Consider the following 144179-nt stretch of genomic DNA (forward strand, 5'->3'; position numbering starts at 1 on the left):
ACTCGTACAAAAACCGCCCTGCACCATCCCAAAACTTTTTTGAATGTGTACTTAAGATCAATCTAGAACGGATCAATTCACGATTTTATTTATTGTATTAATTTTACTTAAACTACATTTTAATTCATGCGTGAAAGTCATAGGTCTACGGAACACCCAAAATGGGTTAATACTTGAAATGTGTCGTCGCATGTTCGGTTCAAAATACTTTATGAACTCAAGTCTTGTTGCTCAATCGTTAGTAAATACTTGACACAGGTGTGCAGTTGCTCGGCGACTTTGTTGTAAATAAATTGTAAATTCTCATTCAATCTCTCGCTTATACCCGGCTTTATATCGATAGATATATTTATTATTAACATGAATGAAAGTGGCAGAACCACAGTACGCATGCGCAAACTTTTGTACATTCCCATTGGTTTGCGGTTTAACCACGTGCTATTTCATTGATAGAGAGCTACCACAATCCTGTTTATACAGGTATTTTATTCTCACGATAGAATAAAAAAGGTAGTTTTAATACTTAAACGCAGGTATTTCATTTAGACGGACGGTACTGTACGGTAGAGGTGTGTCAAAAGATATTTTTGCGGTTTTTAGGAGCACACGACTTTGTAACTATAGATATCAGGGATTGTACAGCTTTAAGATTAATTAACTTTATAAATAGGAGTTACATTTCACTCTTTTCTGATTAAAGATATAGAGTCTATGTGTTTAACATTGGAAAGGAGAATAGATAGGGGAATTTGACAGTGACATAAATAAATCTTACGCCGAGACGATTGTGAAATTCATTTCATCAGACGTGAATGTGGGATATAGATATGAATAGACTTTCATAAAGCAGACTTAAAGCGTGGATATATTATTCAAATAAAGAAAGAAAACATTCAGTAGCAGAACTTTAGTTTAGACGGAAATATGGGTCAAACAACAGGAGAATCTGAGATAAAAGCTAAGCTCGTCGTGGTCGGGGATTGCGGGTGTGGAAAAACCACTATGATTAAAAGATATATCAGCAATTCTTATACTGATGTAAGTTTTTCTTCACTTTCTTAACGTTTTAGTTCATTGATTACTTCTCTTAAATTTTGAGCAAATATCATTTTCAACAAGAACTCTCTGGAACCTTTTGGTCTTGGTTTGAGCCCAAACTAAGGTAACGTATGTTTAACCTTATGTGACAGCAGTGCTGTTTAGTCTGGGACTGAAAATGGTTTACTATGTAAGTTTTGAACAGTTTTTAAGTGTTCGTTCAAAACCATACAGTAAATGTTATAACTGAATTAACAACTACTTTTTGATTAGTTTAATTATATTGTGAAAGTTTGACAATTCATCAAAGCCGGGTATACATATATACATGAATCAGATAAATATGAAAGGCCGAATTTGTCTTTATGTAGACACATACATGCATGTATTTACATTGTACTCTATTATCACCTGATGGGCTTATCAGCAGATAGGTGTCAGTCTAGACTATATAGATTACGATATCAGTTCGGATGTACAGTTTCTTATGTAAACTCGCATATCTTGTAATGTACATGAGTAACTTACATGTTTAGATAGATGACACATCTATGGAACACCATACCCGCGTCTATGGTGTCGTTATAACATTACCGTCGATAGAAAGACACGATTTACAAACAAAATTTAGAAGAAAACTTTCCTATAAATCTGTATGAAAATATCTATAAAAGTTGATCATCCTGATCGCAAAGAACGTTTGAATAAATTACCATTATTGTTTTCGTCTTTTCTCAAAATAAAAGAGAAAACAATGAACTCGGTTGCCATCTGGAAGTTAAAAAAAATAAATTAAACGAATATAACCTTTTATGATTATATTTGCCATTTAAATGATGAATGGGGTGAAGTAGCGCACAGTGATGTTGCGGGATAAAATATATTAAAATTTTAAACAACGCTGAAAATATATCTGAATTAATAAGTATAGAAGGTCGTAGTAGCAGTTCACAACATTTTAAATATAAATGTCATTTATAAACTAATGTTAGCAATAAAACATTAGACAGGAGTAGCAAACAACGGGCCCATTCTGATCCAGGAGTAATTTATGCCTGAAATACTTTCATTAATGAAAACGGGGAAACTTTTCTTTGCAAAATCGCAAAAATAAACAAAATTTATTGCATAAGAAATCAAATAAATCAAACTTATTGGATAACATTAAGTTTTATTTGGGATAAAAAAACTCTAAAAAACAACAACAATAAAATATAATAAAATTTAAACAAAAATACCGGCATGTCAGTTTGATCTGTTAAGTTATTTATCATCAGTTCTAATTATATAGCTTGATTCTCTCTTCTTTTTTTCTTTCAAACAAGACGTGGGATTTATCCGTGTAAACGATTTTGTGTCCACCCTTTAATAATATAAGTTTAGTGAAATAGATAAATTATCATACAAACGTGACACTTTTACAGTTAGGACAATTTGCCCACAAAATATTTGCTCTGAAGATCATATTTTTGTCATTTACATACATTATTACTGCTTGATAATGATGGTGATGATGAAATAATCAGGTATCCTCCATTCATTGAAGATATTTCAAATATAATATTGTCAAATATGGATGATGTACAAGAAATTCTAATTCATTAAAGGAATATGTTAAGCAAATTTCGAGCTATGTTTGCATTTCATTTTGTTTACTTAAAGCCCTTCCTAAAATATATATGTTTTCTTATCTAGTTTTATCAAGTGTTTTATCGGTTTATTTTAACACGGAAATTTATCTTTTGAATAACGTTTCAATTCATAAAAAATAATGAAACGCACCGGCACATGTGAACTTTACATATAATATCAACCTTGGGGAAATTAATTTATCAAAACGCATAAAATACTTTTCTTTTTTTATATACACTCACCTCTTCAAAGCTATCATTCAACTATCTTGAGTTTATTTAGAATCATTCAGAAGTAATTTTAATGGGTTAAACACTCGTGTAGGAATCTTGCCTCCTTAAGTTTTTATACAAGTAAAAGCGAAATTATTCAAGCATTATGACCGTTTGATATAAAAGAGGGAAAAAACTTGTTCACATCACATAAGTAGATCTAAGACATTCGGGTTTTACGGTATTTTAAGGAGGCACTGAACGCCCATTTAGACTAAAACAAAGCCAAAAAAATAACACAGAACGATGTTGTATAACTTTTGTTTGATATACAAGTCGAGACAGAATCTCAAAAGACATGATAATAATTCTTAAATGCTTAAATATGGCGCCGAGTCTATCATTAAGATCATTTAATGACAATAATTAATGCGCAAATATTGAAGGGAATATCCTAATCATTCATAAAAATGAAGTAATATATACAAATAACCTAAGTGTAAATTACGTTTGTCTGTCAGTATTGCGTTGTATACCTATCATAGAATTACCTAAAATGAAGTAACATTACGAAATTAGTAATTAGTACACTGTATTGTCTTTATATATGTTATTGAACTCCAATGGAGTCAGCAATATTTATTAAGAATTGTAATGAATATATGCATGAATTAAAAGCGTGAATTGCTTTTTTAATTTTTTTTTAAGTCTGTTTACACCGGAAAGCATGTTTGCATAATGTTGCGCAATTATTAACAGACAAGCGGATGCATTCTGACATTTAGATTAAACATGTCAATACAAACGTGTCATAATTTTTTCATCGCATAATGTAATTCTAGACATCAATTAATACACGGGTCATAATATTGTCATAAATTATCTAGCTTATATGTCGAACATTAGTTAAACGGAACGATGGATGACTAGAGGGGACATGTTGATCACCGCGACAAATTTTAGGGTGCCATAAATTTCACCTATTTGTAATCAGCACAAGTAATCGATTGTTGCGTTCTCTAGATAACGACAATCGATTAGGGTAATTGATGAACACCTATTTGTTTTAATTTTTCTTCCGTATCGGTTGAAATGATTGCCTTACGAAAAAAAATGAATGAAAATAAATAATTATAATTAAAAAAACACGCCCTGGACTTAGCCTTTCTGTCAACCGTGATCAATCATTTTGAAATCAACATTCGTTGCTAGAGCTTTAAGCTACAATCAATGTATTCAAATAAAATTAACAATCTTTATTAAAATATCCGTTACGTTAAGCAGAAAATCAAACTTTGTTCCTAAAATAACTTACGCTCAAAGTGTTTAAACAGCACGAATTGTATTGATGGTTGTCCGAGGGTCGATCTGTTTTCAAAGATTTTAATATAGACCGAAGAATTTTGGAACGATTAAAGAGCGCTTTTAATTTACATATATTGATGGCAAGTTGAATATGTCAATTTTAATTGCATTTCTCTTCTATAACGAAAACGCCTATATTTTCTTGATGATTTAGTTTTTATATAGAACAAGTCTATATATATATTATTCTTATTCATACATTATTAATATATTTATTATTCGTTTTGCTGAGGTATATTTATTTCAACTTGAATGTTTCTTAGTCACGTGACACTAGTCTTGTTATAACTGTATGATATAGCAGATAGCTAGCCTATAAGCAGATAACCTGATTAATTTCTGCACTGTCATTAATGTAAATACGTTATGTTTTATTCTTTGATATTGAATCCAAATTTCCCTTTGAAGAATTAAAAGGAAGTTTTCGCCGTCAATAAACTGTTTCAAAGTTAAAGGCATGCCACTGCGTACTTTTTTTGCCTTTCATCTGGAGGAACTATTTGCATGGTCATTGCAAAGTCATGGGACTTATTATTACAGACATTTTTATTTTATAAAATCTCAAGTTTTCTTAATGGTTATCTTATGGGGAAATCTGAAGAAAATAAGATTTTTTAAAGTGACTTGGCTGTATGACGCAGCTGACGAAATCCGCTTTGTTGATATAAAAATATATAATAATATGAAAGTCAAATGATGACACGAAAGGAATGTGTAACACGAACCTTTATTTCAATTCAAGCGGTTATTATTTACGTAAAAATACTATATACATTTCAAATGTAAATTCTTCCGCGATACGCTGTTGGAAAACCAACCCTGGTTACGAAATGTGATTAAGAAAGATTTATGTTAAGCTCGCCTCACCTTGAAAAATTGCTTAATTCAAACAAAAAAAGAAGGTGTTTTCTACATTATTTGATGTGTTGACATTTTGGCAACAAATTAACCCCATGATAGGTGTATTGCATTTGACCTCGAGGAGGGAAAATTAGATAACAAATGTAGGTCCATTTAAGATGTTTATCAAGTAACCTTGATATCTAAAACAATTATCATTTACTTAAAATGTTTAAGGTATAGGAAATTAATGTACACTATTGCATCAACTCTAAATAAGATATCGCGCGACATTGATAAAAATATACAGACCGTTTTATGATAGTCGTAAATTACGAAACTATGAAAGGCGGTAACCAACTCGCAAACCAGATGTTATCGTTAACCAAATTTGAGAGAGCTATTCACAAAAATACAACCTCATTAAGTGTTCGATCATTCATCACTGCGCTCAAACAGTTTTTCACCAAAAAACTTTTATCGAACCGAAACGCAGCATTAAAACCCCAAATGACCCACAACGAACCCAAAGTCATTCTATCGCGTAACCAGACTTCAAAAAATCAGTACAGCACACGTTGCGCTTGAGCAAGCCGGTATGTGAAGTGAATGCATCAATATACTTAAGTATAGTGAAAGGAAATCTTAAGTGGGTATAACAATTTACAATGTTTGACTAGATGAAAGGATGGGGGCGTTAAACAAGTAGAGATGAAAAACTATAAAGGGTTTGTTGGTACAGTTTTCCGCAAAAAAAATTTAAGAGGATGAAATTATATTTTCTCACGGTATGAATGCTTTCATTCCATTATATAAAAAACATGAATCGAGCCGTATAACGTCGTGCGCATGCCTTACTTTGCGCGCATAGTATGCCAATGTCAGAGAATGCTCTGGACATGACAATTGAACATGTATCTTTTCCAGTTAAAAACAATACAGTGTTTTCTGTTCAAAAAGGAGAAAAAAAAAGAAATCTATAACTTTTTTTCAATCACTGATAAGACTCACACTGGTTGTCACCCATTACGTATAGTTTTAAATAAGCAACATTATTTCAATAAAATATAATTTATTAGAAGTCGGTGCCACACGGTATAGTGGTAAATTGATGATATGACTTAAAATTAACGTTTTATCACAATACGTTACATTTTCATTTTTATCAAATCCATCTTATAATGAAATGATATGTCATTTATCCATTTTCTTTCTGCCCATCCAGTATCAAGGTGTACAAGTGTACATTTTAAAGTATTAAGTAGTTTTATTAAATTTTTCATCAAAGGAAAACGTTTTTTTTGAGTGGTTAGATGGGTGATGAGGAAAGGGAGCGTCGGCTGAAAAATAGAAAATACAATCTACTTGAAATTCAGATGAATAAATAAATAAATAAAATAAATAAATAAATAAATAAATAAATAAATAAATATAAATTAATTAATTAATTAAATAAATAAATAAATAAATAAATAAATAATATGTCTTACAAATTTTACCAATGATATTTAACCAACACGCGTGGATATATAGATATATGATAAAATATTCGGAGCTAAGTACCAGCACGGACTTGAATTACAATTAATGTCCTGTGTACCAGGTATAAATCTATTACACCTTCAAATTCAGACTTGTTAAAAACGAAAATAAATGTTTATATCATTATAAATTGCAGAAATAACAATTTGTGGCTTTGATTGACACGGATTTGGCAATATGTAGCACAAAAAAGCTTGAAGAAATGTTACTTTATTATCTCGCGTGATCATACGAGATGTTGATGCTGATTTTAGTTCCCCGGTGTCCCAGTTGGCACACAATATCTGTACTTGAGCACCATGAAAAGATACGGGAATCAAATTCCACAGATTCGCTTATTCTCAACGTTTTCAAATTCTAACACTTGAGAAATTCCATAAAATTATCTTTTAGAAGTTCTTTCAGCTATCAGGCACATTGCTCTTTGAAGCTAGATTTTCCCACGAAAAATGTTTTACTTCTAGTTAATTCAATTTATCATGCAAAGTTTCTTATGTTTTATATTGCTATATATTTTCAGACTTACACAGCAACTGGGTTCGATACCTATCACAGCACATATCAAGTTTCATCAACATATAAAATACAGATGTCAATATGGGACACTTCCGGTAAGTTTTACAACATGTACATTTTTATTAAGCCGCATGTCAGAAATGGCGTGGGTAACGTTTAAAATGGTTCAATTTTATATCACTGGTCGTTACAATATTTTGGTCAGCTTTATTTGTTTTAAATTATCCTTTAGATTGGCTTGAAACTTGGATATATATTGTATATCCTAAAACACCTTAAACGATATTATTTGGCCGAACCAAGTTCTAGAGAAGAACTTGAAACTGGACACTGTACTAATGAATATTTAAGTGGCTGTAGTTTTGTATTTAACCATTCAAAACTGTGATCGCTAAATTATAAACACATTTTTTTTTTAATTTGCTGTCATTATAAGACTGTTATAATAAACATTCCTGGGACCACAAAACACGAAATATCCTTGTGAAAATATGCGTTAATCAACATGATCTAGACATATTTAATACGCTATCAAATCATGCAATTAAGTTAAAGGATCTTCAGATGTTTTGATATGAATTGTACGGCTGATATATCAGCTAGACAGTGGAATGTAAAGATCATAAAATAAGCCTGACCTTTCAGGGGATAAAATAGAGATATATCAAATGTAAAAACGTATTCAAGTATTTGTTTTGGCCGATGATAGCGCTGTTAATAGCAAGGAATGAAGCGACCTCACGCGGAGTTCATAGTTGGGTTGCACACTTCATTTTAAATTGCCCGTAATTATGACATTTTGAGATCAAGAAGGGGATTTGTTAAAAGATAATATATTTTTATAAACAAGTATCCGGCGTTGTTAAGTCACTTAAAGAAAGATCACTTAAATACATGGAAAACTGGATCGATAGATATGTTTAAATACAATTTTACTATTTCAAAAAAAAAATCTTATATTGTCATGAACTGCATATTCAGCTGTCAAATATTAAAAGAAATGTTAAAAGGAAAACGCTGAAAATCTGCATATTTGCGAATACTCATCCTTCAGTCAAGTCGGACAAGAGCGCGCGTGCAGCGTTATCTCGCGTGCAATGCTATAGGAAATCTTAACCTTTCACCTAAGATGAAAGTAAAAACGGACGCTCTCACATACTTACAATGATACACCTGTCTACATATATATACTATATACATATCAATTCTGCAAAACGTATTGCTCCTTATCAATAATTCATCACATACTTTACGAGACTTATCGCCAAATTATCATCTGAATCTAAATCTGTCTTAATTTTCTTAGCAGAATCCGCCATTCGACGGTCTATAAATAATCTTAATTTCCTCGGTAATTGATTAATATAGATTCTGTCTGATGGAATACCAGGCCTGCTACGATCATGTGATTGCGTGACAAGCACGTGGAGCGTTTCTCATTACCGGTGACCAGTGCATTTCTATAATTCATTTCACGTGCATGCTTCTGCAGAATGCAAAGTGATTGATACAGCCTTGTAGAAACTGAGTGCAGCTCACATAATTTGTTTACTTTATATTGTGCATTCTGAGCGTTTTTCTTACAATCTTAGATTATTCTAGCAAAAACCAGTAAACTGGGTTGATATATATCTACATTGCTGGGTCAGTTCTATAAACAGCGTTCTTGAGATATACATGAGATATTCTGTAAGACTCAAATTGACCAATAGCGTACATGCACGTGTACAAAAAGTAGTGAATGCACGATAAAAAAATACACGATGATAGGAATAGAAATAGAGAGAGTGGGTGTTTTTTGTATCAAGTATATTTTCATACACAATGATTTGAGGTAAAATACTTTAACCCATGCTACGGACTAAAGTTATAGCAATTTTGCACCACTTTGAATATTTGGTTCAACATTATCAAATATACTTCTCCGATCAATCCCATGCTATTGCCAATCAAGGACTATTTCATGAAATGTATGCTATTGTTTTAATGGTCTCAGACGATTAACTAACGGATATTCAAACTATTTTGTCGGACTAGCAAATCTTTTATTATTTTTCAAAGTGTCATGCAGGTGTTATAACTCTTTCTATGTTCGGTGCCAAGTATTTAACATTTTGCTGACCTGTTTTATAGGAAATCACAATGAAATCTGAAGGGACTGTTGCAGACTGGAATGTCGCGGGTAGGAAATATTTGACCTGTCTTGCAGACGACAAAATGGGATTGGCAAAAAGAACGCCGAATGAAACGCACCGCCGTCGCAGTCATTCCCTTAAAGTATCAGGGTTAAGATAGGAATGCATTGAATGTTGGCACCTTTTGCAGGACACCGCGAATCATATGGGTTTTTTATAGCTTGCGAATTAAAATGCTTTTATTTCATGAACAAACGTGAATTTCGGCTGACTTTGGAATGTGGGTACACTCTTGGTGATCTTGTGTCAGAGTGAATACATTAACATTTAATGCATGCATGGTCATTTAAAAAAAAAAACAACTTTATATACGTTTTGCGTTAACATTCGATATGGGGATTCTGTCTGGCATTTCTTAAAATTAATTTCATTAAGTCATGATTGACCTCATAAAAATAAGGTCATTTTATAAGGAAAGTTAAAGTGAAACGAAAAGATTCACTAATTCATTCATTTTTAATTTAGGGTGCGTTAAATGCGGCTTTTACATTCTTTTGTGGTTTAAATCTCACTGATTGTTTAATTCGTTTTCAACAGGATTAACGGATAATCCGTTTTGGACAGATTTTATTTCTCCCTTTCATATTCATAATCGCACCGGTATACTTTTTTGATCTTTAGAACTTAGGATTGTTCGTCTAAGAGTGTTTCCTTTATACTTCCATTATTCTTCTATTGTTCCATTCACGCGACATATTTTAACATTTGGGTATTACTTACGGTTGATTAAGACTAATTAGCATATATGCAAATAAGATACGGGTGCCAAATTTTAGGAAGGCAAATATATTTTCAAGAAAGGAATTTAATCACGCTGAATGATAATTTAGGCACGCAAGTTTCGTTAAGTTTATCTGATTATAACTTCACAGATTACATGACCATTTGATATATTAGCCACAATTTATTAGGCACATAGCCGAAAATGCTTACAGCTTAACCTTGTACTTGAGCAATCCTTTAATGTTCATTTATATATTGGGCATTAATTCCGTGTGGGATTGGGGGTAATGTAAATTTACAGCTAAATTTTGCTTCAATAATCACTTCATAAGTAAATTTATACGTGTAAAATGTATATATTATGTTGATTTACGACATTAACTTAAATGCAAGATCGAAACTGATTCAGTACAAACATAAACTATAAAAAAATAATAAGTAAAACGAGTGCGTTCTTTTTATCATCACTCCGGGGATTGTACCGATCATCACTTTTGTTACAGCAACCGTGAAGCTGTTTTCATATCTATCGCACTATATCAGCTTTTATTAAGTAAAGAAATGGTCCTTTTTATAATTTCAGCTTCGTAAATTTTTGTCACCGTCCTTTGAAGCAATGTGTTTAACAAAAGAATTTACAAGCCAAGCTTGTTGGGAAGTTATTCATAACTATATTTACATAATGTGACATCAAAGGGATTTGCGCTTTGGGGTCTAGACAACTAATTAAAACACGAATAGCGTGCATCACTGTTAAATCGCGTGCATACATGCACACTAAAGTATCAAAGTAAAAATCATCGAAAATTAGATTCAAGTATGTGCTTACGCCGCGTCATTTTAATTAACACATCCGCTCCTTCTTGGAAACAGAAGGTGAATGAGGAAAAGAAAATGTTAAAAATTCGAACCTTAAAGACATATTGTTTCCCGTCAAATTTTAATTGATTGATTTACGCACTTTGATTCCTGCGCTGACTTTGCTAATAAATTCACTGACAAAGCACATTTTCATATCGTTATCAGATGTTCTAAAACAAAACCTTTTCCCCCTGATTTTAAGACTTTTTATCTCCCGTAAAAATCAAATTGTTATCAATTCTAGTTGAAAGAAAATAAGATCTAGTTCAACACGCCTGTTTTTCAGACAATGTTGCCAAACGAAATTTCCGTATGCTTCTTAGAAAGGGAAAGAAGTTTGAGTTTCCTGCAATCACGTGCAGTATACGTCAGCCAAACCGGAAACAAGTGTTACTCCTATTTAAATGAAAATGCACTGTATTTCCTGTATTGCTTGAGTTGATTTTTTTTAAAATAATGAATAATTCAAACGATCGGTCACAAGTTTTGCAGTTTAAGGAAATATGGGACGAGAGCTCTGTAGGTCAATGCTTGGGGTCAGGGCTTGTTGTTTCTATCTGCCGTTCCAAATTATTATTATTGAACTAGGAATTTCACAGATAATACATTATATTGTCCTCCATGTACACATTATTTATTGAAAGTTTTAAGGAATATCTTACATTTATATTTTCAGGTGACCCGGGATATGATAGGGTGCGGCCGGTATCTTATACAGACGCTGACCTAGTTCTTGCCTGCTTTTCAATAGGAAACCCGGAATCCCTTCACAACATTGCAACAAAGGTAATTATGCCGTACTCAGTCTTGTTCGTGTGTGTAAAATTATACGTGTATCAACATTTTAAATTATTGACAATTAGCTTAACACAATTACTGAAGAAATTACACTGTATCATTTCAAATTAGATGGGTTGTTTTGAAAAACATTTACAAACATTGTACACGTTAGCACTGTCATGTATATAAGGTCGTTGTTTGTAGTATTTGATTTCGTATTCTCAGCGTTTTTCTAGATTTCATTATAATCTCATTTAGATCATGTATTCAATGACATGGTACTGGATATAACATAAAGGACACGAGTCCGATTAATTACATTGATGTTTAGTGTTTCGTCACCAACTGATATATGACCGACTAGATACACCTCCTAATTATTGATGTGTGTAATTCTCTCCACCAATTTCCGACCTTCAGATATACCCGTGCTATTATCTCTTTGTAAAAAATAAAGGATTGTTGGTAAACAAACACACATTGTCTCTCTTACCAAGGGCATTGACATCATTGGAAACCTTTGGAATCAGTTGTTTTATCTTTCCGTGTTTTGCTGTTCTGTTCGCATATTGAGAATACAATTTGGTACGAGTATTATATTGTATTACATATAGAAGCGTGAACAAGTCTGTATTAAAAATTTTATGTATATTTCAGTGGTTACCGGAAATACGGAAGAACTGTCCAACACAGCCAATTATCGTTGTAGGTTGCGGGACTGACATGCGGACCGATGAAAATGTGCTGGCCAAACTTGCAAAAGATAAACAAACTCCAATTACATATGAACAGGTAAACACCCACGAATCTTTCTTAAAAGTGCACCATATATAAGGACATGTTCAAATCAGCAGATATTTCAAATTGTGAGAATAAACAAAGACAAAGTATTTAAAACGATATATATTTTTGAACAGAAGAAAATCACATAGGTTCGATTAACTTTTATCCATGTCTAAATTGTCTTCTCATGTTTCAGTTTGAGATACCTGGTATTCAATTTCTGTTCACATATAATCATTTTCGATATATGCAATTCTATTCTAACCCATGTTTTCATCTTTCTGTAGGGTTTGAAAACGGCAAAAGATATCGAAGCATTGGTGTATTCCGAGGTGTCAGCTAAAACCTCTGAGAGAAGTGTAAAAGACGTTATTGAAGTTGCTGCACTATCATCAGTTGGCACAAAAAATAGTGAAACCCAATTTAAAAGACAAAAATCGTTTATAAAGAGAAAGAGGTTCAGCGGCATGGGCGAGGCAAAGACCACTTTACGGAAAGAAGCAACGAAAAGCTGTGTAATTATGTGAACAATTAACCTACACATTAACTTTCCGGGTATTTTACGCCAGTTGGTATAATGGATACATTGCCAAACCGAGAAGGAGTAGCATTAGAACTGAACATTGTGAGAATTTCACGTGCTCTAACCGGACGTTGTGGAAAGTGGTGGAGAAACTTTAAAAATGAACAAGGAAAAATATATATAGAAGGGTGCGACAGGGACAAGTGTTAAAATGTGTGTGTATAGACGAGTTATTTAATAGTATAAATGTGTGCGTGCATGTGTGAAATCGAAACAGACATACCTGGGTATTAAAATTACGCCAGGCATGAAATTTTATAGTTGTTATAATAAGATTAATTTAGAAAACGTGTAATAGGAACTCTAGTACGAGACGAAAATGGTTTAATAGCCGCCTGTTACATACAGGTAATAGTTTAATGACCGTTGATCTGTAGGTCGCCTAATCCTTCGGAGATGTAAACCTTACATATCCGGGGATTGAACAGACATGGGGTATTTGCTTTAAGTTTAATAGCATGTTTAAACATTTAAAACAGATGATATACTTAAAGACAACAATCCCCGTTATTGTATACTTTAGTCTAGGTGTTTGCTCTGTGAATTAACATTTTTCAGTCTCACGTTATCTAACTTTACTTGGCAATTAAATGCTCAAAAAGACCGGAAGCTACTAGATTACAAATGTTTATTTGTTTTTGTCATTTTTCTAAAGCTGGGGTTAGTTATAAGACAGTTGCTTTTAATCTAATTCAAATTATCCATTCACAAGAGATGCAAATATCTTATTCAAACATAAACCGGAATACTAGGATATTGGAGTAAACAGGTCTATTGAAAGTATTCACTTGTCACACAGCACAAAAAGTTCACCAATATTTGAAACACCCACATCTTTTTTGATGCCTCGCTTATTTTAAAGTTTCAAATCGAGAATGAAATGCATTTTATAAACTGTGAATGAAATTCGCCTGCCGTGTTTACTTTAAGGTCGAATTCTATTTTTTTACAATTGGGCAAATGTTTGCATGATTAAGATGTTTAAATATGGCAACTGGTTCAATAAAACGGAACAGGTGAGAAAGACCCATGCTAAGAAATTTTATCAAAGGCAATTTTTCAAACGGAAACCATTTTATACTTTTAGATTTGACGCTGTTGCCAGGCATTTTTGTCTCGATACTTTTTTGTACAATATGTTCAATAATATAAAAGATTACTGTTGACCTGTTTTTTTTGTAAAAGGTTGATGTCACATGGGTTTTTAATATGAGTCACGATATTTTCGTAGTTATGTATAATTTTAGGACGATATTCTCGTGGACTTAAAATTATGTAGCACGATATTTTCGTGGTTTTATAATTTTTGCACGATATTCTCGTGTACTTATTTTATGTAGCACGATATTTTCGTGATTGTTTTTTTTAATTATAGCACGATATTTTCGTGGACTTGAATTATATAGCACGATAATTTCGTAGTTTAATATATTTAGCACGATATTTTCGTGGTTTTATATATTTAGCTCGATATTTTCGTGGGTAGTTTATTATTAGAGGTGTAAAAAAATAATACCCGGGTGCTGGAGCGTAGATCGCTTTTTCAAGTAATGATGTGCAATAAATCAAATCTTGCTATCCTCATGTATTATTTATGTCATTATTTATGTCATTATCATTATGTCCATAATGTAAATATGAACTCACTTGTTTTTATAAAGCCTTGAAGTATTATATGTTATTTATAAGTTAAGGTTGTGTACCAATCGTGATGCCAATTATAAATTCATATTTATTTGCATTATGGTTTGGGGGAGTTGGGTTAACACGATGGATAATTCATCAATAAATGTCCATGATTAATATCAGTAATAAATGTCAAAGAAATATGTCTTTATATAATGCATGTGCTGGTATGTTAAGAGTACTAATTAGTGTATATTAGTACCATAAAACATAACAAAAGAATACGTTGTCTAAAAATAGTAACATCAAAATGATTAACTGGACACATTCCTGAATTTTTGAATTCATTCTTTTAGATTACAACATGTATATCTTTTAATGAAAATTTTAATTCGTCATTTTTATGTTATTGTCAAAATCGATTGAAATGCAATTTTGAATGAAGAGAAAAATGTTATATATATAATTCGCAAGATTTTACTTTGGTATATGTGCACACGGTTTGTACATGTATCAAAGGATGCTTTTTTTTGTTTTGTGTTTTATAGACATGTAGCAAGTTGTTAAAATTATTTCTCTTTACGTGTGTTTTTTATTTGCTTAGTTCTGTGTTCTCCGGAAAAAAATATTTGAAAATGTAATAAAAATGTGAAAATATAAAGAAAACTGTGATAAAAATAAAAGATGAAAATTTGAAAATTTTGTTTTTATTATCAGCATGCAAAACTAGTAAAAACCCTGTTAAGAAGAAGAAAAGATCTTGCGATTTTATGTTGTTTTCCGAATGGGTCTTTTTTGGAGAGTTTCTTTTCTTATCAGAATTCTTTCAAACAGAACTCTTGTGTAAAGAAAAGCAGTTGTCTGAACCAAAATGTTCTCTGTAAAAGGAGATTCCTCAAGTAACTTACAAATTCTTACAGCATTTATAGAAATGAACCATTGGGAGCAACTGAATAACGGAAATGGATGTCAAGAAGTTATATACATTGTACATGCAAAGCCAAACTGTGTCGGACTCTTCCACTTTCCGATGTTCGAACACATAATGGACTTCTAGTCAGTTTACAGATACCTTCTTCGATAAAACATAAATATCCGTTACATGCCGTATAAATGTAGGACGAGACATGAAGGGAGATGAAACGTGAAAAGATGTGTTATACTTAAATATGAGCCGCGTCACGACAAAACCAACATAGTGCGTTTGCGACCAGCATGGATCCAGACCAGCCTGCGCATCCGCGCAGTCTGATCAGGATTCATGCTGTTCGCTATCAGTTTCTCTACTTGTAAGAGTTGGTAAGCGAACAGCATGGATCCTGATCAGACTGCGCGGATGCGCAGGCTGGTCTGGATCCATGCTGGTCGCAAACGCACTATGTTGGTTTTGTCATGACGCGGCTCATATATTAATGATAAGATAGATATGCCGAATACCCACATCCTCACTCCCACTATTCGCCCTAAATTCAGTTTCTTTGATGATCAACTGTGCTATTAATGGTCGTTGAACTCTCCTCACCACTATTGTTGAAAAAGGCATTAACCAATTATTGTGTAAAAATAATAAGAGGATATTTTTTCGTTTGAGTGAAATATGGAATATATTTTTACGAAACATGATAAAATGCCACATATTTTCACGAGCCGGGACGGCAAGTGAAAATATGTGACATTTTATCATGTTGAGTAAAAATATATACCATATTTCACGAAAAACGAAAAAATAACCTTTTTATTTAATTTCATTATCAAAGAAAAATGGTTACGAAACCTATTGCTTGCTACGCAACTGCAATTTTATCATGCCATTACTATGACAACTGCCTGATAAAGCCTGTCTGAGAACAGCAACCTTTCTCAGTCAGTGACTTGAGAACACTATGTTCCTACGCCAGATCAGCATTGATGATGTTTATTGTTGGTATTGTTTAATTGACTTTGCTGAATATTTATGATAATACACAGTAAATAAATTGTTAAAGCAAATTGTACCAAAAATTGTGTTGTGTTATAAAATTATTGGTAAAAACCCTCGGACTACTTTTTTAACGTATAACCCTCTTGTGGTTACCGTACTCTCAGAATTTAGCGCCCCGAATTAAAAAAATAAGATGCAAAATCATAATAGAGGCATGATAAAAAAAATAACAGGTTACTGTCTTTTGAGAAAGGGATTTCTCAGACTCGGCTAGATATGGTCCGGAAGGGGCTCGGCAAGCCTCGCCCCTTCCAGGACCATATCTAACCTCGTCTGAGAAACCCTTTCTCAAAAGACAGTAACCTGTTATTCTCTATGTACAGCGCGCAGCAAATATTATTGCGTCTTGTGTTGCATGCGATATTTGGCGCTACATTGTGACGTCACGTAAACAACTGTTTAAACGTATGTACAGCGTTAATAACTGAATTAAAGATATAGAGGATATTTGTTTGTTTCAGTGTAAGATCGAAAAATATTTCACCGAGTGAACACCAGATGCAATATTTTCCACGAGTGGCGTAGCCACGAGTGAAAATATAATAGCTGGGGTTCACGAGTGAAATATTATTTGATCTTACATGTAAAACAAACAAATTTTCTGTTTATTTCATGATTTTTTAACGATTTTTACACCATTTTACTGATTTTTGCCGCGTAACGTCATGCTCTTATCTTCATGACGTCATCAAATAATGACGTCACAATGTTGAAGCAAAATATAATTCCATGATTATTTTTAGATTTTAGATGTATTTCAGCACAACGTTCGTAAATATTTACGAACTACAGTTATCACGTACATTTTTTATTATGATTGACTACATTTCCGCTGAAAAAAAACATTCATTAATGATAAATATTTTATTTTTACGCCAAATATAGTTCGGCTACTGTGAAATTATATTTGGTAATCATTACTGTGAAATTATCAGAATATAATTAACCGTTATAATTCAGTAATCTACTGCAAAACATGTAATAAATAGATGATATTGAATGAGTGTAGGTTTAATACTAAATTTACTGAACGAGTTGAATAAAATCATATTATGCGAGCCTCTGGCGAGCATAATATTGTTTTATTCAACGAGTTCAATAAATTTAGTATTGAATCTACACGAATATAATATTCTATTTATCACATATATGAAATAAGAACGGTAAACTGTTAACAAGAGTCATTTTTCTTTGACGCGCCTATAGTGTAACGCTAATATTAGCGCGCTTTAACGCTATGTTTATATAGAGAATAATAGGTTGGTGCCGTGGATTGAGAAAGTTTATCTGGCGAGGCGGAGGAATTTATTGGGTGAGCCGAAGGCGAACCCAATAAATTCCGGAGCAGAGCCAGATAAACTCTCTCCATCCACGGCACCAATCTATTATTCTATTTATCCTGTCACCGTTTTTTTAAAGAATTTTATTAGGCAAACAACCTTTAATCACACTATCGGAAATGTTTCTATCTAAACAAAGAAGGCCCTAATTTTTCTACACCAATGCACTCGCCGTTCTTATTATCTCCCCGTGTATTTTCACATTGAGGGCGCCATTTTGTTTGAAAAATGTGATAAATAAAAACAAATTTTTGTCGAATTTTTGTTGTGAAAACTATCTAGAATGAAAGAAAATAATCTAACTAAGAAAATGAATTCGAATACCAATATCTTTTATTCAGTCGTTAACGCTGTACAGACGTTTAAAGTATTGTTTACGTGACGTCACAATGTAGCGCCAAACAGCACGTGCAAAACAATCAAATCAAGTACGCTATTCTAAAATGTCGCAAACAGTTAAGTTTTACATTTATTTCACTTAAAATAATTTTTATTTCGCTTGAAAAATTATAGAGTTAAATAAAATAAACAAACAAAGTTTTATCAACGTTTCCAAAATTCGTTATTCTACACACAGAAGATTTAACGACAGTTTTTATATTTTTTCTTGAAAAGTAGTCCGGCAAACATGCATACCACGTGATCAAGTGCCGTAGATCAGTAAAAATATACGGCACCTTGTTATCGGGCCGAAATTGAGACAAGTGACAGGATAAAGTGCAAATGACGTGACGTCAAAGTGTTATTACACTAGTGTAATATCGTCTAGTGTAATATCGTTTTTATTAAATGGCTTTATTACACTCCTGCGCCGCGGTTTATGTGATAAATTGGTGTTCGGATTTATTTTCTTAGTTAGACCATTTTCTATCATTCTAGATAGTTTTCAAAGCAAAATTCAACAAAAATTTGTTTTGTATTTATCAGATTTTTCAAACAAAATGGCGAAAGAAGTCCCTAAGAATAAATATGAGTTTTGACTCCGCCCACTTTCATATTTATATTTCATATTTAATTTTAAAAAATATGAAATATCCATATTTCATGAGAAAAATTAAATAATCATTGAAATTAGTCTAAAAATCATCTGAAAATATCCGGAACTTAAAACAAATGTTTTCTGTACAGCTTACATTGTGTTTGCACAATAATCTAACATCTATATATGCGACAAGATAAGTAATCTTTTTTTTATAAATAATATATATCTTTTTTATAAATAATATATATGCAAGCTATTCCTTGTAAAAAAGTTTTTAATGAAATATATGATATAGTTAAAACACTCTTACTTCATAAATGTATATTCTATATTTAAGTAGCAAATTATTTTCATAATCTGTTAATTGAAGGTGACTTTTACTGTAATCAGACAGACGGACATCAACGTCATTCGTAAATTTATACTTTTGTGCCAATATCTTAAAGTCAACACGGTACCGCGTCATAAGTCCATTACAAACGTCCATAAATAAAATCTTATTTTTACTGCAATTCCTATCTATGAAAGTACAAGTAGATATCTCAAATACCAGACTAAAGTTCATCTGTAATTTACTCTATTTTACGTTACCTTGAAATCTGACAGGTGGATTTTGGACCAGTGTACTTTTCATTCTTCATTGGGCCTCATGTGTTTAAGCCCTTTTGCTGTTTGATTTAGAATATTAAGACCTACATTTCAAGAATATCATATTCGCATTAGAGCTGATGTCTTGGTAGCCATTTTCTCCAGATGAAAATTTACGTTAATGACGCTTTTCTTTAATTAAAAAATGTGCCTTTGCCACTTTTACAGCAAGCAGTGTGTGTGAAAATAATTAAATTTTGATCGCAACCAACAAATCTGCATAACTAGGTCATTAGCTAAGTCTGTTCTAGAATCGTTACCATTATTCTATTGATGAAATGGAATCTTTTTGTCTTCACATTTAATAAAGTTCTATTAAGACAAACATATACAGATAATGCGGCACAAATTATGGGTTTCTATACCTAGACTAACCGTTTAATTTGACTACATGACATTAGTTTAAACAGACAATGCATCAATGCATACTTTAAGTCTATATCATTATGACAGAAAAAATGTATTTCAAGTTAAATCATTCACGTTTGAATTGGCCTCCCGAAATTTACCATCACTGGTGTTCCATGGGAAAACATGGTCATGCAAACCCAAGATCCATGGGTTGAAAGGCAGGCAATGAAACCACTTAAGTCACCACTCTCAACAATAGGTCTTGGCGCCCTGTATAGTGTATATGGGTGAAATAGTTCGATAATGCAATAGAATAAGCACTGTCTCTTCTTTTCAGTTTATAAATTCACAGCAACTTCAAGGGGTTTTGAACAGCATTTGTGAAATCTTCAAGTGGTTCTATGGGAAAATCCTAATATTTGTGTCAAAATTATGATTTTTTTCGAAATTTTAAAAGCCGGTTGTCATAACAAAGAGACGGCATTCATACTGTCAAAATAGAAATAAATGTGAGGACGTGAGAATCGGGTAGGATAAAAAGCCTCGAACAATCGCTAAATTTTATCGGGCAAACATACTTTTCGACAATTTTAACGCGCATGACACAATAGTCTTCCGGTGGCAGAATTGCAATGATCTCCTCAATGAATAGCTTGTTTTTGTCACGACTCTTAATATCGTATTCCCTCTATCCAGATTTCAACAAAGACACCGCTTTTATCAGTGATCAAAACATAATGTGCAAATTCACTCCGTTCGGGTAGAAAGTATTTACCCAATTGTTTGGAAAACTATCATAAAGGGAAATATCCGCTATTTTTTTTCTAATCTATGTTTTGTGGTAAACGTTTTACGTGTTCTTTTCAATTTTGATAAAGTAAAACAATAAGGATCGTTAGTGAGGTTAAATGATACCAAAAAACACAAACTTGCACTGCATATTTGAAATCTGTCTTGTATTCTTGAATTTCATATGTAATGAAAAGAATGTTTTGCTTTTTTTGTAAGAATGGGTTCATATTTGCAGACAATGAAGACATTAAAGATGTTTGCACGAAATGACATTTTTTGCACTGACTTTTAGTGTAATTAGTTTTGTGACCTACATGACATGGTAATACGGAAAGTTTAGATACATATTCTAACCTTGCTCTGAAATATTTTTTTTTACTTTAGGAAAGATTTGACGAATTTTAGCGTTGATTTTAACAATAAAAGGTGTCGAACATTTTCCATGCATCCATCTGCCCTTCTGCTAATCTGCGTGCAAGTTTGCCTGCAAAAATTTGAACATAATGAACCCAACAAACTGAAATATCTTTAGAATATACATTTCATATAAATTATTGTACAGAAGATTATGATTTGAGCCGCGTCACGACAAAACCAACACAGTGGGTTTGCGACCAGCATGGATACAGACCAGCCTGCGCATCCGCGCAGTCTGATCAGGATTCATGCTGTTCGCTTACCAACTTTATTACAAGTGCAGAAACTGACAACGAACAGCATGGATCCTGATCAGGCTGCGCGGATGCACAGGTTTTGTCTGGATCCATGCTGGTCGCAAACGCACTATGTTGATTTTGTCGTGATGCAGCTCATTTAATAAACGGAAGCAACGTTGTAAAATCTATACTAAAGTTAACCAATGGATCTTGATTTTATATACAGCCATTTCTCTACAGATTGCAATAAATATAGGCCTTCACTATAAAACATGCAATTTCTTAAAATTTAGAATATTTAAATCTTCCCAAAATATAAAAAGCTTAGGGGAACTTGATTTAGCTATCAAATATATTAACAATGAGTCCACTCAAACGCGTATATAACAAATTTGTTAAAGGAAATTTTGCATTTTCAGCATTACAATCTTAGCTTAGATATCAATTTCCTATGTTTGACACGTGGTGTTTTATAACCCAGCCGATATCTAAATGCCGCAAAGACACGTCGAGATAAAACATATCTGACTTGTCAAATATTGAAGGGTCCGACAAAAGTTATATTGAGTGTTTTATTATTTAAGGTTATATCAGCATACAGTGTAACAGATTACAATGTTAGGGTAATTAATGAGGAATAAATAGCTCAGATATAGTGCGATAAATTAAAAAAGTTGGAGTGAATGAATGAAATCGCGAACGTATTCATTTCTGGGCGTTCTATGGTACACTATGTATGGAATTTCGGCATATTTGTATTCAAATCAATTCAGTTCAAGTTTATATGCCATTAAAATCTCACTTTCTTTACATTTCAATACTATAACAAGAGGGACATGATGGCCCTAAAGTCGCTCACCTGTATATAGGCCCCCGGAGCGGGGCCAGTTTAAACCCCAGGGCTTTTATTTGAACAAACTTGGTAGACACCCATTAGAAGATGTTTCATGCTAAACATCTAAGGTCTAGCTTGTTGGGTTTTTTTAAAAGAAGATTTTTTCAAGTCTTTTTCTTTACACATATAGTTAAAAACAATGACACACCTGGGGCAGGGCCAGTTTTGACCCCAGGGCTTTTATTTGAACAATCTTTGTAGACACTTACTAGACAATGTTTCATGCTTAATATCTGAACTCTAGCTATTCAGGTTTTTTCAAAGAAGATTTTTAAGTTTTTGCTATACACATATAAGGAAAATCAATGTCCCCTGGGACGGGGCCAATTTTGACCCCAGGGCTTTTATTTGAACACACTTTGTAGACACTCACTAGAAGATGCTTCGTGCTTAATATCTAAACTCTAGCTATTTGAGTTTTTTCAAAGAAGATTTTGTAAGTTTTTGTCATACACATATAAGGAAAATGAATGACCCCCGGGGCGGGGCCAATTTTGACCCCAGGGCTTTTATTTGAACAAACTTGAAAGACACTCACTAGAAGATGTTTCATGCTTAGTATCTAAACTCTAGCTATTTGTTTTTGTTTTTTTTAAAAAAGATCTTTTAAGTTTTTGTTATAAACATATAAGGAAAATGAATGACCCCCTGGGCGGGGCCAATTTTGACCCCAGGGCTCTTATTTGAACGAACTTGGTAGACATCCATTAGAACATGTTTCATGCTAAATATCTTAGCTCTAGTTCTTTGCATTCTTTAAAAGATTTTTTTTAAAGTTTTTACTATATGCATATAGGGAAAATCAATGACCCCCGGAGCGGCCAATTTTGACCCCAGGGCTTTTATTTGAACAAACTTGGTAGGCACCCATTAGAAGATGTTTCATGCTAAATATCTTAGCTCTAGCTGTTTGGATTCTTTAAAAGAAGATTTTTTAAGTTTTTACTATATGCATATAGGGAAAATCAATGACCCCCTGGGGCGGGGCCAATTTTGACCCCAGGGCTTTTATTTGAACAAACTTGGTAGACACCCATTAGAAGATGTTTCATGCTAAATATCTTAGCTCTAGCTCTTTGGATTCTTTAAAAGAAGATTTTTTAAGTTTTTACTATATGCATATAGGGAAAATCAATGACCCCCTTGGGCGGGGCCAATTTTGACCCCAGGGCTTTTATTTGAACAAACTTGGTAGACACCCATTAGAAGATGTTTCATGCTAAATATCTTAGCTCTAGCTCTTTGGATTCTTTAAAAGAATTTTTTTTAAGTTTTTACTATATGCATATAGGGAAAATAAATGACCCCCTGGGGCGGGGCCAATTTTGACCCCATGGCTTTTATTTGAACAAACTTGGTAGACACTCACTAGAAGATGTTTCATGCCAAATATCTAAGCTCTAACTCTTTGGGTTTTTTAGAAGAAGATATTTAAAGTTGTTTTTTTTTTTGGTTGCCATGGCAACCAGAGTTCTGCATGGAATGGAATTCTTTGAACAACTTTGTTAAAGCTTCACACAAGCAGGTACGTATATTAATATACGTACTTGACACAAGGAACATCCCTGTGAAGTTTCATTATGATCTGCCTTATGGTTTCAGAGGAGATGTCGTTTTAAAAGTGTGAACGGACAACGTACGACGGACGACGGACGAAGAGTGATCCTAATAGCTCACCCTGAGCATATGCTCAGGTGAGCTAAAAAATATATTATACTTATAATGTTGTAAAATACTCAACAAATGAGCAAGAAATAATTGGAAACCATTTTCTTACAGGTGTTCCCTGCTTTATATTAGGGACTTCCAAATTATGATAGTTCAGGAGAGTGATAAACTTGAGTAGCAACAACTATATATAGACATTGGTTAGTCTGTATAGATGTGCAGGCTTGCTGGGTAGTGTATGGGTGACAAATGTCTGTTACATGTAGTTACCAACACTCAAACGGTAAAGAAGTCAAGCATTTTTGGAGCAGACTATTATCAAATTTCGGGATGTCAAGATTTAGAATTTAAAGTTTTGAGCCCGGCCAGAGTGCACGGCTACCAAGGTTTGCCAGACGCTATACCGCATGGTAGCAGAGCATCATCAGCAGGGTTATATAGAGAAAGCAGTGAGCATCAAGGATAAAGTGTTCTTACGTCATATCATTACCATTTTCTCCAGATAGCTGACTCGGATATTATTGATACAAATTAAAATAACATTAGGACATTTCTCATGGTCAAGCTTGACTATTTAGGTTAAAATTTGAGTAAATGAAAATGTATTCATAGCAGTGATGGCTCTATACTGTTGATTGCACGTCATTGCTGTAGTATTTCATTTAATTTTTAAAACTACTAATGAATGGTCCCAATTCTATACATGTACATTATATTAATTCAGCAAGGAAAGGTTATAATATAAGTAGGAAAATGGTACATTTAGAGGTTTTTGAGAAATTACATGTGTATAATAAAACTTCCCTAAATGATGCAATTTTTGTCCCGGTTTCCCAACCGACATTTCCCAATGAACACTGAATATTATAGTGCACGAATTCTTTAGTTTCTGAATACACAGGTGTTGGTTTACTCCAGGAAGTCAATTTTTGAATGATTTATTACATTGCATGAGGTGGCAGAACAAGCTATGAGGTAGCAAACATGCGTTTTTTCTGAACACTGTACTCGCTTATCAACAATGTTGTCTTGTCATTCTTTTTTCAAGACATACAAATATAAAATTAATCATTGGTGGCATTGATTTTCTTAAAATGCTACATAGGGATACAAAGGGAATAATGATAAAAGAAGGGAAAATATTATAATAGATTTTAATGTATGGTTTGGTGGAAAAATGTAGAAATCGTGTAAAAGAATATCCCTGTCAACGATCATAGACTTGTTTACGACATGATGAGAAGTTTTTGAAATAATGAATGACTGTATCTCGGTAAATGAATGATTCAACGAGGAAGATCCTTACACGCTTTTGTAAATAAGTAGCCACTTATGTATGAGAATGTATGGTGTACCATCTGAGTCATCAAACTCATTCATTTATATTTTATATATATATACACGTATAATATATAACAATAGAGTACATAAACGAGACATTAACAAGTGCCTTTTTATTATTTAAACATATTTTATTGCCGAAAAAATAGAAGCTTATACATAAATGTAAAGACAGTTACAACACAATGGTATATTTGGCACAAGGGTTGACCCATAAGTTCTTTCAACATAGGCAATGGGTCATTCCACGTGTCGTGCCTTTTGAACAGTGGTTATATATTTGCACAATATTCAGGCTAACAATATAATTATTCATATCAGTATACACTTTTTATTAGTACTTTTCATTCACAGGTGAAAACGTGAACATCATTACAACATATCTAACCCACCTTTGTCAGAGATCTGACTTTGCGTTGATTAACGTCAATAATATACATACAGAAATGCGGTGCCACGTATCATTATAAGAAGTACTTATCCATGGTCATGTTGATTAAGCCAATTGGTGATTTCTCAGAAAAGAATTCATGGGAAGGTCTAGCTAACCTATTACTAAGAAGACCTATTAGTCATTCACAGACCAATCATATATCTTAAAGGCACATCTCATGATATTTAAAGATCCATTATGTCTCAGAAATGCTTTCATTTTTATTTCTCAGAAACTTTTAAGTTTTTGAAATTTGTTACAGTTTTCAAAAAATTCTCATTTGCCATATAAATGAACTAACTTTTGCTTCCTTTGCTATGTTTGCAATTGGTAACTGTTGTAAATTAGTATTTTGTATGGAAATCAAAATACTACTTTGTTATATTTTGATATATTATCGACACATTACTGTACATGCAGCCTTAACTTCTTACATGCTATAATTCCACTATAAAACCATTATTTAACACATGTTTGAGATTTCTAAAGAATTTAAAAAAAAAATGGATTTCTGAGGCATAACGTGCCTTTACAAACAGTTACTGTTTAGTGATCAACTTGCATTTAAATGATTGATATTGTAAGGTTCGACTATTGCTTTATTTGCCTAAACGATGATTGAAAACTGATTTAATATATTAAGTTGCGAATCACAATAAAAAGTTAGTTTTTATTTGTTTTAGGGGAGGTTCCATATTTATAAACAGATAAAGAAAATTATCCTGATGAAGATTGACTTTTAATTAGTTAAACATACTAAACAAGTTGCGTTTATTTGTTGTTGTTGATCTTTCAATAATACTTTTTTTTATTTGTATAACATAATTAACCAGTGACAATTAAAAGTTTTCCATATAACATATAAGGGAGACTTCTCAAGAACATAATTTCATATACCAATACGGAATTACCTCCCTTAGCGAATAGGTGCCTCCAGATCAATGTAAATTCTTTCTTTATTTTCATTAATAAACAATTCTTATTTGTATTTGAAATTTGCAAAGAAATGATTTAATCTAGTTTCAAGCACTCACTATTAACGGACATTACCGTTAACATCAAAGTATAGAGAAATAGATTTTACTGGGAAAATATGATAATAAAAATAGTATTAACTAAATAATGTCATATTTTTCATGGAAATTTATGCAAACTGTCATTTAAATTAAGAATACTTAAACATTCCTGTAACTATAAAAACAATGGTGAGATTTTTAAATTTAAAACTAATTAATTTAACTGAAGGCGTGCACACAAATGCCAACAAATACCCTTTTAGACAAATATATGCGTGTTCCCAAGGAAAAAGAGGTGGGGTGCCATGTTTAGATATCAACCATTTTAGAAACAGCGAAATAAGTTGCACGGAAGCGGCATTTCAGGTAAAAAATCTAATAAAAGTACATCTCTTTCTAGAATGTTTTCAGATATTGCAAAATTTAAAAATGAATGCATTCACTCGCTTTCAACAAATTTTGATAGTGTTGCAATTTTTACCTACCAATATAATCTTATCTAGTACCAAAACTCATGTCTCCAGTACTTACTTTCTGAAATGTGACTCATTGGTGAACATTTTTCTTTTTTTCCTTAAAAAAGAAAAAAAAGACACACGCACACATTGCATATCAATATAAACAGCGGGCAGTAAATGTGCATAATTAAATCAGTGTACTAATTAGGTTGTCTCCCTTCAAATTATCAAATTGGGAGCCTATAGGGGGCAATATACAATTATCGAGGTTTGTCGGCAAACAACTAGTTGAGTCACAATCAAAACCTAATAAACAAGCCTGTAATCACACACCTGAAATAAATGCATTTCAAAATAAACATAGCCATGACATTTCGTTTGAACACTATCGATGACAATCCATATAATATAGAGCTGAAATTAGAAATAGGTAAGAACAATATAAGCAAAAAGAAAATATTCGTGGACAGAAAGAGAGGGTTTACAAGTTTTTTTCACAAAACAAACTCTTCATTGTAAAGGGAGAAAACTAGTATAAATATGAACACTATAACATACCGGGGTTGCCTCCCTTCTTATAAATTGCATTAACGAAATAGAATGTTTCATATACAAAATTTATACAAGTCCAGATTCTAGTTTCCTTGATAAGAAGTCTTGTTTTCCATTGTTTTGTCTAGAAAAGTAATGACAAAAAATGAATAAATAATTAAATATACATGTATTACCTATTTGAAAATTTAAAAATATTCAAAAAATATATATACTGCAGTATATCAGTCAAGCTGAAATTACAAAGAGAGTGAATTGCATCTTATTTTTCGCTATCTCAGTACGTCTGTATACCCTTTAGATTGTTGAAACGATGCATTTGAAGAATATTATTTTCCCTCAACATACGGAGACGCGTTTCGCTCCTTATTCAGCACGTGAATTTCTTCATAGCGTGGTAAAATCATTTAGCGCTTGGAACATGTAAAAAATGTAAATTTTAGAGATTTAGTTATGTATGAGATGTCTGGTTCATAAATATTGTGTAAGAATGCACGTTTATACGTCATCAAATGACAAAAAGTAATGGATTTCATATGACATAATAATTATGACGGTATATTTTTTGTTGATTAATTCGCAAGTACACTCATCTATTTCCAATTTAAGTAGCTTACAACAAATTAAACCTTTATGTTATAACTGTTTGTTTTTGTTGTTTATTTACTATGTATATCACTTATAATGTTTTGTGATCACGTTGTCCATCGGGTACGCATTGAGAGGATAAATAGCTGACTCATTATTCATATGTTCGCATCTCAAAATTATTATGGTATAAAATAACTTAAACACAATTCTAGCCTCTTAAAATTAAAGTACCACAAATATACGTATCTAGAGACTCAAATATCTATTATAATTAAAATCTGTCCCTTATTTGTAATGTTCATTCGAACCTAACGCAACGAAATGAGTACTGAGTAATTAGCAATTCCAACCATTTACATGTCGCCAAAAACATTTAAATATACTATGATTTTTAAAGTGTTTTTCTAGACGACAGTGGTCTAGTTTTGCTTAGTTCAACGAACTTTATTGGTTTCCTGTTCATTATTTTATTGTCGTAGCAGTGTTGCTTTTATGATGTGTGGCGCCCTTTAAATTCAGATGCGATATTTTATTTTCGTACAGCTCAGTACGGAAGCCTCCTGGTGCCACTTCATAATGTTCTATAAAAAAATAACTCCAACGTAGGAAAAAAGCCTAATTAGGAGTTATAACTCCTACGTTGGAGATAAAAAAAACTAATTAGGAGTTTATCTCCTACCTAGGAGTTTATAAGTTTCACTTTAGAGTTATATACTCCTTATTAGGCATTTTTATCTCCTACGTAGGAGTAAGTAATAGAAAGAGCACCGAAACACGAGGCTATCTGATTTGTACGAGGGGGCGTAGCCCCCGAGTATTAATCAGATTGCCGAGTGTTTTGGTGTTAAACATAAAAACACGTTCCCTGTTGTCACAATATGAAACCCCAGATAAAAGTAACCAATGAACGAGCATCTGAATATCATATTTCTGTCGCGTTTCCTTTCTCTGCCGTCACAATAAGTAAACCCCAGCAAAAATGAACCAATCAATAGGCGTGCTCAGGAGTGCGGGTAACTAATACCTGCACTCCAGTTAACGCACTGTGCATGTATATGTATACGATTTAACTCTGGCACATTTTCAACAGAAAGGTCCCCAAACTATGATACAATCTTTTTTTATAGAACATGTTAAATTGGCACTAGGACGCTTCCGTAGTTCAGAGTCATATTTTTGTGCGTTTATTACGATAAATAAAAGTTGTGCTTACAATTATACAATTTTAATTTCGAAGGTAATTTACAAAAGGGGAAATTACGGTTTTCTAGTCTGTTTTTTCTACTCCCCATTAATTTAGAACATGTTTGCCTGCTTTGTTAAATGTCCTTTGACAAATAACTGGTGTCTGTGACTAGAAGAATTCATTACCACTTATCCTTTTAATTTTTTTTATCTTTTAACACCATAAGCCGCTTTTATTAATCCCACAATATCTTATTTCAAAATAATATAAGCTCGAATGATGTGATGTGCGTTGTGAGTGGGGTCGGGGTGGGGATAAGGGAGGGGGGCTGGGTATCAGTTGGCACTAACTGCTGACATCCATAACCCAGCTGCTCCAAAGCTGCCTTGCAATAATGTTATTGTGGTTGGATCAGGCGACAATCATTGGTTCTCTCCTCGCCGCCAATGGCTTGGATGCTTGACCTTGAAGTTGAGATGTGCATATCACCAAATATGGCCTTGTTTGCTTATTTTCGTGTAGTTATGGCTCTATTTGTCAATTTGAAACAGCGTTTATAGTAACACAAACTATTTGTTCGGGGCATTGTTCAACAACTACATTGTGTGATTAGCATTGCTCGAACTGTCCAGGATGTTCATACTCTAAGAGTTAGCTGTGTATTATAAAATACAGACATAGGTCCAGTCCAATTTTCCTTAATCTAAATAGATATCACGTAAAACGTCTACAGTAACCAGTTTATTAAAGTCTTTTTGATGGGTTTTGTGGCAGCTTTTCAGAAGAACTCCGGTGCACATTTGTTCAAAATCTCAGACACAAGTAATCACCTGGCTCGAAGCACTAACCTACCGGGACTTTTACCATTAGATAACGAAGGCCAATCACAAGAACCAGAGATATAGAGTATCGATACATTAACGCGTCATGTCATAAGAATTGATCATGCTACACAAATTTCACATTTATCATGCAACTGCTATGGTAACTGCCCGATAACACTTGCCTGATAATTATTTTTGATATCAGGTCAGTAACCTGATATCAAAAATTAGCCCCGCCCATTTTAACGGACTTTTTCAATTGCTTAATATATTCTCATTTTCATCAGCATGTGAATTCTACAATGTAATCTCATACCCTTAAAAGTCTTGAATCAATATGCGAAATTTTCTTATCTATTATTTCGATTTCAATTACGAATAAATTGAGCACCAACTAAATGAAGTGACGTCATAATTTATATTGCAAATGACATCATAGATGTTCACGTCGTAGGCCTACTATACATGTAATCATAACAAACATACTAGACGATTTTCTTTGAGAACTTGTAAATGTTTACTTTATTTCGCCGGATTATTATTTAATAAGTGAACAAATTGTTTCGTTTAAAAAATAAGACCCATGTTTGTGTAGCTTGTGTTTGATTGCCGATTTGACTTTTCTTTGATTGACATTATCGTGAACTTTGGAATTTGACAATTCAAGACAAAAATTGGAGTAAAGTTTATGTGATTCTAGAGGCGGATTTTTGGATCGATGTTTAAATTAAAGGTAAGAATGTTATCGTATTAGCTAGGCCTACATTCTGTTGTATCTTTTATCCGAGTCGAAAGAAAAAATGGCCGCCAAATTCTAAGTTTCAGGGGCGGAGGGATTTGTTTTCAAGAATTATTTCTTTGAACAAAAATCCCCCATTTTAACGAAATTCGCTATTTAAAAGAAGATTATTTTGTTATTTTGACAGTTATTATGTGTTACATGATAAATAGAAAAACATGCTACTGTCTTTTGATATCAATTTTATCAGGCTCGGCTGATATGGGCAGAAAGGGCTCGGCAAGCCTCGCCCTTTCTAGCCCATATCAGCCTCGCCTGATAAAATTGATATCAAAAGACAGTAGCATGTTATTCTCCTATTTACACAAATTTCACATGTACACACATTTCACATTTAGAGTCTACCACTGCTGTTGATAAACAGACTTAAAATGAATAGACGAAACGGAATTGTAAATGTGACAGGCCCTGTTTAATTGAGCCTGCTCATGGACGGTAGTGGCTACCAGCCTCCCCAACCACCCCAACCTTCCTAGCACAGTCAGAACTCAACATATTATATAAATGGTGTTTAATTCTAAATTTAGAAAGACCTGCAACAAGCCTCCGATAATTGCAATTTTGGTTTTCTTTATTTTCTTCATTACCATACACTGTGTATATTTTCAATGATATAAGCCAACACCCACGTCCATCTATATAATGTTGACGATGCATCACTGATGTAAGGTAATTGTATACCATCATATCGCCACTGATTCATATGATTTAAGAAAGTTTGTATTACATGTATATACACAGATACAGAAAATCTAGACAATCTTTGTCATTGTAAGGAGGCTGTAATATTCAATAGCCTTTTAGCATTTTTTATCAATATTATTAATGTCACTTTTTTATCGTAGAATTATTTTCTTTTTCTGATGGTAGCTGCCTGCGTTCTTTTAGCGCGCAAACAATTAGCCAATGAAATATCGCGTTACAAGTTTGCGTGTTATCCTATGATTCAAATTATCTAAAACAGTCTTTGAACAGCCTCAATCAAACCGAGCCTGCAGCATTTTCAATTTTGTCGTTTTGGTCGTTCTTTGGGGATTCTGCTTTATCTAAATGTCTATACCATACATGTTTTCACATAATTTTATATTAATTACGCTTGATATGCCATTGTTGTATCATTGCAAAACTACATGTGCACGGTAATAACATGAGTAAAAACAGAAGTAAATAAGTACAACATTATTAATAATTGCGCTAATAAGATAGTTTGTGGTCATTTTTCAACATTTTATGTTAAATATGTATGTATAAATATATGATATAGTTTTATTTCATGTATAAATTACATGTACTTTGATTTCTCATTTACCGATGACAAGTATCGATTGATTCACACCTGTTAATTAATGCGTTATTTGCTAGACGCACCAAACGTAATGACCAATTGGTGATTTTTATGAGCACATGCTTTGACCACGACGTAATTATGGTCATTTTTGACGTTTCTTCATCCCTCACAGACGCTCAGAGGATACGCGAACGGTCACGAAAAAATATTTTTGACTTTATTATATATTTGAACTGTTCAGCATACACGTTGTCTGGATTGTATGACAAAACACGTAGGTTTAATTTATTTCTTTATATTTTTATTGTTTAAAGCAGAATATAAAATAAAATGACCAGATTGGAAATAATGATTTTAATATAAGTATTAAAAAAACTGAATTATATACTCTAAAGATTTAATTGTATGACAAAAATGCCAAATAATATACACAATACTTTTTATGAAAATTGTCAGAAAATGTAATTATGATGCCTAAACCTTTTTTCGTTTATTTTTTACTTTATGAACGAATTTTGCTTAACTTTGTTTATAATTTTTCTTTATAATAGTAGTACAAATCCTGAAATTGATTAACTGATCTTCAAAAATCCAATTATCTTTTATTGAGGAAATTCTTTTGGTTTGATCAAATCTACATATTTATGATGCATTTATGGTTTATTTTCATTAACTCCATACTTGAAATATGGCAAATAATGATGATAGTCACTTACTGTTTAAGGGTCCGGTCACGGGTTCGAACCCTATTCTGAGAACGACCATGTTTCCTCATATGACACCAATATTGGTCAGTTTCAGGAAGCGGGCCGAAAATTTTCTAATTTTCTGATAAAAATGAATTATAACCTACTTAGTAATGAGTATCGTTTTTATGCCACTCACACAATAATTTATACTCTTTGGAATATTTGAGATTTCATTCTCATCGATAAGATATATTCAATATTCGAATGAATGCAAAATAATTGTTTCAAAATATAGCCAGCATTTCAACAAACAAATTAAATGTTATCAATTTTTTTCCATGCAGAAGTGATTGTTCTATCATTTTATTGGTGTATGCGTCGCTATATAGAATTTAAACAAGTGTCCCAAATATGCTTATAATTTTTCGTACAATGTTTACAAAATTCAATTCGATCAATTACCAGCTTCTATGATTGTGATGTTAAAAGTAAATTAAGGGGATACCACAATTTTTCGACATGACAGGATAAAATTTTCCCCATAGTTTGTATACTATCTGAAGAAGATCTGTGTCCAAGGTAATAAAGAATTGACCAAAGCTCAAACTTAAATCTATTTATTCAATTAGTCAACAATCCAGCACAGAGTGTATATTTACAAATGAAACTCTTGAAATTCGAGACAGAACTCAGAAAAAAATATAACCTCGACGCCTAAACATATAACTTGTATGTAAATTGTCTGATTATTGGCTCGCTCCGTGTTACCAGAATGATCGTTTCGCGCAAAGTGACTCGAACAAATAAAATGCGTTAAAACGATTTTAACTGAAATCTAGATTAGAGTCGCACACAATTTGATTTTCATTTTGATAATATGTATATCTATTTACTATCATTTGTATACATTTTTAACTATCCCAGTTGATCTACGCATCTTTATGTTGTTTAAGCCTTTAAAGTTCTCATGTTTAAAAAAAACAATAACAAATAACATTTTTGGTTCCGTCACAGTTTTCTTATTTGATAACATTTCCTGCCTTTAACGTTACCCTAAATAAATATGTAAAGAACAGATTTTTTCCAATATTTCACGTATTAATATCATATATTTATAAGATAAAAACATAAAAACCCGCCTTGATAAACAAATCTTGCGTAAACAAGTAATAAATTTTAATATCAGTAAATATCGAATGTCGTATTTTTATGAACACCTTTTGTTATTTCAAAAGTACTAACCTTTTCAAACTGCAATTTACAATTCACATAAGTGTTCTTACATAAGGTTATTCAGTTAGATAAAAAGAAATAATGAAAATACTCTAAAACAAAATGTTAATTTACTTGTTACATCATATTTCTAAATTTCGGACATACAATTAAAACTTTGATAAAACTGTTTTGTATATATAAAACTTCACTTGAGATGAATAAGCCTAGTGTTTGAATGCAAAAAGGTGTCCAAAGTTTAATTATATGGCTATGGGTGGACCCTTAAAGTAAACGATATGTACTTAGAATCTTAAGTTTTTTTTTCCATGTTATTTTCCCATTTAAAGGCACATTATGCTTAAGAAATCCCATACTTTTTTTAATTCTTTAGAAATGTCAAACATGTGTTTAATTATGTCTTAATAATGAGTTTAGAGCACGTTACAAAAAAACCTGAAGAAAGTAGCACTGAACATGCAGTAATGTGTCGTAAATGTAACAAAAGGTAAACAAAGTAGTATTTTGACTTCCATACAAAATTCTAATGTGATAAATGGCTATATTTTTTATAAACGGTAACAAAATATCTGAAATAAAAAGGTTTTAGAAATAAATTGATAGCATCTCTAAGGCATAATGAGACTTTAAATGCTGTATTGTGTAAAACCAATTGCAATACCTTAGCAAAGATCTTTATTATATCATTGATAATGACGACAACGACGAGAGAGATGACAAAGATGGCGAATACGCCATATTGATTGTGATTATGAAGATGACAACGAATGACGTTGGCGATGACTTCATATTGATAAAATTGATGATGATGATGATGATGACGATGAAAAACATTGACGATGACGACATAACTTTGATGACCATTTAGATGATGACGACGACGATAAAACTGGGGACGATGCTGCGGAAGACGATGACCATGAAGAAAGCGGTGATGATACCTTTATGCATAAATTACAAACATTGTTATAGAAAATGCTATAAATGGAATGTTTTATATGTATATGGTGAGCAACAACTTTACTAACCATTTATAAATGGTGATTAAGAAGACTCAATGATCACAAAACATGATTCAGGTAAAACTATATGATATCGTGAGAAACATATGGAAAATAGGTAATCAACGTCAGCCACACTCGTATTAAAGCGCTCAGCCTTGCCGTCGTCTGTGGGATGACCGTGTTTTATTGATATATTCATGCGCGGCAAGCAGTAGTGTCATTATCAACTAATAAATCGATCCATCGATTGGAGAAATCTGTAGTTTAAGAGAAATCAAAAACAAAAAAAAAGCAAAAAATAGTTATAAAAAGAACCTGATAACTTCTAATCATTTTCCGAATGGGTGATGTGCTTTTGATTTTTTTTTCTTCTATGCCAAAATATATGTCTTATCGTTATATCTATTTTATTATCTATTATTTCTTACGAATACGTGATACATGTTAAGAGGTAATAAGAAATTAATTGTATTGTTTTTCAAAGGAAGATCAAATGGGCATGAACTTGTTAAAGACACATTATAATCAATGTAAATAACATTTAAAATCATCAATTGCGATAATTAAATAAAAATTGATTGTTGAAATATATGTTCAAAGGGGACAGATATCTTCTTTCCTATATCGTTATTTTCAAGACAAGATAAATTTGATATAGGAATTTAAATGAGTTATATCGCTGATGGTATAACTTTGATATCAAAAAATTAAAACTTGTATTAGGTTTGCTACTTAATTTCTATATTCGAATTTACAATTAATAGTAAACAGTTATATTTATGTTTGTATTTTGAATGAAAATAGTGGCTAAATTAAAAGAAAAGGATTTTAATATAAAATTTTATATATATATATATATATAGAGAGAGAGAGAGAGAGAGAGAGAGAGAGAGAGGGGGAGGTGGTCTTTGAGTTTATGTTAAAATGTTTAGAACTGGACTGGAGTGCCATTTTTCTTGACACTGCAAAAATTTGGATTTGGACACTAGAATCGTATTTCGGCGGATTGCTCGGTTTTAACAAAAATCATCGTACAGTGCATTAATTATAAATTAACATAAAAAATGTGCATGTACTAAACGCAGTTGTCACTCAAGGAAAAACATATATTATAAATAAGATTAGTTTGTTAGTTGTCTCACAATCTGGATGAGATAATAACACTGTACCTGTCAAAACGTTTATTTTGTGTCAATATTTTTGTATGCTGTCAGTTTTCTTACCTGACTAATTGAGGGCGACAAGGGCGTCTTTTTATTGCTACTTCGCACACATTATAAGAAACCTTAAAAAGAGAGCAGCTAAAGTATTTATTGTATCTGTTTATTGTGTATCTATTTTATCTATTTTTATAACGCCCTATCCGACATGGGTTCGAATCCAATCTGTGAATTTGAATTCTCTAATGTGAGAACTATCCACCTAGCTTATGGAATGTAGGTGGTTCTACTCAGGTGCCAGCTCGTGCCTGAAATAATGAACCTGAGGTCTTCCTCCATCAGTAACTTTTCTATCTCTGGCGGCTTACACTTTGATTATTATTATTTGTAATTTTAAGCGTAAATCTCTATTTATCTGTCGCTAACATTTTTATAATTTATAATTCTTTTCCCGTATAACGTTTTCAAGATCCTTTTAAGTACGTTTTTTTGTAACTTATAATAACGCTACATTAATAGCACATATATTTCCTTTTGTGACTTGCTTTTATCACGTTTGATAAAATCTTTAAGGGTATTTTATCATATCTTAAAGCGCATTTCTATCACTTCTTTAAGCGTATTTTTACCAAACTTTTAAGCGTATTCTATCACATCTTTAAGCGTATTTCGAACACATTTTATGCGTATTTTTATTACATAATTAAGCGTATTGTTATCACATTTTAAGCGTATTTTTTATCAAATCTTTAAGCGTATGGGACAACAATAATCTTGAAAATGAGACCATTGTGCCAACATCATTTATGGTGTATAATCAATGCCATAGTTACTCTTTTGTCTTAAATATAGAAATACTCAAATAGAACAGTGTCATATTATTGTTCTTATCTTATTGAAACGTATATGTTAACACCCCTTGAGTGCATGTATTATTTTATTCTATTTTTTTCTTTTAAATGTACTTTTTATAATTAAACAAGACCTTTTAATGTTCAACCTTTTACATACCTTCAGATCATGCATTTTTTTCACGACTAATTAACTCACTTGGAGATTTAGACGTACGCATTAATATATTTGAGCCGCGTCACGACAAAACCAACGTAATGCGTTTGCGACCAGCCTGCGCATCCGCGCAGTCTGATCAGGATCCATGCTGTTCGCTTACAAACCCTATTACAAGTAGAGAAACTGATAGCGAACAGCATGGATCCTGATCAGACTGCGCGGATGCGCAGGCTGGTCTGGATCCATGCTGGTCGCAAACGCACTATGTTGGTTTTGTCGTGACACGGCTCATATATTTTTTCCTTGAGACAAAACATTGAAACGTTGTCACTTAAATGTTATGAAATATGCCACGTCGGAACATATTCTACTTCTCTATCGTACCGGTAGTTACGTAATGTTCCGTTTTTATTTAAGAGTTTTTATTTCGGTATAAAAGAAGCAAAATTGTGTTTATTTCTCACATATTTTACGGGATTTTGTGAGTGAATAAATAAATTTTATTGTAAATATTTTCTATAAATGTTATAAATATTAATAGGACAGCAGGTAAATATCATACTATGTGAAATTATCTCTAAGAAATGTTCCGAGAAGATAAATTATAATTATTAATTATTATTAATTATTATTAATTATTAATTATTATTATTATTATTATTATTATTATTATTATTATTATTATTATTATTATTATTATTATTATCAAAAATAATTTTGGTTATATGTCGGTAAGCTAAAATTTGAATATCTTTAATTTGATAACTTCAAACTGGATAAATTTGAAAGAAAACATTCGAAGTTTTAGACATGACATTCAAAACATTATATGGCATATATGAACAGTTTATAATAGCTGACACGGGTTAACAAAACATTATATGGCATATATGAACGGTTTATAATAGCTGACACGGGTTAACAACAAAACATTATATATGGCATATATGAACGGTTTATAATAGCTGACACGGGTTAACAAAAACATTATATGGCATTATATGAAACGGTTATAATAGCTGACACGGGTTAACAAAACATTATATGGCATATATGAACGGTTTATAATAGCTTTGACACGGGGTTAAACAAAAACATTATATTTTGGCATATATGAAACGGTTTATAATAGCTGACACGGTGTTAACAAAACATTATATGGCATATATGAACGGTTTATAATAGCTGACACGGGTTAACAAACATTATATATGGCATATATGAACGGGTTTATAAATAGCTGACACGGGTTAAACAAAAGCATTATATGGCATATATGAACGGTTTATAATTAGCTGACACGGGTTAACAAAACATTATATGGCATTCATGAACGGTTTATAATAGCTGACACGGGTTAACAAAACATTATATGGCATTCATGAACGGTTTATAATAGCTGACACGGGTTAACAAAACATTATATGGCATATATGAACGGTTTATAATAGCTGACACGGGTTAACAAAACATTATATGGCATATATGAACGGTTTATAATAGCTGACACGGGTTAACAAAACATTATATGGCATATATGAACGGTTTATAATAGCTGACACGGGTTAACAAAACATTATATGGCATTTATATGAACGGTTTATAATAGCTGACACGGGTTAACAAAAACATTATATGCATTATATGAACGGTTTTATAATTAGCTGACACGATAATAATAAGCTGCGGTTTAACAAAACATTATATGGCATATATGAAACGGTTTATAATAGCTGACACGGGTTAACAAAACATTATATGGCATATATGAACGGTTTTATAATAGCTGACACGGGTTACCAAGGTACATTTTATTTCAAGAATAGAACAGAACAGAAAAAAAAACACTGTTTTATACGAAAGACCGGTGGGGACATTTCAACTTCATGAATTCACGATTTCAACTTCACGAATTCAACTTCATGAATTCACGATTTCAACTTCACGATTTCAACTTCGTGAAGTTGAAAAATCGTGAATTCGTGAAGTTGAAGTCGTGAATTCATGAAGCTGAATCGTGAATTCGTGAATTCCGTATTTTGAAAACGGGAATGCGCGAAGTTTAAATTGTGAATTCATGAAGGCCCTACCGGTCTTTCGTAATTTTAAGAGAATGTCAGTTCTGAAGAAAACTACTTGCATTTAACGACGTGGTTATGTATGCATCGAAATTTCAATCATTTTTAACCAAGATAACTATCAAACAATCCAGTGAATTGACAATAACTAGAAACACATTGAGTTACTTAACAAAACTATGATCACATAGATTTATTAAACAATAATTAGCATCACATAGATATATCTGACAATAACTATATACGATCAAATTGCCAATGAATAGGATCACATTGATTTATCTGACATTAACTAGGAATTAATGTATCTGGCAAAAACAAGAATCAAATTGATTTACCTGGCAATAACAAGGATCACTTTGATTTTTTTCTGACGATAACTAATATCAAATTATCAATGATTTATCTGACAGTAAATCGGGCCACATTGATTTATTTAACTTAAACAAGGACTACAATTATTTATTTAACAATAACCAGGATAACACTGATTTATCTGACAATAACTAGGATCCCATTGATTTATCTGACAATAACTAGGATCACATTGATTAATCTGACAATAACTAGGATCACATTTATTTATTTATCAGTAACTAGCATCGCATTGAATTGTAACTGGAATTACATTGATCAATATATCAAACAACTTAATAGAATATTTTTAAAAAGGTTCCTTTTAAATGGCGACTATTTTGCTGCTAGGCATAGACAATTAATTTTATCTATTTATTAGAACAGAAGTGCTACAAAACGTTGTGTAAGTCTGCTTCAGTGTATACTTATATATTTCTTACTGCACATATCATAATTAGTAGACGGCATGTTATCTTTTTTTGTCTGTTTCAGTTTGTAAAATAGAACAAAAATGCAAGCGCAATTATTGATCACTTGTGCGGTTGTGTCATGTTTGTTGTTTGGCACAGCGGCACAAAGACGGACGTTTGCTTACGAGAGAAAGCCTACAATGTTTGATGCATTGGCTAACATGGCTAATAACGGAGGTTTCGGTGGTAGCGTTGGTGTTACAAGAAACGGAGGTTCCAACGGTAACGGTGGCCTGACTGGAGACATGGCTTCTAGAAGAAATATTGGCATAGTGAGTAACGGTGGGGGCAATGGTAACGAAGCTTTAGCCAACGCACTTCGCCTAGCTAATACTGGAGTTATGAATGGTAACGGAGCCGCTCTTCAAAATTTGTTCAACCAACCAACAGAGGGTAAATTTCGTAGTATAAATTCTACTCGATAACAACTAAGTTCTAAAATAGATTTACATTTTTCATTTAAACATTGAATCATGAATAATTACTATTTTACTAACAAGTTGTTTTTTGTATTGATTATATTAAAAAATATTCAAAATACGAATAACAACTAAGAATTATTAATGTTCTTAGACAATATTTGTAACGTAAATTTACATGTTGTGACATATATCTGTATCGGATTTGTTGATTATTTAGAGATTAGTAATGCTGTCATAGTTTAAAATGTGAAACGTAATTTGCAAGCTATGTAACGTATGTTGCATATTCTAGTTCCAGACTGTCCTCTTGAAATTCACCCTGATACAGAGTCTATGTTCATCATGAGAAGCCCGCTCGGTGACCCTGAGCCAAGAACCTGTCCACCGGGCACATACTTCCTGAGATCAGTGTGCTCCTGTGTAAACAGACCACTAGACAGCAAAGGTAACGTAATAAATTTGAATTCTTTATTCTCGCACAGATTTGCGTAGAGGTGGCGTAGTGGTTACTAGCCAGGAATCGTGCGGTTCTGTCTTTGGACTGGAGAGTGGTTTAAAGTATCCCCAAGGATTCATCATAATCGAGCCAAAAAAAAAGAAATGTTTTAAACATGTTTGAAAAGCAAAGTTTAATTTCAAGCCATGTAATTGGATATGGATATTTGTTGGTGGTTGTAAAACGTTTTTTCTTTTAATTCTTTTCAGAGTGCAACTTGCGACCTTCAGCTATAGGTCAAGGATGGTACGAGGAGAATGTATTTGGCGTCTGGGTACAGAGACCATGTGGCCCGGGCTCAGCCTATAACCCGACAACTTGTGACTGTTCTCTCACTTTGTAAAAACGTGTCATGTTATACATTTTATCTATTTTCGGTACGTATTTTATTTAGAAACATATCCATTTTGAGATCGTCCAACTTCGGCACATAACGCCATTTTCGTGTCCTTGAAAAGATTTTACCAGCGTCTGTAACTAGAATAAGATCAACAACATTTTTTTTGTCATCTAATCACATCCATAGTAAACGTCATACAGAGTAGACCGGATTCATGCAGTCTTTTGTTTGTTTACTAAAGATAAATGCAACGTTTTGGCGGTTATTGATATATTCTTTAAACAAATACGTATGAATGTTGTCAACCATAAAGTGTTGTTTAAAATACATGTTTACCTTCAAGACATTACATTCAATTTGACACGTTTGAAAAAAGTTTATCTTTACGTTAAAAGACTTTTTGGGGAGAATAAAAATCAGAACATGTTACAAAATGGAAAAAATTTTAACGTTTTGGTTGCCTTTTTTAATTGTGTTTCGTAAATAGGTTTTTGATCTGAATATTTATTGGGTTTTGTAAAATTAGCAAGACAAAACTTTTTTATATAGCTGCAAAAAAACAAAATTTTCTTTTTCTGTTTTATCACCATTTGTGTTGCAGGGATGCGGGGGGAAATAAAAATTCATATTTCTTTTAAAAAATAAGAAAGGAAATTGCCATATAAATTAGAGAGACTAGAAGTACGTTGCGTAAATTACTTATCGCACAGATGTAATTTATTTTGCTAGGTCTGTTATTTATGTATGTTATAAATGGACCTAAGTACGTCCAAATACAAGTAACAACGTCATAGCATTAATATATATAATTAACTAATAGTATATGCGCATTTTAGAAGAAAACATGTCTTGACAAAACCTGATAATGCTGGAATTGTATAAGTATGTGTGACGGTGGTTTATATGAAATGAGCCGCGTCACGACAAAACCAACATAATAGGTTTGCGACCAGCATAGATCCAGACCAGCCTGCGCATCCGCGCAGTCTGATCAGGATCCATGCTGTTCGCTTACAAACCCTATAACAAGTAGAGAAACTGATAGCGAACAGCATGGATCCTGATCAGACTGCGCTGATGCGCAGGCTGGTCTGGATCCATGCTGGTCGCAAACCCATTATGTTTGTTTTGTCGTGACGCGGCTCAAATATATATGGCTGTAATACGCTTCATGGGAAGTGATAAATAACATGAATACAGTTTATAATTTTGACAAAAAGTTACATAATAACTTATCCTACATTGTATATTCTATAACGGGCGAGTTTAGAGTATTTCTTGTGGTATCAAGACAATCCACCCTGATTGGCTTTAACATAGTTGGTTTTAACAAAAATGAACCAATGGCTTCCCAGCTGACTGATCTTGATCATAAATTTGGTTCTTATTGTATAATTAAATTGTCATTAATAAATTTCATCCAAAAATAAATTGGTTTATTTTAAAATCTGTTTATTATTACATTTTGTAATGTGCAATACTATTGCAGTGTAATATGATCTTGTTTACAACAATGAAAATTTTGAATGTTGTCATAAGTAAGACTTGTCAATACTAACATTGCAGAACCCTACGGCAAGTCAATCTACCAATGACAAAATTTGTTCGTAAAACATTGGTACCATTGGTAAGCCAATGATAGGTAAACAAAAGTTATCCATGCATTTACTCTGCTGAACGCATGCTGTTTTGCTGTCGCTGGAACAGAAAAGATAAATATTGTATCCATATTTTTCTTTGGATAAAATATGACTTGTTCCAAAGAGAAAATTGAATTACTAAATATAACTGATAACATATTATTAATTCGATGATCTGAAAAATGGACTCATAAAATATATTATTCCTTGTCTTTCAGTTGAGCATCACATACGAGACAATACGTTTATTTGACGCCACGGATGCTGTCCGGTCGACTGGCAGTCTTCAATGTTTTTTGACCTATAACTAAGAAGGTCATATACATGAAATTGTGTAATAATGCCATTTTGATGTATTTTCTATAACATATTTATTATTATTATTATGTAATATGATGTATTTATGGCTTTTTAAAGATATGTTATGCTCAGATTTTAAACTTAAAAATATTCAAAATTTGCTACACAGTCTTTTTTTAAATATGAAATAAACATGTTTTGACTTCAAACGAAATAAATATCTTATGTTTTAAAATCTACAATATTAATACATAGTATCATTAAAAGAACTGGGAAGGGCAATTTTTACGGGAATGAAGCTCCTCATACATAGTGTATATTCATTTTTCATTCAAATTAGATATACATGTATTTAGTAGGAATTTCATACATGTCAATAATTTTTTTACGATAAAAGTATCTTACTGAAAAATGAGCATAGCATATCTTTAAATAACTGGGGCTAAAAACCACTCCGGGATCCGGGGGTGGGAGTGGGGAGTGTCCTTTTTGATGTGGCTAACGTAAAAGAATATCTTAAATGACTTCGGTGGCAATTTGCATGGTTATTTATCATCTATCTGTATATGTATGGACTCAGTTTTTCTGTTACTAAACTCTTATACTGGGCGTCAGAATTATTTCCACTGGCGCCAAAGTGTTCAGAAAATTTAGTTGTTCTTTTTTAATTAAAGGCCCATTAGAATGCCTCAGAAATGCCTTAAAATATTAATTCAAATTTCTCAAATATTTTTATTTTTGATGCCTGTTATAGTTTCCAAAAAGTTACTCATTGACCAATTACCTGAACCGTCTTTTACCCTTGTTCCTTTTTCGCAATCAGTACAATTACTGTACATAGTGATTTAGTATTTTGTTATAACTACTTTTATGATAAAAATAAAATTATATTTTAACGAGTTTTATGACGTATGATACACCTTTAATAACAACTTTATGATTTTTTTATAAGAATTCACCGTTTAAAATAACATTAAATGGTTCATGAATGTACTGTTTGTTATTCAATAAAATGCAATATTTTATGATACTTTCATGTCTAAAATTAAAACTATTTTCTGAAAAACTAATATAAAATCTATTTCAGACAATTTTTTAATAAAAGTAGTCAAATAAAGAACATCTTTTTAAATGTTTTTTAGGCTATATTTCTGATGAAATATTATTATAGAAGTTATTAAATAAATAGTAAAACTATATATTTTCCATAATCTTATTGTCGATTCTTAAAATAGTTGTAATATAGAATTCATCTATTATATAACATACGTGAATATTGTTAATAAACATTTAAAATGTACCGGAACAAAATATTATGTTGTTATTTTAAGTAGTGGTTTTGCCGCTTAGCAATGATTTCTTGCGTGCGCCATTTGCTTCATACAGGCATTTTGGAAGTATTCTTTTTCTACATTCAATAAATATTATCTTGCAGCAGATACATAGCTTTATACCCTTTAATTTTTTAATTTATAGCTCCCATGAGAATAAAAGCAAAAACATATTTATACGTTTTACCACTGTAAATATTATATAGTGTCATTAAATTATTCATTAATCACATGTGAGTTGTTTTATTCCCCTCCTATTGTTTGATAATTTTGTTGCAACGACTTGGAGAAGAAACAATATTTGTTGCAACAAGTGCATTTCAATCTAGACTCAAAACTGCTCTCAAATAAAGTATGAAATATTTGGTCTATCAACATGAAGTAAGTAATGTCTTCAATAATTATTACACCAATTGCTATCCAAGGGACATAACTTTCCTCTTAGTTATTCGTTGCAGTTTTGGGTAGCCTCCCTTCCCGGAAATGAATCGTAGTCGGCATTGCAATTGACAAATGATGCTGGTAAATTCATTGCATCCAAAGAATCATGCAACAAAGTCAAATTATATAACTCCATCTAAACTACAAACATTTTTTCAGGGTTGATCTGGACTGATAAGCAATGACAAAACATTCCGATGGTTTCGCTTTTATTTCTAAAACTTGTAACTTTGATAGTATTCATGTAGGTGGTTTTGTCTGAAAATACGTCTTATACTGATTTGTATGTACAATATCCAAAAATATTAGTCCTTAAAATCAGTTTTTGATTTGTAAAGAGAAGTTATAAAAACTGAAACGGAAAATGTGTTTTTAAATGTTCGAGTTAAGGAAACATTATCACTGAAAACATTCTATCGGCTAGACAATTTTAACTTTGATTCATTAACTTTACTGAATTCCTATTTTTATGTCAATTTAACAGTGCAAAAAGTATGAGAATATAGTTTTAATTTGTCCATTGATATAGCACATTTTTTAAATATTTTTTTTAAAAAAGAGTCACCGTTATTGAATAAGCGTTGTGAGTGTATTTAAACATTTTTTTGCTCTATTTTCTTCTCTGCATTCTATCCGATATAATATAACAAGTGTTTCCTATCCAATAAAATTTGATTAAGAAAAAGAATTATTTTGCACATAAATAATCGCAATAACGTCTCTAACCAATACGATTTAATAAGGGAGAAATTCTTATGACTGTGTTACAATTTAGATAATGCAAATGAGTTTTGAAAAAAAAGGTTACTAACAAAAATCATTTTCATACGAATTTTCGCCTAATTTATATTGTGATATCCGGATATCGCTTTATCCGTAAAGCAATTTATTTGAAAACAAGAGCCTGGACCTCGGCAACCGCATTGTTATAAGCGATGTATCGTTATAAGTGGTGTATCGCTTTAAGCAATATCGTTATAACAGAAAATTATTGCATATGAAATTTAATATTTCAATAGCGTTCCTCACCAATTTCAAAAATCATTTATTAGAATAATCATAAACTTCAGAGCGTATTCAGCATGTTGATATAAAAATCAACCTTTGTTATACTTGTGTGACTATTTAACTCAAGAAATAAAATGTTCTTCAGTGGAGAAAAGTCACTTTACTAATATCATTTTATTAAAAAATAATTCATTTAACCGTTCTTTCATTCAGAAATACACAAACAATTAACCAAAAAAATTCCAAGTTACCTGTATTAGGAAAATGGTATGAACAACATTGTTAATTAATAAGTCATAGTTATGAGCAGAATAGATTCTTTATTGACATTAGCCATCGGTTTGACAAAGATATGTACAATTTTGTATAACTAAAACCTGCTTTAGGTCGATATAGTATTGTAGAAATGTAAAACAAAACATTCGATGAATTATGTACATGATAAGGCTACTGCATGGTTATCATTTCTATTTGTCAAACTTCAATTGAAGCGACAAGTTCATTATTCGTATGTTGATGTTTTATCTTTGATCGTTTGAATTTGTTTGGTCTGGAATGTATAAACACCATAGACTAGAATAAAGCCCGTCATTGACGGTACTTAATTCCGGCATTCCTGGCACGAGCACGCCGTCGGTTCAACTATGGTCCGGGATATAGAGTACCCATGCACTTCCTCCGGTCCCAGGGTACATACAGACAGGGTCACTCGTCTTGATCGAATGGATGAATCTTTACAACAGAAGCATCTCTGGAATAAAAAACCACAACAAATATTAAAATTTACAAACTTATGTGTATGTTTATTGTTTCATCTTTAAAGGAATATTTCAGAAACAGTGAACTTGTCTCATCCAAATTTGTCCTAACCAAAAGAAATACAGTTTTAGAAAAAAGTTCAAATGTATATATTTGATTCATTGAAGGATTTTTTTTCCATTTTTATTCATCCATTCCAAGTATTGTAAGCGTTCAATCACTAAAATCTAAAAATGTTTCTTGATTTTTTTTTAAATCTATGTTGATGATTACATAAAGTGTATGGATTTTTCCCTCTGGGTAATTACAATTCAAGTATTAGACTATAATTCCTAGAACTGTGGTAAAAATGTATTCTACGTCACCAATCTATTTTATGAAACGATATAAATCAATGGTATGATCTTGGGAATGTAATATAATTTACTTCCTCCAAATGCAAAATCGTAAACGCATGACAATCCCGGCTCAGTGACGGAGATAAACAATTGCACGCTCCTTTGAGGCACACTTTATTATGTTATTTTTTGTTTCATTTATTGATAGTCTTAAATTACGAAAAGTCCCGCCAGGATTGGAATATGTATTTACCGCCCTAACGCTGTTTACTTTAAATCCCAGGACAATGCCTCCATGTTTGCTATTAAACATGCTCCAAGTGTAAGAATGAAATTTATACTATGAACAGTCTGTCATGAAATTACTGGAATGGATAGGAATTGATTGTCTGTTAGCGGCTAGATTTTGTTAATTATCCTTCCAATAGAAGCACATAAAAATCAACCTCTTAAAGAAGATATTAGAGGCTCTTTTTAATTAATTTCGCAATTGTAAATACTAGGGTGTAATCATTTTGACGACTTTAAACTCTCGATAGAGTGGAAAGACTATTATGTCAGTCGCCCACTTCTTGTGGTAGCTTGCAATCAACAATGTTTGTTGTTTTTTTGTTGTTTTTTTTGTCTCATCATCAAAATATGTTATGCACTAGTTCAGAGGTGATGTAGATAAGTAATAGAAAGAGCATCGAAACAAGAGGCTATCTGATTTGTACGAGGGGGCGTAGCCCCCGAGTATTTATCAGATTGCCGGGTGTTTTGATGTTCTTTCTCTTTTGTATCAGAGTAAAACATAAAAACCAATTCCCTGTTGTTACAATATGAAACCCCAGAAAAGTGTTACAAATGAACGAGCATCTGAATATGATATTTCTATCACTTTGCCTATCTCTGCCGTCACAATAAGTAAACCCAGAAAAAATGAGCCAATCAATGGGCATGCTCTGGAGTGCGGGTAACTAATACCTGCACTCGAGTTAATGCACTGTGCATGTAGATGTATACGCTTTAACTCGGACACATTTTCAAAAGAAAGATTTCAAACTATGATACAATGTGTAATTAGAAAGAGAAGTTTAAAGGTACAGATCGGACTTACGCTTCATATGATACCTTAGGCTTATGTACTTGAATATCAGACAGGAGTATCTACTGTTTACACGGTTCTAAAAACCTGTCTTACACCCCCATTTTCAAAGAAAACTTGTATGAAAGTCGCCATGTTAGTATTTTCGCATGTAATGCCGCCAAAATGAAAAAAAAAGTAAAAATATAAATATGAAAATTGTCGATTAAGAGCAAGGCGATATCGGCTTCGGGGTTACCACGATGTTATTCGACATAAGACGATATATACCGATGCATTAGTTTGTAATCCTTAACATTCAAAATGTTGACACTCGAGCTAGATTATTTTAAGTTTAACAGAACTACTCCTATGACTGGCTGAATTGTCTTTTAAAAAGAACCCGTATCCCTAACAAGATTTTAAGTTCGGTTTCGGAAGTTTTACTTTAAAAAACTAAGTTTTAATTTCTTAATGTATACTTACCCTTTCAAATCCATCATAGTTGTTCACGCTGGGTTTCACGTATGAATTACAGGCACCCTCACATTTATTGACCACGATTGAGCCGGTGCACACCAAAGATAACAGACCAGCTTCTGTCTCCATCATTTCATGAAATCTGACGTCTATATTGACGTCATCCATATTACATACGTCAGGCTCGAATTGACTAGGACGCTTAGATATAGGGATACCATTTGCGTTCATCGATTTTTCGCCATTGTCGTGTACTTTTGATGTGTTCAGTCTTCGTGCTGTTTCTAAATATAACTTTCTATTCATAGACTGGATTTGTTCATTGGTTAATTTTGGCGGGTTAAATGACAATGGATTGTTTGACAGTTGTGGCTGTTCGTCCGTACTGTAGCTGTTTGGTCTATGTTGTTTGATCGGCTCACTCACGCCACTTCGTTTCACCAAATTCCCCATAATCGGTGCTCTATCGACATTTTCCATGACAGGTGTATCACCGAAACTGTCGTCTGCTTCAATCCAGGAAAACGACTTTGGAGAAAAAAGTCGTTTGACGGTAAATTTCTTTGGAATCTCGGTACCATAATACTGCAAATTTTGTAGATTTTCATATTCTTCTTTTTCGCGTTTTGCTGATGTGAGAAAGTCAAAATCCGGATCAAAAGACCTTAAAGTCCGCTGCATTGACTCTAAAGGCATGTTTGAGTTTCCATATGACTTAGTAAGCTTAGCTAACATGTCAAAATATTTATCTCTAAGATAAAACTCACTCTGTTGTCCGAGAATGTCATCACTGGAGTTGTCAGTGCGCATGCGCAAGTTTAATTTCAAATTTGAATAGGCATTGGAATCTCTGCTGGTACAGATGACCGGTGCAATAGTTAAAATAAGACACGTTAATTCTCGAACTATCTCCATTTTCTAAATCTGAAAATAGAAATACATGTACAACTCGTTATGGATTGAAATTTTTTTTAAAGAATAGTTTTGTTTCCTAAATAGAATTATTTCTTTATAACTTAACATCGGAAATTCGACAAAAACAAAATCAAGAAAAAAAAAAAAAAAAAAAAAAACGAAAAAAAAAAAAAAAAAAAAAACAACAACAGAAAAACGAATAGTTAACAGAAATGAATTATATATTTAATAAATCTTTAACCCTGAACATAATTTTAATTTTTCATAATGTTTATTTTAGCTTACTTGATAAATACTCAACCACTTTTTAATGAAAATATCGTTTGTATGGGTTTTTATTTCTACATCATTTCAATAATATGATTTATACAGCGTTAATTTTTATTAATTAGTTTTTTGTAGAAGAAAGATATCGCCAAAACACCTGGCTCGTCATCACAAGAATTGTTTCTTTCAATAACAGACAGTGACAGGATTAAATTAAAAAAACAACAACAGTACAATTAATAAATCAAAACATCTTAAAAAATAATTTTGTCATGCTATAGAAATGTACTAGTTAGAAAATCAGGTACATGTAATTAAGTATAAAATATTGAGAAATAGCTAATATGAAGTTCATCCATTGCAACTAATATAACTCTAAAGTACATGTACTTCAGTTATATACAAAAACCATTGCCATTCAGATTGCCCGTTCCTACTTTTTATTTATTCATCGCAATTTTTAATACAATTTTAACAAAATGTAACGAAATTTTAGCGTAGAGTTTTACTAGTATTTGTTACGTTTGTTTATTACAATATATCGTTTTAAATCCGACTTAAATACTAATTATATATTTTCATGTTTGGTTTTATTTATTGAACACACATGCCAAGTGATAAATTGGCACATGCGGTTGCTCATACTTTTTTGGTGATAAAATGTGCAAAAAAAAGCCCCACTAAAATCAGATTTTCCTCATACCAGGCTGTTTAAGTTTTTTGTGTGTTTTTTTTTTGTGAAATATTCATCAAGAATCGTCATTGGCTACATTTTTGCATAGGTATTAGTTGGGGCTGCATAAAAGCAAACACATTTGAATTGGTTAAGCTATTTTAGGTACTTTTATGGGTAAAAGTAAAAGAACCCAAATTTTTTAATGGCTGTCAAATAAATACATGCCTTACTCATTATAGAAAGATTGTCCCTTTCCCCCACCTTCCAACCCCCTCTGTTTATATCAAAAGTCACGTGGTAAACATACTTTCAATCCGTATAATACAGTATTATTCGAGAGGTCATCAAACCTCTCCACAGTGTTGAGAATGATTGCTGGTGGCATCCATTTTTGCGTCAAATTGAAGCTCTTATGCATTAATATCGAAGTGAACAAATCGGTACAAGGAAAAATCAGAAAATATCATTCACTACGAGCAATGGTTCATTCCGTATTTAATTCTTTAAACTGTATAAATCGATTATTGTTTTCTATTTCATGTTCCGAAAACTAGTAACAGTGAACATTATAGCTACAATATTACCATGCACTGCATTATTATATGACTGTGTGAACCGTGTAGCGAAATTTTGCTGCTCCTTTAACTTTTGAAACGGTAGATATGACTAAATAACACATCGGAGATTTTTTGGCGCAAATGGCGCAGATTTTTCTCAAGTTTGATTTTCTTGAAATATTGTGGTTGGAAGCTTGCAGCCTTTTATACAGTTTATTCCAATCAAATGATATAAACATTTTTATGTAAATCTTGGACATAAATTGTTTGATGCCCGTTTTAGAAAATCTCTGTTGCAGAAGAAATGTTTCCATATACTTCAAAAACATTCATCGAAAATTTGATTATTGAATTTGCAAGAAACATTTTTTTAAAGTACTTTTAATATATATCATTTATTTTATATTTAGTTTGATATTTAAACATAAATTGTTCCCTTTGTAGACAAAATATCCCTAATGCGCCATTTCTCCGACATATTTTCTTTCAACACATTTTTTTAAAAATTAATTGTAAAACAAATTTTCATTAAGACACTATATTCAATATATATGTATATAATAAATTCCATTTTTGTTAAATAATTGTAATTCAAAAATATTCAGTGTGCCTTTCATGCAAACATATCCCTTAATATTTTCGAATTACAAACAAATCTTCCAAAAGCTGCAAAAAGACCTCTCGAATGTCCTTACAGAAGCAAACTTGTCTTTAAGATGATTGTGAATACCGGTAATCAACAAGGTGTACCGAATGAGTTTTCGGCAGTTTTATACTGGAGGAGCGGTGTCCTTGGCCGAGTGATTAACGTCTCTGATGCTATTCATTTTTGAAGGATATAACCAATCATCATCCCCCAATAATGCTTGAAGTACGACATATGTGCCGCGTCACGACAAAACCAACATAATGGGTTTGCAACCAGCATGGATCCAGAGCAGCCTGCGCATCCGCGCAGTCTGATCAGGATCCATGCTGTTCGCTTACAAACCTTATAACAAGTAAAGAAACTAATAGCGAACAGCATGGATCCTGATCAGACTGCGCGGATGCGCAGGCTGGTCTGGATCCATGCTGGTCGCAAACCCATTATGTTGGTTTTGTCGTGACGCGGCTCATATAACTTTTACCATAGTCGGTGGTACTTACAGCTCTGCCGTTGTTGTCTCAAGTATCGACTTCCAGTAACGAGTTTGAATAAAATATATGTCTTGAAATATATATTTGGCCGTGGTTAACATTATTCAAACGCTGCTGGCTAACCTATGAGTGTTTTATTATATTAACAAATGTGCTTACATTCACTTAATTGGGAGGTAGGTCGTTTTATTCGTAATAATTTCATTTTAACAAGTAATCATTTCTAATAAGTATCATATCTTCACTTCTTTGTAATGAATGAATGAATGAATGAATGAAGAAATGAATGAATGAATGAATGAATGAATGAATGAATGAATGAACGAACGAACGAACGAACGAACGAACGAACGAACGAACGAACGAACGAACGAACGAACGAACGAATGAATGAATGAGCTATAATAATTTATCATAAATATATGGCATGGATTTACTGCCCGGTCAATAACGGAAAAAGGATGGCGAATAGCCCGAAGCCATGGTGGAAACAATCTTGCATATATTACGCAGAAAAAAACAACCTGTCGTGCAGTTAGCTAATTAAGACAAAATAAGTCTTTACGGAGACCATACGTGATAAAAATTAAAAACCAGAACACAAAATGACCTTTTACATAATCTAACGTGAAAATGAAGGCAATAAATGGAACACTTACAATGACATTTCTTTCATGCATGTACGAGAATTCTCTAATGATTCCATTTCCGCGTATCTTGCCATGAATATAAAAAGGTTAAGAAGAACTTGACGACAGGTTGCTTGGCTCTACTCCATAAAACCGCATGAGTTTGTCCATAAAACCGCATGATTTTATCCATAAAGCCGCATGTGATTATTGAAGAGAAATTAACTAATTACATTTACTGTTAGGACAATTTCCGTAAACCAATCATAAATACTTGAGCTGGTCTTAAAATAGATTATACGTGCCGATGTCGCAATCAGTTTCGCTGTTTCTTCCATTGTGATTAGAATTGTCCACAGTATCGGAGAATACTCGGAGGTTTATTACCATTAACATCGTCTATATCACGGGCTATACTTTCTTTAAATAAACTCTATAAACGCCGACGCGTTCCGATTACATGCAATAAAATAATCATTTGAAATGGATTACTAATGACAAATTCCATGTCTTAAATTCTTAAGGAGATGTGCTTGTTTTTGAGTAAAAGGGCATGATACGATTGTCAATTTATCCGTGGCTGATCGATATTTGAAAGTGGACTTAACCTTTTCACTAATGCCTATGACGTAAACCCATTTATCCCCGCATCTAAGTAGAAAATTCTCTTCATGTTAACAATTTTTAACTTTTATTGAGATGTATATTATACATATCATGAGATTATTTTATATATTTGATGACCACTGCTCATATTATAAATAATAATATTCATGTATATATTACCAGGGCCTTTCATTGACATTTAATTGTAAAATATCTCCGTGATATTACGAGAAATGACGTTTTAAGTAATACTCTATATTAAAGCAGCACGCCTCCAGATACATGCTAATTTTCATGAAAATTTTGAAAATGTATTTGAATGTGTAATATTGTGAAGTAACCAAAAGGAAGCAGTTTACACATTATCAATGGCACTTACAAACCACGTTAATTACCAAAAAAGTGGTCAAAATATGCATAAATAGCCTTTACTGCGTTAGTAACGCAGTAGAAATATAGTTGTAAATACTGAAAAATCAGTCATAAATCGCACATAATATGTTAACTATTACTTTAATCTTGAAACTTTTTTACTTTTGCTTACATCTTCGATCATTTTCCTCAAATTTGAATTTATTGAAATATTTTGACTCATCTGGAGGCATGTAGCTTTAATGCTTCTTTATCAATTCCTCCGTCCCTGTGAGCAGCTTTAATAGAACTATTCTATATATACTTTACTATTTGAAGTCACTATTACTGCATACCAAGCAACATGTGCACACTCCTTCATTGTCAGTCTTTTTATTATGAAGATTTCACTTTATATCCAACCTCTTCTTACTTTCTATCATTTCTTGTATATTTCTTTTTCTTGACCTAGCACCACCCGTCGCGTCATAATCAAGTGTGATTGCGCCGACGTACAATGTAGATGTAGATCTCTCTCACACACAGAAAGAGGTCCCTATAGAATTCTTAGAAAGAGGTGATAACATTTATTTTATTACTATTGCTACTATTATATGCAATGACATTCGACGAAAGTGGTAAGCTTTTATCTTTTAGTTTCCTTTTGACTATGAATACGTTTAGTCTATGATAACCACGTAAATTTCAACATATGGTCACTTAAACATCATCGTCGTTTTACAGCCATTGTTTTAATTAAAAGTTTACTTATATTCAACTTTTCTTTAGGCTTTGAAAAAAGTACAAACATACATTAACTAAATTATATATGCTTAGCTTTCTTGCCTTTATCTACGTATGAAAAGCGAAATGTTTAAGCCCTAAAACAGATTACTGCACTATAAAAATGTTTATAGATGAAACGAGTTACAAAGAGAAGGTTTTAGTTAACAATTCGATCGATCGGCGGGAAACAGATTAACCCGTAATGTAAAATCATTAAACCTGTAATTGGGCGAAACAATGTATAACATTTTAAAATCCTTATAAACAAAGCTTTTAAACAAACGGTGTATTTATCTATCAAACATCAAATTCATGTTATAAGTTTAAATTTGTTTGCATATTAAAGGCGTGAAGGGATATCAAAATGGTATCAAATGCTTGCGAATGATTGAATTCGATAAGTTCGATAAGTTGAATTATCCATTGAATCCTTTAATAAGTTTAGTACGTTTTAGCCCGTATATTTTATTGATATTGTATCGCCGTGTTCTATGTACATTATTACCTATGTGTATAGTGACAGGGCCGCTATAAAAACTCGGAGTTTGCATTTAAAATTTTAGTCCACAAAGTGCTATATGATGGACCCCTGATTCTTTTGTGAATTTTGATTTTATTTTAATTTTTTTAAAAGTCGTAAACTTTTACCGGAAAAGAAGGAATACATAACAAAACGGTAAAAATGTCTAAAAAGGATGTGAAGGATGTGTCGGAGCTAATCCGAAAAAAGCTGTAAGTATTTAAGTTATGTAATATCATTGATGGTAAATAAATAAATAAATAAATAAATAAATAAATAAATAAATAAATAAATAAATAAATAAATAAATGAATGAATGAATGAATGAATGAATGAATGAATGAATGAATGAATGAATGAATGAATGAATGAATGAATGAACGAACGAACGAACGAACGAACGAATGAATGAATAATAAAAAACAACAAAAAGGCGAATATCTGAGTGCCTCAATAAAATATTTACAATTCTCACTGCTTTAAAACTTTAAAAGTTTATCAAAGTATATGTTCTATTCCTTCTGCTTCCAAAAAAAGCCAGAGAAAAAACATCTCTGACAGTGCTTTATAAAGTGCGTGTGGTTTGAATATATTATATCCTACGAGAGACACTTTATGTCTACATATTTTAAGATATAAATTGTGTTAAAGGTGGCTCTTTAAATTTGCTCAGCAATAATCTCTAAACGTTTTAATATATAGATAAATAAGATGTATAAGTACATGTATGTATGTATACTTTATGGTATATATTTGCATGAGATCTCACATAATTATTACAGACATATTTACTTATATCCAAGAATAGTAGAAAAAAATAATCTTCGGTTAACTGAAATTATACATGGTTTTAACTATATAGACGTAATAAAAACTTGTGAACATAATTTAAATTTTTATGATAGATTGTTTCTACCAAAAGCGGTTATTCAAATCTTTTCCTATGCATTTGATATATAAGTGAAATGCATGTAAAGATAGATATACATGTAGCAGATACACTGTTTTTTTTCAGTGTTAATATCTAAATATTTCATTTAAAACATGACCCTTTCATTTTTTCACATTCTAAAAATTAGTGACAAAAACGACTGGCTCTGATATCGAACCCGACGAGCCTGCACAACCGTGTCGTCTGCTTAGCTAGCTGTATTCTGCTTGGTACTCGATTTTTGTATATTTTATATACAATTAAACTTTTATTCAATTTAATATAAGGCAAGCTTACAATACATATTTTAATATATCACGACGACAAAGATCAGAATAGAGACGCTATAATACACGGTGATCGGGTTATCATTTTACATGTACATATATATATATATATAGCAAAGAGTTCACTCTACCAGTGTTTGTGATTTGAATGTGTTCCAAATCTGGAAGTGAATTAACTTTTCAACAGGATTTGTCAAATGTATTATGCACGTTGAAAAGGAACTCTACAAAATGCTAAAGTTCAAACTAAAACTTTCCAATATATTTGAACAACACAATTACCGACCATATAACATCCATTGATGATAGATGTAAAGAATTGATTTTTAAGACGAGGCCTTTGAATAGAGGTTATACGTACGATCTTCCATAAATCGTAAATGTTTATATAATTGCTGGCTGAAAATGAGGATGAAAATTTAGTCATATATATCTATTAAATGAATCGATATAAAAATTCGTAAGGTATTGATTAAAACAACTTTCCCTTGAGATTAAAATCTTAAATTAAAGCAACTGATGGTTAGAAGAAAGAATAACTATCGTAACAAAAAAATGTTGTTTTTTTTTCAAAGTATTTTTTTCAAGTTCCAAAATTTTTCAGTAATGGGGGACTGTATATGGTTGTAAACGGATAAAAAATTGTTTAACTTACGATAGGCAAGTTCTTTTTTACCTTCCTGACCCCACCACCCCACCCTGTCAATCCTAACCCTTTCAATTAATTTTTTTATTAGTGATTGTATCTATATTGGTAGTTGAAAATAATGTTATTTTTTAGATACCTGACCCCATTACCCACCCTGTCAATACCCAGCCTTTCGTTTGTAATTTTATTAGCGATTGTATTTTATATCGGTAGTTGAAAAGAATAAATGAGCCGTGTCATGACAAAACCAATATAGTGCGTTTGCGACCAGCATGGATCCAGACAAGCCTGCGCATCCGCGCTATCGGTTTCTCTTAAAGGGTTTGTAAGCGAACAGCATGGATCCTGATCAGACTGTGCGGATGCGCAGGCTGGTCGGGATCCATGCTGGTCGCAAACACACTATGCTGGTTTTGTAATGACGCGGCTCAAATTAACCTTTGATTATCATTTGTTTTTATTCGGTGGCAGTGTAATCTTGAGTCAATGTTTACCTTCAATTTAAACTTTTAAACCCTTCTGCATAAATAACCCTAATATAAATCCGTCTTATACATATACAAAAGGCTAGTTGGCATTATGTCATATAGAGTAAGCACAGACATTTAAAAAGAGATTGTTTTATTTAAGATATGCATATATACAGTCAACACTGGTTTGAAGACCATATATTGACTTTGTTACACCAAGTGACTAGTAACGTAGGTCACGTAGGATCTCGAAACAATAAAAAACCCGCGGTGATAAATAGCGTTGTGATTTAAGCCACATTATGCCTGAGAAATTTGTAGTTTTTAAATCCTTAACGATGCAAAGCATGTGTTTGAAAATGCTTTTACAATGAAATTAGAGCATCTTTAAGTTTTGTGTTGAACAACTGAAGAAAGTAGCGTTAAATATGCAGCAATGTATAATAAAAATAGTCTATCTATGTGGCAAATATATACAAAAATGAAAAGGTGTTGAGAATTAAAAATGTTGGCATTTCTTATGCATAACTTGCATACTGTGAATGAAAACAAGTAATGACAAAAATACTATATGCATTGTTTGTATTGACCATGTCATTATAAAATGTTATTTTATTATGATTGTACAATTGTTTATTTTAAACCAATTACATCTGTCTACTAAAAAAGGCATTCGTCTGTATTACCAATTACTACATATTAAATTCATTTAAAACACACATAATTACCTGCGGTCGAATCCGTTTTGTGGGCAACGTGGCAAAAATGTGGTATGCGTGAACACATTGTCTCCCAAATTTTAGTTATTCAAATGAAAAATATTGTTCGTATTGTTACAGACAGATTGTCTTATATCTAGAGGTGATAGCTAACAAAGGTATGCCTGTAATGGTAAAGTATATCGACCAAGCAAACAGTTCGTAAAAGTACACACATGAATATTTGCAGACACTAGCTGAACTTTGTTCGTAATACTCTAAATCTTGCTTTATGTCGAGTTGGCACGAATGACATTTAAAAACCAATAGGCACAGTAGAAGTATCAGCACGAAAATTGCATGTCTTACATTAGATGACAATGTACTGATTTTCATTGTATATTTTGCAATGTCAGAGCTCTGCTGCAATGACTTAGAACTTCCATGTGTCCAAAACCGCTTTATTTATATCAGTTTATGAAATAAACTTAAAAGTTTGTAAAAAATTGTATAAAGTCCGTTTGTGCTCAAATTTTGGATATATGTGACAGTAAAGATATTTTCAAAATCTCAACACTTACATTATAGTTTCCAAAAAGATACTCATTGGTTATTTACTTGAACCATCTTTTGCTTCTTTTGATTTTTGGAGATTAGTACATTTATAGTGATTTAGTATTTTGTAACTACTTTGTTTACATTTTGCGACCTTTAAGACAAATAACTTCACATTCATCGTTACATTCTTTTGTAAATAAGCATCTAAAATGTTTTAAAGCCGTTTTTAGTCGATATAATACTCATTTTTTTCCTACCTAATGTTGGAAAATTTTATTCATTTCTGAAACATAATTAGCAGGATAGGCATGCTATTATTTAAGCAAAAATTTTCAAAGGCTTGGCCAATACCGACGGGAATGCGTTGAACCTTTATTTTGATAAAACATCACTTTCAAAACAAAACATTCTTCATCATCATCAAAAACAACAAAAACAAACAAATAAATTATCATCGGGATGTATCTTAGCCTTGTTCTTTTTGCACTCGACTGTTAGGTCATTAACTTTTGCCTTTTAAACGATAAACGCTCTTGTTTTCTTCAAATAAATCCGTCAATTAAACAAAACCCGATATTTATTAGGTGATAAACTGCTTCAATGTAATACAATTATTATGTACGTAGATAGAAAGAACGGCGCTTTCGTTATTCAATCTACAATTCTTTCCAATAATCCACTTATATTCCATAATAGCTCTGGTTCCTAGAATTGAATATTAAACATAGATTCTAGCGCATTGTTTGTTCTATTTTAGAGAAATGTACATGAATGTTGAACGGCGTGAAAACAGATTCGACCCTAGGGGAAGATACACTACCACTCCTAAAATGGTAAGAAAATATCTCTTAAATTACTCATAATTAAGATATTTCTAGGAATAAATATGTATTTACGATGTCTGATTATATCCACTTATAGGGGAAAAAGCAAAATAATGATACATAAATTTTATGGTGGAATTTTATATATAATTGTATATATACTTCTATCGGAACATAACAATAAGACATTGATGTACCTTAGAGTTTCCGAAAATTAGGTTGAACAACTAGTATTTAAATACTATTTGAGACAGAAAGTTTTGTTGCTTTTAACAATAAAGCATAAAAGCACTTTCCTGAATTACAGAAATATTCTGACGGCTGTTCCAGATTTTAGCAATCTACATATATTATCAAATGTATGAAAACTATAAGTTGATTATCCATTTTAAAGCTGCATGCCTACAGATGAGCCAAAATATTTCAAGAAAAGTAAACTTGAGAGAAAATGTACTTTTATATTTTATAAGAAAAGTAAAAAAGTTCATAATTCGAGAAATAATCTACATGTTCTATGCCAATAATGACAGATTTTGCATATTTCTACTGAGTAACTAACGTAATAAGGACTAGTTGTGCATATTTTGACCTCTTTTTGGTAATTTATGCGGATAGTAAATGCCGTTTGCAATGTATAAATTACTTTCTTTCTTCCCTACACAATATTTTACTGTTAAAATCATTTTTTAATTGTTCATGAAATTAGTATGAATCTGGAGGCATGATGTTATGCTGCTTTAATATGACATTCCTTATAACACTTTTATCGTCTGCTTTAGCACAAATACGACTTCCTGTACAAGGTGTTGGATGCAAGCGTTCTTGATTCAAACTACCGGAAGTCACGGCAAGCTCAGCGCAGGGACGAGAGGCCTAAAACCTCGGTCAAGGTAGTCCATTCCCTAAATATTGTACTATATTTAGAATAAAACTAAACAAAATGACGTATGATTCTTCAAGTCTGAAACAATAACATACTGTTCTGTTTTGTTATTTTATTTTATATAGATTTATATAAATAAAGGATATAGAAATGGCTGAGTGATACTTTTCTTTATTTCTGTATTTCTCAATTTCTCATTCTAAATCACAACGCCGATTATACAAAATCGTAAATATTTATTAAAATATTAAATACAAAGTGAAAATTTTATCTATTGTCTGTCTTAATCTAAATTTGCAGTCCCCAGAAAGATCAAAGACGAAAAAATCATCCGAGCGTGCAAAGTCCAGTCTGGTGCGGTCCTCTATCAGTCCGAGAAGAGACAGAAAAACGTCAAGAAGAGTGGTTTCCCCTGGCCCATATGATTCAAAGAGAAAGGGCACAGAAAGAAGGTAATAAATAGTGAAATAAACTCTATATCAATCACTCCATGCATATAAATATAAATCGCTCACCGTATATCATTCAATCAGTGTATATCAGTCACTCACTTTATATCAATTAGTCACTGGTTATCAATAATTCCATTATATAATCATCACTTGTATGTCAATCATCACTGTATATTCATAAATAACCCTTATTCATTCACTCAGTGTATTAAACATCACGGTATACCGGGTCACTCATGTATATCTATTTTCACTGTATATCAGTCACTCTCTAAATCAATCACTCACGTTATGTCACCTCACTTATTCATAAATCACTATATCATCACTCCTTATTAATCATCACTAATTATATAAATCACTCACTATATCAATCACTGTTATATCAATTTTTCACTGCTATATATCAATCTCCTTTTATCTCATTTCCACATAACTAACTTCACTCACTCATTTATATCAGATACTATTAATCACAACAATTATATCAGAATCATTGTATATCAACACCACAATATATCAGACCTTACACTGTAAAATTCAACCCCCACACCAAAATATCAAACCCCCACTCAGTTGTATATCACCACACCTTTTATATCAGGCACTCACTGTATATCAGTCACTCTCTACATATCACTCACTCATTGTTTATCAGACACTCACTATATATCAGGCACACATCGTATATCAGGCATCAGTGTATATCAGTCACATATTGTATATCAATTATCGCGGAAAACTTCTTTTTTTTACTGAACTTTCATGTAAATTTCAATAACATTATATAAAACAATGGTTTATACATGTTTATTCAGATACAAGATTTTCATGACCCGTATTATACTGCATTACTGAGCCCGCATTTATTTGTATGATTTGTAACTGTGGATAATCATGTGTTTCAACGCCTACATAGACAACAAAAAGGCTGAGTTAAATTATTCCAGAATGTACACGCAAAATAAATGCAGAATATGTGTCAAGATAATTAAACAATATAACCACCATGTTTATTTTTCCTTGCCATGGATACGTTGTTTCACATGTACAACCGTGAGACATACTAAACAAGAAATAATTTTGAACTTGTCGGGTTAACGTGTTACAAATCATATTGACATGTCTATCATAGTCTATATGTTAGAACACTCATAAGTCTTTAATCAAACAGATTTTCAAATAAAATCAGAGATTGATATATATTAAATCACGATTAGCAAATAACGTTTTGTTTAAACAATTTATTTAAATGCTTCGATGGGTTTACACATTCGCTTGTTGGCACCACCTAATACCATTTGATTGTAAGCAAGTGCGCTGAAAGGAACACCAATAACATGGCGGCGGACTCAAGTGACTTTTGGACAAAATATATTTCACATTTTTTCACCAATTAATTCAGATGACAATTTTCTAAGTAATGAGTTGGGGAAAAATACTTGAAAAGCACGGAAACTTCCCATAAAGTCGCAATCGAGGAATGTTTTGTCTGCTATTTATGCTGCTTCATTTTTTTAAAGAAAAAAATATAGTTTACATAATTTCCACCTATCTGAATCGGTTTCTTTTTTAGAATCGTGCACTTTGTCCTTAAAATCATAGTCCTGAATCATTAAAGGCACATTATGCCTCAGTAATGAATAATTTTTTACTTATTTTAGAAATGGCTAAGATGTTTTTTTAACGTTTAAATAATGGTTTTAGAGAATGTTAGATGCTTGTTACTTGAAGTAAGTAACGATAAATGTTGATTTATTTGTCATAAAACTAGCAAAATGTAAACAAAATAGTATTTTTTACATCCATTCTAAAAACTTAATCACTATAACGGTACTATTTACCAAAATACAACAGATGAAAAAAGAATGTTCAGATTATTGACTTATGAGTAATTTTTGGAAGTTATAAAAATACACCAAAAATAAAGTTTTAAGATTAAAAGCATTTCTGGGACATAATGGGCCTTTAAGTTGTATACTCAATGTTTTTATCATTGATGATAATATTTCATCACTGATAATTATAATGTAAAGTCGGATCATGTATATCACACTTCCATGTATAATTCTTTCATGGTGAAACTAAAAACTATCACCGCAATTGTTCATCGTTTTCGAGACCTTCAATTATAAACCAATTAGTGTTCACTGTAAGGCACAGAAGCGTCACCTAAAAGTATCCGCCTACCTGTTAGCATGATTGACATTTAATAAATAATTAATCTACAATGTTATCCGAACTAGTATAATTATTTGGGAAAGAACTTTCTTCTTTTTTTTTTTTGTAAATGAATTGGTATGGATTTTTTTCTCGCCATCCTTAGGCCACTGACATTTAGATAGAACTTACACTTGTCAGAACATTTAAAAGATTGAACGATAATAGCAATAATGACCCCTGATAAATATGATGATTTTCAAAGAATGGTAAAAATCAAAAAAAGTAAGTCAAGAAATTTTGTCTCATAATCGGTTATAAATAAAATAAAAAATACAAAAAATAAGAAAATTAAGAAAAAGGAGATTTAAAAATAATAATATTTGAAAATTGCAAACTCGGGTTTAAAGTGTCAGTTTATGAGATTTACGAGATTTAACGGAGATTGCGTTATCTCGCACATAACCCCTCCCTAGCACCGACTTCAGTGGTACTTAATGTATAGGAAGAAGAAATCACCCTAAAGGACAATGTCAGAATGATGTATGGGAAAGCTTTTATAGCTGACATGTAACATTTAATACATGTTGTTGTGAAATTACTGAAAAGGAGAGATGTTTTAAGGACAATAAAAACAGAAACAAATCACACATGTAGCTGAAAGTCAAAGACTTTTGTCTTGGCAGATAATTGCGATTGCAACATCTTCCACGGCCTTAAAATTTCGTCCATTAAATTCAAAAGAAAAGAGCATTAAAGAAATTATGTTCCGTTTTATCTGTCATCCCATATCCGGGCCCATTTAAGAATGCGATAATACCGTGACACCTTTTTTTAAAGTTTCCATAATTTTGTTGTTTACAAACAAGACATATCTCTCGTGACGCTAACATTCAAAAATAACTGTATAATTATGATAACTTTCTTGTTTAATTTTTATATTTCTTATTCACAATTTTTTCCTAAAATTTCCCGCCAAAAACTAATTTTTCAGGTTAACCACTCGAATGTTGTTTCTTTTTGTCCTTATCAGTATCAAGTTAATATTTACTTCACTTCCAATTCATCAGGATCTTTTAAATGTTTTTCATGTTACAAGTTCTTTTATAGAAACGTGCAGCTTTTTTTCAAAACTAAGCCACACCGACTTTAGACAAAAATATGTTTACATAGAAAAGTACTTTAAAATGTAATCTGAGATAACTCTGTCTACAAAAAATATTCTTTAAACATCTGATTATACTATAAAGTCCCAGACATTCACATTTCTGATTCTATATACAATGCATTTATGTAGTTATATGAAGATATGTTTTATCTTATATCAGCATATTTATCAGGATATATAATTATATAATCGTGTTAATAATAAGAAGTAAACTATTTCAGACTCCCGTAAAACGCAAAAATTCATCATTTTATTGTTATAGAGTATAAATATATTTGAGTCGCGCCATGACAAAACCAACATAATGGGTTTGCGACCAGCATGGATCCAGACTAGCCTGCGCATTCGCGCAGTCTGATCAGGATCCATGCTGTTCGCTTACAGACCCAATAACAAGTAAAGAAACTGATAGCGAACAGCATGGATCCTGATCAGACTGCGCGGATCCATGCTGGTCGCAAACCCATTATGTTGGTTTTGTCGTGACACGGCTCATTTTGTTTTCCTCGTATCCTATCTCAAGTAAGAACACACGTAAACTCCATGCTGTTTAGGAATTTGGTTCAGTATGGTTTTAAACTAAAAATGTTGTGCTTAAGATTATTCACTCACGCCTCGCGAACAGACGTTTCGTATATAAATGCATTAGAAAACAATTATGAATTAAAATTAAGCTGTATTTATACATTATGCTTCAGAAATAACTTTGTTTTCATTTTCCAAAAGCTTTTTACTTTTGGTGTCCTGTAATAGTTTCCAAAATGTTACTGATTGGATAATTATCTGAACTATCATTTGATAGGGTTTTTTTTGGCAATATGTTAAAATATAGCTTGGGCTTTTAGAAATTTCAAACACCTCGTAGTGTCCCGCAATGGATGAACACTGGTATATGTCCGTCACTCTCCCACACACCTAAGACTTCGAAAAGGACATATCAATGGCTATCAAGCGCTAAAAGAAAGCCGTCGCATTGACCAGGGTGGGTTGGGTGCAGGCCAGGGGTAACAACTCACTGCTGCGTGTTAACTGAAAGATTTGTAATCTCGAAAGATAAAGACGTCATAAAATAGTTTTGCTTCGTAACATGTATATAAATTCTAAACATTTGTTGAAATTTGTGTTATCTTTTAGGACTACAGCTAGATCTCAATCTAGCACGAAGGCCGGACATAGTTTTCCAAGACCGGAAGCAAAATTGGACGAATCGCAAACGCCAAAGTCATCAACAGACGGCAATGCCAAACAGACCAAACGTAACTTAAATTAATATTTGTATAAAAGTCCTTTAAACTATTTAATAAACAAAATATTGGTTCAAGTCTTAAGGAAGTATTGAAGTTTGTATGTCTATTGTTGCAGAATTATATTAAATCTGGTTTAAAAACTCCTTACGTAATTGTTTAATTAATTAATAAATAATTTGTTTAATTCATTCATTCATCGATGAATGAATGAATGAATGAATGAATGAATGAATGAATGAATGAATAAATGAATGAATGAATGAATTGCAAAAAAAAACGTATCTGAAATATCAAGAAGTAAGATATATTAATTAATTTATTAATTTATTAATAATCAATGAAATTTAGAACTGTTGTATAAAGTGCTGAACATATAATATTATTTTAATAAATTGTGACCTTATTTCTTTCTATTAAGGTGGTGCATCTAAGTCACCGACTCGGCCACAGATAACGCCACGTCTAGAGGACACATCACGACGAGTTGTCCTACATCGTGAATATGATAGACTCACAAACTACGCCAATGAAATATTAGTAAGTTACAATAAGCTTCCACGTCACTTTTATACAATGCAATTGGACGCCATGTTATTTGATTGGCCGGATGTTTTCATTCAGTTTCTTGCGCATGCGTATTCTTTTTTATGTTCTAAATTACTATGCCTGGGGTAAAACACGTTTTACGCTTGCTGCGTAAACTGGCTGCGAAGGAAGCTGTGCAAAGCATACCTTTAGAATACTACCTGCAGTTGTTGAAATTAAAGGGGAAGCGTTACGGCACGAAAATTCCATTTCTTACGTACTAGTAGTATTCGTTTTATACTGTGACCGGAGACGGGTACGCTTCAGTCAATGTCGTAATGTGTCAGGAATATAGACAGTGTTGCTCTTAATGGTTTATCATAATACCTTGAACGTTAATAATTAAATCCCGATTAAACGGTATGGAAAATTTCATTAAGCAAATTACCAACGAAAAAACATCAAATTTGAGCATAAACATAGTATACGAGTATAAGACATTAAAGGCATCTGACCCGTTACCAAATCTAACAAAAAAATTAAACAACACGTTATTTTATAAAAGGCGGCTATGTAAATTTTTTAAAACCTGCACTTTGTCCGCACAACACTATTCAATTCATCTCAAAAGAAAAATACAAAACTTTAAGAGATGAATTTCTTTGCGCATGATTTAATTTTAGCCTGGTTCCACGGTATCATAAGATTTTTTTATGTATGTAGTTGTTTTTTTTATTGACGACTTGCAAAATAAATCGTGTCATTCTGTAGTAAATCAAAATCATAAAAGACTCGGCTGCTTCGCAGACGAATGAAACAACTTGTCAGCTAGATAAAAACTACTTTAGTAAGCACTGAACATATCCTTACTGGTAATGAAAGTCTGATATCAGTGTTCATTATAAAATAAATGTCGCCCAAAAAATCCAAAATATGAAAATAGAAATAGATAGAAATATTACTTGCTGAGGTGTGTTAATTATATATATCTTACAAAATGTCGGTAAAAGTTAATTGAACACGTTTGGTGACAATTTAATTTGTTTCTTCCATTAATCTTAAACAGCCATTACATTTCTTACCCACATTAATCTATTTTCAACCTGATTGATTAGATGAAATTATTTTCATACAGCACAAAGCAATTTATTATAAGATAATTATACTCAAAACCTGATATCTATTCATCATTTATCGCAATAAAATTAAATAAAAAATATAGAGAAATATATCTGTTTCTTTTTTTTTCATTTCATATATGAAGTAGATAAATAATACGCAGAGAACCGCCTCGACATTTCTCTACCGAAGTCTCTAATTAGAGATGAAAAATTGAAAAATGAACCGAGCTCAGCTTGTCTTACGATAATCAGCAATTCTTTATTCTTTCAGACAGACATAATTAGTCTATCCTCAGGTTTCCTTTGTAATATATATAGATTGATTCTTTACAGCACAAATAAGCACGCGCCATTCTCACTAAGGTGGCGTATAGTGACCATTTCGTACGCACGCACTTTGGCCCTATTCTACGTATTGTGTAGAACGTGACGTCAATAAGTTTTGTCGCACGCGTGATGATGCGCAAGAAAACCGTAATACGTGTATTAAAATATTGAATTTGAATTCAGTTATTATGTTATTTATTTTTTTCACTTAAAGCTACTCTCCCACACAAATTGGGTCTAAAATATCAACATATTTGTTATGTTGCATATACAAAGAAGTAAAATTTGCAGTTTCCACGAGATAACCGTTGATATTATTTCGCTATAAACACCCCTGTTACAACACCCGGTAACATGTATTGAGCTGGTCAGCTTAATGCAGGTAAAACTTATTAATATATATGCTATATGAATGTCAGTTTTGAACCGATTACCGAGATATGAGCCGCGCCATGACAAAATCAACGCTGTCTGATCAGGATCAATGCTGTTCGCTTACAGACCCTATAACAAGTAAAGAAACTGATAGCGAACAGCATGGATCCTGATCAGACTGCGCGGATGCGCAGGCTGGTCTGGATCCATGCTGGTCGCAAACGCGTTACGTTGGTTTTGTCATGGCGCGGCTCATATGTTTAAATCTCTTTTTATAGACGTAATATTCTAGCAATTGTTTGCAGGATATAAAAAAACTTAACCAACGTATCTACCTGCAACCAGTTAACGGGTGTGTTTATAATTTAAGTCAATATTTAAAAAATAAAACGTTGCAACGGTTTAAAACTACAGGATGATAAACATTGCAAAAACATTACTTTAGATATTTTTTGTCGCACAAATCATGTATGAATCATCTAGATTTTAAATACAAATGCACGAGTCTGTGTTGAAATTTTATATTGTCATGACATTTTATTACAAAAACGCCAACACTACAATATGTGGGATAGTAGCTTCAATTCAAACATCTTATTTATAGTCATTAATACGTCATAATATTGGTGGCTTATGTGACACTATGATGTATGTATGTATACAGTGACGTATAACACTCTATAATTATAATAAAATCATTTCTTGATTATTACAGCACAGAATACCGCTTGAAGAAGTGCAAGTGATCCATCGATATCGACCATCGTATCGCGATACAGAACCAAAATACCAAGGCTTTAGTCGACACGTAGGTTCGATCCTGAAGTCCAAAGATTTTGCCGACTACTATAAAGCTGAAGGTAAGAATAAACGAAATATTCCGGATGGATCATGAAGTTCAAAGATAACGAATCCTAATGTAAATTCTAAATTTAGAATAATTTGGTTTGCTTCTGACTTTTTCATGATAACTATATTGGAAACCTTTGGTGCACGCAATTCTGCGTTTTTGGAGCATGATATGTTAAAAACGAAGTGGTAAATATTTTGTCTACAACATAAATATGTAAATAAATATTATTATGACATAAGCAGTGAATTTGATCTTTACAAGCAATGTTGCATGCTACCTTAAGCAAGTTTGGTATTTTTCATTTCCTATGTGATTTCCTTGTTTGTGGTTTCCAATGAAAAGATATAAGAATATCATTTGCTGAATGCTTCAGACTTTGATGTAATACCATAACAACAACAAGAAAAAATGAAAAACAATTTTGTTTTTGCAGCTTTGGACCATCAATACCATAGCCAGCCACAAAGTTCGAAACCGAAGGTAAGTCGATCCACTGCCTATGTTTTAGACCTTTACATATCATGTGTGTTGCTTATCATATACGTTAGAGTAGACAAAAATGAGTACAATGAGTAGACAAAAGTACTAATCTTAGACAATGTTTAGCCTAGAAAAATTCCATTCTATGTTTATACTAAGTTTATAAATATGGTTTAGGACTAAGGAAGACAATTTTTCACCTTAGAACTTCATTTCTGTATTAAGAATATTTTCTGAAATGTTAGACTGACATCAGGCCGGATCACGTTCAGCGCTTCCGTGTCATCTAGTGGGATCCACTCGAGACAAAGTCAAGTGCCAGAGGATATTCTTTAAATAACCTATTTTTCTATATACGAGTAATTAAATGAATTGAGTAATATTGATGAAATAAAACGCGTATTTTCATTTCCCGTATTTTCACTGTAAAAATTTATTTTCGCTGCAGTAAAACAATTATTTTCCGTATTTTCACTGATGTCTTGCCAGACTGCTTTCTTTTAAATTCAGCCGCCACACACAATTTCAGGGGAAATCTTTAAAAATGTAATGTAAAAAAAAGAGGAAACTGTATATAATTAACAAAAAATCTTGTGGTATCAAAATTATCATATTTCAATCATGGTTAGATCTACTGCCACTCGTGAAATAATTGTTTTCATTCCATTCGATGAAAATATGAAGAAAAAAAATTGAATATCCTCTATATATCACGAAGTCACGCCACATTTAATTAAATATAGAATTTTGGTTCCTGTTTCTGTACAGCACAGTAGAACGCAGAACGAATAATAGCAAGACATTTATGACGTCATGTATAAATAAACGTCATATAGCGTCAGTTTTGGTAGTGTCTGAGCCAAAATTATAGAATACGACGTCATAAATTAGTTTACTTCTAGAGAGTATGGACTATATCTCACATTGTCTAGAGAATTGCTTCATATTATCACGCTATTGTTCTTAAAAATACTTGAAAATCCTTGAAAATTCTTATTTCTATGCTATAGTAAGATACGTCCTATAATCTTGAGAAAAAAAAGAAGAAATATCGACTGTCTATCGTTAGATCGGACTTAGCCCTAGAAATATATTCTGTTCGATCTGGTCTTTTATTTTTATGTAAGTCACCTTTAATCCGCATTAATCCATATGTAGTTACATACGGACGCGTAATAGAAAATCCGTTTCTTTCTTTTATTTATTTTAGTTGATATGTGAAAAGGCTTTAAATAGTAACTTATTGAGTCTGACAATTACATGTCCGATACAAATCTCTCTAAACGCTTTCAATTTTGCTAAAAATAGAAGTAATCAATTTCGGAAACAAAGTGCACGAGTTATTTTAGACTTTTTATATTCATTGACAAACAAGTTAAGTCTGGAAATTTGTCCGCCTACAAGGGTAGCATTTCCTTGGGGAAATAATACAAAGTAATACATTTGTATGTTTCCAAAAGTCGACTCGCCGTGATAGAAAATGACAGAATTTTTGTTTGTTTGTTCATAGTCTATTACACGACACGCTTTTCTATATGCGTACAGCGAACTCTTGTGTTTTTTTTTATCTTCTAATGACATATGATGGAATAATCTTATTTGCGCGTGATGTATTTTGTAATAAAAGATAAGAAATTTACGCGTCTGCACCATTACCATTTAACACAGATAACGTTGGATCTCGTGAAAGAACGTAAATAATACAATCTCATAAAGTGACTACATTAAAAATGCATTACCGGCCGGACGAAAATCTGTAAACGGCTTACGTATGAGAATAGAAAGTTATGAAAATGCCTTGATTCACGTCGAAGATGGGAGTGGAGCGCCAATCTACTGTGATTTATGTTAGAGACTGAGTGACTCAAGATGAATGATCGAGTGTACAAGAATTGTTTTCCATATTGGGCTCCATTAACACTGTATCCGAGACACAATTATTATTTCATTAATATAAATAAAATAACATGTACTCATTACTGATTTTGAATGTCAAACTAACCAATCGCAGGCTTACATATAATTTGTTTTACAAAAATAAAGTAAAAGCCAAACTGTGCAATAAAATTAATGGCGTCGGCTTCCTACGTATGCTCTATGTTTCACAATTGACGTGCTTTACATATGTACATCAGCATAGTTTTTGTATATACAGAAACGCGTAGTTCCCATTTATAATAAAAGTGATCATCATTTAAATCATTAGTGTGAATTTGTTGATTTTGCTTGTTTGTTTTGCCGTTTTATTGCTTTTTTTGCTGTAAAGAAAAACAACAACAACACGCATTTTGTGTGTTTTTTGTTTTATATCAGAGTACATCATACTTACGCACCTGTATTTATATTTGACTAACATTAACCTATATATTGTCACCCTTTGTAGAAAAATAGATCACCCAATAGGGGTATGAGAATTAAGCACGTGCGAAGTGCTCATGACGTCACCCATTCCAGGCACACCATGCTAAGTAGCCTCATAGATACTTCCCCAGGGTGAGTCGGAAACCCCCTACCCCCCAAAATTCCTCATTCTAAATTTACATAATCATAACCATATTTTTTTACATTACTAGGCATGGAATATAACTGTACATTTATTAATCACTAGTTTGTCTTGTTATTTTTCAGCACGTATATTTCATACCATAATTATATAAAATAACATTTTCCTTTGCAATGCACGTAACTAAGACAAAGCAATGCCTCCAGATTTATGTTTCGTGCAGGACATAACACAAAATTTCTACCAAATATCAATAATGATTATATTTATGTAATATTCATGAATAATGATAATATTATAAAAAGAAAAAATCCTATGCCTTATTATTTTTTTTCTTCATATAAAGTTACAGTATAGAATAACTCCGAGTTTATTAACATGGTAATCTGGAGGCATGTACCATTTTAAATCTGAATGAAACAAGTGTGATTACTCTACGATATGAATACAGTACAAATGTGGTCTGTATTTTTCTTAGAAAATGGAATAGAATTCACACACTAGCCATAACTGCTGTATTTTCTAGCAGTTTATGATTTTAAGACAGCTAGGGAAATAAATTTATGACCACAGTTCCAGATCCAGTACCAGTTCCATCTATGTACCATTGTGGTAACTATGCGGAACTTTAACCTTTTAATATTATGTGTCATAATTTCTTTGCAATTGTATGAAATAGTTGTCGCTTATATCATAAAAAGACAATATATGTATTATAATCTGTTTCTGTTACCATGACAACTTCGCAAACAGCAACAAAAATAATTGTCATATTCACAACCCCCAAGTATTACATATATCAAAGGTGAACTTAAAAAAATAGTTTCCCTATTATTTCACCAGTTTAGACAATAATGCCACAAGCGCGATAATTTTGTGATTATTATTCATGATCTTATATCAATACCTTTGAAATTTAACAATTAAATTGGTGTATAAATCAACAAGAGAAGATCATATTTCCTTTTCGGTTTAACAAAGGTATATTTAACAAAAAGAACATATAATACGCTTAGAGGCAGGATATTTCACAGTTCTCGGTCAGGTGCTTTAGAAATTAATCATATGTGTGAAATCAGGAGTGGTGTAGTTGAATACCTAAACATCTAAGTGGCATCTTCGTTTGAATACGAAGAAGATATGAGCCGCGTCACGACAAAACCAACATAGTGCGTTTGCGACCAGCATGGATCAAGACCAGCCTGCGCATCCGCGCAGTCTGATCAGGATCCATGCTGTTCGCTTACAAACCCTATAACAAGTAGAGAAACTGATAGCGAACAGCATGGATTCTGATCAGACTGCGCGGATGCGCAGGCTGTTCTGGATCCATGCTGATCGCAAACCCATTATGTTGGTTTTGTCGTGACGCGGCTCATATAATAAAAAAGAAGAAAATAATGTGCATTATTCGGGAGAAATCATATTAATCACCAGGCAATTTCTGATTGATTCCATTCCATTTTTGTTCAGCCTGGATTGTTAGTGAAAAGCATATTTTTAACATTTACAATATCTTACATGAGTTCTCATTTCATATATATGTAGATTTAGATTGAGTCTAAGTCACCGTTTGGAGGACTATTTTTGTGCGAAATATAAAGAAAATAAAAATGATAGTAATGCAGAAACCAGAGGTTTTTATTATGTTTTTACAGCAACTTTTTTTTGGCCACAACGATTTTGGTTTGCCACTCTCAATATTATTACATCAGATTCTGCGGTATATATTAAAGTGTTTCTTTTATTTGCACAGACACCGTCTCAAGTTAGTTCGTCGTTCTTATAAAAGGAAATATAATTTTGAGCGTAATAATAATTATATTGTCTACATTCATATTATATCCTCAGCATTATTGGATTATTATATTAAATATTAGAAATATTATTGCCCAATTATCTTTTGTTGAAATTAATTCGTATAGGGCATATTTGTTATTTTCAATAACATAACAACACACCACGTTACCTTGCATAATATTATCTAATTTGTTTATATTTTATTTGTATTTCTATTCCAGGGATAAAGATATTATTTTCTTGAATTTATTAACTATGTATTCTATTTATACGTGCTTCTATTACAAGGCCTTTATATATATTGTCCCTGATTGCGTACTTACCTTACAATATCACGTTGCATGCTGTTTTTTTAATTATTTTACTCTCTGTATACATGTAGTTCTTGATTAATTCTGAGATTAACACGTATGTGTTCTTCTATGCATAAGTAATTCGATAGTTTACAAAAAGTATTCAGTTACACGAATGTTCAAAGCAAACCTATCCTATTTGTACAAACATGTTGTTTGTTACTGTTATTTTAATAAATTGTTATGAAATATGTTTATTCTGATGGGCGTATGTGTACAGATTAAATTATGGAAGCGAAAATGTGACTGATTTGTTTTGCTAGTCTAAGAATACTTATTTATATGTGCTATCAGTTCAGTTTACCTTTTTTCTGTCAGTATATTGCGGATACCAAAACTATGGGAGCAGCAAGGAGACGCCACATACAAAAAACATATATTCCAGATATTATAATTTAATCAAAGTAGACTTTGTGCAAATTATCATTCCTTTGAACTTCTATATTATGGGAACGTTTAAAAAAAACTCCTTTGAAAAAAAAATCATTGCGGAGATTATACTAAATTAAATTTAGCTTATTTCGTATACATTTTTTACATAAGTTGATATTATTAATATGTAACCTTGGTGAAGGTGATCGGATTATTTGAAGGGCGTATCCAACTTAAAATAGCATATAAATCATAAACCTTTATTTCCTAATTAATATCATTTGACGATATCCAAATCTCTTTGAATAGTTTGACGCCATATTATGTAGTCATTTATTCCAGTTTATTCCCGTTTATTTCCCTTTTATTACTTTAATGACGTTCTAGAAAGAGTTTCTCGGGAATAACATGCGGAAGGGTTTTACTATTAAACGATTCGAAAGCTCTGTATTGTCTAAGGTTTTACATTTTCAAAGATTAATTCATAAAACTCTAAAAAAAAAACAAAAAAAAAACAAAAAAAACAACAACAACTACAAAATCAACAACAATAAAACAATATTTTAAGCTAACATTTGATGGGGAGTATCGTAAAGACACATTGAAAATACTTTTCATTTAAAGATCCAATTTTTTCCAATCACTAATGGCACAACACACACGTGTAAAAGTATTTAATTAACGCCATTTTCTTAATTTTATGTAAACTATATTTCGCCTTATACATAATGACGAAAAAAAAAAAATCCTGTTCATGTTAAACGTTATTCGACATAAAACATATTTCATCACATTGATGGCATTTCAGAGAAAATTTCATGGGATTAAACCATCAAATCATCCGCAGATTTCATTGCACGGCATTGTCTAATGACTTCAAAGAGAAACCTTTAATTTTCGGAATTGAATTTAAAACCAACTTAAAAAAACGCAAGGACACTGCTTCGTATTAAAGTATCTGAGACAGTCATACCTATTAAAGGCACATAATGTCTCACGAACGAATAAATTTATTACTTCTTTAAAATAGGCAAACATGAATTTCATAACGTTTAAATAATTGTTGTAATGTAATGCTAGATGCTTGTTACCTGAAGAAAGTTGCGCTTAATTGGTATTACTTGTATTCGTCATAAAAGTAGCACAATTTTAACAAAGTAGTATCTTCAATTCCATACAAAATAATAAATAACTATAACTGTAATTTTTGCCAAGACATCAGAAGAACAATGAGTAATTTTTCCCATGAAATTACACCAAAAATAAAACGCTTTTGAGAAATGAAGATAAAAGCAATTCTTAAGGCATTATGGGCCTTTAAAATTAATTACAATTATTGAACAGTTTTATTGTTGTTTCCACAATTAACGCAATTAAAGAAACGTTAAATACCTTTTGAGAATGTTAAAGGTTAGTTGTATTAAATGTAAATCTTAACTACCATTAATCATAAAGCTAGAATAGATTTTCTTTTAAAATTTCTTCATTTGTTTTTCGCCAAAGCTAAACTTCTACTCTAGTCCTTAAAGACAGAACTCCCCTAAGAAAACAACAACAACAACAACAACAACAAACTTTTGAATGAAATCAACAAACACATAATAATACTGATACTCGCGTCTAAACTGCCTACGTTTGATACGGATAAGTTGTTTTAGTTGTTTTTTTAGGTTCTATAAAATTGCGCACGCTTTGTTACAATGTTTACGTTATGATGAATACAGAAGTCCTAATAAAATATAGATATTTTAACACAGTGTTGGTTAAAAAGAACTGTGAAATCATTAGTTTATAAGAACATACTTTAACCAAACACTGATAATTCATCAGTGTAGCTTTAAACCGTCTATATCCATCTGTTATTAAAGGACAACATCTCTCGGGATTTTACTGAGAAGAAATCTCAGATTGTAAGGAAAACATTAGACTTTCCTTCTCTATACACATATTTTCGATCATTAAGAGACATGGGCGGTTAAATTATAGACTGGTTTATAGTATGATTAATTTTCAACGTTGCATGTTATTCCTTAATTACATTTGGGATCTAAGGTCAACAGATTCGTTTTTCATGAACATGTTGTCGCGTGTATATTCTTATTACGTAGTTACCGTTATAGTTAACTTTCATAATAATTGTATTCCTCTGTTAAAGCTTATACCACGGTTCAATAAAAAAAGTCTTTTTACCAAAAGAACTTTTACTTAAATTCAACATTTCCATGAACCCAAAAGCCTATTTAAAACATCGCAAGGTTATTCTACACTTGGAGAAACATATAAGGGTACCCACACTATAAAACATATCTTTTGATTGATTCGAAGCGGTGGTTGAATTAATTGTTTAAAGTTGTATGCCTCAAGATGAGCCATTTTTTTTTCAAAAATCAAACTTTAGAAAAGTGTACTAAGATTGTAAGAAAAGTACACAGATTCAAGACATATACGACATACTATGTGCGATTAATGACTGCTATTAATTCAATCTATTAAATAGAGGATATTTGTTTAGTTCAGTGTAAGATCGGAATATATTTCACCGAGTAGGCACCAAAAGGTATATTTCACGAGTGGCGCAGCCACGAGTGAAATATGAACTTTTGGTGTTCACAAGGTGAAATATATTTCAATCTTACACTAAACTAAACAAATTTTCTTTTTATTACATGCAAAGAAACGTTTTAAAAAGACAATAAATCTAATAATTAATGAAAAGCGCGCCAAATAATAATGCAACGTGACGTCATTTACGACGTCGCGTCATTAAGTTGGTACCCAGTACTGTGCACGCTGCTATTTCACTGAAACAACGTAAGGGGCTTAAATTCAAAACAGTGAAATTATCAAAGTGGTAATTTCACTGTTTCAAACAGTGAAATTATCCGTTTTATATCACTGATATATTTCTATAAACCACCGAAAAGCATGTAATAAAGTATTTATAACCATATTTCTATTGGGTGACTAACGCAATAATGGCTATTTCTGCATATTTTGACATCAATTTGGTAATAAACGTGGCTGCAATGAGTAAATTACTTTCTTTGTTCACAGTTAACAATATTTTACTTTTAAAAACATTTTTAATTTTTTTACAAAAATTAGCATGAAACGTATGCTGCTGTAAATACTAACTACACAAATTTATTGAATAATAAAACTCTCTTAATTTTGTAAAGCTTCGAGGTGCAGTTGAGCAATACGAAATTACAGAAATGACATAAACCGTGTCTTCAAAGTGGCCATTTATTTGACAGCTAATATAAAGACCGAGTTAGTATCATGTATGAGAATGGCACAGACTTCATCAACCACACACACAATTTCGAAAATAACTTAGTCAGGGATACTATTGCACTTCCTAAATATTTGAGCTCTTAAGCCTTGTAGGTGGACAGGGAAATATTATACTATTATAGTCTTCCTCTTTGTCTGGGTTGTCGGGAAGGTCTACAACTTTTTCCTCTTTTATTTATCGTTTATTTATGAGTTTTTGTGCACGTCCATCTTTCAAGCAACATATATAATGTTATGAAATCAGGACTAGTATTTGATTAGTCTGCCTTAGAATGTTCACTAACTAATGAAAATCCTGAGATTTGAAACAAAACTCAGACAAAAGTTTTACAATCGCAAGGCTTTGTGAACACTAATCCGGTATTATAGAAAAGTAATATTATAAGTGTTGTGTACGGAAACTTTTTTACAGTTAGATAACAATGAACTTGGAACAGAATTATGATTTCTTTAGAATGCTTGTTTAAGAAATTTCATTGATTATTCTCACTTGCGCATTTGAAAAAAGACAACAAAAACAAACAAAACAAAACAAAACAAAAAAACACAAAAGCATAAATAATTGTCGAGGAGAATAATAATAATAAAATAATAATAACACCTTGTTTTAAAATTGGGATGTTTTAGTTAAAAGTTAACTATAAAATACATTAAAAGAGCACACAGCTCACTCCGGGATACTTCCGCCTAAATAAGCCCGACAGCAATATCACAATGCAAAATACACAATCTTGTATTTTGTCTACATGCACATATGTTAAAACTATTTATGTCTGCACGTGCTTTCTAATTAACGAATTTATATCTGCCACTTAAGCACACGTTTTTTTAATAATATTTTCAAAGCAGCTAAAGCGTTAATTTTAAAAAAAATGTTGAAAAAAAGACAGATCAACTGAAACAAAATAATATCTGTGTTTAATACTAGCACACTTATTAGTTTCTCCAAGTACATTAATTGCATTAATTGTATTAATTATTAAGTGTATTTATTGCAATAAAAACATTTTTTTACAGAGAATGTATACACAATTTAATCAGCGATGTATTTTCCTTTAGGCATTATTCACTTGTTCTTTCGTGTAAATTAAGAAATAAACTAGATTACTTACAGCCACTCGAGTGTATTTCCGTTCTCCCCCTAAACAATATCAGAGCTTGTGTAGTTTGTGTGACCAAGATGTACCGTAATTCTAACACAACAAATGATGATTCTGATCACTAGCAGTGGTATATCAATCTCTAAATTCCCGATACATTTAGTGACAGTGAACGCAATTAAACAAGGCAGAAAGCTGATACAGTATTGGAAAGAAACACTCCTATTTCTAACATTAGTTTTGCTTTTCAGGAAGACTGTCTCGATAATATCTCACGGCTCTAGCTGCGTGGGCTATTACTCAATGTAATGCCGTTAATTTAAAGCCGATAAATTTTTATTATCCTTAAATAACACTTAGCGTTTCCGCTTGATAGGCATGTAAACAAATGATTGATGTATGATTATACACTCATAGAACGAACAGCGACCATTCGTTTTCGTTTCTATTTTTCAGTTTCAACACTTGTATAATTAATATTTTTCAATTTTATCTGAGTTACAGCGAAAACCAAAATCATATAATATTTGAAGATAGACAATAGTAAATCGCCTTTCTTAATAGGATATATGCTTGGCACATACCCTTGTCTAATGTAGGTGGATGTTTAAATGTTGCAACATAAAACTCATTTGTTTTACAGGATGAGACAGATGCATCCGTCAGCGGCGACGACGGAAAAAGAAATGATGAATCACCCGGAGATACTGTCCACTGATTCCCTCACACCGACATACACCACTTCACAGCATAACATTGATGCATCAACTTTTCCTCATAGCCATGACCCATACAGACCAGTAGACATTGATCGACCGCCTTCGCCACAAACTTCTCCAAGTAAATCAATGTCTATATCATCCATACAATCATCTGTCAAAGTGTTCTTTAACAACGATGGCCTTCAATGGAATGATAGAAAACCAAATGTCTCCTCTATGGAACATAAACGGCAACAAAACAAATATCAGGACAAGGACAAATCATCGCGACGCCAGATAGAGTCAGACTGTGATTCCACTGTTGACAGTGCGCAAAGTGTCGATGACAGACATACACCTGATTACATTGAACGTTTTACTGATGGCGATACAGCTATTAAATTAGACAGAGCAAATAGTAACATAGAAATACAAAAAGAAGAGTCGATAGAAAATAATGACCAAAAGTATAAAATCAAACAAATTGTTGTTGTCTCTTTAGACGAAAAGGAAAAAAGTAAAACAGTTGAAAAGGTAACTAACACCGAAAGGGTTATTGAAGTTTCAGAATCAGTAGAGTCACTTAAGCACACGGAAATAACAATATCAACGGACAAAGCTGTCGATAGCGATAATGATAGCTCAGAAAGAACAATAACGCCGTCACTCGATGCTCATTTGGACGATCCTTGCATTACAGATGAACAAAAAACCAAAGAAAAGGAAGAGCATAGGAAGGTTTCAAAATTGAAATCAGAGGAACATGTATTTACACATCACAGGACTAAAACAGACAGCAAACATTTGCCGCAAGGGAAGGAAAAAAGACGACAGTCAAAGTCGAGTCCAAGAATTCCTGGAAAATCATCACCCCGTGATATTAAAGAGGAAAAAAAGAATTCTCCTAGAACTCGGAAGGAAACTGCTCAAAATACGCTTTCAAAGAAAATAAAACAAAGATCCCCGAGAGGTGGGGATAAGGATGATAAACTTTACTACATTGTTGGCACTACTGACAATAAAGGTCATTGGGTAACTAAGCAAGATGTAGAGAAGAGTAAATCCGAACCTGAACCTGACAAAATTAGCTTGCGTGATATTCATCCGAAAGAGTGTGATTCAGAAATAGGGTCTGATGTTCCCAAACAACGTAAAGAAGCAGACAAGAGAAACGTACTTGATTCGAGAGAATCACATCCGTTTTCCATACCAACTGAAGCAATGGATGTTGAAAATAAGACAGAATTATCAGAATCCGAAAAACGCAGGGACATTGATGCTAATTTGATTGGAAAACATGTAGTTTTTGACGAACAAAAAGAAGAATCAGAAAAAGATGAAGACAATTACGAAGATGACTTTGAAGATGACCATTTTGAAGAGACAATAGAAAATTCAGACAACATTTTACATGAAGAACCACCATTAGAAGTATCTGAAAATATTAAAATAACTGAAGATGAACGGGTTAGTGAAGAGATGGCGACTGCAAATCAAAGTAAAATAGAACAGAATCTATATCATGAGCAACATAGCACTGATACTACTGTTCTTAATCCTGAAACACAAAACAAAGCAGGCGATGTCAACAGGAAAGCCGAAATTGTTAAGGTAAACGCAGAAAAAATTGAGATACACCATAACGTTCAAGAGTCAGAATTTAGGATCGAGGACACTTCCTCAAGTCAGGATAAACAGTCTGGTATTGGGACACTTGTTATTTCAAACTCAACAATAAAAACGCTTGTCATAGCAAATAAGAGTCAACTTGATCAAGAAACATTAAATAAACTAGCAAGTGATTTCAATAGTGAACAAAGAAATCAACCGGACACTACCTTGGATGAAAAGCTGAATATCGAGAGACAAGTGACAATAATTGAAAATGAGAATCCAGAAGAAAGTTTGATCAGTAATGAAAAAGCTAAAGATATAGTAAATCATTCCTCTCCGGTGGCAATCAAAGATACAGCTGTCAACATAGACGAGGGAGGCACCAGAGACAAGATCAGTTCTACTTCTCCATCTGAACAAACTCAGCATGTTTTGCCAGAGCCAGAAATGACATCAACTCAATCTCAGACAATCTCCACATCAAGTTCGCAAACAATTAATAACATGGAAACACAAACAGTATGTAATATTAAAACGCAGACTGATTCAAATCAACAGACACAAACTGTAAATGTTATAGCTGTACAAACAGAAAAAGCTGCATCTCGTGCCTCACCTGTTCATACTGTGTCAAAGGAAACTTCAGTTGGGCTTAAAGCAGATGTACCTGAAGAATTATACAGAACAGACGATCAGTCAAACAACTTGCAATTATGGGAAAACCCGCAAAACTATGAAATGTCTGAAAATTCTGAGATAGGACACATAAAGGCATCAACTAAAGGAGTAAGTTATAAAGAAAGCCACAAAATTGAATCAACATTAGAATTAGTGGATGACCATCTAGATAAGCTTTCAGAAAATCACAGAGATCATATAGATGAGGACAAAGATGTCGCAACCATTGAAAGACGCGACAAAGATATTGCAAGTGTCGCTACAACAATATTAGGAGAAAAAATTATTCAAAAGCCGGATGAAAAAAGTGTGAGTCGCAATGAGTTGCAAGAAACAGAAAAAATAATGGCCACTGATAGCAATATCGAAATACCAGATGAGAAATCAATAGATACTCCTGTTTACACAGAATCAGGTAAGGAATTTTCTGAACAAAAATCTATGACTGAGGATACCAATAATGAAATGTATAAGATAACAGTTATTTCAGAAAACGATAAAATGAAACCTGAAAATGAGAAAGAAACCGACGAAGATACGAGCATGAAACATTCTCTGACAGAAAAACCTAACAATAAAAGTATTGTTAACGAAAATGAAAATCAAGTAAACACTGAAATTGTGGAAATAAAACAAAATGACAAACAAGAAGGAAACAAAGACTCAGATATATATGACGACAAGGTACAATCCTTCACAGCTGTTACAATATCAAAGAGTGATTCAGAGGAACTTGAAAAATCCAGAGACCATCTTTCAGAAGACGACGTTGTGAAGGAAAAACAAAATATTGAACAACAGAAACACAAAAATGGGGATATAACAGATGATATGAAAGACACTAATTTCTATCAGCAAGAATCAGTAACAGAACAAGTAGTTAGTAATAATAAAAACCTTGAAAGCGTTGATAAAATTGAACAGGAAGCCTTAAGAAAACACGCAGAATTCACATTAAAAGCAGACACGGAAGAAGAAATGCTTAAGGCAGAAAATGAAGAAAGGAATGATGAAGCCATGCACCAGGACACTGCAGAAGAAAGATTAGTTAATGACAAAGAAACCCGGATGCATTTACATAAGGATGCTAGAATAGATGGGGAGAATGATGGGAAAAAGGAAGAAGATATCGAAATAAATGAGACAGCCATTAAAAGCCTCGAAAGTAAAATACCCGAAAGCATAAAAGAAGGAAGTGAAACTGAACAGGAGCAGTCTGGCGTAGCTGATAAAATATCTGATAATGTACTAATCAAGCAATCAGAAGTAGTACCTGACCAATCTGAGGGAAACGATTTTGAAATTTTGGATAAAGCACAGAAAGAATCATTAAACGAATCAGATTTAGAGTACATTTATACTGATCTGTCTCAGCAAATAGTTCAGACTGTTATTGCAGCAGCTGAAAGAGAAATAATTGAACAAATGGAATCGCAACAGCCAAGCAATAAAACCATTTTTGACAGTCAAGCTGAAATACCTAAAGAAGAACATGGTATTAAAGAAGAACAGGTTTTAGATCGAGAAAGTATAGACAAGACTCATCAGACTGAAGGCTTGAAAGAACAATATGTTGAAAAATCCTTTGTTGTTGAACTCAATGATAAAACGCACGATAAAACTGAGAAACAAGATGACTTGACAGAACGATTCAAGGGAGAGGATCATGACATGGAAGGGATAGAAAAACCAACTACCATACCTGAAGATGAAAAACCAAATACGTATGAAAAGGATATCAAAGTTAATTCTGGAAAAGATATAAATACTGATGAAGTCGTGTCAAATGAACAACAACAGGAGTTTTTGGGTCCGTCAGAAACAGAAAATTTGATTTTAACGGAAGAGCAATCAACTGACAAGATACTTGTGTATGAAGATACAAATGAAACATCATATAAAGACTCCGAAGGAATAACAGAAATAGCTAACAAAAGTCAGGAACAGAATAAACAAAATGATTTAATTACTGATAACACAGAGGTTGCTGAATCATCCTTATTTAAAGTTAGTTCAGAAGATGAAACTCTAGTAAATTTTTCTGACGCCAAAGATTTTACACAATCGAAGGAAACTAAACAAACTAAAATACAAAATGAATCAACTGAAGACACCGAGGATAAGAACAAATACATTGCTTTTTCGACGGAAAATGATATAAAATTTCCTAAAACAGAAACAAGCAAATTTATTTCTGTTGCATCAGAAAAAAATCAAGAAGAAATAACAAAAGCAGGAAATGAGGCATTTCAAGAAATACCTGATAAAAAAATTGAAACAGAGGAAACAGGAAAAATGAAAACTGTTCAATTTGATGAAGTCACGCAGGAAATTCTAATTGAATTCAATGCCGGTTTGAATGAAAAGGAACAAGAACTACAGACAAATAATGTAATAAAAAATGATCAGATATCGGTAAACGAAGATGCGTATGAAATACAGCACGAAGAATTCAGAGAAACAGATGACATATCAAACAAGGGTAATGAACTGAATACAGGAAATGATTTAAACATTAATAAGATACCTTCACTTGAATCTTACCATAAAGTAAAAACAGAAGAAAGTACGATTGATCTCTATAACGCAAGGGAGGATGTAATAATAAAACAAATGGATCAAACTGGAGTTCTGGATTCTAATGATGAAAACGAGTCAAAAGATGAAGGGCATGACTCTAGAACGGAAACGAATATGAAAATGCCAAGAATTGGGAATGACAGATTAGTTGAGCCTGCAACAGAAGAAGTAAAAGAAATATTAACGAAATACGAAAGTTATGTTTCAAATGAAATGATTGATGAAGAAACTAAAACAGGTGATACTGACAAAACTGAAACAACTAAAGATGATGTTGTCATGCAAGATTCAAAAAATGATACAAAGATTGTTGTAACTGTCAGGTCAAATGAACAAACACGTCTTGGGGAATTAGAAACAGATATGAGTGTAACTGCCGTTGAAATAGAAAATTTGATTTCAAATGCATCTGAAGAAAAGCAAGCCGGAAAGCATATAATAAATCAAGAAGAGTTAATAAAGACTCATGACTATGAAGAATTACAGGTACAGTATGCGCAGAAATCATTTATAGATGAAGATATAAATGCAAAGAATAAAAGATCAGAGGAAATGTCAGACCTGTCAGAAGACATGAATGAAGAAAATCGTGATATGGAACAGACAGACAAAGCAATCGATATAATTAAAGAGGTAGAGGAACATTCTAATAGATATGAAAAAGTCACACTAGAAAATATTAAAAATGATGACGAGTCAAAGGAGGAAGAACATGAGCTTCCGGATGCTTCAAGAATGGATACTTTGATTTCAACAGAAGATACCACAATTGATCACAAATCTGTATTAGTCGATACTGATAAGACACCGAACACTATATCAATAGAAATAGATGACATGTTAAATCAAAGACAAGAACAGAATGAAGAACACGATTTAAAGATAGAAAACATATGGTCAGTTGAATCATCACCAGAAGTAGCATCAGGAGAAAGATCTTCGGAAGAAGAAACAAAACTTTTGGGGAATGATCAAACGAAAATTTCAAGTGTGTCTAACAAAGATACAGAGTCAAAGGATAAAGAAAATGCATCTGAGACAGAAACAGATATAACATATTTACCACTTGAAACTGAACAACTGATTTCGACTTCAACAGGAACAAAACAAAACAATGATATGATACAAGTAATAGAAAACGAGAAAACTAGAACCAACGAAACTGACCAAACAAAATCTGCTAAAGTTGATGAAGTCAAGCATGATTCGCTGCATAAACTAGAGACAGAAAACATTGTCGGTTATAATAAAAAAGAAACCGAACGTGTAGATGAGTTAGAAACAAATATGAGTAGTTCACATGGTAAAATAGAAAACATCATTACAATCGCATCGGAAGAAAACGATGTTGACGTAAGTAAAGAAGATCAGGGTATTGAAGTAGAAAACATTATACATCAAGAAGATATAACAAAGTTCGATCGGTCTGAAGATTCACAAGGACATTATGCTCAGGAACATTTTGCAGATAAAGATGGTGATATATTACATGAAGAATCACAGGAATTAGCAAACTTGTCACGATCATTGTCTAAAGAAGAACATGATATGAAACTGACAGGAAACAGACGTGACAACGTTGAAGATGAAAATCGAAATAAATACGAAGAGCATTTTGAAAGAAATAAAGAAACTGCAGTTGTCAAGTCAGAGAAACCACAACTCGAGCTTTTTCAAGATGCACTAGAAAAAGAAAATTTGATTTCGACAGAAGAGAAAGCAATTGATCAAATACCTGCATCCGATGATGCTGACAAGACATCACAAAAGCAATCCAGTGCAATAGAAGACATATCAATGCAACGACAAAAACAGAATAAACTTAACGATTTGAACAACGATAACACTGCGTTAGTCATATCATCCATGAAAGAAATTTCAGAAGTAGAGACAATCGAAGATTCCGACGCAAAAGCGTACACTACAAACACGGAAAATACACAGACTGAACTTCAGAGTATGTCTAGGGACAAAAATCAGTCAAGGGATCTGGAACCGTATATTGTAACGGAAACAAATTTGAAAATGTCAACAATTGAATCAGACCAATTGATTTTGACTGCATCACAAGAAATAAAAGAAAACATAACAGAACAAGAAAATGATGTATCACAAGAAATACGCGATAATGAAAAAAAGACAGAGGTAGTTGACGAATTAAGTACAACTAAAGTTGATAAAATTAATCACTCTTTGCAGAAGGAAAAACCGATTGAAAGAAGTGATGAAATAAATGAGAAAGATCACCAACATTCGGAAGAGTTAAAAACAGATATGGGTATAACTGAAGTTGAAATAAAGAATGCCGACATTTGTAACGAAGAACTTGATAATGAAGAAGAAAATAAAATAAATCAAGAAAATTTGAAAAAGGAAACCCTTTCTGAAGAATCAGTAAAATATGCTCAGAAATCCTTTACATGCGATGATGAAACAAACGAGGAATCTCAAAACTCAGCAAACCTGTTAAAATGCTCAAAACAAGAAGACAACGACATCGACATAAAACTGACAGAAAAAGCAATTGACAGAGCTGAAAAGGGTCATTCAAATGAATATAAGGAAGATACTGTAGCAAGAATTGGAGAATTGAAAAATGAAGATACAACAGAAGCCGAGTCTAAGGAGCTTCTAAACAAGCTTTCGGATGCGTCAGGAAAAGAAACGTTTTCAACGGAAGAAAATGCAACTGATCGGGAAATTATATCCTACAATGCCGATCAAACACTACAATTAAATGTGACAGAAGACATGGTTAACCAAATTCCGGAGGGGAATGAACAGAATGATACAAACACAAATACCAAAACATTAGATGAATTATCCGGAAAATTATTTTTAGAAGAAAAAACGATTAAACTTTCGGAAGTCAATGAGGATACTCAATCCAAAGAAAATGACCAAACTATAATGTCGGTGGTATCGACTAAAGAAAATAAGTCAAATGATAAAGACAATGCTACTTCAACCGACGTGATAGTCCCCACACTTGAAACTAAAGTAGACGAAAATGAGAAAATAATTCAAAATTATGACACCAGAGGCACTCCAGAGTCAAACGAGGATACTCGGTTTGAACTTCCCAATGACAAAGAGGATACAACAACTAAAGAAAAAGATTCAAATGAAATGTTAGATGCGTTAAATGAGGAATATGACCCAAAGGATAATATGCATACTTTTCCTATCGAAACTGACTATGTAGAAATTAAAGAAGGCTCAACGCAACAAAATGATAACATACCAAAAGCAATACGCAATGAAGAATTGTATGGAAATGACGAAGAAGAAATTGATTCACAAGAAGAAACTGAAAAATCCAATGAAGAACAAATTAATAATATACAAGGAAACAAACACATGGCATTAACGATTGACGACAAATTAAGTGTCGAGAGAGAATATAAAGTATTGGAGGACTTAGAATCAAAATTGAAAATGTCTGAATGTGAAGAAAAGCAATCGACTCTAACTGTATCTTTAGAAATAAATGAAGATGTTACCAAAGACGATGAAGACATGTCAAAAGACAAGCATGATTCAGAATCGTCTATGACAATCAAAAACGAAAGTTTTACAGAAAAACAAATTGAAGATGCTACATCTCAGCCTGGAGGTATGGAATTTGCAAGTAATGAAATCACGACTGCCATAGCAAATCAAGAGAAGCAGAATGATATCAACGATTTAAAAACAGAAGAAAATACAATGTCGCATGAGTTTCCATTAAAAGAAGTCAACAATGCAATCGAACTTCCTAAGGCAGAGCCTGAAACAAATTCTGAGCTTATCAAGGAAATTAATAAAACTGAAGTACTCGACACACCAGACAAATTACTTTCATTAGTTTCTCAAGAGATAAATGAAACTTCTACTGATATTGACGAAACGCAAGAAAAAATAATGCTTATGAAAAATCATGAAGATGTGACATTTCGCGAAAGTGAACCTGATCAATCGACTTCAACGGAAGAAATAAAAGAAATTGCAACTAAACAAGCTGACAAATCCAAAATAATACGGGATGAACACTTCTTCGTTCAGAGGGACAAAGACGAAGAAAAAGAAATCAAAGTTGAAAAGGACGCACAGTTGGATGATATAAAGGGAGATTATAAGGCTGAAATATTGATAGATGAAATTGTAAATATTGAATCTAAAGAAAAAGATGAGGAGGGTTCGTCGAGACCCGACACAGAAATAAAGTTTCCTCTTGGTGAAAACGAAAATAAAGAAACGACTTTATATAAAGATACCAAAACCGAAATAATAAAACAACTTGATGAAATAACAAGAGGTACTATACATTATCAAGGAACCGAAGAAGACAAAAAAACTTCTGAAATAGATAAACCAATCACTGTTGAGGAATTTAGTGATAAGAAAATTACTATTAGCGATTCTGAAGCTAAGAAATTAGAGGAAGTTCAAGATGGAGCCACATTTTCAAAAGTGAAAGATGATGAAACATTAGAAACAGTTGTTAATGAGGATGATTTAATATCTTTGAAACAAGAGGCACAAATGGACAAAAACATAATTTCCGACCATTCTGAAACAAACAGGGAACCAGAAACAGTGGAATTTGTAGAAAAAACTCCGACAGACAAAGATGAAGACGAAACGGAACAAAAACATTCCGTGCCTGACAATGAATTAGTAGGTAATTTGAAAACAGATTTAGAAAAGGGCGAAGAGGAACATAGGCTATTTGGGCCTGCTTGTGAACCAACTGAACCTTTACCAGTCTTTAACATGATAGACATTTGTAATGCAAATGCAAATTGTGACGCCCAAACAACAAAAGCTGCAGATGATGAAATGAGTACGTTCTCAATATCCAGCAAATCAGAACTTTATAAAGGAAATTCAACTTTGACAAATGACAATATATCGTACAGTGATACTTTCTTGTCGATGCATACATTTGATAATTCAGATAAAATCTTTGAAGAAAAAAATGATGAGAAAACAAAGGATAGTTCATCAGTTAAAACAATTTCGAAAGAAGAGATAGAGTCGGACAAAACTGAAGAAGAAATATCAGAAATCTCTGACGAAACACAAACAACTCAGACAAATATAATAAAAAACTTCGATGATGAAATAATAATCAAGAATGAAACCTCACCAGAATCCGATCTCAAAGAACGAATTGTTGTTAAAGAAAGTGAAGTCACACATGACAGATTATCTGAGGAATATGTAAGTGCGGTCGATAATTCAGGGGAGGCTTTTATAGAAAGGGATGGTGGTAAACTATCACGTCTGGTAGACAAAGTTAATGATACCTCCCAAAATGAATATTACAAAGAAAGTGGTCATACTAACATTTTTGACAATAGTGAAAATAAAAAGACACACGAAACATCAATTATATTAGAACAATCAAATTTAAAAACTGAAGGCTCTGGGATCAAATCGACAGAAAGAGGACAAGAAAACGATCTTTGTGCATCTAACGAAATAATCGTCATTAAATCACAAATTAAAGATGAAACTTCAAACGAGTCCCTATTGAAACAAGATATTGTTGTTAATGAGAAAAAAGGTCACGATGAAAGCCAAGAAGAATCTTTCTATATTGAAAAACCTATATATGCATCAATTGTAACTATAACGGAAGAAAAAGATGAACAGCTTACAACTGAAGCGGATGAAGTTGGCCGAGATAAGGCATCGCTAAACATAGCTGATAATTCAGTCGAGGCTATGAAGGAAATGAATGATGATACATCAGCGTCTTCTGATAATAAAGTTGTAGAAGATGAGAAAGAACTAGATCTCTTAATTATTCCTGAAAGTAAAGAGGCAGAAGAAACCACAATTATTTCAGAAGAATCAGACTTGAAAACACAGGAAAATAAAATATTGCCAAATGAAGAAACCAAATCAGATGAATCTGTAAAAACAACAAAACATGACACTCAACGTGAAATTATTACTGACGAACCTGATATCATATTGAAAGAGGAAGAACATGAAACGGATGTTCTATCTGACGAAAAGTCTGAAGACAAATCCGTTGATGAAGCAGAAATTATGACAGAAAGCTCACAGGAATCACTTCCCAAAGAAGAAAGTGTAGTGAATGAAGAAAAAGAAAAGGATGATTTCCAGGGGGAATCTGTTCTTATCAAAGAAGCTGAAACAGAAAATGCATCTGTTGTAATCATAACGGACAAGAAAGATGAAACACTGACAACTGAGACTGATGCAGAAAACCAAGTTGCGGAGCCTCCAAGCACAACTGAAACTTCAGTCGAAGCTATAAAAGAAACGGATAATGATACATCAGCCTCACCTGATAACGAAGTTGAGGTGACATCTTCGAAGGATGATGAGAAAGAACTTGATCTTTTAATTATTCCTGATAATGTTGAAAGTAAAGAGGCAGAAGAAACCACAATTATTTCAGACGATTCAGACTTAAAACCAAAAGAAAGTAAATTACTGCCAAATGAAGAAATCAAATCGGATGAATCTGTGAAAACAATAGAAAATGACACTGAACGTGAAACTGTTACTGACGAATCTGACATCAAATTGAAAGAGGAAGAACATGAAACGGATGTTCTATCTGATGAAAAGTCTGAAGACAAATCCGTTGATGAAGCAGAAATTATGACAGAAAGCTCACAGGAATCACTTCCCAAAGAAGGAAGTGAAGTGAATGAAGAAAAAGAAAAAGATGATTTCCAAGGAGAATCTGTTCTTATCAAAGAACCTGAAACAGAAAATGCATCTATTGCAATCATAACGGACGAGAAAGATGAAAAACTGACAACTGAGACTGATGCAGAAGACCAAGTTGCGGTGCCTCCAAGCACAGCTGAAAATTCAGTCGAAGCTATAAAAGAAACGGATAATGATACATCAGCCTCACCTGATAACGAAGTTGAGGTGATATCTTCGAAGGATGATGAGAAAGAACTTGATCTTTTAATTATTCCTGATAATGTTGAAAGTAAAGAGGCAGAAGAAACCACAATTATTTCAGACGATTCAGACTTAAAACCAAAAGAAAGTAAATTACTGCCAAATGAAGAAATCAAATCGGATGAATCTGTGAAAACAATAGAAAATGACACTGAACGTGAAACTGTTACTGACGAATCTGACATCAAATTGAAAGAGGAAGAACATGAAACGGATGTTCTATCTGATGAAAAGTCTGAAGAAAAATCCGTTGATGAAGCAGAAATTATGACAGAAACCTCACAGGAATCCCTTCTCAAAGAAGAAAGTGTAGTGAATGCAGAAAAAGAAAAGGATGATTTCCAGGGGGAATCTGTTCTTATCAAAGAAGCTGAAACAGAAAATGCATCTGTTGTAATCATAACGGACAAGAAAGATGAAACACTGACAACTGAGACTGATGCAGAAAACCAAGTTGCGGAGCCTCCAAGCACAACTGAAACTTCAGTCGAAGCTATAAAAGAAACGGATAATGATACATCAGCCTCACCTGATAACGAAGTTGAGGTGACATCTTCGAAGGATGATGAGAAAGAACTTGATCTCTTAATTATTCCTGATAATGTTGAAAGTAAAGAAGCAGAAGAAACCACAATTATTTCAGACGAATCAGGCTTAAAAACAAAAGAAAGTAAATTACTGCCAAATGAAGAAATCAAATCGGATGAATCTGTGAAAACAATAGAAAATGACACTGAACGTGAAACTGTTACTGACGAATCTGACATCAAATTGAAAGAGGAAGAACATGAAAAGGATGTTCTATCTGATGAAAAGTCTGAAGAAAAATCCGTTGATGAAGCAGAAATTATGACAGAAACCTCACAGGAATCCCTTCTCAAAGAAGAAAGTGTAGTGAATGCAGAAAAAGAAAAGGATGATTTCCAGGGGGAATCTGTTCTTATCAAAGAAGCTGAAACAGAAAATGCATCTGTTGTAATCATAACGGACAAGAAAGATGAAACACTGACAACTGAGACTGATGCAGAAAACCAAGTTGCGGAGCCTCCAAGCACAACTGAAACTTCAGTCGAAGCTATAAAAGAAACGGATAATGATACATCAGAGTCACCTGATAACGAAGTTGATTTGACATCTTCGAAGGATGATGAGAAAGAACTTGATCTCTTAATTATTCCTGATAATGTTGAAAGTAAAGAGGCAGAAGAAACCACAATTATTTCAGACGAATCAGGCTTGAAAACAGAAGAAAGTAAATCACTGCCAAATGAAGAAATAAAATCGGATGAATCTGTAAAAACAATAGAAAATGACACTGAACGTGAAACTGTTACTGACGAACCTGACAACAAATTGAAAGAGGAAGAACATGAAACGGATGTTCCATCTGATGAAAAGTCTGAAGACAAATCCGTTGATGAAGCAGAAATTATGACAGAAAGCTCACAGGAATCACTTCCCAAAGAAGGAAGTGAAGTGAATGAAGAAAAAGAAAAAGATGATTTCCAAGGAGAATCTGTTCTTATCAAAGAAACTGAAACAGAAAATGCATCTATTGCAATCATAACGGACGAGAAAGATGAAAAACTGACAACTGAGACTGATGCAGAAGACCAAGTTGCGGATACTCTAAGCACAGCTGAAAATTCAGTCGAAGCTATAAAAGAAACGAATAATGATACATCAGCGTCACCTGATAACGAAGTTGAGGTGACATCTTCGAAGGATGATGAGAAAGAACTTGATCTGTTAATTATTCCTGATAATGTTGAAAGTAAAGAGGCAGAAGAAACCACAATTATTTCAGACGATTTAGACTTAAAACAAAAAGAAAGTAAATTACTGCCAAATGAAGAAATCAAATCGGATGAATCTGTGAAAACAATAGAAAAAGACACTGAACGTGAAACTGTTACTGACGAATCTGACATCAAATTGAAAGAGGAAGAACATGAAACGGATGTTCTATCTGATGAAAAGTCTGAAGAAAAATCCGTTGATGAAGCAGAAATAATGCCAGAAACCTCACAGGAATCCCTTCTCAAAGAAGAAAGTGTAGTGAATGCAGAAAATGAAAAGGATGATTTCCAGGGGGAATCTGTTCTTATCAAAGAAACTGAAACAGAAAATGCATCTATTGTAATCATAACGGACGAGAAAGATGAAAACCTTGCAACTGAGGCTGATGCAGAAGACCAAGTTGCGGATACTCTAAGCACAGCTGAAAATTCAGTCGAAGCTATAAAAGAAACGAATAATGATACATCAGCGTCACCTGATAACAAAGTTGAGGTAACATGTTCGAAGGATGATGAGAAAGATCTTGATCATTTAATTATTCCTGATAATGGTGAAAGTAAAGAGGCAGAAGAAACCACAATTATTTCAGACGGATCAGACTTGAAAACAGAGGAAAGTAAATTACTGCCAAATGAAGAAACCAAAGCGGATGAATCTGTGAAAACAATGGAAAATGACACTGAACGTGAGACTTTTACCGACAAACCTGAGATCAAATTGAATAAGGAAGAACATGAAACGGATGTTCTGTCTGATGAACAGTCCGTTGATAAAGCAATAATTAAGGCAGAAATCTCCCAGAAATCCCTTCACAAAGAAGTCAGTGTAGAAAATGAAGGAAAAGAAATAAGTGAGGTCCAAGGAGAATCAATTCTTTTAAAGGAACCTGAAATGGGAAATTCATCCATTTCAATTATTACAGAAGAAAATGATAAAAACCTAACAAATGAGGCTGCTAACTTAGACCATGTTGAGAATTTTCCAAGCACAGTTGATAGTTCAGTTGAAGCTATCAAAGAAAAGGATAATGATATTTTAGCATCACCTGAAACGACTAAAGCTAACGCATCTGCTGAAATAGTAACAGAAAAATCTTTTGATAAGATCTTAGAAGATCTTGAATTGAAAGAACCTGACACAGACAAGGTGAATCTAGAGACCAAAGTTATGGATACAGACAACAAACAACAATATGACATACATACCAATACATTAAGTGACGTAACAACTATCACAGACAGTAATGACGAAAGCACATTGCAGCTAACGACAATCACCGACAGCCCAAGGAATATTTCCTACGAGGAAACTGAAGATACTGCAAGGTCAAATGACACAACAGATGACGTCACTAATGACAATACATATTCTGATACATTCGAATCCTTATCTGATAAACCTACAACAATTGAAACAGGAGATGACAATGGCTCAAAGAAGACGACGGACAACACAGGGCTTAAAACATCCACACTTGTAGCTGAGAATCTAAGATCTTCTCTTTCTGATTTTGAAGATCTTCCCTTAGAATAAATGATCTTTGACATGTTTATTATGAGACTGGAACATGTGATATGTGAAACTTTCATTGGTGATATCTGATACTGGATATGTGAAATATTTAAAAGTTATATCATTGAATGTTCACATAATTTATGGCATTTATTATTTCCAAGGAACACATGTGCATAATAAAAAATAGATTTACTTTGAAAGATTAAAACAGTGATAAAATGCATCAGTATTGCCTGGTACCTTTCGATCCATTGATCTTTTCCTTACTCTCCCAGATCAGATGAACTACTCGTTCTGGTTATTAGCATTTAATAATTTAGTTGTATTAAATTGCATTTATTCATTTAAAGTTTTTCTCATTTTCACTATTTAACACTTGTTGGAAAATACTGCAGATTTTTTTTATAAATTGTTACATGTGTATATTTATGCATACAGCTGTAGAGATGTTTATTTTTTACCATTCAATGTAGCAATAGCTTAACGAGCATTTCAATGCATGTTAAGCTTTCTATGAGTTAAATATACAATTAGAATTTTCTACAAAAATACTGGTTATGTTGTAACATGAAATTTAGTCGGTTAGAAACTTTGATGGTCTTTTTTATTTTATTTAATCAAGAAGAAGATAATTTGGTTTCATGTCTCAAATTTGGAAGCAATTTAACTGAAACAATTATTGTACTTTTTGAAGCAATTTAACTGAAACAATTATTGTACTTTTTGAAGCGATTTAACTGAAACAATTATTGTACTTTTAGAAGCAATTTAACTGAAACAATTATTGTACTTTTTGAAGCAATTTAACTGAAACAATTATTGTACTTTTTGAAGCAATTTAACTGAAACAATTATTGTACTTTTTGAAGCAATTTAACTGAAACAATTATTGTACTTTTTGAAGCAATTTAACTGAACCAATTATTGTACTTTTAGAAGCAATTTAACTGAAACAATTATTGTACTTTTTGAAGCAATTTAACTGAAACAATTATTGTACTTTTTGAAGCAATTTAACTGAAACAAATATTGTACTGTTACACATCTTCAATAAGTTTTATATTTCAACTGATAAGCCCATATATCTGTAAAATCATTAAAATTTCGTTAGAAACAAAAACATTGATAGACCATGTTCATTTAAACGAAGTAAAATTTATTATTAAATCTGGAATATCTGTGATTATCATATCACAGACACTATGTTGTCTTTGTATAAGACTTTCTTTGTTTAAGATATCAGTCTATTTAATTATTTAATTTTGTTTCTATATTTCGGAGATTTTTGTTGTGCACTACTTTTAAAACCAGCACTGTGATAATCTTATTTATTATTGATTTTATAGAATAATCATATATATACATATAGATATAAACATGTAGCAATATACTTAATGTATATTAATATGATAAATTAAATAAGACCAAATTCATGGGCAGTTCTTATATTAAGAAGTCTTTTAAATGTTATTTTTAATGCTTAGCCCTTGTGATATTTCTGAAAATATTGTTTAGACTTCTTTACAATGTAGTCTCTTTATTTTATACATGTATTTAATAATGTATGATTATTCCACATAAATCAAATTAACTTTGTATTCAACAAGTAATGTGTGGAAAATTTGTAACAGATCAGTACTAGAATAGGATAAATATGTAGTATGTTTATCTTTTGTTAAAATAATAGTTACCAATTTTGTATTGAAATTCTTAAAAACTAATTTTATACTAAATTGAAAGTTAAATTTAAATACTTATCTCATATTTATTTTATAATTAAAAAAAATGTGTAATATTATTAACCCGGTTTAAAACCTATTGTTTTACACTGCATACTGCACTTAACTTAAAAATGTATTTCTATTTTTATTATCTTACAATATAAGGTAATTGCATGTGATAAAACAAGAACTATTTAACAATAATTGTTTACCAGATCATTTTTATGATTAAACTTGTCAACCTAATTTGCATAATTCGATTTGTTAACATTATCATTTGTATGATTAGATTTTGTATCATTTGTATGATTAAATTTGTTTACAATTTCATTTGCATGATTAGATTCGTTAACCTTATCATTTGTATGATTATATTTGTTAACTTATTATTTGTATGATTGTGTTTGCTTACTATATTATTTTTATGCTTTGATTTGTTTAACTGGTCATTTGTATGATTAGATTTGTTTAAGTTATCATTTGTATGATTGAATTTCCTTACTTTATCATTTGTATGATTAGAATTATTCACTTTATCACTATTATGCTATGATTTGTTTAACTTGTCATTTGCATGATTAGATTTGTTTAACTTAGCATTTGTATGACTGGACTGGCTTATTTTATTGTTTGTATGATAAGATTTGTTAACCGTAATATTTAGTTGTCTTCTACCTCATCAATACCATTATAAAACATAAACCAATCACTTTAAATGAAATAATCAATCACTGCAATTGCTTATCCTAGTATTTGCTGTATATATGTGTAAAAGACTGCCAAATTTGATTGTTTTAAAAATCACTGTTTGTATGTTATTGTTATACAGTTATGTATGTTATATTTTCAATAAACTCTACATATCATTTAAAAACTTTGTCGTTTTTCTGCTTGCTTAGAATATTTATCAAACTGTATCTCAGAAAGCAAGTTTTTTCATTGGAGGAAATAATATTTCAGGATTTCTACAATGTTTAAGATAAAGTGGCCAAAACATTGCACATTAAATGAGAAAGAACAGTTCCATTATAAACCAACAAGAGCTGTCACAGGAGACAGCGAAGCTCGACTAATTAAATACTGGACTCCGTAAGGAAGACTAAAGTATGAAAGAAAATTCAATTATGATATAAATATATTTCTTCTTATGGCAAGAAGTTATAGTTGTTAACGTAAATTCCAAGTTCAACGGAGAATAATTCATTCTGGAGATAGTCACACTAGAGTTATGGACCATGTCACACAACATGTGTGTACTGATAAGAAATATATATGAAGTTTGAAGTAGATACCTTAAAAAGTAAAGAAGTTATATTTCTTAAAGAAAATTCTAAGTTCAAAGGGAGATAAATCTGAAAATATTGCTTCAAGAGTTATGAACCTTTCCACATAAGATCTGATTGAGATAAGGAATACGTAGTAGATACCTTAAAACTAAAGAAGTTATAGTAAAAAATAACATTTTCAAGTAAAAAATCTAAGTAAATGGGGAGATAAATTTTGCAATATTGGTGCTAGAGTTATGAACCTTGTCACTTAAGATGTGGTTAATGATAAGAAACATATATTTGAAGTATGAAGAAATAAATAAGTAACAGTAAAAAATAATATTTTTTAAGAAAAAAGTTCAAAGGGAGATAAATCTAAAAATATTGGTGCTAGAGTTATGAACCTTGTCACATAAGATGTGTAATGATGTTGATGATAAGAAACATATATTTAAAGTTGATACCTTATTGAATGAAAAAGTTACAGTGAAAAATATTTTACTGCACCAAAACTTTAATCCGAAATCTGGACGCAGACGCCGGGGCAAGTAGGACAGCTCTCAATATACTTCGTATAGTCGAGCTTAAAATTATATGGTCCATCCTCTGAAATTTTGATTAATAAACCCTAATTCAGGACTACCTTGACCTCATCACTATAAACCTTGGTCTCTCTTGGTTTTCTATTGATAATTACCTTTTAATTTCCTTTTTGACTCACTACCACCTTCATTGTCAGTATTTACCAATGGCTACCTTGAACACATTCAATCATGTATAGAGTATTATATGGGACTGATGGGTTCAGTTGCAAAACAAGATCACATACATGTAAGATTTACCTCAATGGTCGTGTCCTAAGTAATTCAGACCTGGGGTAATCATTAACTGTAATCATTGATTTTGTAATTGATTACATGATTACACTGTAATCATCATGTAATTGATAACCTTGCCCAAAATTGATTACATTAATTGTAATTAATCAATTACAGCTTAAATTCAGTCAGTAATTATGATTACATTTTGATTGACATTGATTACTTTCAGATTTAAAAGGAAACTATTTAAGTTCAAAGGATGCCTTTATTTTACATTATACAGTTTAACTTTTGTTTTTTAGTTATACAGTAAAAATCCTCAATTAGACTGATAAAAGTGAACATTCTTATCATTTCTTACATAGTTTACTTTAAGACCATGGTCTACTTTAGTCATTTTGTATGAATAAACAATATGTTTATTTATATGCATCTACAAATACATTGTAAAAGAAACTATCAAAGAATGCTTTGATATTTAATCTGATAAAAGGAAAACATAGTTCTGGAGAAATTAAACGTTAATTTTACAGTATCACTTATTATATGATGTACATAAATCAAATAAAATTTTTAATTTTCAAAAAATAAATGTGCTGAAAGCAACAATGTACCACTCTAAAATTGACCTTCTCACCTAATTTCATACAATAACCCAATAACAGTTTTTCACACCTTGTGAAATCAAGTGTCATGCTGAAAGAGCATTCAAGCAGATAATAACAACAAATTTAAGATCTAGATAGGTGTTGACTTCAATATCAGTGGTCTCAATAGTCACATTAAAATTAAAACAAAAAATGGGACTGACTAATAATGGTGGTCTTAAAAGTGAATAAGCAGGGGGTTAAATCTGGATAATGAAACCATTGACTTAAAGAATCTTTTTAAAAATGGTCTTAATAGCAGGATGGTCTTAATTCTGGGGTGGTTTAATGTACATTCAGAGTGTATATCAAAATCCCCTTGATCATAATCCCCTTGGTTGAAAAATGACATAGTGATCGAAATCCCCTCAACAGAAATGACCGGGTGTTCATAATCCCCTTGATGGATAGTCAAAATCCCCTTGGCAAAAATGATGGGGTGGTCAAAATCCCCTCAACTTGTGAAAAACAACCCCCTTTACTCAATATTCTTTTTCCTTTGATCTTTTGTCACTCCAGCTAAACTATTGTGTTACATAAAGAAATGTTGCAAACAGCAGTTACATTGAGTAGAGGAAAGAGTATGGAGTATACTTTAGCAATATAATACAGGTTATTTTTAAATACTCCAATGTTGTCATTTTCATGTTAATATAAAATATAAAACCAGACATAATATTTCACTCTTATTTATTTTCTGACAGCACATTTTACATATGTTAGCACATTCACAGAATTTACATAGCACCGACATTATTTTATTCTGATAATCTGTCCCAGAGCACCCAAGAAGTCTTCAAGGGATTTAATGCCACTTGCGTACTGTGAGCACAAAACTTTCAGTCTCTGCTGGTGAGCTTTAGTGGCCTTCTTCACTCGTTTCCATAAACCATCTGGATGCACAATCTAGGAGGCGAAGACCGTCATTAGTGGCGAAGATGAGGATACGGTTGTCTGGAGACTCGTTGTCGTAGATGACATTACTTGCAAACTCAATAGGGAAAGGAACAGGAACATCTCTGATTGTTGATGGGTTCTTAGGTGCTGTTCCTCTCTTGGCGCGTCTCACAGTTTGCTTCAAACTCTTTACGGAACTGGCAGCAATAACCTGAAGTAAAAATAAAGCAACAGTTATCATGCACTCAATTCAATTATTTCATTTTCCTATTTCACAGTTGTTTGTCTGGCCTTTGTGTCTGTACATTCTGGGCATTTAACATATTCATCAGTATTGTCATTATATCATTAATATATCATCATTAAAAGTAATCTTACTAATATAAATTTCCAAAGTTGTTTATTTCATGAGAAGACCCATGTGCATTTTACAGAGCATGTTGAAATTTAAAAAAAGAACAATTTTGAAATTTACAGGATTTCTATGAGTCTTATTTATTAACTCACCTCTGTAGGCTGCAGCGATAATTTATCTGTTACTATCTGTCCGGGTTTACCACGGTTAGCTTCAGCAGATGCTTTTATCTCACTGCGGACTTTAAGTGCCTGCATTGCAAATTTGTCAGGAGCATGACTGTGCGCGGTTTCAGATTTGACAGAAGACACCTAGAAATAGAACATAAAGTTAGCATGCTGAAATTAATATTTACCTATTATAATTCAGATTTATGCATACTTTTATTATGATGTGCTTTATGTCTCCATTAATATTTTCATGTAATCTCTTTTGCTTTACTTAAAAAGAGTGCTATACAAAGGTTAAAAAAAATTAATTCAGGCATAACTTGCACAATTGATACATATTAGTTTATCTCATGTTCAATGTACCAAATGATTATTATTGATTATATACTTACATGTAAATCAGTAGTCAGTGCACCTTTACAGTTCAGACCAATTCTCTGAGAGCATTCCCACCGCATTGAGGACTTATTTTCATTTTTCTTTGTGTAGGCATAACCTTCATACAGAAGCTTACGAGAACCTTTGTTACTTGTAATGAATTCCATTTTGGGTATTCATGTCTATTGCAGAGAGCCATCATATTATATACCCAACAAAATAACAGTTTGCAGTTAAGTAAAACAAAGATGAAGTAATTTTAGATAGCAAACTGCAATTAATAGCCTCATTTTAAGTTATTATCTGGAAAGATCTAAAGCTAGTGTGCAACAAATTTGCCTTTAAAGGTGTTTATCATTGCAAAGATTAATTGATTGTTTGTTACATATAACTATAATTGCAATGATTAATTATAATCAACTATCATTTATTTGTTTGTATTTTACAATTTTCTCAGCAATAATAACATCAAATAAAGGGTGTCATTATTAACTGGCTGTGACAAACATACACCTTTTAATTGTTTGTATGCTTTCTCTCTTTTTTTCAGCAATTCTTGAAGCAGTTGGTTCTTAAATTCATTGAACTAAAAAGAAAAATAAGAAAAGAAATTATTTGAGGGGATTTTGACTACCCACTGAGGGGATTATGACCACCCCTTTATTTTTGCCAAGGGGATTATGATAACCCTGTCATTTCTGTTGAGGGGATTTCGATCACTATGTCGTTTATCAACCAAGGGGATTATGATCAAGGGGATTTTGAGCGTCTCCCGTACATTCAATGTAATCAATTATCAATCAATTACTCTCTTAAAAGTAATTGTAATTCAATTGATTACAGAGGCAAATGTGAGTAATCAATCTTAATCAATTACAATAAAATCTGAAAGTAATTGTAATTTAATCAATTACTGATCCATGTAATCATCCCCAGGTCTGCTAAGTATCAGAGATATTTATGAATCAATATGCACATAAACTCAAACAAATCTGCCCATTTTAATAAAGTCAACAACAAAAATGTATAATAATTTTTTATTTTACAATAACTAAATATTTTTAACATTATATTGTACATTTAAAAGAAATCTATAATATTTTTTTAAGATGAACACAAATTACATTTTAAAAAAATGTATAAGCTTAACATTGTGTAAATGATGCTTATAACAGAAAACTGGAATACATAAATATTTCCTGAATATTAATTATCATATGAGAAAATGACTTCATATGCAAATTATTAAATATTAAGGTAGTCTTACTGCAATGATTTCCCCGCCAAAATATTTCTTAAATCAGCCAATATCATAATAAATAGGTCATTTCCAGAACGTTATTTATCCCAATCTTTGGTATTCAATAAATTTTAATCTTTTGTAACCACAATTTAGTACATAGCAATATAGGATAAGTGATTGCAAATAATCTAATGCCCAAGATTTAGAAAAAAAATAACGTTCCTGAAAGAACTGATTTGCTACGATATAGGCCGATGTTAGATTTTTTTGTCCGGAAAGCATTACAGTTAGACTAACTTGATAAAAATACCATATATGCTTTGCCTATACAGCTGATCACTGTGTCACTGCGTATACATGTTTATTTCTGCATAGTAAATATAGATAATGTATGTGTGTCAATTAAGTGTACTGGTATTTAAAAAAAAACAACCAACTTTTCTGTGTGTTAATTTTTAAAAACATCCACTGGGAACAAATACTAACTGTCTTTTACAAAATCAAACCTTATTCAATGCTATGGAAAAAAATTATATGAAAAAAAAATGAAAAAAATATCTTAATATAACCTCCCTTGAAAAAATGTGTTTACACCCTCAAAAAGACAGTTTGATCAACTTTATGTAACAAACAGTGAATCACATTCTTATTTTCACCTAACATACATACACACCTAATATAACCGAGTCTTAAAGATATATGAATGCAATAATTCTGATGTAACTGCTACATTTTCCACTCAAATTGACCAAAAAACTGACCCACAAAAATGGATTATCCTTTTATTTACGAGCATATCTATATATTATATAGTGTACAGTTTTCTATTTTAAGTGTACAAGATGATTTATTAAAGAATTTCAAATTTTTATGATTTAAGGCAATTGGACCTATATTGAGTTCCTTTAATGATAAAAAATGAGACAACTCCATTTAATAATTTAGCAGGATAATTGTCATTATTCCATCAATGTTTTTAAAAACTATTATCTACATCATGCTATCTCCAGAAAATCCTCTCCATCTATCTGATTTCAGGTAAGCTGCTAATCTAGGTCTAGATGCTATCCTTTCTTTAAATGCTTTTAACAAAGGCATATACTCTGCAGCCTTGTAAGTGTCCGGAAACTGGAACTCCGTGGCATGTAATATATGGAATAAACTAAGGTCACAATAAGTCAGCTTCTCTCCGAATAAAAACCTGAAATATTAGATGCAAAGAGAAAATTAATGTTAGATTAAATACCAATTAAATTGTTCTATATATTCAGCTTGTATTACTTGAATAAGTAAGACAGAAACTAAACTCTGTAATGAGTATACAGTTTTATACAGTATTTAGTATGATTTGGCATGAAATCATGTTGAATATCAATTTGAAATACGAGGTGGTATATGATAAAAGGTAATCATATAAAAATACTTTAAACATGGAAAAAGATACTCTGCTCTTGATTTGTTTGTTATGGCACACCAACACAATTTAAGTCATATGCCTGCGGAACAGGAAAGATGATTTTGGCTAACCTCAGGCGTAACAATCTTAAAGCAACACTAAGGGTAAAAACCACCACATCCGCTGAAGCTAAGAGATGCATAGACTCCAGTAATTCGAACCCATGTTGTAACCTTCTTACAGTAAAGAAAATGATGATGGACAGAAATATGGATGGACCGACAGACAGACAGACGGACAAAGTGACAACTATATGCTCTCTCATCCAGAATCATAAAAAAACATATTTTTATACACATACCTATGGTACCCTACCCCTTTAAATGCTAGATTTTTTTTTTTTTCAATTTTTTATTTGGGTTTTACATTTCACCAACACAGTATAGGTCATATACCGGCTTTATAGCACAAATGAACAATGTTCCGTAAATAAGATAGATAGGCACATTTAAGCCGCGTCACGACAAAACCAACATAATGTGTTTGCGACCAGCATGGATCCAGACCAGCCTGCGCATCCGCACAGTCTGATCAGGATCCATCCTGTTCGCTTACAAACTCTATTACAAATAGAGAAACTGATAGCGAACGGCATGGATCCTGATCAGACTGCGCGGATGCGCAGGCTGGTCTGGATCCATGCTGGTTTTGTCATGACACGGCTCATTTTTTAAACTTTTTTTGGTCTATGTGTCCATCTCCATGTGGACAATTTTAACCTTGGATATATAGCAACTTCAATCTATAAGCTAGAGATTCCATTCCTGGACATAAGCTAAATCTGCCTCAATTTTGATTCCAATATGACCTTTATCCCCTAATGACTGTCACTTGACCTTTAAGGTCATAATTTAAAAATTAAGGAAATTCTGCCCCGACTCTGTCGTTTAAGATGAAATGGCTTTAATGTTTTATGACATGTTATCATCTGTCTTGTAAGATGTTTTATCACACACCCGTGCCGATTTTGCGACTCCGTAAATATGGTATTGCACGGCCGTGCATATATTTTGACGTGACGTCATTAGCGTTATACAAACATAGTGTAAAGACGCGCTAAATGTTAGCGTTATACTATAGGCGCGTCAATGAAAAATGACTCTTATTTCACTTTAAACGGTCTTTATTTTGGGTATGTGATAAATAGAATATTAAATTCGTGTAAGTTCATTACTGAATTTATTGCAATCTTGGAATAAAATAATATTATGCTCGCCAGAGGCTCGCATAATATAATTTTATTCAACTCGTGCAATAAATTCAGTATTGAACTTACACTCATTCAATATCCTCTATAAAACACTCATGAAGATGCTTAAATTTTCTTATTCAACTAGCTTTGCTACATTTTCTTTGCTAAAGACTTTCTCTGAATCTCTATCTTATATCAGTGCATAAGAACAAGTTCAACAAAATTCATACCCTTTTCCGCCATTATTTGATGCAAGTACCCTTTCAAAGTATTTCATCCATCTAGACAACCTTTCTGCGACAAATCTATCTATGTATGGCTGTGTTTCTTCTTTCTGTATGGAGTAAGATCCGACCGGATAAATGCCGTGAAATGCGAGGCGACCTTCGGCAATGTAGTCATGACAACATGCACTGATTTGTTCAGCGTGAAGTTTGTCTTCTACAGTGTCCGGGTATATACCTAACACTTCACCAAGGTACCGACATATCACAGATGTCTGAGATAACTGAAAATTACCTTAAATAAAAACAAATGAAAAGTTTACATTGTCACATAATACTCAAATAATACTCTAAAAAATTCATGATATTTTAAACTTCTTTAGTCAAATATTCATTAAATTTTAAACTGAATCCAAATCTTAAAGCTGCATGCCTCCAGAAGAGTCAAACTACTTCAATAAAATCAAACTTGATAAAAATGTACTAAAGTTTTAGGATATGTAAAAAGATTTAAGATTAAAGTAATATTTTACATGTTCTGTGCAACCAATGACTGATTTTCCAGCATTTACAACTATATTTCTACTGCGTTACTAACGCAGTAAGGGCTATTTATGCATATTTTGACCACGTTTTAGTAATTTACGTTGGTTGTAAGTGGCATTGAAAATGTGTAAATTGCTTCCTTTTGTTTACTTCACAATTATTAAACATTCAGATACATTTTAAAATTTTCATGAAAATTACCATGAATTTTGAGGCGTGCTGCTTTAACTTGTATCTTGTAAATCAGTAATTTTTTTTAATTGTATGTCCAAAATTATCATTATGTAAACCAATCATATTGTTTTTATTATGCTATATAGTGTGCAGAACAATAATCCGACTCTTTTTTATAAATCCTTAAAACAACACAAGTTGTTTGTAGAACACAGTCATGTGTACCCCTCTAAACCATATAAAACACATGTATACCCCTCCAAGCCATGTGAAACGCATGTATACCCCTCCAAGTCATGTGAAACACATGCATACCCCTCCAAGCCATGTAAAACACATGTATACCCCTCCAAGCCATGTTAAACGCATGTATACCCCTCCAAGCCATGTAAAACGCATGTATACCCCTCCAAGCCATATAAAACACATGTATACCCCTCCAAGCCATGTGAAACACATGCAATTGCATACCCCTCCAAGCCATGTAAAACACATGCATACCCCTCCAAGCCATGTAAAACACATGTATACCCCTCCAAGCCATGTAAAACACATGTATACCCCTCCAAGCTATGTAAAACACATGTATACCCCTCCAAGCCATGTAAAACACATGTATACCCCTCCAAGCCATGTAAAACACATGTATACCCCTCCAAGCCATTTAAAACACATGTATACCCCTCCAAGCCATGTAAAACACATGTATACCCCTCCAAGCTATGTAAAACACATGTATACCCTCCAAGCCATGTAAAACACATGTATACCCCTCCAAGCCATGTAAAACACATGTATACCCTCCAAGCCATGTAAAACACATGTATACCCCTCTACCCCACATAAAACAGGTGTTTATGCCCTCCCACCAATGTAAAACATATGTTTATCTCTCTATCCATGTAAAACACATATAAACTCCTTACCCCATGTAAAACACATGGTAAGCAAACTAACACATGTAAAACATATACATTGTATAGACTCCTCTAATCATAAACAATTAAGACCTAGGTTGCCCCCTTTCTGCACTATTTCATACACAGGTGGTCACCTTAGTAGAACCAGCAATAGAATTCATACCTTTTTTAATCATTGGTGGAGCAAAATGTGGGTACCCTTCCATCTTCCCGTCAACAATTTTATCTCGGATACCAGCAAATGTTTCAGCACATTCCTTGTATGGTGTTCCAGTCTCCTCAAATAACAGCCTGATGAACTCTGACCTCCCAGAAAATTTAGGATAGTAATATATCACCCAATCTTCAGCCATATTCCTGAAATAATTGTTTTTTTTTAATTATTTAATATAATATGCTACAGAAAGATAATTACATTTATTCGGTTTTTGAATCATTTCTTCAACCAATAAAAATTTGAGCCGCACCATAACAAAACCAACATAGTGCTATTACGACCAACATGGATCCAGCCTGCACATCCATGCAGTCTGATCAGGATCCATTCTGTTTGCATCAGTTTCTCTACTTTTATTAGGGTTTGTAAACGAACAGCATGGATCCTCATCAGACTGTGCGGATGTGCAGGCTGGTCTGGATCCATGCTGGTCGCAAAAGCACTATGTTGGTTTTGTTATGGCACAGCTCAAATAGATCAGATAAGAAAAAGAAAAGATAATCCATCAGAGGAAGTTATCGCACTTACGTATTCTTCTACAGTACACATGTACTTATGAATTAGGGACATTAATGTATCATCAAATTTTCAGTTGTGTATAAGGAATTTAAATACCTACACTCTGATAAACATTTTATATCTAACTGTGTGCATCAAAATATAGTATATGCAAGCAAAATTCTCTTCTCAAATTAAATGTTTATCATATATCTATAATCATTAGCATGTCTCGTGTTTAATTTTATCAAGTTACACACATTGTACTTTATAGTACATTAAAAATTTTAATTTTATACACTGATATTGATTTTTTCAACATTAATAAAGGCTGGGGGAGGGAGGGTAAAATGTAAACATTATGTGTAGTTAGAACCACTCTAGAATGTCTCTGATAAATCAACTTTATACATTTTAAACTGCATTACTTATGGTACTATTACATTTAAAATTCTAAACTGAAAGAATTAAATTGCGCTGTGAAATAAATACATAATGTGTAACTAAGTGATATGTGCACAATATTGCAGAATAAAATGTTTATCAAATATGATGATGTTTTAATTAGAACTGAAATGTTCACAGATTTGTCAGATCTTAAAATGATCACACATGCAAGATCAGTTAGAATTTGAAACTTTAGATCCTTATTTACTACACTGGCATTTCCCGAGTGACCCTTAAATAAATGGATTTAGATTTCTGAAGACAAAATTCAATGATATTTTTGCAAATAAATGCTTTTTTATGAATATTTAGAAAGTGTTTTAAAGGTTTAAAATAGTGTCAAGATTGAAGTGATAAAGTAATTTAAGCTGGCATAAAGCTTTACAGTCCACAAAACACAATACTGATAGTGACTGCATGGTTGATGAACCATAAGCGATTAACCTTTTCCACCAGTACAGAACCAGATCAGTTTACACATTTATACAGTCTTAAGTTATCAGGCTGTATACTGTTGACTGGCTAATTAAAATTTTCATTCTGATATCCACAATCATGATAATGGACTGTCCTAAAAAAAGAAGCTGGACAAGTCCATTACTGAAATTCAGCAGGTTAAAAGATCAGAAGTTTACTTTTCATATACTCATCAGGAGGCATGCATCTCTAAACAATAACTGCATTATTTTTTATCAACTTCAAAAAGCTCTCAAATAATGCAATTTGCAATAGTCTAGGCTATACATGTAATTTGTAACTAAAATCAAACTCACAGGTTTAAGTTGTACCCTGTCTTATAAATCCTACTTATCAAACTTTAAAACCCTTATCACTCAAGAAAAACATTTAACTCTGCAAGATAATGATTCTGTATAGGAATATCTTTACTTATACATGTATATATAATATAACATTCTACATTTTGACAGGGTATACATACCTTATGCAGTGTAATATATAAATATCTGGAGAATTTGACAGTTAGAACAACAAGTAGAACAAAATCTAGAACATTCTTTTGTCTACATGGAGATCTAAACATTTGCAGTATTAGGTCAATAGATACAAATATATTTATTTAACAATTGATTATAATATAATAGCTTATATAACATTTATTTTACATGTATAACATTTATACCTCTAGGTTAGTAGTTATCAAATATCCTAATACATGTAAATGTGAATACATCATTTTACCTAGTTTAAAGCAGCATTGACTGTTCTGGTAACCATAATATATTAAATTTAAGTAGATATATTTATTGAACACATTCTACTTTTTGTAAATTAACATTCACACAAAAAGATTTCCTTAACCATTACCCTGCTAAATATCTTAAATGGACATGTCCATCTTTCAATCTAGAGCTACATGTCTCCAGATCAAAAAAAATCAACATTAAGAAAAATGTAGTAAGGTTTTAAGAATTTTATTAAAACAGATTCAAGTAAAGATTTACATGTTACAGGGATTTTTGTTACTTATTTTATAGCCGCTATTGGGTCATATTCCCAATTGAATATAGTATATTATTTTCCCAATCCACAGGAAAATATTCCCAAATGAAAGTTAAAAAAAAATATTGAATAAAGAATTCTACAATCTTTGAAAATAAGGGCTTCTTCTCTGTATTAGTGCTTAAATGTTTGGAGATGCCACCCTAGGCCATCCTTAAAAAAATGTTTGTTTGCAGTAACCCGACCCAGAATTTTCAAGGTGGGTAGGTAGGTCGATTTTTTTTTTTTTATTGAACTGTACTCCCAAATAAACATGGAATTTCAAAATGCGGGACAATATATGCTTTGATAATCTGGTAACAATTAATAAATTGATAACTGAATTTTAATTTAATAAGACCTACATTTTATTTCTTCTATTAACTTTTAAAAGAACGAAAACAAAGCACAAGGCATAATTTTCTGATTCAAAAAAAAAAATTTTTTATCCAGACCATGAAAAAAAATTTTGAGTAGGGGCAAATTTTGTGAGTCGGTCGCGTTACTGCAAACAAACATTTTTTTAAGGATGGCCCTAGTAGACAGTGATTGTTTGCATACATTTAATCACTGCAAAATTTCAGTCATGCATTTTTTCCCCATTTTTAACAAAATATTGCTGAAATTCCCAATTCCATGGGTATGGGTTATGTTCCCAAAATCCTGGAAAAAATCCCTGTGTTATGTGTGATTTGTGACTGATTTTGCAGTAATTATAACCATATTTTACGCATATTTTGACCTCCTTTCGGTAGTTCACGTAAATCGTAAGTGCAGATTGCAATGTGTAGATTACTTTCTTTGTTCCCATCACAATATTTTACTCTTAAATACATTATCAAAATTTCCATGAAAAAATTTTCATGAAAATACAGACTTTGCCAACAGCCATGAGAGGGTCATGACAAATAGAATCACTTTTTTCTCTTCGAAAGTACAAAATTATGATACAATACAAAATTTAAATACCATTATTTATGTTGTTCAATATTATATATAAGACTGACAGTTTATATACATGTACATTGGTACATAAGTTATTTAGATATTATAAAGGCAGTCATCCATGACCTAATATATTATCAAATGGAAAGTAATTGTAACACATTAATTTTCGTTTACATGTACCTCACTACCTGTAACTTTTACTTTAAACATTTAATTTTATGTGTCACTCAGGAGTAATATGTGATTTGCATGTCTTAATATAATTCTTCTTCATTTTCAGTCATGTTTAAGCATAATTTATATGTATCATGTGCCAAATGATTTTAATACATGAAAACAAATTAATAACCTACACAAACCAATTACATACATTATGACAGGTGCAAATATTGAGATGAACCCTGTAAGAAATGTACTAACTGCATACAGTATAACCTGTGAAAAGTGGCCATGTGATGTAACTGTAGTTATGTGACCTTGAGACTTTTTTCATAATCATTTATTAGTTTTTTATTAGTTACTCTAATATTTCTTAACTTGGACTTTTTGTACTAACGCCTTTTTACCTATTCCAACTCTATTGGTGGCATTCACAAAAATTTGGGAATAAAAGCCTTTAATAAAGAGTTTGTATAATCATAAAATGTGGTTGAAATGTGTTACTTTCCATTGAATAATATATATTAGGATGATACATATTGATTGACCACAATATACATAGTAAATGCATTACAGCATAATGCTGCACCACCTTCACTCATGGCTAGTGATCGTTAACCACTTTGCCATGGAAGCCAGTCATAAGTACAAGAAAATGAATAAATATTTGGAAAATATAAAACAGGAACTCACCCTTTGTCAAGTTCAGGAATTTTCTTTAGTTTCTCAGCCTTTTTCCCTTTACTGCCAACCTGAGATAATGCCTTAATGTTAGTACCTTGTAACTGTATTTTCACTTGTACCTGTTTCTTAGCTTTATCTTTTTTCCTGACTTCATTACTGGTTTCAACAATTGTTTTAACAGTACTTTTATCCTGACTTTCAATATCTTTGTTAATGATACCACCTGAGTTCGTTTCCAAACTTTCACCAATTGTCACTTCTCCCCTTTTCAATTCTAATTCCTCATTTTCTTCAACATATGCATCTATGTCCAAATCTGAATCTGCCTCATTCCCTACTAAACCTAGTGTGCTGTCTACTTCCATGTTTGTAAGTTTCCCATCTTGCTCATTTGTTTCACTATCTAAGCCTTTACACACTGTTCTGTCTGCTACAGTTCTTCCTTCCAAATTTACAGTATCATTTTCTTCCCTGTCAGAATCTTTTACCAATTCCAAGTCAGAATTCCCACATTCTCCACCACTTCTTTTTGAAACTTTTCTCACTTTTGAATGATTATCTGGTCTTTTATTTCCAGGCATATTACCTTTTGCTAAATCATGTGGTCTTTTAATAGTTCTTTTAGATTTAGCATGGTCTGTATCAGGTTTTATAGGTGAAGTTTCACCACCACCTTCTGTGTCCTCTGAACTTTCTTCACTATTGCCCTCTGCATAAAGAAATTCTTTACTTGTGTTTACTACTAAGGGAACTTCTTCCCCATTTAAAAGTTGAGTAAAAACACTTTGGTTTACTGTCTGACCTTGGAATAATGTCTGTAGACTGTCAAACACGCACTGAGATCGTATCACATTCCGTAACAACACCACACATTTCTTGCATATGTATACCTTCTTTGGGCTGTTAAGAAAAATAAATAAAATTCCCTGTTTTTATATATATATATATATATATAAGTTTTATATTTCAAAATGGGGTATTTTAGAATATTGTATTGAATGGATATTTTAACAATCGCAAAATTATTTCCTATGAAAATGGCTAAAAATAGCTCTGACCCAGTGTGATCTCTATGACGAACTTAAACAACAACCTATGGCACTTGTGAATTGGAAACTCATTGTATATTACCCAAAATGGTTATTTAAAAAAACAACACTAAAAATAGGTCTGAGGCAGTGAATCTTCTTAAAGTTCATTTACCAGCTTTACTTTACCAGTAATAAGGAACACAGATTCCAATACATAGTAAATAAGACACATTCAGTAAGAATTTTATACATTTCAATAAAAATATTTTACTCAAAGATGATATAGTATATCTTAAAATACAAAAAGCCTGATTCAAACTGGGACTCAGGAAAAGTCCATCATACAAATGTAGCCTGATATGGTATAAAATAAAATGTAATCAGTGAGCCCTAGAAGTTACAAATCTACTTACTATAGACCCTGTAATGTTACAGCCTGTTCCTCTAACAAGCTTACTACAGCCTCATGTACACTCATGCCTTCAACAACAGGTGACGCTAAATGTGTACGGTCACTCCATTTATTTTTATTATTTGTTGGGACAAACTGGTTCATGCAGGCCCAACATTTTCCCACCTTATCTCTACAATAATTACCTGTAAATGTTAAACAAAGTGTCATTAAAAAGATTATTTTCAATTCAATTATTTTTCACAGATAAATTAGTAATGTATTTTTACTACAAAAACAACAGCTTTTGTAAGTCAGTGATGACAGTAAGAAAAGAAGCATAAGTCTATTAAATAGTATCAGGTTTTGGAACCTGCGCCCACCATGTAAGATAATCACAGAGAACAACTGGATGAAGTTTCAACACTATTACTTCAGTAGCTTTAGAGATAATAACCAAATTTTTAAGCAAAAACTTAACCAAAGTGTGAGCACAGTAGATATCAATATTCTCCGAATAGTCAAGCTAAAACTCAATTTTTCTAGGCTTGTTTTCAGGTAACAATTATGCCATATACAATGTATATCTGCTATCAAAACCTTCACAAGTAAATATAAACTTTGCAATTAGTTAATAATTTCGCTCTCTTGTGATAAGTTGATATCTTCATCAATGTGTCAAGTCATGCCTGAAAATATGTGATCCTAGGCAATGAAAGTCAATCCAAATTGACTTAACTACTATGTTAAGATTTTCTTACACTTAACAAGAAGATCTGAGTGTGATCAGCTATGATTCTCCTTCAGATTGATTTGAATTAACCAATCAAATTATCTATTATAAAAACCCATTTGAAAACATCATCTTCAACAAAGTCCAAATGAAAGAGGTTTTTTTTATTACACTTTTTTTGTTTAGATGGAGAAGAACAAGGGATAATCTTGCAATCACAAAAATATTTTACACTGGACCATATTGGCAGGCTCTGAAAACTACTAACCAAGATAAGTTATACATTACCTTTATAATAGTCTCTTCTGACACTATTTTGCACTTGACAAATCTTCGCATTTAACTGTTCTATATTGTTCTCTAATTCTGCTTTCTTGTTTACAGCTTGTCTTAAATTCAACTGGCATTCTGACAGAAAACAGAAATATATCATACATCCAAACTGAATTGTAATGAAAGCTAATTCTTGGGAAATTCAAACATTAGGCTGTATTACCCTAAATTAAAACTTTATCTATTAAAGCTGACTGTAGCTTTCATCTTCCTGAAAGTTAAACCAGTACTTGATCATGGTCTTGAACCAAAGTAGGTCTCAAATCGGTGATCATTGAATTGAGAGGGAGATTATATTCACAAATGGGCAAATACTCTCCTTATCAAGGCTTACTAATAGATTTGTTCCTTCAAACTGGCTAAATTTTTCTGTATCTTTATTTTGGATGAGTTTTACATTGCACAAACAATAAAAGTAAAATGACAACTTTCCAGTTTTACTGGTGGAGGAAAACCTCAGGTTCCCATTCATGCATTATTTCAGGATGGGCAACTGAGTAGAACCACCAACTTTCCATAAGCTAGCTTGATAGCTTCCTTACATGAAAGAATCCAAAGTCGCTGGAGAGATTTCAAAATAAGGCAGTGAGAGGATAGTGGTTTGAGATGTCAACAACAATATCCATTCCAGCTTGTCTGTTTCTGATAATAGGACAGAAAAGTAAGGTTGACTTTACAGACCAGTACAGTTAGTGTTGAAATTTATTTTGGTTTGCTATTTTGTGGGTGTTCAGGGATGTGACGCTTTTCCATATTCCCTCATGAACAGAGTCGATCAAACCAAGCCATTATACTCATTTATTTCATGATAAAAGCAACATGCCCTTGACAGACTTATGTACTATGCATGGCAAAAAAGCCAACTTTATTTGATATCGAAATCAAAATTATAACAATGTATATTATTAGCTATAAAGATTTTTGACACGTTATATGGCCGTATATAAACTGTTGTTTGTAAATAAAACCTGAGCCGCTAGGCGAGAGTTATATTGCAAAGAACCGTTTTATATACGGCCATATAACCTGTCAGAAATATTTATAACGAATTTATAATACAGTAAGCATGATTTTTAGAGGAATAAAGTGAGATTTCTTTATAAATCAACAGAGGCTGTGTATATAAAACTATATGAACGTCACGATTATCCAAAGTGACGTTACAACCGTGCAGTATTATAATATTAAACATACCATGACATATGTAATAATTATCATAATTTAGTAATGTTTCTTCTGTGGCATCCCAATCAGTAACATCTTTTAAGGCTTCAATGATAGTCACATCTGGTTTTAGCATGCCAGGTTCAAATTTTCTCTCCTGCAGTCTGCACGTCAGCTTTGTGGGCCTCAAGTGTTTTGGGGTGCCTGGCCTTAACCTGCAATCTCTGTTACAGGTAAAGCAAAACATCTCTGTAAGAAAACAAATACCAAAAGTTTTTATTTTAATTATTTAATGTGCTGATGTTTCATACAGTTTAATACATTTTCAAATTCATATAACTATATAAGTAAATTACATTTAAATATTCTAAACAAATCCCTCATTTCTATATATATATTTATATATCAAACAATCACAAATCTATGCATATAGTGATGGATTTATGGCCCATATAATTAATATAACACATTATTTCAACAAAGGTCAAAAATATATGTTAGATTCATACCCCCAAGTCAACTAATGCTTCATTTTCCATGCTTACCTGGTACAGGTTTTCTTGCCTTTGTTAGGGCAGCCACAAGCAGGTTAAAATTGCTGTAGGTAAACCTAGCCTTACAGGCACATGTTTATTAAAACCTGTGTTTTACATGCAAATAATTTTTTGGCTAAGTTTGCGGTACCCGTCTTTGTTTTCAATTAATTAACTTTTACTGTTAGTTTTACACAGTAGCTATAATCATTTGTGGAATAAACAATATTAGAATCCTCAAAACTTCACCATATGCTGCTGGAATAAAAATCTAAACACTGATGCAATTATCTTGGTTAAAATAAAGTCATACGCATCTATCCAGACAAATGGTACTGAAGGAAGGACAACTTAGGCATGCAGTGTCTATTCTAGAAATTCAATCAAAGGGCTGCAAGCTCTGTGGTATTTTCTGATCTTTGCAATCTAAATCGTACTATATATCTGTATGTGTTTTCCTGTATAAGTTTATTTTTATGTACTATAATTCATCTTGCAGGGCACCAGAGTTTGATACATACGGAATTTTGCATAACTAGAGTTGCATCAAAAAATCATTTATGTTCATTTTTTATGATAGCCACACTTTATCCTTGCATATCGTGGCTATTTCCTTAACGAAGACACTAAAAAAAGAATTTAAAAAAATGTTGACTCGACTGGGATTTGAACTCCAGACCTCTCACACACTAAACGAGCGCGTTACCCCTGCACCACGGAGAAGTTTTAAAAACAAAGGCTGAATAAAATCAAGTCATTCTAAATTAAAATTTCCATTGCATTTCGGGTAATAGTAATGTCGAGGTATTTTGTTCAGGGTAAACCTGTTGTTTAAAATTGAAGTAAATAATTTAGCAAAAATGTTCTCGCCCAAACAGTACTAGTCCAACATGTAGAAACTATATATTCAACTACTCGGCAGTCAGATTTATTTGTGTAGTATTCGGTAATCGACATCGCTAAAAATAGCATTTTCATTGACTAAAATCATATTCATCCGCGTAATTTGTGAGTGTGCATTTATTGACAATTCTATAAGCCAACGCTACTTTTAAAGTTTGAATGTGTAGTAATTTGTTGTTTGTAACAAAAAATTGTTCTTTCTTTTAAATTGCTGGTTTTTAAACAGTTTTGAGTGAGAACTACTTTGCGTTGTTAGGTCTGTAAGGAAATTGTGTGTTAGACCGTGGATGTTAGCTATGTATTTACTGATCTGCGATCAGAAAATACAAAAATTATAGGGGTAAATTTTCCCCTCATTCAAAAGAACCAGATTAGCGACCAGTGATTTTTTTCCTGTATTTTACAGCTGAATAAAGGCTGTTTCCCCAGCCCAAAATAGGTAATTTTCCCCTGAAAATGTTAATATTTTCCCCTAAAATGCCCTGTGCACATTCTTCACCAGAACCATATCTTAACAGCAGCTTAAGAAGACAAAAAGCTGTCCTTATATATATCCTCTGCTATGTACCATGCATGTAGAATTGAATTGAAATTGAAAATTTTATAAAAAGTGTGGGTAAATTCCATAATTTGATTTCCCCCTTTTCTGATTTATCGCGCTATATTTTCCCCTACAGAAAGCCACAGGTTGTTTTGAAAATTGAAAAAAAAATCACTGGCGACCCACATTTTCAGGTGTATATTAATAGTAATGTTGCAGTCACGGATTGACTTCACTTTCCGTTATTTAGGTGTCCTTTCACTTAAATGAGATCTCTTCCCGCACTCTCGAAATTCCTGAGATTTCTGTTGCATGCTGGGTAAGTGAACTGACAAGAAATGTTTTTTCATTGCTGCAGAATTGAACTATATTTTTTACTTAAATCTGTTGAACTAATGTTAAATAAAGGTGGTAAGATGGTCAAGGGATTTCGAGACATTTCGGCCCAAAGTCATATCGGCCCCAAATTACCCAAGACGTTTCGGCCCCGGACGTTTCGGCCCTTTGCGAAATCGGCCCCATATTTAGTACACGAACACTGAAACAGAATTTTATCTGTTTATCATCAACAAGTATTATTTTTTTTCATTGAACGATTAAAAAGCAAGACACAGAACAATACATGGAACAAGCATTTATTAAATTAATAGTAAGTGACGAGCTTCAGCAATACAACAGATAACAGTTGAAAAATTATACTTGTACTATCATGAAATAAAATAGACATTTTTTTATAAATAACATTTATAATCAGAACGTTTCAACAATAACTCAAAATATTTTCAAGAAATTATAACAAAATTTAATCATAATTTAAAAAAATTCTTTGATATTACTAACCGCTTATATTAGCAATCAGCTATAAATGATTAATGTGTTGCACCTTGAAAAAAAACTATATCTAAATAGTTTGATAGCTGTTAAATGATAAATAAAGATCAAAAGATAATGATTTTTGATGTATAATTGTAATTAACTTTGTTAATCAAAACGTCTTATAAATTAAGGATTAAGTGTCTTTTATTGTTACACATTGAAAAAATAGCATTTATTTCAATAGTTAAATTAAGAGATCGATAAATCTATAAAGGATTATTAATTGAGGATTTTAGTGTCTTAATAATTGTTTGTGTGCCATCAATCAATCAATATACTACAATTTTTAACGATTTTAAGTATAAAAATAACTTTTATACTTAAATAAAACTGTAATGAAAAAGGGCCGAAACGTTTCGCGGAAAAGGGCCGAAACGTTTAGGGGCCGATTTTTGCAAAGGGGCCGATTTGGTTTGGGGCCGAAACGTCCTGTTTGCGGTCTAGGTGTTTGAACCAATACTTAATGAAGACCAGAGTATCACCAGACTGTGCATCCCGCACCCTTGAGTGTAGTCCTATTACATAAGACGTTTCCGTTAGTACTACGTGGAGTGTACGTAGTACTAACGGAAACGTCTTATGTTATGCTTATAGTACCAACTTGAGTGGTGCTTGATTTAGCTGGACTAGCGGAAAATTATCAGCATGCAAAATTTAAAAGTTTAAAGCACATTCAGATATTGTAACTGAGAACGAATTAGTTTTGCCACAAAGTTTTTTAATATAAGTCAATGAATCAAATTAATAATATCACAAACCTGCACTTTTAATCTAGACAAATGGCGACTGTAAATAAAAGGGAAGGAACTTGCATATTGACCACAATCGCATCTTCTCGGCCATTCGATAAGTTATTATTGATTATTACCGAGATGTTCCGATTGGACCGATTCCTACGAAGTGATCTCCCCTTATCAGTACAATATGCAAAGGGAGGTAATCACTGTGAGTATGGAGGGCGTTCGTTGCCAAAATTCCAGACATGTAAAGTGTTCCTTTTTAAAATGACTTTTGAAAATGCGAACTTATATGCCTACCATTTTTATTGTATACCTCTTAATTCAATCTTTTAATTGAAGGTTACCGCCTTTATATAACAAGTTTACATATATATCGTAACAACTGACCTAACATCTAAAACGACAACAAATTTACAAGTTCGTATCTTCCATTGCATGCAATACATATGCATGTTTGCACACTTATAGATCTGAAATATACAAATGAAACGTAAAACTCAAATACGGAAAATAGAGTTTAAGAAAACGTGTTACCAGTTGTAGAACTACAAGAGTACGTTAACACAGTAACATGTTTAAAATGACAAAAGTAGATTCACAAAGTTAAACGATTTTAAAATAGATAAATACAGAATCCCTAAAGAAAGTCCAACACGACAAAATTGAAAATGTTGCAGGCTCAGTTTGATTGAGCCTGTTCATGGACGGTACTGGAAAGTGCAAGTTACCGTCCACGCCCCCTAGCACCGGCTTAAGCAGAATTCAACATTTAAACGTGAAATAGTAAACTTTTGAATTTAGAAACATCCGTAGATGTGTTCATACGGCGGTTATCATGGAACCTTCAATGTGACACTTCCGTGCCATTCCATGAAAAGCGGCGTATGGTCCCCAAGTAATAAAAAGCGTGTGCCCTAAACGAGAAAACAATGGGCAGAACTAAATAAAATGGAATTTTGAAAGGGGATCAGAGGTTATGAAGCCTGCGTATCACAGATAAGACGTCAAAAGACAAATTTAAAAAGCAGGCAACATATCCTTAGGGAGATTCAACATTATTCAAGTAGGAATATTGGAACCACCCAACTAGAAAATGCCGAAAAGTTGAAACTAAAAATACCACAAGCACAACAATAATGTCGTGCTGAACGATCTTCAAGGATCGAAAATATAACATAATTGATTAAATGTACGGGGAGACTTTTTACAGCCGCCACACGGCACAAATAACACGGATGTAATCATAAAATAGATAAATACAGAATCCCTAAAGAATGCCCAACACGACAAAATTGAAAATGTTGCAGGCTCGGTTTGATTGGGCCTGTTCATGGACGATTATGGAAAGTGCAAGTTTCCGCTTCCTAGCACCGGGTAAAACAGAATTTAACATTTAAACAGGAACTTAGTGAACTTTTTAATTTAGAAACATCCGTAGATGTGTTCATACGGCGGTTATCATGGAACCTTCAATGTGACACAATAGTGCAATTCCATGAAACCCCAAGTAAAATAATGCGTGTGCCCTAAACGAGAAAACAATGGGCAGAACTAAATAAAATGGATTTTTGAAAGGGGATTAGAGGTTATGAAGCCTGCATATCACAAACAAGACGTCAAAAGACAAATTTAAAACTCAGGCAACATATCCTATGGATGATTCAACACTATTCAAGTAGGAATACTAGAACAAGCAAAGTTGAAAAAGCTAAATAGAAAAAACTAAAAATACCACATAGCATGTAAACACAACCATAATGTCGTGCTGAACGATCTTCAATGATCGAAAATATAAATTTGATTAAATGTACGGGGAGACTATTTACAGCCACCAGACGGCACAAATAACACGGATGTGATCATAAAATAGATAAAAACAGAATCCCTAAGGAAAGTCTAACACGACAAAATTGAAAATGTTGCAGGTCCGGTTTGACTGAGGCTGTTTGTGGATGGCACTGAAACGTGCATATTACCGTCCACGCCCCACAGCACCGGCCAAAGCAGAAGTCAACATTTAAACACAAAGCAGTAAAATTTGAATTTAGAAACATCCGCAGATGTGTTCATACGGCGGTTATCATGGAACCTTCAATACAACACTGTAGTCTCATTCCATGAAAAGCGGCGTATGGTCCCCAAGTAATAAAAAGCGTGTGCCCTAAACGAGAAAACAATGGGCAGAACTAAATAAAATGGAATTTTGAAAGGGGATCAGAGGTTATGAAGCCTGCGTATCACAGATAAGACGTCAAAAGACAAATTTAAAAAGCAGGCAACATATCCTTAGGGTGATTCAACATTATTCAAGTAGGAATATTGGAACCACCCAACTAGAAAATGCCGAAAAGTTGAAACTAAAAATACCACAAGCACAACAATAAAGTCGTGCTGAACGATCTTCAAGGATCGAAAATATAACATCATTGATTTAATGTACGGGGAGACTTTTTACAGCCGCCACACGGCACAAATAACACGGATGTAATCATAAAATAGATAAATACAGAATCCCTAAAGAAAGTCTAACACGACAAAATTGAAAATGTTGCAGGCTCGGTTTGATTGAGCCTGTTCATGGACGGTACTGGAAAGTGCAAGTTACCGTCCACGCCCCCTAGCACCGGCTTAAGCAGAATTCAACATTTAAACGTGAAATAGTAAACTTTTGAATTTAGAAACATCCGTAGATGTGTTCATACGGCGGTTATCATGGAACCTTCAATGTGACACTTCCGTGCCATTCCATGAAAAGCGGCGTATGGTCCCCAAGAAATAAAAAGCGTGTGCCCTAAACGAGAAAACAATGGGCAGAACTAAATTAAATGGAATTTTGAAAGGGGATCAGAGGTTATGAAGCCTGCGTATCACAGATAAGACGTCAAAAGACAAATTTAAAAAGCAGGCAACATATCCTTAGGGTGATTCAACATTATTCAAGTAGGAATATTGGAACCACCCAACTAGAAAATGCCGAAAAGTTGAAACTAAAAATACCACAAGCACAACAATAATGTCATTAATAAACATCATTGATTAAATTAAGTCAAGCATAACGCCCCGCCCCTCTCGGAGTATTTACGAACTATTGCGGACAGGTATAAAACGGCGCCTCTCCCATATTTTCAAATAAAACTGAAGGACAACATACGGCATTTTTCATAACATAATTATATATGTAACATTTGTTACAAAAGTTTTGTCACTAGCAACATCACTTGAAAATTGCTGATTTTACCATTTATGATGAAGATAACTTATGCATTACCTTATTATTTAACATCGTGTTCTTATCAGTTACAAATTATTTATCATTTTAGTGATTAGCCTGTCCGTGCTCTGCCTAATGCCCTGTCCTGTGTTTTGTTTTGAGTCCGCCTGGGCTTCTTGCCACTTGTTCTTGTTGCTGGGTCATGTGGGATTGCGTTCATTGAACGCCGCCTTTCCTTGTTGATCTTGTTTATCATATATTCCCGAGAAACATCGGCGATTTGGAAATTTTTAGGGGGAACAATGAACAACTTCAAGGGAGTAATTTTATTGATAATGTAAAAAACCATCCAATTTTCTTATTGGTATCATTGAAAAATGTATTGGCACAAATTTCATTTTCAACAAAAACTATGCAATTTTATTTTAAAGCGGCCACCGAGATTTCCTTTCCGAAATCAAGAAAATACTTATCCGTAGCACATATGTCAAATCTTTAATAAGGTATTTTCAGTATGAATAAAAACTTTTTGCACTTGTTCATTATCCCTCATGTACAGACTCAATCAAACCGAGTCTGCAATTCTTATGTAATTTTGTAGTGATTAATGCTTCCGAGGGATCACTTTGTTTCCAGATTTTTATACTTCACAACAGCAGGTGTCAATTGCCGTGTGGCAGCTGTAAAAAGTTGCCCCGTACTTCACTTCAGTGTTGTTATATTTTTCTGGTCTTTCGGGATCATTGATGCCAGCGCTATTAAGTGTTGAGAATTGAGTACCGTTCAAGCCGGTGCTAGGGGGCGTGAGGCATGTTGCACTTGTTCATTATCCCTCATGTGCAGACTCAATCAAACCGAATCTGCAATTCTTATGTAATTTTGTTGTGATTAATGCTTCCCAGGGATCACTTTGTTTCCAGATTTTTAGTATACTTGTTCAAAACTTATTGTCTTAACTTCATTCAATATTCATTTTCCTTTTTGGATAAAGTATCTAAAGGAAGCGACGTTATTTTTTCCGAATATATGAGTGTGGATTTAAGAGAAAAAAATAAACAACGATAAGTTAGAAACAAAATTTTTAATACTTCTACGTAATTAATTTTCATTTTTAAGGCATCACTAGAAAGGTCATTAAGGATTCTTAAGCACTATTAAGTGTTAAGAATTGAGAACCGCTCAATCCGGTGCTAGGGGCCGTGAGGGATGTTGCACTTATTCATTATCTCTCATGTACAGACTCAATCAAACCGAGTCTGCAATTCTTATGTAATTTTGTTGTGATTAATGCTTCCGACGGATCACTTTGTTTTCAGAATCTTTTACTTGAGTCTAAAATTATCAACGCCGCATTTCCTTGATGATCTTGTTTATCATATTCTTAAATTATCAAAATTGACCAAGAAATAAAAAAAGTAAGTAGGGGGCGCCATGTTTCTCTTACTGAATTTCAGAGTTTTTTTTTTTTACTTCATATAACGTTTTTCATGGTATGGCACTTACGTGTCACATTGAAGGTTCCATGATAATCGCCATATTAACACATCTGCGGATGTTTCAAAATTCAAAATTGTACCAGTTCATGTTGAATTTTGCTTAAGCCGGTGCTAGGGGGGCGTGGACGATAACTTGCTCTTTCCATTACCGTCCATGAGCAGGCTCAATCAAACCGGGCCTGCAACATTCTCACTTTTGTCGTTTTGAGCGTTCTTTAGGGATTCTTATTTTCTCTTTTTTACAGAAAGTAACATGATAAACTTTTTAACGAAAAGTTAATTCATTTTGATTTAATTCATTTTTATTTTGAGGCATTATATAATTATATATCATAAATCGTATTATGCACACTTTTATTTCAATCCAAAATTATCAAAATATATTACGAAATAAAAAAAAAGTTTGGAGGGAACGCCGTGTTTTTCTTACAAATTCGAGAGTGTTATTTTCAGAGTAAAAAAACAAAAAATTCAATACATCTATTTAATTCATTTTTATTTCCGAGGCACTCATAGAAAGTTTATGGAGAAATCTTTCATTTGATACCAATAATGTTGGACTTTTTATAGAAATAAAAAAAGTTAGAATGGACGCCGTGTTTTCCTTCACTTTATTGAGAAATACGAGAGAGGCGACGGGTATTATACCTGTCCGTACATTTCCGTGATAGAAGACCGTAAATACTCAGAGAGGGGCGGGGCGTCATGCATGACTTAAAATCGTTTAACTTTGTGAATCTACTTTTGTCATTTTAAACATGTAACTGTGTAAATTTACTGTTGTAGTTCTACGACTGGAAACACGTTTTATTAAATTATATTTTCTGCATTCGAGTTTTACATTTCATTTGTGTTTTTCAGGTACAGATATATATCTACAATGTGTAAACATGCTTATGTATTATGTACTATCGTTATCTCGACATCGCTTTTCTCGATATTTCGTTATCTCGATCAAATTCTGAAAGTCCCGTTTTTTCCCCTTCTTTATCTATATTGAATATATTTCTTTATCTCGATATTTTTATTTCGATTTTTTCAGTATCTCGATGTGATATTTCAGTCCCAATAGTTCTTTACACACTATAATCCTTTGTTTATCTCGACAAATAATTGTTCGTCCGCGCCCTCCCGCAGAGGTGTGAAAAACACAAAGCGGACGGTTATCGCTCAAAGCGCGTGTCATAAGACTTGATGATGATATGTTTGTAACAAGTCAAGGTGTTTTGAAATAATTGTTAATCTAATTAGCGTGTTGAAAATACAGAAGTAGATGAAGGGATGTTGAAATGGTTTGAAAATGCTAGGTCACAAAACATATCTGTTGAAGGTCCTGTTCTTCAGATGAAAGGGCGAGACTGAGGCATGTGACACAATTCGAGCATTTCTTGAATCCATAGACAACAACGACCATATCATTTCCAAATTCGATGACATCGAGCGATACATTTCAAGGAAACACCTAGCAGTCAGATGCGGAAAACAAATGGACATTACATCATTCTTTAAGAAAAGTGATTAAAATGTGTTTAATACTGTGTGCTATCATTCGAATAAACTTTACTGCAAGTGATATCAGTTTGTAAACTTGTTATCGAATAATCGGTAAATTAAATAAACGTGCTAACTATTCATAAATTGTGTGCTTTTATAAATGTGCTATTACTCTCACAAAATGATTGCTATGAAATATGTTCATGTAATATGTGTTATTATGCAATGTTAAAGTACTAAATAAATAAATAAATTAGGTTAGAAAACAACGTTTTTGTTTTAGTGGTGTATAACTGAGTAAACCTCACTATGTGTTTATCACATAGCACCTAAATGCTGTATTTCCGCTGGTAAACATCCGTTAAATTATGTAACAAATTGTTATTTTTTATTATAAGGATTGACACAAGATTATGAAACATCGTACTTATTTGACTTATAAGGTATGCGCATGTCTTCTGTAAAAATTAGTTTTTGACATGTTCAAACCCTCATACGTTTATCTCGACATTTCGTTATCTCGATATTTTTTTGACGGTCCCGAAGACTTCGAGATAACGAGAGTCGACTGTATATGCAATGGTAGATACGAACTTGTAAATGTGTGTTAGGTCAGTTGTTAAGATTTACATGTAAACTTGTTATTTAAAAGCGGGTGCCTTCAATTAAAATATTGGATTAAGAGGCATATCATTTGCTGTGCACGAATGCAATCAAAAATGCTAGACATACATGTTCGCATTTTCAAAAGTAGTTTTCAAAAGGAACACATTACATGTCTGGAATTATGGCAACGATCGCCCTCCATACTAAAATGCATATTCTTTTGCTGTTCTATGAAAAAGGCGTATACATCTTACTGCAATGGTGAAATTTGTTGCAAGATAAGCACTCACTAGCTGTGGCTTCTACATTTATTCAGGTACTAGAAGAACCTATAGCAAATATAATGATAATAAGACAAATAACAAGGAGAGATTTACAAAAGACGAATAATACAATTCACATTTCACAATTTCGATAACAAAATATACATTATTCACAATTAGCAATACAATAAATACACATACCAGGTGTTATGTAGAGGAGATCTTCAAAATATATAAATTTTGAATTAAAACTGAAATTTCTATAAAGAAAGAAAAACAACAATATCGTAAATATTATAAAGTGCTGTTATTACTTTGAAGGCATTGAGAGGAGTGGTCAGTTACTTTGAAATTTTAATTAAAGCTATCCCAGAACCAAATGAGCCACATCACGACAAAACCAACATAGTGCGTTTGCGGCCAGCATGGATCCAGACCAGCCTGCGCATCCGCGCAGTCTGATCAGGATCCATGCTGTTCGCTATCAGTTACTCTACTTGGGTTGGTAAGCGAACAGCATGGATCCTGATCAGACTGCGCTAATGCGCAGGCTGGTCTGGATCGATGCTGGTCGCAAACCCATTATGTTGGTTTTGTCATGGCACGGTCCAATCAGCTAAGATTAAGTTTAATACAAAATCGATCAATCATCACTGAACTTGCAGAACCAGTTCGAAATCACCCAACATACAACACGCCAATGAATTTGGTCTGTTTTTACCGTAAACACTATGAAATACGAGACTTGAATATTTCATATCATACCGTGCTCCTTTAAACTACTTGGGTCTTATTTCCAGATAACAAGCATAAGCATGTAAAACATAGACAAATTCACTCAAACTAGCCTAATTTTGCATAACTGCTACATATATCCAAGACCGAAGATCTTTAAAAATCAGACGACAATTAATAAAGTTTGATTTTAATGAATATAGATTCCGATTTTAGACTTGATAAATTTATTGAGCGCGGGTTCATATCTTATATTTTTAATAACATTATTTAGTACGATTTTATAAACTTAGTAGATCTAATAGTTCATGTCATATATTTTGTAACTATAACGATAATAAACACTTCATTTCATGACGGTAACATATAACGAAATACAGTTTTAATTTACAATGTAAACAAGATTTTAAAAAATCTACATATATATGTACACACATATCAAAAATATAAATAACAAACATTACATGCATGCATCAGATTCATTTAAGCTATATATCAAGTAAATATTTTGTTAATATATCTTTTAAAAACATAATTATAGAGACAAAGACTCTTTAATGTATAAATGTAAATTATTCCATAATTGTATAGCATTAATTCTAAAAGTTTTTTGAACATATTTTGTATTAGATCTTACATGTTTTATGTTTGTACTTGCAGTTGATCTAAGTGAATATGTTTCATTTTTTTAGAACACTAGGGTATCTGAAATGTTGGAAGGAGTCTATCCTTGCATAGTTTTAAATACTAATAATGCTGTATGATACGTGCATCTTTATGTAAATATTAGTTGCAATATAAAATATTATTCAATTAAATACGTGCATCTATTTTCCAAAGCTAACCAATTTAATTTATAAAAGAAAAGTCTAAAGATGGCGTTTAACTGGTTTACACAAGATAATCTGCGCGTTTCTGCAGTTTACCCACTTTTTCAAATTCAGTTTTGTTACAAGTATTCCATAAAATGCAACAATAATAAAAAAAACAAGGTAAAATATAGGCATTGTAAAACAATCCTTCATTTCAGCGGATAAAAAGTACGATATACGCTTTAAAAGGGCAATTTGGTTCAGACGCGCTTTATTTGAATATTCCATTTTAAGTTTTCATCTAAGTAAAATACCTAATAACTTTTATGATTTCGTTTGACTTAGGCATACAACCCTGAACCTTTCGCTTTTCTCCTGTCGACTTTACGACGAGCTACTTAATCAAATGTGGGTTATGTTTGACACAAAAATGTCTAAGGAAGAAAGTACCGACTAAAGAAAATAAATATTTCGCCTCAGTTTACCCTTGGACTAATAATAAACGTTATTTTTGGTCCTAGGTATACCAAATGGGCAAATCATCTATACGTATAAGAACATAAGGGCATTGTAATGAAGAATATAAAGATTAGGTACGATAGAACTACGCTGTCGCGTCAAAATTTCAGATATTCTTTAGAAATAATGATCAAATGTGGTTATTTAGCGTTTATTTTAGTGTCAAGCATACACAGTACCTTAGTTTGAGTTTTAGCGAAAGGAGTAAACTAAAATAGGGAGACACAGGCAAAATTTTCATTTCTTAGGCAAAATTTTCATTTCTTAGTTTTGAGTTTTTCATTCCTAATTCTGTAAATGCCCTCAAAATGAATATATTAGACAGTCAAAGGAACAAAACTTTTCTCCATATAAAGAATAAATTAAATGGTGGTTTCCTAACTAGACCCGCGTGGGTGAGGTTAGAGCGCTAGGAATTCACAATAGTTGTCAAAGTGAACTCTGGAAACGTTAAAGAACATGTCAAATGTATGATTAAGACTTGTTTTAATCATACAACATCCATAATATCTGTTATTGTAACTTTAAGGGTTTGTTCAAGACATGTGACTTGTTTTAAAACTATTTAGTGATTCTATTCGGGTCTAAATTTTGTTCAACATATATAGATATACCCAAAATATTAAGAATTTAAACAGAAATTCATGCTGAAACTTCAAGAAATGTCATTTTAGCGTGATTTGAGTAGATAAGATCATTTTAATATTTTTGTCATTATTTTGCCTGATTATCCCTTTAATATTAGAAGTTGCAGGCGAACCAATTAACTAATAACAAATCGAGTTATCTGATTGGTTGGTTTAAATAGATATTGAACTGTGATGAACTGATTCTGATAATTTAATGTTATGTGTTTAATTACAACGTAAGATTTGGTAAATTCAGAGTAAAATCGTTCAATATATTTTGGTATTTTCATTACATTGAAGTCACCACGAGAAACATGTACCCAAAGACTCGTGTTGAAAATGAAAGAATGGATAGTTAACACTAATTAATAAAATTGGAACCGATGTATTCCTATTATATAACAGTCACATAAAACATCTTATTTTGGGCCTTTTCCGTGTCAGGCGCATGTTTCCTCGGTGCAAGTAAGTGCCAGGGAAGTAGACTAGAAAGTATTGCAAGTTGCAAAACTTTTCTTAATCCAGCTCGGAGCTAATATCTGTTTGAAATCTTCATATACATGTAGGTTTGACATTAAGCTTTAACAAGAGCAGTTACTTCAAAGTGACATTATGCTCTTGTAATTCAGTTGTTGAATTTGAACTGACATACGTAACGTATCATTCATTGAGTATGCTCTGGCAAAGGGCAATAAATCTGAAAGATTTTGAAGGAAATCCAGTTTTGACTCCCTCCTCCAAATTTCTCTGTGTAGACAATACCAGTGTATAAACTTTGCTGCAGGCGCATGAAAGTCATCACTCAAGTTTTAATCTAAACGAAACTTGAAAATGATTTGCACTAGGCTTGATGGGTGTCATTCCAAACAGTCACGTGGCTGTGTAGATAGAAGTATTGACAAGATTGTACCAGACAAAACTGTGCAATGCACAGCCATGTTTGCGAGAATCACTTCCCGTTTTTTTGTGACTGTGCAGATCATGCCCGTGCAAGATTGTATTGGAAGGACAACATACAGACAATACATAACAAGGTATTAAAATAATCACCAATAAAGGAAAATCTAACAAAATGTTTAGTATAAACCAATTTATTTTAGTTCGACTGTTGGAAGCTATTAACTTATTTAAACACTCGCATCCGTTCCCGGAACCAACCAGTACTAAGCAATGAATGTTACTTACTCAAGGAAACAACGGCTTGTCCCTTCATTAACAAATCGGCCATGCCGCCTATCAGATGCTGCGGAGATAAAGCAGAGAAAATAATGTACTGGACAACAGGGAGACAGTTCCACATTGTTTGGGCATAAGAATAACAAAAGTATGTCTACCATATAAATAACATTTATTAGGTTGCAATATTATTATCTTAAACAATGAAAAGAAGATCATGAATACATCTGTAAACCTGCTGCAATAAAACTTCTTTACATGTACAAATCATCACCTTAGTTCAATAACTGGTTAACTCCTATTAAATTTAGAAGTACTTAACCAGTTATTGCACCATACTTTTTTGAAATTACAGTACATTGACGTCAATATAGTGTTTACAAAACACCATTTCTGATACAAACACTGGCAATCTATAAGCTAGAAAATTGACTGTGAATTTAAATAGATGTTCGTTTCAACAAATTTTGATGAAAATAACATGTTATTTGCCTCAAATGTCTTCCTATAAACAACAGTAACACGTATTGCAATAACAAATATTTACAAATAACCTATATTTTCCACAGAATCATCAAATATCAACTGGGTTTCTATATATAACATAAAAACAGTTACAATCGGCATAGCATTTTAATAAATACAAATGTATATGTTCAGATGATTTACAAATATTTCATTTTAACATTCAGTCTTTATTTATGAAATAAATTATGTCACTAAGTTTAACAAAAACTTAGCTAAAATGCAAACACTTAATACCACATGTAAAATGACAAGGTAAATGGCAGTTGTAATTCCAAATCTTTGACTTTAAAAGAAAATTAATGTCATTTGCACAGTAGGTTTAATAATGCTTCTCAGTTTTGTATGAATATAAACACCATTTGATTAAAAATTTAAAGACACATTATGCCCCAGAAACTAGTAAATTTTCACTTGTTTATCATAAATCATAACCTGTCTACTCAGAGATTTAAATAAATATAGAGTATTTTAATGAATAACAACATTTTATTTCATGCTTTCCAGTGTTTTATTGTAATATATCAGATGATTATATTCTGATAAACCACTAGTGAAATTTATAAAATATAATTTTCACTGTAGCCGGACTATATCTGAATGCGGATGAACAGAAAATCATAAATAAATGGAATAACAGGCAGCAATAAATGCCGTCATACGTAAAGTTTGCTTCTTTAGAAAAAAAAAGTCAATGTCATCATACATCATGTAAGAAATTTAACAAAATTAGAGAAATTTAACGGAACTAGATTTCAAAACTGATTATGTGACGTCATGATATTATGACGTCACAAAGGAGAATGCGCGACGTTAAGCGGCAAAATCATTAAATAATTACTTAAAATCACTTAAAAAGCATAAAATAAAAAGAAAATTTATTTGTTTTACATATAAGATTGAAATATATTTCATTCGTGAACACCAGCTATTATATTTTCACTCGTGGCTACGCCACTCGTGAAAATATTGCATCTGGTGTTCACTCAGTGAAATTATATTTCAATCTTACATGCAAAACAAACAAATATCCTCTATATTTTTTCTGGTTCGGTAAAGTTATGATTAATATATATTACGTGTAGTCAGAAAAGATTAAAGTTAGATGTACAAACAAATAGTAAAATCATTATTATTACATTCATTTCTTTTATCTTTCCATAACAAAGTCAAATAAAATAAACTGGCGTGAAAAGGACGTGTGTACCTTTGAAACTCTATCTATAAATCTTTTTTGTGTCATAATAATACCATACAAATCATCTCCCAGGTATCTTTTTGATTGCTGGCAAATCTTACACTTAAAACAGTACAGAAGAAATGAACTATTTACAAAAAAAAACAAACAAAAAAAAAAAAACGCTAGAAAAACTCATAATAAACCAACAAGCAATAACAGTTTTGATACAAAAAATTATCTTCCAATTCATAACATTGAACAATTCATTATAAAGGCTAACTACTAGTAATCATTGATAGTATATAACAATAGTTCTATTCTCTCCGTCAACTCCATCAAACACGTGCTGCAATGCCGCCGGTACTGTTCCGCCCTCACTTGACTGGGCAATCTCAATCAAATCCGACACGATGGAAGCATCGGAGAGGTTCACCTGTTGGACCTCGGTACCCTGAACTAGACTCTCCATGGGCACTTCTGTGTACTCCTCTACGTACTCGTCCGGATCTAGCGGCACAGGCTGGGCCTCTCGGAACAATTGTATATCTGGATGTTTCACCCTATTGTCACAGCAAGCTGTATCAATTAAATAAACAAAAGGTCTTCAAATTAATTTGCCCCAGCAGTAATAATGCAGAAATATTGTGTTCTGAGAAATTGATACTTTTTAAGGCCGAGATTTTATCATTTTAAACTACACAACACTAAGGTCATCTGACAATTATTTATCATTACTTTTGGCTTCATCTATTTGCATTATTTCAAACAAAAACTGGGAAATATAGCTGACGCATTTTTTTGTACAGATCTAGTAGTTAAGATATATACATATGTTCTCCCTTGGGAGCAAATAAAAGTCTGGTTTATATCTTAATTCTTGCTTTGAATCCAGAAAACAACAAAGATCAAAAATGTAAAAAAACAAACCAGGTGACCGTCCAGGTGGCATCTTCTCCTCACTGTTGTGTTTTGTTTTGAGGTGATATTTGAGAGCCACACGTTGAATAAAACCTTTACCACATATAGGACACTTGTTTGGTTTTTCTCCTAAAATAAAATACATAAATCATATAGAGCAAATCATATATTGCCCATGTGTTTAATGTACTGGTATATATCTCCCCATTTTCTTTCTGTTCACCAAAAAATTTGAGAACATTCTAAATGCTATCTTTGTAATGTACAAGTATTCCTTACTTATGAAACTTCCTCGTCTAGCAAAATCATATGATCTCTATATACAAATTGTTACCTGACCGCAATGTAATTTTAAACACATCACTGAGTGAATACAGGTTTCATTGATCTCTCTTTTAACAAATTCAAAAACTCCGTCAAAAAGTCCCATTTCTTCACAAAATTGTACAGTATGAAGAAATTATAAAACTTAGTAATGACTCTATTCTTAATCTGTTAATGTTTATTAAAGTTTAAGAGGAATTTCTTGAATATAAAACGATAAGCCTGGAAACTTAAGGTCATTTAGGCATAATTTTATTTTTACATTGGTCAAATTCAACTGATTATAAATAGGTAAATTGAGTCCAAGTAAGAAGGCTCTAACTTATTGAATGACATATTATGACCATTTGCCTACAGGATGACAGGGCAGAAACAAGAATATTGGTAACATCAATGAATGCTTCACCTCCCAGTCACTTTAAAAAAAGCTAAAAGCATGGCCTAACTATAATGAAACATAAATATTTAGATTACAAGTAAATAACTGTATGTATGTAATGTATGTATGTAGGTGTATGAATACTGTAAAGTATGACAGAAGAACAAACTCGCACCTGTATGTTCCATATAACTCAAAGCAGGGACATTTAACCCATTACCCCATGAGCATTTTGTGAAAAAATGGCTGTTTTCATTGAAAAGTCTCCCGTTACAAGTTCAAGTTGCTATAAAACTATAAAAACTGCTTCAATACTAATCAAACTTGGCACAATTGTTGACTGGACCATTGCCTTTGTAACAACATGCTCAGTCTGAAATTTCCTGTTACCATGGCAACTAGGGGCCATCTCAAAATTGCCAAAAATCACTATTTTGCGTTGATTTTTTCCATCAAAATTGATTTCAAAGTGCTGCCACTTCTCAATGGATTGAGATAGACTCAAAGGCTTTTCAGCATTGGTTACACGTTACCTTATGATCGACCTGGGGCCATTTTTAGCCTCCCACAAGTCCAAAATTTTCTTGGCGATGAGGGGGACTCCGCCCCCCTTCAAACCCCCCAAACAGAAGGGGGCACATCCCCCTTCTGGCAACCCCCTGATGTATCTTTTGGATGGGGGGCCGCGCCGAAAAAGTGGTCAATTTTTTCAACAACATTTCTCAAACAAAAACAAGTGTTTGGGGGCCTAAATAAGGCATTTTTTCACCATTTGAGAAAGCAAAAAGGGGGGGGGGGGTGAAAAAGGCGTAGAAAGGCGTATATATCTGGTAATGGGTTTAACAGATTCTAAATTAATAGTCATAATCAATGTTAACTTCTGAATGTACCTGTATGAATACAATAATGTTTCCTGAAGGTAGCTTTATCATTGAGAATTCTATTACATCCTGGCCATTTACATTGAAGTCGTCCCACTCTCCTGTGTACAGATCTCTCATGACTCAACATTGACTTCTGTGATTTAAAACGTCTCTCACATTTTGGACATTGGTAAGGGAAAAGATTAATATCTGAAATAAATAAACAAAAATATACACCAAGATAAGCTTCTTGTCATTTCATACCTGATGATGAAGATACTTATTTGTTCTAAGGGATAACTCTGACAAAAAGGAACTGATTCACCAGCTCGCCCTATCAAAAGAAGTAATTATAATCAAATACTATATTTAACTTGTTTGTTTAATTTCCATGCAGATTTCAATCATTTTGGTTATATCTTGGTAGCCAGTCAACCAAACAAGCTGTCCTGGATAACTAACCAGTAATTTACCAATTTTTTTTTCACAAGTGACAAAATCACAAATGATTTCTAAATCAGCTGTGAGAGACAAAATGATCGTAAGAATCAATGTCCTAGATCAATTATCACGAAGTATTTCATCTGTAATTAAATTCAATAATGTTTAGTGAAAGTAACACAACAGAAAATATTTGTTATCCAATAATGAACATAATATCTTATTCCCACTGAAGATTTCAGTAATATTCTGCAATATTGTTCATTAAAATGTTTTTATAAAATAAACCAAACTAATATTGTCAAGATTATTCTATCATCTACAATTCATTTCAGTTATAATTCAAGATAAATAAATATCGCGGAATTTTCATCAAAACAAATTGACTCTACTGTCTAGAGAATTTTAATGTGTCAATTTCAGCCCCCAAAAGTTTCAATTTTGTATGCCCATATTCTCCGGTATATAAGTAAAGAGAAATTAAAAAGAAATGAAGAGACATACTTTTTTATTCTGAAAAGCAATTATCATGGCTAGAGGTGAACCATTTAGTAAAAGTAATAAAGAACAGAAAAATTCACTGAACAATATTTAGATGTAAAACCAATACAGATGCAACTGTCATTCGAAATTATTTGGCAAGCCAATTAACACTTAGCCTGCTGGCAGCAATGTAATTTACCCATGCAACCAGCACAAACAAAGATCAGCTGGCACATCTGAAATCTGTAATGTCTGATGATGGTCTGCACTGGTCAATATTCAGCACTTATATTTTCCCTACAAATGTTAAATGGGTTTTGCCCACATTGAAAGATGGACAAGTCAATTTAAGAAATTAAGGGTGGAAAGTGTTTATACCTTCATGTTGTGACATATGCCGTTTACATTCAAAACTTGTCCTAAATGCGCTCCCACATTTTTCACACTGGAACGGTTTATTGTCTGTATGTATCAACCTTTTGTGCTTCTCCTTGGCAGCAAATCCTTTGAAAAGTTTTTGGCAGATTTCACACTCTGTGTCCTTTTCCATATGTACATACTTCTGATGCTCGTATAAAAACCCTGTTGTGTAATAATGCTTAAACATTGTATTATGCTAAATATGAAAACAACTAGAGTTAAACAAATATCAAGGTCATATAATAACACAAAAAATACCTGTGGAAAAGCTTTGATAAGAACTCTTTGTGGCCAAATTGTATACCTCACCCAACTCAAGAATCGTTGTTTCTAGTTTCGTTTTTTTTTTTTTTTTGGTTTAGGTTTTATGTTACACCAACACAGAATATGTCATTTGGCTACTTTCCAGGTATTCTGGTGGAGAAAGGCCTCATCTGCCCTTCCATAAATTATTTCAGGCAGAAACAGGTACCTGAGAAGAACCACTTACATTCCATAAGCTAGCTTCTGAGCTTTCTCACACAAAAGAATCCAAATGCCTTACTGGGATTCAAACTCACAGCGGTGAGCGATCACTGTTTTAAAACCTACTGGAGGCAAAATCATGTTTCCTCATGTAACACCAGTACAGGTAAGTTCCAGGATGCAGGCTAGAGAGTGGTAAAAGTAAACTGATGCTTTTTCACAATATGGTTTAAATATGTAATGCTTAAGCTTATTATCACTAAAGCAAATCACCATTAAGGCCATCATCAATGAAATCTTCAAAAGTCACATGGTGACACTGACTTTCTGGCTTAACTGGTGGAGAAAGATCTCAGGTGCACCTCTGTGCATTATTTCTGGCAAAAGCGGGCACCAGAGTAGAGCCGCCAATGTTCAGTAAGCTAAGTGGGTTACTTCTTCACATGAAGGAAATTAATATCCTTACAGGATTCCAACCAACAGTAATGAGTGGCTAGTGCTTCAAAGTCACTCTGCCAAAGGCACCTAAAACAAATAATGTAACAACGAACCAACATCAGTAAAACAAATTATCATTAGTTGTACAAATGATTTACTTAATAATGTGTCTTTCACTTACTTTTACATGAGTAAGTCTTTTTACAAATGTCACATGGATATTGTTCATCAGAGTGGGCAGCTCGTAAATGTTTCTGAAAGAAAATAAAAGTATGCATTAGACATGAATGTTAACAGTTGCTGTGCAAAATGCAATGCCTCTGTATACTAAATAATAGTAAACAAAAGTAAAACGGGGGAAATGATTTGAAAAAAACTTGCTTGAGGTCTACTGATGATACCTCATGCAAAATACTCAGGCCTTATGGTAATGTAGAACTAAATTTATTTCTATTATTTCTCTCGATACCATTCAAGCAGATTTCTGCACAAAATCAAATTCTTTGAATAAATTTGCAAGTTATTCACCATACAAACAATTCTGTCACCAGGCTTGTAGTTTTTGAGAAGAAAACTGTTGAAAATATCTAAATATTCTATATATTAACAAACACACATATACATTAACATGGAAGTCAATCCCTATATCCACTGCATCACAGATACTGCAGTGGCAAAAAATAACACTATTCAACACAATAGGCATTTCAGCCTATCTACTGTTACCTAGGTTACTGTGCAGCAATTGCCTTTAAATATAATATCATGTATCCATGTTTTCAACAATTAATGAAATAGGAAGCATGACTCATCACTTACAGCTAAATACTCCTGTTGAATTGTCTTGTCACATTTAGGACAGACAACTTTTGGTTTTTCCCCTCTCTTCCTGGCAACGGGCTGTGCTGAGTCACAGAGAGCTATTATGTCCGCCTCCTTGGCATATCGTGTTAACTGTGACTTCTTTTTCTTCCCTTGATGAACATATCTCTTATGATCAGCTAAATAACCTGAAATATCAAACATAGTCTAATTCTATCAAACAAACACTAGTATGACACAAGATTTTATGTAGGTCCATTTAACATTATTTTTTTAAAGTTGACATTTAAATTAAATTTATTAAAGTAAGTCATTCAAGGAGTATAGAATTTATAGTGTGGACATAAAATTGTTTCAATTACCTTGTTGAGGGGATCATTGCTTGGAAATCCTTTAAATAGTATAGGACTTATACATTGGATACACATCAAGGTGAGCTTGAACCTGCGTTGCAACTGTGAACAGCATGGGTTTTTCACAGGATTAATAAACTGATCATGGTGGAAATGGACAGATTGATTGACTTCTCCACATGTGGTTGGGATATAATAGCCTTAAACTACATCTCTTTCAACTATCTTCCAGAATGTATTTTTTTACATTTCAAATTATTGAATTGAAACACTGAAAATACATACCATTATATGGGAAGACTTTATCACACTGGTCACATGGGTACTTTTTATCAGAATGTAACTTCTGGTGATGTTTCTGTAAACAAATTAAAATACAGCAAAATGGTAATTTGTAGTAAAAATTTCATCTATATTTTTGTAAATTGTAATTGAAATATGGACAAGCTTACAACCATAACAAATCTAACTAGAACTATCACTAAATGTGATTAATACCCCCACAAGTCTGCTTCGGAAATGAGGATGTTACTAGTAACAGAATACCTTGTAAAAGAATTGAAACATAGTGTTATGGTTGTGGGCAATTAAAGATAATTGTGGTTCATGTATGTTGCATTTCCTTTCAATGTGGTTGGCCATTGATGAAGTTTAATTGAATTACTCTGTAATAAGTCCAGAAAGACAAAGAAAAAGAACAAAGGGCAAACACTCTATAAATACTGAAGATAGAGTTATAGTTCTTGTGCACTGCACTTCCTCTTATTGTGCTTGACCATTGTATGAAGTTGTTTTGAATTCCAACCAGTACGTTTTAAGTTATGCTCCGGACAAGGAAAAGTATCAAAGGGCAGTAACTCTGTATTTTTGTCAAAATGGAGTTATGGCTCTTGTGCACTGCACTTCCTTTGAATGTCCTTGACAACTGTATGAAGTTGTACTGAATTCCAAACAGTAGTTTTCAAGTTATGCTCTGGACAAGGAAAAGTAACAAAGGGCAATAACTCTGTAATTAGTCAAGATGGAGTTATGGTTCTTGTGCACTGCACTTCCCCTTATTGTGCTTGACCATTGTATGAAGTTGTTTTGAATTCCAACCAGTAGTTTTCAAGTCATGCTCTGGACAAGGAAAAGTAACAAAGGGCAGTAACTCTGTAATTAGTCAAGATGGAGTTATGGTTCTTATGCACTGCACTTCCTCTCAATGTGCTTGACCATTGTATGAAGTTATAATGAATTCCAACAATTAGTCTTCAAGTTATGGTCCGGACAAAAGAAAGCAATGGAAAAGTAATTAAGGGCAATAACTCTGTAATAACTTTAGATAGAGTTATGGTTCTTATGCACTGCACTTCCTCTCAATGTGCTTGACCATTGTATGTAGTTATATTGAATTCCAACCATTAGTCTTCAAGTTATGCTCCGGACAAAAAAAAAGGCAATTGAAAAGCAACAAAGGGCAATAACTCTGTAATTACTTTAGATAGAGTTATGGTTCTTGTGCACTGCACTTCCCCATATTGTGTTTTACAATTGTATGAAGTTGTTTTGAATTCCAACCAGTAGTTTTCAAGTTATGCCACGGACAAGGAAAAGTAACAAAGGGCCATTACTCTGTAATTAGTCAAGATAGAGTTATGTTTCTTACGCACTGCACTTCCTCTCAATGTGCTTGACCATTGTATGTAGTTATATTGAATTCCAACCATTAGTCTTCAAGTTATGCTCCGGACAAGGAAAATGCAACGGACAAAAAAAAAAGCAATGGAAAAGCAACAAAGGGCAATAACTCTGTAATTACTTTAGATAGAGTTATGGTTCTTGTGGACTGCACTTCCCCTTATTGTGTTTGACAATTGTATGAAGTTGTTTTGAATTCCAACCAGTAGTTTTCAAGTTATGCCCCGGACAAGGAAAAGTAACAAAGGGCAATAACTCTGTAATTAGTCAAGATAGAGTTATGGTTCTTGTGCACTGCACTTCCTCTCAATGTGCTTGACCATTGTATGTAGTTATATTGAATTCCAACCATTAGTTTTCAAGTTATGCTCCGGACAAGGAAAATGCAACGGACGTCTGGACCGACCGACCGACCGCCCGACCGACCACCGGGTGACTCCTATATACCCCCCCAAACTTCGTTTTTGGGGGTATAAATACACTGGAGCCGCGATATAGCGCTCATGTTGGGGTCCATGATCTCAAGACAGCGTTGTAACGAGTAACTTTTTATAACGCTCATTGTGTAATTATAGCGAAAATATCGCATTACCCCACCCACCGCCGAAACATATAACGCTTGTTACTGGAAATGATTGTTTACTTACCTTCCAATGGATATCAGTCCAAGCTTTTTTATATATTATTATTAATTATTTTGTAAAGCATTACTGAATATCTTTAATATAAACATGAAATTTACGAATTAAAAATATAAACCAGGAATGTACAATTGTTTATAAATTTCCAGTAAAACAGCGGTGTTAACGTGTGTTATGTGTGGTCATGAAAATTGATACCTAGTGGATGGGACTAAATTAATCATCTTTCCTGCTGTCTCTTGTGAAAAAATCAGTCATCCTCAACAACTTTTTAGCCGATAGATCGAAAGTAATTGCTTTTTAAAATTAATTGTACGCTTGGGTGATTGATTTACTTAACTCTTCGGTGTTTGCATGTTTTAGCTAACAGTTTGATACCTGACTGAACAACAGTTCAAAATGAACAAAAGAGCGGATTAACGCTTACCTGTGTATGACTTCACACCTTCTTATCATGAGTGACGTAATTATGACTGTTTATTGCACTCGACTGACACATTGAACAAGCGTTATAGTGGATAAGGTGCGGTATTGATATACATGAAAAAAAAAATATAATCGGCGAAAAATACGATTTTTTTGGGGGGAGCCAAGGCATATGAGCGTTCTACTGAGATTAGCGCTATACCGAAGAGCGCTATATCGCGGCTCCAGTGTACTTCTATTTCTTTTAATTTAAAGCAGAACTGATAAAACTTCAATTGAATTTATACAGGTGTAAAAAAAATCTGCTTTTTTAAGATCAGACAGCTAAAATGAACATGGGAAAGTCTCAAGTTCTTATTTAAGTTATTGACAACAGTTATGTTGGTTAGTTTTCACAAGTAAACATCAGGTACAGAAGCTGTTTTAGAGCTGACAATATGATTTTTTTATATGTAATAGGAATAACAGAATGGCTGTCAGCATTTCCTAGCAGACTTTTGCCTGCATATTTTACAGCTTAACACAAGCACTTCAAGCAGAGATCTTCTTGTTTGCATTTTTCAAAAGCTTTTTTCCTGCAGTTTTAGCAGCTTTTTGCCTGCTTTATAACAGCTTTTTGACTGAATTTTAACAGCTTTTTGTCTGCATTTTAGCAGCATTTTGCATACGGTGTGTCAATATAAGCTTAAATAAGACTTTTTTTAGAGGGGCCGAAAGCGTTGGTACTGACATGAGCAGTGTGAGCAAAAACTGATTTTCCTTGCATTAACTTACCACTAAATAATGCCTTAATAGTACTTTTTTACACACTGGACATTCTACTTTTGTATTGTTACCGTCTTCTTCACCAACAAGAACGGCTTTTTCTAAAATGGCCCGAGATTCAGCTTTGACATGCCTTCCAACCTTAAAACCTAGTCCTCCATCATTGCGAATCTTCTTTATACCCTCATGAAAGAACCTTATATGATCTGTACGATATCCTGAAATAATAAACAACATCAATGATATCATTGGGTCACAGTGGTATCTATCACTTGAAGCATCTGAACAATAGTCAGAAATTGTTACAAATCCAAACTTTCACTATTCCTTTCTATAATATATTAGCAAAATTCCGCAAAAAAGGAGATAAAAAGTCACAAACAAAAGGATAAGCCTAAGGACTCTTTGTGATAATAGTTCTGTTTGTTAAAGTTCCCCTATACAGCCACTTTTTCACATTCAACAATATTATTACCAGATTTTTCCTTCAAATAACTGGTTAAAAATCAGGTCCAATTTTTATTCATATAAAACTTTTGATTAAAATATCCTTGACCTGGCCATCCTTGTTGCCAGACTTGGTACCAATAGAAAACATCTAGGTGGAGCTCTATAGACATGGATGCATGTGTATCCGTACAAGGGTATACTGTACATATATACACAGACAGTTGTGCAGTGATCATTCACAAATATTTAAAACATTTGTGAGAGATCTAAGGAGTAATCTGCACCACTATCTAGGATATATACATTACTTTTAATTAGAGAAACTTTATCTTAATTAGATATTTACCTTTATTGGAGAAAATCTTTCCACAGACATGGCAAGGAAATTCTTCATCTGAGTGAGTTTTTTTGAAATGTTGCTAAAATACAATTGTAATAACGAAATAAGTGAATGAATATTGTTAACAATTTTATAAATATATACCAATATATAAGGCAATCTGTAAGAAATAATTTGCACTATCATACAACGCACCATACTTGTAGTTTAAAACTAGCATTAATGAAGATATTTTAACATCTATTATTCATTCATGTTAATTTAGTTCTGTTTCAAAACTTAAAAGTAATAATAAAGGCGTTTGGATCATGCATTATGCAAATGTATGTACAGCTATTATTCTTATCAGTGTTAATTATTGTTTTAATGTTTTCAATTGAGAAATCTAGGAAAAATGAAAACATCCAATATGTTTTAGAACAAAACTTCTTCTAGCTTTAGACTAACTTACATGTGCAACACAGTGACATCATACTACAGTTAAAGCCAAAAGGTGCATTACAAAAATGAGTGGAATTTTCAATCACTATTAGGAATGTTTAGCTATATCTCATATATTCATTATTGGGTCATATTCTAAAAGTAGTAAGTACTGTTTTTTTTTTTTAATTTCTTGAACAAAACTTGTACTTGTGTATGTATACATGTATGTATTAACTATTATTTCAAAGTCTTGTTTATCAATGGTCAAATATTCATACATTGACATTGTTTTTACATTAATTATGTTGATTGCTGTTGATTGCACTATAAAGCAATGAAAAGTGTACTAATGAACAATAGTTCAACAAGGTACTTACATAAAGGTAACTCCTCAAAACAGTTTTTTGACAGACTGGGCAAGAAGATTTTGTGTTTGATCCTTCTTCTTCACCAACAATTTGAGCCTGAGCAATCATATCTTTAATTTGGCTAGCAGGTACAGGTACACTTTCTCTTCTCCTTCCCCTTAAACTCTCTGCATTCTCATAAGACTCAAACATATTTTCCTCAACTGCCCTTGATTCTCCTTTTCTCTTTGTAAAGATTTTTATTTTGTTTTTAATTGACGATTCTGAGTCTATCCCTTTATCGAACTCATCTGACATATCCTCATCAGCTTCCGATTCTGTTGCTGCGGTATTCATAACAGCATTTTTCTTTTTTACATTCACTGTTCTAGTTGATTTATCTGATTTTTTCCCATTCACCCCAATTTCATATGTTTCTGAATGATCTCCGTAATTAACTGTGATTTTTTGAATAGCTATACTACTTTCAGATTTGTCTCCAATGCTTTCCCGAGATTTTGATGGTGTGTCCACCCCTTCACTAGCATCGCCTAAACTCTCATCCATGTCTTCATCATTAATGTTTTCACACTCCATATCATCATCTCCATCATCTTCTGTCACTTCAGTTTTAACTACTTCACCAAACTCAGGCAAAGCAACACTTCCCCTGAACAACGATCCTGCACATCTTCTTCGTCTAGGAAGTCCTTGTCGTTTCTCAGGATCAACAATGTATAATTCTGCACTGCTGTAGTTTTCGCAGAAGTGATCATGCATTAGACAAAGGGTGGCAAACTGTTGTTTACAAACCCCACATGAATAGAATTTGGCTGAATGATCATACTTGTCTTCTAGTACAGCAGTATCTTCATTGTCTTCTTCCTCATCATCATCACCATTTGTACAAGAATGGAAGAATTCAGCAGTTACCATGTCACTGTGCAGATCAAAGTGCTTACAGTACTCCTTAATTCTATTAAATCTATAGCCACATATACCACAAACAAATGGATAGAGGCCATCATCCTCATCATAAGGCTCTTGTTTGACTAATCTCACAGCTGTTTCTTCCATTTTCACAATACCCACTTTCTGTATCTGAAATTCAAGCCACATACGTGTATTTTTTATTAATCAATTTAGACATTTTTGCATTTCGCACAGAAACAATTGCATATAAAACATCTATAGGTTTTCTGCACTAATAACTAATTAAAAACTATGATTGAAATACTATTATTGTTATCAGTCATTATTAATTTATTTTCATTGTATTCATGTTCATTCCCCAGGGCCGGCAAAATCTGATTTTGACTTACTTGACTGTTAATACACTAAATCAATTAATGCACAAATTAGAACATAAACAATTTTGTCTAAGTTAATATCCCTTATTATCCGTTTATCAACTACAATGTTGCATCTAGGCTGCACGATTGCAAGATTTGCGCATGTTTTTTACAGATCACGCTAGTGTTGTCCAGATTGTCGCTCAAAATTGAAAACTACTCAAACCACACCAACGTCGGCGACAATCAATAGTCCTTTTTAAAAACTGATTGTTTTAGTGTTCTTGACCCATGAAAATTCTGAAATGCACTTGTCTGAAATCATTTTTGACCCATGAAAATTTCCGATGGATGCCTGGAAATTTTACTGTTTGTCAATTCAATAAGTGCCGTTGCAAGAATTTCGCATCAACAAAATTAGCCCCGTATACAGGTACAGTAGACGTGACGCATTATCTGCATTAAAGCAGTTTAAGCCAATCACTGATGGGTATACTTGTGGTTAAAGACTATTTACACTAGGCACTTCCTTCCTAGTTCTGTTAAATTTCTCTAATTTTGTTACATTTCAATGAATTGATGTATTATGACATCGACTTTCTTTTCCTAAAGAAGCAAAATTTATGTATTACATCATTTGTTTTTGCCTGTTATTACAATTAGTTATGATATTCTTTTCACCCACGATATAGTCCGCTACATTAGTCTCGGTGAAAATTACATTTT

At 32.6% G+C, this 144179-nt stretch overlaps 7 protein-coding genes across 7 annotated transcripts in view; 3 read left to right on the forward strand and 4 right to left on the reverse strand.

The window, feature by feature from the left end:
* Positions 1-475: 475 nt before the first annotated feature.
* Positions 476-15395, forward strand: LOC132730178 (rho-related GTP-binding protein RhoE-like). Its single transcript, XM_060716034.1, has 5 exons — positions 476-1038; positions 7150-7240; positions 11601-11710; positions 12362-12496; positions 12775-15395. The coding sequence occupies exons 1-5, from the start codon at positions 925-927 to the stop codon at positions 13012-13014; spliced, it is 690 nt and encodes a 229-aa protein (XP_060572017.1). The 5' UTR covers positions 476-924; the 3' UTR covers positions 13015-15395.
* Positions 15396-32668: 17273 nt separating this feature from the next.
* On the forward strand, positions 32669-45258 carry LOC132730190 (uncharacterized). Its single transcript, XM_060716046.1, has 5 exons — positions 32669-32771; positions 40522-40892; positions 41214-41366; positions 41627-41794; positions 43616-45258. Exons 2-4 carry the CDS (start codon positions 40541-40543, stop codon positions 41758-41760), a joined length of 639 nt encoding a protein of 212 aa, XP_060572029.1. The 5' UTR covers positions 32669-32771; positions 40522-40540; the 3' UTR covers positions 41761-41794; positions 43616-45258.
* A 407-nt stretch (positions 45259-45665) lies between these two features.
* Positions 45666-79281, reverse strand: LOC132730179 (uncharacterized). Its single transcript, XM_060716035.1, has 3 exons — positions 79013-79281; positions 49127-50044; positions 45666-47228 (listed from the first exon to the last, which is right to left on the reverse strand). The coding sequence occupies exons 2-3, from the start codon at positions 50033-50035 to the stop codon at positions 47079-47081; spliced, it is 1059 nt and encodes a 352-aa protein (XP_060572018.1). The 5' UTR covers positions 50036-50044; positions 79013-79281; the 3' UTR covers positions 45666-47078.
* Positions 69023-96723, forward strand: LOC132730180 (uncharacterized). The gene is made up of 3 exons (XM_060716036.1): positions 69023-69102; positions 69529-69575; positions 79644-96723. The coding sequence occupies exon 3, from the start codon at positions 79645-79647 to the stop codon at positions 94843-94845; it is 15201 nt and encodes a 5066-aa protein (XP_060572019.1). The 5' UTR covers positions 69023-69102; positions 69529-69575; position 79644; the 3' UTR covers positions 94846-96723.
* A 3420-nt stretch (positions 96724-100143) lies between these two features.
* On the reverse strand, positions 100144-101863 carry LOC132730184 (uncharacterized). Its single transcript, XM_060716041.1, has 3 exons — positions 101099-101863; positions 100689-100847; positions 100144-100392 (listed from the first exon to the last, which is right to left on the reverse strand). Exons 1-3 carry the CDS (start codon positions 101249-101251, stop codon positions 100144-100146), a joined length of 561 nt encoding a protein of 186 aa, XP_060572024.1. The 5' UTR covers positions 101252-101863.
* Positions 101864-102749: 886 nt separating this feature from the next.
* On the reverse strand, positions 102750-118678 carry LOC132730183 (uncharacterized). Its single transcript, XM_060716040.1, has 8 exons — positions 118556-118678; positions 114975-115193; positions 113736-113855; positions 112737-112920; positions 111302-112192; positions 107003-107196; positions 105206-105494; positions 102750-103528 (listed from the first exon to the last, which is right to left on the reverse strand). Exons 2-8 carry the CDS (start codon positions 115189-115191, stop codon positions 103318-103320), a joined length of 2106 nt encoding a protein of 701 aa, XP_060572023.1. The 5' UTR covers positions 115192-115193; positions 118556-118678; the 3' UTR covers positions 102750-103317.
* A 10978-nt stretch (positions 118679-129656) lies between these two features.
* Positions 129657-144179, reverse strand: part of LOC132730181 (zinc finger protein 888-like) — a 14926-nt gene continuing 403 nt past the window's right edge. Inside the window, exons 2-11 of the mRNA XM_060716038.1 lie at positions 142192-143262; positions 141398-141470; positions 140611-140819; positions 137375-137447; positions 136734-136924; positions 136096-136168; positions 134970-135173; positions 133695-133877; positions 132111-132230; positions 129657-131759 (exon numbers count right to left, since the gene is read on the reverse strand). Coding sequence (XP_060572021.1) covers positions 131473-131759; positions 132111-132230; positions 133695-133877; positions 134970-135173; positions 136096-136168; positions 136734-136924; positions 137375-137447; positions 140611-140819; positions 141398-141470; positions 142192-143238 — 2460 coding nt within the window. The 5' untranslated portion in view covers positions 143239-143262 and the 3' untranslated portion in view covers positions 129657-131472. The remainder of the gene's footprint in view (positions 131760-132110; positions 132231-133694; positions 133878-134969; positions 135174-136095; positions 136169-136733; positions 136925-137374; positions 137448-140610; positions 140820-141397; positions 141471-142191; positions 143263-144179) is intronic.

Source organism: Ruditapes philippinarum, unplaced genomic scaffold (assembly GCF_026571515.1).
Source record: "Ruditapes philippinarum isolate M1 unplaced genomic scaffold, ASM2657151v2 ctg736_1_1_1_1, whole genome shotgun sequence".
Taxonomy (NCBI): domain Eukaryota; kingdom Metazoa; phylum Mollusca; class Bivalvia; order Venerida; family Veneridae; genus Ruditapes; species Ruditapes philippinarum.

Coding starts and splice junctions, on each gene's coding strand:
- LOC132730184 (XM_060716041.1), bottom strand. CDS start 101,251: ATGGAATTCATTACAAGTAACAAAGGTTCTCGTAAGCTTCTGTATGAA. Junction 100,848..101,098: donor CACTGACTACTGATTTACAT/GTAAGTATATAA, acceptor TTCTATTTCTAG/GTGTCTTCTGTCAAATCTGA. Junction 100,393..100,688: donor TATCGCTGCAGCCTACAGAG/GTGAGTTAATAA, acceptor TTTTTACTTCAG/GTTATTGCTGCCAGTTCCGT.
- LOC132730183 (XM_060716040.1), bottom strand. CDS start 115,191: ATGTTTTGCTTTACCTGTAACAGAGATTGCAGGTTAAGGCCAGGCACC. Junction 113,856..114,974: donor TAATTATTACATATGTCATG/GTATGTTTAATA, acceptor GTTTTCTGTCAG/AATGCCAGTTGAATTTAAGA. Junction 103,529..105,205: donor TCAAATAATGGCGGAAAAGG/GTATGAATTTTG, acceptor CTAATATTTCAG/GTTTTTATTCGGAGAGAAGC.
- LOC132730179 (XM_060716035.1), bottom strand. CDS start 50,035: ATGGAGATAGTTCGAGAATTAACGTGTCTTATTTTAACTATTGCACCG. Junction 47,229..49,126: donor ACTATGATGGATTTGAAAGG/GTAAGTATACAT, acceptor TTTTTATTCCAG/AGATGCTTCTGTTGTAAAGA.
- LOC132730180 (XM_060716036.1), top strand. CDS start 79,645: ATGAGACAGATGCATCCGTCAGCGGCGACGACGGAAAAAGAAATGATG.
- LOC132730190 (XM_060716046.1), top strand. CDS start 40,541: ATGCAAGCGCAATTATTGATCACTTGTGCGGTTGTGTCATGTTTGTTG. Junction 40,893..41,213: donor GTTCAACCAACCAACAGAGG/GTAAATTTCGTA, acceptor TGCATATTCTAG/TTCCAGACTGTCCTCTTGAA. Junction 41,367..41,626: donor CAGACCACTAGACAGCAAAG/GTAACGTAATAA, acceptor AATTCTTTTCAG/AGTGCAACTTGCGACCTTCA.
- LOC132730178 (XM_060716034.1), top strand. CDS start 925: ATGGGTCAAACAACAGGAGAATCTGAGATAAAAGCTAAGCTCGTCGTG. Junction 7,241..11,600: donor GTCAATATGGGACACTTCCG/GTAAGTTTTACA, acceptor TTATATTTTCAG/GTGACCCGGGATATGATAGG. Junction 12,497..12,774: donor CTCCAATTACATATGAACAG/GTAAACACCCAC, acceptor ATCTTTCTGTAG/GGTTTGAAAACGGCAAAAGA.